Source organism: Meriones unguiculatus, chromosome 17 (assembly GCF_030254825.1).
Source record: "Meriones unguiculatus strain TT.TT164.6M chromosome 17, Bangor_MerUng_6.1, whole genome shotgun sequence".
NCBI classification, from domain to species: Eukaryota; Metazoa; Chordata; class Mammalia; order Rodentia; family Muridae; genus Meriones; species Meriones unguiculatus.
The window spans coordinates 89602321-89746499 of record NC_083364.1 but is presented as its reverse complement, the minus strand read 5'-3'; the positions used below and the strand labels follow the sequence as shown (position 1 = coordinate 89746499).

General features: G+C 42.2%; 1 protein-coding gene and 1 pseudogene across 5 annotated transcripts; one reads left to right on the top strand and one right to left on the bottom strand.

Annotated features, from left to right (window-relative positions):
- Nucleotides 1-76817: 76817 nt before the first annotated feature.
- On the bottom strand, nt 76818-143512 carry Map3k7cl (MAP3K7 C-terminal like). 5 transcript variants are annotated; one of them, XM_060370688.1, is made up of 5 exons: nt 141095-141338; nt 139081-139189; nt 124873-124934; nt 114569-114684; nt 76818-79591 (listed from the first exon to the last, which is right to left on the bottom strand). In XM_060370688.1, the coding sequence occupies exons 1-5, from the start codon at nt 141167-141169 to the stop codon at nt 79444-79446; spliced, it is 510 nt and encodes a 169-aa protein (XP_060226671.1). In that variant the 5' UTR covers nt 141170-141338; the 3' UTR covers nt 76818-79443. The 5 variants fall into 5 exon arrangements, with proteins under 5 accessions (XP_060226671.1, XP_060226673.1, XP_060226672.1 ...); XM_060370690.1 differs by lacking the exons at nt 76818-79591; nt 141095-141338 and adding exons at nt 96019-97152; nt 143399-143512; XM_060370689.1 differs by lacking the exons at nt 76818-79591; nt 141095-141338 and adding exons at nt 96019-97152; nt 141345-143329.
- Nucleotides 117757-118091, top strand: LOC110555032 (large ribosomal subunit protein eL30-like; annotated as a pseudogene).
- Nucleotides 143513-144179: the final 667 nt, after the last annotated feature.

The window sequence follows — 144179 nt, the reverse complement described above, 5'->3', positions numbered from 1 at the left end:
AACCAAGCCCATTGAGGGTGGCAACACTCCCTAGTCAGGACTGTCTAAGAATAGAGCATGCAGCAAAGATGCACTTACTATCTCTTTGTTCTTGATTATAGATGAGATATGACTAGCTGCTTGAATTCCTGTCTTGATTTCCCTAAAACGATGGGTTGCAACTTGGAACTGGAGGCCAAAGAAACCCCCTTTCCCCTATGCTGCTTTTTTTGTCAGAGCGCTTGTCACAACAACAGATACAAAACTAGAACACCTGGCATATGCATACTCACCATTAAATATAATGCTAATCTGCTTTCTCAAGTGATTGCACCTACTTATGCCCCTACTAGCAATGTGAAAGGACTGACTGAATGTTAAGGCTTTCTCTTTCTTTTTAGTCAAAAATTACTGTAGCTTTATTATCCTTAAGTGTATACAAGAAATATACTTTTTTTTCTGAAAAACAAAACCTAAATTAAAAGAAAAGTAATGAGAAAAATGGGCAGGAATTCTAAGATATGCAGATACTGTGATAGCTCCTGATAAGGCTCCCATGACTCTCTATGTTTCTGAGCTGTTCAGTTTCTGAATCCTAGCGATCCAGGCAGTGTGAGGGGTGGGCTTCTTATGGCATGGGCCTCAAGTTGGGCCGATCATTGGTTGCCATTTTACCAGCAGGCAAGTTTATAGTGCCTGTTCTCCATGAAGGGCTGATGTGGGTGGGCCCAGCTCAATGGGGATGGGACCATCCGTGGACAGGTGGTCCTGGCTGGTATAAAAAAGCAGACTAAACAAGCCAGTAAGCAGTACTCTGTTGTGGATGTTTTGGTTTATGATATGTAAACATGTTTTTGTTAAAATTCCAAGTTGGGGATTTTAGTTTGTCCACAACTGTTAAGTGTCTCATGTGGAGCGTGGTCTTTGCCAGGTGGAATTACTTGAGTTCTGAGGACTTTGAGGGATATAAATATGACAGCCCAGAGGAAGAAGGCAGCTGCTTGGAGGAGGACTGCTTGCTGCTGGTTCATCCTATGCTGTTTGCTGTGTGCTGACTTGCTGGTTGCCTGGACTTCTGGATTTCTGGATGACTGATATTGGTGTTTCCCACAAAAGAATTCTTCAACCCTATCCAGAGGGAAGTAGCAGAGAGAACTCCGCCCCTGTTCCCACTAACCTTCTTTCCCTCTTACCCAGTGCTGGTGGGTTGAAAGGGAAGTAGAATCGTTTAATAACACTAAATAAAGTAGGTTTGTTTAAAAAAAAAAATCAAGGTCACAGTATTCTTCATTGCCTCTGCCTCAGTTCCTGCCGTGATTTCCCTGAATGATAGACCATAAGCTGTAAGATGAAATAAATCCTTTTCGCCAAGTTGCTTTTGGTCATGGTATTTCATCACAGCAATAGAAACCCTGGTCGGATGGCTGTAGTCAGCCAGCTTAGAGCCTGCACTAATTGGCTGCCATTACAGCAAATGTGTGCAATGGTCACCTTCCTTTGACAAAGGTTTGTTTAGCCTCACAGCTTTAGAGGCCCAGGTGCTACTGTCATGATGTAGTGTGCTACAAGCACAGAGGAGCAAAGCAGGCTCGCTCAGGAGCAGAAATCAAGACAGAGAGCAGGAAAGAGCATAGTCCCACCATCTCCTCAGGGCCTTAGCCTCCCTCCTGAAGCTTCTGCAATCTCCTAATGATGTCTCCCTGGGGACCACGCCTCTGAGGGGCATGCAAGATCATGCCATAGCAGTATCTGCATGCTTCTCTTCCTTGTTACCCTATGTCTGAGCTTTCTGTATAAGACCCCTGAGAAAGAAACGAGAAGGCTGAGAAGTGTGAAGCAGAGTAATATTGAGCAGTTTCTAATTTTGTGAATGTTTTTAAGAAGAAAAATGCTACAAATCTCTCCTGAAGTCTTTTACATAGTACGTTCTTAGAACAAGTAGGTTCTAAGGTAAGCAAGATACCTTTGAATGCTAATTGTTAAAGGAAACTCTCCTCAGAAAAAAACCTGTTATGTGCATTTAAATAAAATGGATGGCTTTTTTGAAGAGATGTGAACAGTTATGAATCTGCTCTTTAAAATGCAAGCACAGTCATTTCATTCAGCATTTACATGATGCTTATAATGGACATTGAACTACAGAGAGAATGTATTTTACAGTACTTTTATGTACTATATTTTTGTAGTAAATTGAAGCTCCTTCTTTGCAGTATTTTTATTCCCTTTGTTGGAATTGAAGCATTAAATTCCATATTTTGAAGGGGTTAAAGAAATTTCACATAGAGTGCCTCTTTTATGATATTTTCAGTCAGAGCTGTGAGTCACTTTGTGTTGGATCAGCAAGCCCAAGCCATGATGACAAAACACTGTGTTCAAGTGATGAAGTTTCTGCAAACACACCATTAGTCCATCTTCTGTTACTAATGAAACCACACCACAGATTATGTAACTCATACATAAAAGAATGTTATGCAGAGTCAGGATTCTGGCCAAAGGTCAAGGGCTCACATGTATTGACGGTCTTCTTGCTGCAAGAGGTGACTCGGGCATCACACAGTGAGAGACAGTGAACTCAAAAGAGACACAGCCCACAAGGCTATTACAGCAGACCCATATTTCAAGCTACCCAATCAGATACACACATAAAGCCCTAATCACACGTTGAAGGTCTCAGTTGGCCCCATGTTTGACTCTCATAATGCGAATTAGATTTCAACATTAGTTTCAGAACTTCATTTAGGTCACAGCACACTGCAGATAAAGGAAACATATACTTATATTAACATATATATTTCAAGATGTAAAGTCCATTGTTTCCCTTCATGCACAAATATTTCGTGTGTATACTTCCAGGGCTTAGGGAAGAGAAGGAAGATTTATTTATCTTGGCTACTTGCAACAGGAAGTTGCTCTCTGTTTCTCTATTTTAATGTGTGTATGAGGGGAGTTGTTTAAAATATACAGTCTGACTGTGGAGTCTGTCTAGAGCGGTTCCTGGGAGTCTGTGTTTCCAATAGGGAATACATACGCTGTGGGACTGCGGAGGCCACCTGTGAACAGTGAGGGTCTAGTGAACCGACGTGAAACAGGACGCACCTTCCCACTATGCTCCTGTGGCTCCACCCTGAGGTGTATTCCCGCAGCAGGGAGTTTCTGCCCATCTGAATCATCTCGTCCCTCTACTTTAGGGCAGGGTATTGTCTGTCTCCATGTCTGGGAGGGAATAGAGCTTTTCCATCTTCTTCACCTCTGTATTTCCAGTGTTTGCAACTTGATGAGCTATTGAGAGTAAGGACTTATTAGTTGTGTAATACACACACACAAAGTTGTAGTGTGTGTGCTTGGTAGGTTACCAGATACATTCCATCTACACAGCACACAGGAATCAACAGTTAGGAGCAGGGGATCATACATGCACTCAGGAGCTGGGTTGTGCCTGCAGGGAATATCAAGTCCCCTGCTCCTGTGTTCCAGTCTTCATTTGGGGGTAATGTCTGTGCTCACAGTACTGGGTGAAGACTGAGTTACTGCCTGTGACAGACAGTCATATGCATGATGGTACCTCGTAAACACAGTATGACTGGAAACCCAAAAGTTATGATGCTTTTAGCATGTATAGGTGTATTAGTAATAAAGTCTAGAAGCTTCCTAGGGTATGAGCCTTATCTGGGGCTGTGTGTGGAACAGATCAAGCCTACAGGCAGATGGACAGTTTCCAAACTTTACAGAGACAGTGAGGATGTGTGTAAACTTATCCAGACTCTCTGAAGGTAAGGTAAGGTAAGGTAAGGTAAGGTAAGGTAAGGTAAGGTAAGATCAGGCAAAATCAACAGTCAGGGCTCTGGCCCAGCCAGCTCCACCACTGTGCAACGTAGCTCTGCCTTCTCTTTGCTCTCATATTGAGATTTCCAATCCATTTCTCCAATAACAATTAATTTAAGAGCCACGGGATACTCTCATCTTTAAATACCATTTAGTAACATCACCCCATCAAATTCTCAAAGGTGAGGCAGTAAATATACCAGCGCTGTTTATGGTCCTCAGAAGCCATCAGGGAGGTCTCAATATGCATTAATATCATCTATTATTCATCCCTCACAGATGCATAAATATCATCAGAATTGAGACCATGGTTGCTGGTCTGTGATAGGCTATGGAGTGAGAACACAGAAGCCTTTAGCGGCTTCCATCTTTAGAGAGAGTAGAGCTAATGCAAGGAGAAAGCACCTGAAGGAAAAGAATGTCAAGACAGAACTTTCTGGGGGATCTTGCAGGTGAGGAGATTGCTTTAGAGCTGTGTAACGGAGCTGTTTCATCAATGACTCACCAACCTGTAGGTCAGTGATGCTGTGACCTGATTCCAAGCAGAATCACCAGAGAGCTTGCAGATGCTAGCAAGGCCTGACCAGTCAACACACGACCTTTGAAAGCAAGTGTCAGGCATCCTGTGGTGTTGTTTGGGCTCCTTTAGGCAGTTATAACAGCCACCTGGCCTTGAATCTTTCTTGGGAATTTTTAATTGTTTTAAATAAAAATGTTTATAATTTATATTTTCCACAAAATTTTTAGTTAACTCTTAAATAGATGTATATGAGTTTGTTTCTGATTGCATGTGATATGCTAAATGTCATGGTCAAAAAAAGATTTAGTGAACAAATTTCCACATTTATATAAAAATCCTAGGGAAACATTTGATAAATAATAATGTTTTGTTTTGTTTTCAAAATGTGTATTTGTCTTTTGTTGCAGAAGTTATGTAAACTATAGGTGTAAAAATATATATAAGATGTCAGCCTCAATTTTTTCCAAATAATTTTTCAAAGGAATGTCGACATTTACTCGGTAACAGTTGATCACTGTAGTGGAACACCATGTGATACAATATTTAAAGCAATTGGGCACTTTTAAAGACAAAAACGAAGAGGCTTGCACTGGGTGTTTGGAAGCAGTGATTCTTGGCCATGGTGGTTAAAATCTAGGGTAGTGATTGAGAGACTGAACAGACAGTTTGGGACAGACATCCTTATGGAAATTCCTTTAGTATATGGCTGTGCTGGCCTCTAGACAAAGCTGACAGTCTCACCAGTCTTTCGTGATGTCACCATCAGGCAAATGGGCCTAAGAAACTTTCCTTCTAAATGTGCTGGTTTTATTTACTTCTTTGATTGATTGATGAAAGTGACTCCATTTTCATTCTGATATTTCTACTGGCCCTCCCACATGTGTTAAACATATTCAATACAAACACTCAGCGCATCAATCCACACCTGATAGCCAGAAGATGACTAGAAGAATGGTCTGTAAGCCCATCTGCCAGGGCTAAGCTCTGACTGGCCTCTGTAGCAGTACAGAAATGGACAGTGGGTTACAAAGTCCAGATCTGTATGACTTCCTTCCTGGTTCTGACAACCAGCCCTAGCTTTTAGAACGAAGACCTCAACTTCTCCGACTCCGTTTCTTCATGTGGAAATGAAGACGTATCAGCTATTCTTCATGGTCGTCTGAGGAATCGGCGTGGTGATCACAAATGGCCCAGCAAAGCATCCTGTGTTAGCTGCAACTTTATCATTTACCTACTGACCTGTGTGCCTGCACTCAGCTGTGCTGTTCATTGCAGTGCAGCAAAGTCATCCCTGCATCTTGGAAGGTAGACGCAACTTAGATGGAATTATAATGGGGAGTGCCTTTTAGGTTTGTCGGCATCGTGAAGACGGGGATTTGTTTTACTGCATAGGGTTATGACATTTGTATCACACAATTAAAAAAAAAACAAGTTCCATACCTAAATCACCATGTACAGTATAAACAGCCCTGAGGAATATGAAGCTATCTGGAATAACTTATAATGTGTACAAAGTAGAATTTTCTTACTCGGTAGGATTGATATTATAAATATAGTACGAGTAAAGTTTTTTTTAAAAAAGTTTTTAAATTATTGGCTTGCAGTAGAGCCCAGACCAAGGCCCTCTGACTCAGGGTATCCTGCCTGTGGGCAAGGGTGATATTGGACTTGTTGAATCCTGTAGCTGCTATTGCACAGAACATTGCTTTCCCAGTAACTGTTTCCTATAGATAGAGGTGACAGAGCCAAAGAAAATATGGCACAGCCCAGATGCTACTTGGATACTTTTCCAAAGTAACAAAATACACTTTTTAAAGATCGGGCTTTTATACAGCTGCTACCATTTATGTCTTCACCTAGGTGTCACTGTGTTGGTTACTGAGCTCTGACACTTTAGAATCTTGCTTATCTGATCTGGACTTGACCTTAGTTTAATTAACACTAATTCACACTGAAGCTCTGAACTAGGAGACTTAGGCTTCTTAGCACCTATCTGGCTGTTCTTTTAAAATATCTTTTAATTTTTTTATATTAATTACAGATTATTCACTTTGTATCCAAGATATAGCCCTCTCCCTCACTCCCTCCCAACTTTACCCTCCCTCCCTCATCTCCTCCCATGCCCCTTTTTAAGTCCTCTGATAGGGGAGGGCCTCCTCCCCTTCCATCTGATCCTAGCCTATCAGGTCTCATCAGGACTGGCTGTGTTGTCTTCCTCTGTGGCCTGGTAAGGCTGCTTCCCCATCAAGGGTGATCAAAGAGCCAGCCACTGAGTTTATGTCAGACTTAGATACTGAGCTGCCACGGGCTACATCTGTGCCGGGGTTCTAGGTTATCTCCATGCAAGGTTCTTGGTTGGGGTATCAGTCTCAAAAAAAGACCCCTGGGCCCAGATTTCTTGGTTCTGTTGCTCTCCTTGTGGATCTCCTGTCCCTGCAAGGTCTTTTTATCTCTCCCTTCTTTCATATGATTCCCCGCACTCTGCCCAAAGTTTGGCTATGAGTCTCAGCATCTGCTTTGATACCCTGCTGGGTAGAGTCTTTCAGAGGCCCTCTGCGGTAGGCTCCTGTCTGATTTCCTGTTTTCTCCCTCTTCCAATGTCTGTCCCATTGGCTGTTCTGAGGAAGAATTGATCATCTTACCCAGAATCCTCCTTGTTGCTTAGCTTCTTTAGGTGTACAGATTTTAGTATATTTATCCTATATTAAAGGTCTAACATCCACTTATAAGTGAGCATATACCATGTGTGTCTTTCTGCTTCTGGGATACCTCATTCAGGATGATCTTTTCTAGTTCAATCCATTTGCCTGCAAATTTCATGATTTCCTTGTTTTTAATTGCTGAGTAATATTCCATTGTGTAAATGTATTACAATTTCTGTATCCATTCCTCAATTGAGGGATATCTGGGTTGTTTTCAGATTCTGGTCATTACAAATAAAGCTGCTAAGAACATGGTTGAGCAAATCTCAGGGTTGTTTTTATTTGCATTTCCCTTGTGATTAAGGACGTTGAACATTTCTTTAAGCATTTCTCTGCCATTTGGTATTCCTCTATTGAGAATTCTCTGTTTAGCTCTGTACCCCATTTTTTAATTGGATTACTTGATTGGTTGCTCATTAAATTCTTGAGTTCTTTATATATTCTGGATATTAGCCCTCTGTCAGATATAGCGTTGATGAAGATGCTTTTCCAGTCTGTAGGCAGTCGTTTTGTTTTGACAACAGTGTCCTTTGCTTTACAGAAGCTTTTCAGTTTCATGAGGTCCCATTTATTGATTGTTGCTCTTAGAGCCTGTGCTGTTGGTGTTCTGTTCAGGAAGTTGTCTCCTGTGTGAATGAGGTCAAGGCTCTTCCCTACTTTTTCTTCTAACAAATTTAGTGTATCTGGATTTAGGTTGAGGTCTTTGATCCACTTTGACTTTAGTTTTGTGCAGGGTGATAAGTATGGATCTATTTTCATTTTTCTACATGTAGACATCCAGTTAGACCAACACCACTTGTTGAAGATGTTGTCTTTTTTCATTGTATGGTTTTGGATTCTTTGTCAAAAGTCAAATGTCCGTTCATGTGTGGGTTTATTTCTGTATCTTCTATTTGATTCCATTGACCCACCATTCTGTTTCTATGCCAGTCCCATGCAGTTTTTATTACTATTGCTTTATAGTACAGCTTGAGATCAGGGATGGAGATACCTCCAGACAATATGTATTCCTCAGGAAGATGAGAGAGGTCCACTAGTTTGAGAGTGGATGTTGGTATTTCAAAGTAGCTAAGGGAGGAAGGTAGAAGCATATGTGCAAGCACAGGCGTGTGCTTGGCGGTGTACCTCAAAGGGAGAGCATGCTAGAGCATGTAGATGCCTGGAAGGGTGGAGCTTAAGTGCGGGAGGGAGTGTGAATGTTGGTGCTGTTCATGGGCTCAATGCGCATGAGCTGGTGCCCTGAATACCTCAGTGGCCACAGGCCTGTTGTACTGTCCTCCTAGTGTTCAGATCTGTCTGGGCTCCAGGAGTTGTTTGCCTGCCTCACCACAGAACAGGGGCTTCAATGTTGAGAACACTGTCCCAAGGATCCCTATGTTGCCCACAGTGGGTATGTGGGAGAGAGGGATCAGATATCTGGCTGCTAGTGCAGATGGACCCTGGATCTGGGGCTTTGCATGCATTCCCTTGAAGGCACACTCACTCACTAGCAGGTCTAATCAGAAAGCACAGGGGTTCACCTGTGCTACTCTCAGATTTGTGCTCGCAGGGGCAAATGAGAGTGTAGGAGATCCATCAGCTCAGTGGTGCCCACTGTTTCTCCGCTGAGCAGGGAAACCCGTACTTGGATCAGCCACCTCTGCTGTCTCAGTCACTGAGCATGGAGGCTCCTGCTTGGGCTAGCCGCCACTCCACTGCCTCTGCAGATCTGGCAGGCCCATACAGCCGCCTACTGGGAGTCCCTGAGAGGCCCTTACAGCCTTCTGCAGACCTGGGTGACCTACACAGTGGCCCACAGCCTCCACAGACTTGGGAGGCCCAGACAGCTACCAGCAGATCTGCCAGGCCAGCACAGCTGCAGAACTGGGAGGCCCACCTCTGTTGCCTCTGTCACCCAACACGGAAGTGGAAGCGCTTGCTTGGAGCAATCACTTCAGCCTCCACTGAGCAGGTAGGCTGGTGCTTAGAGCATCGGGCACTGCTGGCCGCCTCTGCCGAGGAGGGAGGCCCATGCTTAGGGCAAAGGGAAATACAGGGGAGTTGAATATTTGCTGCTATCAGTTCGAGGAGAGGTCTGCTGGTGACCTGGATCCAAATGGTCTCAGGGCAGGGGTTGTCTCCTCTCGCCCAGGAAGCCTCAGTGTTGATGTCCTGGCTTCAGCTGCCCCTCCAAACACCAATTTCCGGGTTTTGGATCCGGTGCTCCTCAGATACAGTGTACCCTGCTCACCACCACCTTGGACCACCCCTGCTTTTCAGAATCTTTGAGCCCAAAGAGCCTGAAAATACTTTTATCTGGCTTCCTTAAATAGTGCTACTTATAGCTACACCCTATAATTTATGATGAAAAGCATTCTTAGTTTGTATCTCTCTACTTGTGTCTCTGTCTCTTTCTCTGTTTGTCTCTGTCTCTCTTACACACACACACCCACATACACCTTTCTTCTTTTTTCCCCACCTCTCAGCCCCCTTACCTTGCAGCAAGGAAGCAGCAAGAACACCCTCATGAGATACCAGAGCATTGACTTTGAATCTTCATATATGTAAGAGGTAAATCTCTGCTCCTTATGAATAAGACAGTCTGCTAAATATTCTAGAACATTCTCCTCCTGGGTGATGGGGGCAGTAAAGGGCCAATAATTTTTTTTAAGACATAAAAGTATAATGCATATAGAAACAGAAAGGAGGATCAATGGAACCGCATAGAAGACCCAGAAATAAACCCACACACCTATGAATACTCGATATTTGACAAAGAAGCCAAATCCATTCAATGGAAAAAAGACAGCATCTTCAACAAATGGTGCTGGACCAACTGGATGTCTACATGCAGAAAAATGAAAATAGATCCATATTTATCACCCTGCACAAAACTAAAGTCAAAGTGGATCAAAGACCTCAACATAAAACCAGATACCCTAAATCAATTGGAAAAAAAAGTGGGGAACAGCCTAGAACTCATTGGCACAGGAGACAACTTCCTGAACAGAACACCAACAGCACAGGCTCTAAGAGCAACAATCAATAAATGGGACCTCATGAAACTGAAAAGCTTCTGTAAAGCAAAGGACACTGTTGTCAAAACAAAACGACTGCCTACAGACTGGAAAAGCATCTTCATCAACGCTATATCTGACAGAGGACTAATATCCAGTATATACAAAGAACTAAAGAAGCTGAAAAGCAGCAAACCAAGTAATCCAATCAAAAAATGGGGAACAGAGCTAAACAGAGAATTCTCGACAGAGGAATATCGAATGGCAGAAAAACACTTAAAGAAATGCTCATCCTCATTAGCCATCAGGGAAATGCAAATCAAAACGACCCTGAGATATCACCTTACACCTATCAGAATGGCCAAGATGAAAAACTCAAGCGACAACACATGCTGGAGAGGTTGTGGAGAAAGGGGAACCCTCCTCCACTGCTGGTGGGAATGTAAACTGGTACAACCACTCTGGAAAGCTATCTGGCGCTTTCTAAGACAATTAGGAATAGTGCTTCCCCAAGACCCAGCTATACCACTGCTAGGTATATACCCAAAGTTTGTTCAAGTACACAAAAAGGACACTTGCTCAACCATATTTATAGCAGCTTTATTTGTAATAGCCAGAACCTGGAAACAACCCAGATGTCCATCAACAGAGGAATGGGTACAGAAATTGTGGTATTTTTACACAATGGAATACTACTCAGCAATCAAAAAGGAGGAAATCATAAAAAATTTGCAGGCAAATGGTGGGATCTAGAAAAGATCATTCTGAGTGAAATATCCCAGAAGGAGAAAGACAAACATGGGATATACTCACTTATATAGACCTATAAGATATGATAAACATAATGAAAGCTATACACCTAAAAAAGATAATCAATTGAGCGGACATGAGGTAAGATGATCAATCCTCGTTTAGAAAGACAGATGGGATGTGCATTGAATGTATGACAGGAGTCTACTGAGCGCATCTGAAAGACTCTAACTAGCAGTGTTTTCAAAGCAAAGACTCATGACCAAACCTTTGGCAGAGTACAGGGAATCATAAGAAAGAAGGGGAGTTAGTCTGATGGGGAAAGGATAGGAGCTCCACAAGGCCCAAATATATCTGGGCACAGGGTCTTCTCTGAGACTGACATTCAACCAATGACCATGTATGGATATAACCTAGAACCTCCACTCAGATGTAGCCTGTGGTAGCTCAGTAACCAATTGGTTTCCCAAAGTGAGGGGAACAAGGACTATTTCTAACAGGAACTCAATGACTGGCTCTTTGGCCTCCCCACCCCCGAAGGGAGGAGCAGTCCTGTTAGGCCACAGAGGAGGGCTTTGCAGCCAGTCCTGAAGATACCTGATAAAACAGGATCAGATGAATGGGGAGGAGGTCCCCCCCATCAGTGGACTTGGAAAGGGGCATGGTGGAGATGAGGGAGGGAGGGAGGGACTGGGAGGGAATGAGGGATCGGGACACGGCTGGGATACAGAGTTAATAAAATGTAACTGATAAAAAAAAAAGTATAATGCATAAAAACACCAGTGGGCAGATAGTAAGTGCAGGTTGAAATTTGTATTACATATTATTTGCTGCATTATATTATTCATGTACATCACCTTTATAATTATTTTGGAGAGGTTTAGGAAGACGATATACATGGAACTGCAAATTTGTTTTAATTACTCAAAATACCCAGGAGAAGAAATTAAAAAAAAATAGGAAAGTGCATTTAAAAATGAAAATATGGGCTGGAGAAATGGCTCAGAGGTTAAGAACACTTCTTAAGAGGTTCTTCCAAAGGTCCTGAGTTCAATTCCCAGCAACCACATGGTGGCTCATAACCATCTATAGTGAGATTTGATGGCCTCTTCTGGCATGCAGGCACACATGTAGGCAGAATACTGTATAAATAATACATAAATAAACAAAATCTTTAAAAAGAAAGATAGAAACAGGGTACTGATGGCATACTTCTTTAATCTCAGCATTTGGGAGGCAGAAGCAGGGAATCTTTAAGAGTTCAAGGTCAGCCTGATCTACAGAGTGTTGCAGGGTGTTTGATCCCAATGTGAACTATAAAACCCTGTTTATTATTTGGTTTGGCTCAGCCCTAACACACACCTTTAATCTCAGAACTTTCTGTTTCTTGTAAACAGGTGCTTATGGTGTGGTTCACCCAGCCCTAGCACACACCTTTTAATCCAAGAGCTCTCTGTATACCAGATCTAATAAAGTTAACCCTAGGTCAAGAGGTGTAGCAAGAAACCAGCTGACAGGGATTAAAGAGTAGGAGGGACTTGAGAGGGGGGACTGTCAGCTTAAACTCTGGCTTTAGCTTAGGCTTCAGTTCCTAACTAGCAAGCTTTTGGCCTTGGTTTTTTGCCTTTTCCTCCTGGGCTGTCAATTGTACTAATGAGCCTTTTGGGTTTTTCCCAACTGGACCTGAGCTGAGAAAGAAAGGCAGCTAGGTGCTTTCTCTGCCTCTCTGAGCTAGCAGGTTTTCACCCCAGCATCTGGCTGGTGTCCTTATTGGTAAAATAGAATGGTTGGGATTTTTACATCATTGTTTCTAACAACAGCAGGGTAAGTTCTAGGACAGCCAAGGCTACATACATAAACTCTGTCTGGGGAGTGGGGGGAGGTGAAGGGGGATGAAAACAGAAAGGTTCAATCTCAGAGATGTCCTCAGAATCCATTACATTGTAGTGACTGTTAAAAAAAAAAAAGTCACAGAGGAAATCCCAAGGGATAAGGTTTTCCTGTTGAAGATAAAGGGAAGGAAATCCTAACAAAAACAAACAGGAAAAGATTGTGTAATTTGCAAGAATTAAATAAAGAGACGTGGCCAGGAGAAGCCTGTAGCAGGCAGAATCACATAGGCACGGCCTCCGGTAACTGGAGTGTGGAGTCCTGGATGAGCACGTGCCGGGAAGCTGCACTTAACCTTCCCCTCCTGTGACATGAGAATGCTTTTACCTTCCCAGACATGTCCCAGCAGATCAGAGATCCTGCTAGGCAGAGCTCCTGGCTCCGAGGCTTGTCCCTGTATTTCCATGCCTCTTCCCTGCCTAGGCTTTTGGAATTTTTTTTTTTTTTAGTGTGTGTGTGTGTGTGTGTGTGTGTGTGTGTGTGTGTGCGCGCGCGCATGCGCACGTGTGCTCACTCGTGCACTTGGGCACACACGTAGCATGGGTGTAGAGGTCAGAGGACAACCTTGTGTAGTTAGTTGGTTCTCAAGGGCTATGACCAGCTGTCCCCAGAATGTATTGTAAATAGTAACTAAAGCCTGATGGTGTCGGCTTCTCACACTTGTGAACATCACCGCCCTGTATCTTGTGATGGATAAACGGACAAACTGTCCATGCTGAGGACCGGCTCTTCCCTTCTTCCCCACTTGGCCCTCACTCAGGCTGACTGCAGAGTCTCAAGGGTAGGTCAGAAAACCATGACTACAAGGGGGAACAGAAGGGAAGGACTAACACTCGTGGGACATGGGTACAAGGCTCTAACACAGAGGCTCTTTCTGTTATATTACTGTTTGAATTACCATGTCCGTGAAGGAGAGGCAGTAATTTCTATGTTACAGTTAGGGCCATTGTTTAGAAATCCCCTGAAGTGCTGAAATCTTTAGTACCAAAGCCAGCTTTAAATGCTCTGTCTGGCTCCAAAGCCTACACTCTTCCTATTACATCACACTGTGAAGGCTCTAAGTTCAGAGTCCTTGAAAATAAGAATGACATTATTCTTTCTCACACTTTCTAAGGGCCAGAGCCATTTAAAAGAAAATAATGTCTTAAAAAAAAAAAAAAAAAGGACAAAAGGGGAGATATTTTATGAAGGTCATTTCCTATGGAAAACCCCCAAAACTTTGACTCACTCTCATCCACTTTATAGTTAAAATAACAAAGCATTCAAAGGAAAATTCATTAAGAGCTACATATCCACATTCTTGAACAAAGAAGCTGGTGGTAAAATGAAATAACAAAGGTTTCTATAATTGAACTGGAATGCTGCAACCACAGGATTTTTACCTGGACAAGCTGTTCAATGCTTCAGCCCATCAAGCGTCCTCAAAGCTGTAGATATTAGAATTTGTATTTGTTTGTTCTGAGGCTTCAACAATGGATATAATCAGTCTAGTACACTGTATGACTTCATAAATGACAGCTATCAGTTGAATCACTGTTTAAACAGAAGATGATTCTGACAATTGTCACTCTTAAAAGTGTCAATGGCATGAAAGCTTACTGATTCCTAGCACACAATACCCTTCCCATTGCCAAAAAAAAGAAAAATGGTGATATGCTTTGGTTACTATTTATTCTGAGAGCCATGTTTCAGAGCAAACCTGGAATTTAGGAAAAACAAACCTTTCATATACAGAAAGGTCATGTTTCTTTACTATACCTACACATACAAATTTAATGTCTTTTCAAAATATTTTTGCAAGAGGACATTTTGAGGAAAGGTCTTACTAGGTAGGCCACTAACTCACTATGTAGCCTTGAACTCATGACCCTCCTACTTCTGCTTCTGAGTGCTGAAGTTTAAGATGTAACCACCATGCCTGGCTGCCTTTTCTTTCTTAACTAAACATTTATTACACACTGTGGCTTTTAACTTTTGCAGTTTGAGCTGACACAGCAAAGCTACCACTATGGTCGGTAGATCCCCTAAAGGTCTATATGTGTAGGAGGAGGTGGATCCCATAGAAACTGATGTCTCTTTAGGTCCCTGAAGACATGTCTTAGAGGATAATATAGACCTGTGATAGTTCCTTTTCTCTCTGTTTGTCTTTTGGTTCATGAGGCAAGTGTTTTTTTCTGTGACAAAGTCCTCCCAAAGCATGGTCCCTACAGCAGAGGCCCTACGCAACTGGAACATCCAGAATTGTCATTTTAAAGAAAAAAAAAAGAGCCAGACATGGCACTTGGGAGGCAGAGGCAGAAGTATCACTATTCAAGGCTTGTAGGAGATACCTGGTAGGTTTCAGGACACCCAGGAATGTAGTGAGATTCTATCTCAAAGGAAAGCATTTCAATTGAAACTTTTCTCTGTAGAGGTTAATTGTATCAGGTAGTGAGTACATTGTGGTGACACGGGGGAAATGAATACAAATTCATTCTTAGGAGCTTTAGGAAGCGGTATGGAATGGTTTTCTCTCCTTTTTAACTTGCATACTTTCCCCTTTTTGTGTCCTGGAAAGTTGTGGATCTCCAGGATAGATAAGTACAAAGATGGCAGTGGTAGTAGGAGAAAGATGAGGGCTCTGTACAGCCCTCAGATGAGGCGTCACTGAATTGTCATTGTTGGTGGGAAAGTGTGGCATCAAATCCAAAAGAGATCTTCAGCTCACTCTAGTCTCATGTATGACGACCAAGTTCCATTCTCCCTTCTTTACAGACCACAGAGAAATACAGGGTACAAGAAATAGCCAAGTGCATGGAGAGAAGAATGTCATCATTCCTTCCTTCAAGTCACAGAGGGCAGATGGTCGTTGCAAAACATGGAGTGGAAGGTTAAAGTAAGCTGGACATCAAGACAGAAATGTTCAGGTGAGCAGACTGCTATGCACCTCAGAATGTGGGGCATCAAATAACAGCCTCCAGTGATGCACATCTGTGAGCTGAGATGAATGGCTACAGCCTTGGGATGCTCCTCTGCTCCACTGTATCTGGGGTATTTGCTGGAAAGACCAGAAAAGCAGAGCCTGGGATAGAGGCTTTTATTTTAGGCTGATGTACCTGCTGCCAGTCGTGAGATGATTCAGTGGCTCAGCTTTTGACAGCGTCTTCTTAACACGGCTTTTCTGTGTCCTTTCAGTCTCTTCACACCCTAGAAACTTTAGCTAAGCAAACTTGTTGCCTGAGTTAAAACTCTAAGAAAAGAAATCCTTTTTTTTTTTTTTTTTTTTTTTTTTACCACATCTTCGAAGTCATGTAACACTGCTTTTCTGGTTCCCTGATAATCAGTCAGTCCCAGATTCACTCAGATTTAACGAGAGGAAGCATAAATTACGTGTGTCAGTGGTGGGTGGAACTCAGAAAACTTGCAAGCACCTAAAAAGGCCTGAGCTAACACCTTTATGAGTGACATCAAATTAGAAAATCCGGCCAGTGTCGTGGACATCAAAGAGCAAAGGAAAGTCAAATACAGCACAGTTGCAGAAGAAGTTACTTAAATAAAAGTTTCATGTTCATACCACACCACACTGAGAATCTCCAACAGAGTGCTTGCAACAATTTGCCATCTGCAAGAAGAAACCAGATGGTCTGCACACTTACACAAAGGCCAAAGCCAAAAAGAGCTATGATTCAAAGCTGACCTGCTGCTATCTGCCTGCCTCTTAGCTAAAGATGCTATTGTGTTTCTAACATACAATAAATAAGAAGGTTTTGAATTTAGTATCTTTTTGGAGTCCTAAGAAAAGAAGTAAATCCTTCTAGTAAGGATTTTTATTAGCAAATCTTCCATCAAACATACGTGCAGGGAAAGACAAAGATAACAAATTTCCTCCCATATGTGAGAGTTTAAAAGTCTCTCTGAAAGGAGAATGCTAATCGCTGGAGGCTGGGAAGGGAGTAAAATACTGAATAGCACGACGCAGTTCTACAGAAGGATTAGGTTATAAGCTTTAAGAAATTATGAGGAGAGGGAAATGTTGTTACCCTAGTGTGACGGGCGTACTCTGAATGCACAGGTTGAAATATCACACTATACTCATTAATATGTACAATAATTTGTCAAACATTTTACATTTTACATTTATTTATTTTATAAATCTACTCTAATCTGTTTTTGCTGAGATTTAGGAAAATAGATACCTCACTAAAGGTCACAAAGTGAACTATTCTAAGCATCATTTTTAATATATGGACTAAAACTCCTAAGTCAGATGCTACTCAGGGAACAATGATTGGTTCCCAAGATAGTTTGTCTTGTTAAAATGATTCTGTATTGTCCTCTGTAACCAGAATGGGCAAGAAAAGTGATTGGACACCTCTCTGCAGCTGGCAGATCTGCTCAGTTGAACTAATTTTTCTTTTTTTTTTTTTCTTAAAGAGATGACTGTGGAGCACATCAGCTCTGGCTTTGAAAATAGTCCACAGACTCTAGGAACAGACAGGCTTCTTGGTGGTACAACCCCTCTTTCCTGCCGGATACAGTTTCTTAAAGGAGCCGTAACTCCTAATCCAGGGCCTAGCAGATGATAGACACTGGAGCCAAAGACAACAAAGCATTCATATTTCAAGAGGCTGACAGGTTATAAACTTTGGTCAGAAGAATCTGCACCTGTTAGAAAATGATATCCAGGCCATATAGCATGTACCATGCTGGATTCCATAGTCATCTGTGACTTAGAGAGTAAGCAGCATAGCCTCTGCCAGATAGGCAAGCACTGCAAATTAGATATCCAGACGTTCAAGTCTGGTGACAGAAGAAAACTGTTCCACCACGTGAGAAATCACAACTATAAGAAGATCAGAGGGACAAGGGCCTGTGCTTCAGCCGCGGATGGGGAAAGAACTACAGCCCACATGCAAGAACTTTCCTCCATTGGCTTGTCTGTTTGAACACTTGATCCCCAGTAGTTAGAGCCTTGCTGAAGGAACTTTGTCACGTTGAGTGGGCTTTGAGGGCTTGAGGGTGGGTAGAGGGACTTTAATCCAGCAACATGATTTCTCTGGCAAGGGATAACATCCAAAAACTTTCTAGATCTATGTGATCTGGGTAGAATGCAGAAATACCATGGATTACAGTATGATCTGGCTGGAATACAGATATACATTTAGTACACACCCTTAATCCCAAACAAGGAAGGTAAGGTTAGTTTATAGAAGGAAGCAGCCATTTTGAAAGTGGCTTCTGAGGCAAAGTGATGAAATCATAGAAATATTTGACAGAATAAGTCAGATAGGATACACCCAACTCTCATGAGGACAGAACAGGAAATAGAGGCTACTTAAGAGCAGCGCAGGGAGAGAAGGAGGAGTTTAGAGTTTCTTCTCCGTGAGTTTTTTACTAGGAGTTTCTTACTGGGACAGTTTTACATAGACAGGTTACAGAGAGAACAAACTAGATATAGGTAAAGACAGAATGACCCAGAAAATGAGAATGAGCCAGGAGATTAAAATATATTGCCAGAATTAGTTTGAGGCCAGGCAGAGCAATCCAAAAGAAGCCAGTTTGGATCAGTCAGTTTGGAGAGGAGTTTAGACCAGAACGCCTGAGTTGAACCAGCCAGTGAGAGTTCAGAAAGAGCTAGAAAGTCTTGGGAATGGCTTTCACCTCATCCCCTCACCTGAGTAAATAAAAACAACCTTTACAGGTATGTAGCCTTGCCTCACTTCCTGTTTTCTCTCTCTGCTTCTTGTGTATGGATAAAAATATGATGATATAGTTCTCACCCCTGCCTCCATGCCTTCCCTGCCACCATAGTTAGTGTTCTCTTACGGTAAGGAAACATCATGACCAAAGAAACTTATAGGTGGAGAACATTTAATTAGGGGCTTATTGACATTTTTATAGGGTTAGTACTTAATTATAATGGAGAAAAGCAGACAGTCAAGGTGCTGGGACAATCTGAGAGTTATACATCTTGATGTGCAGCTATCAGGCAAAGAGAGACCGAAACCTCAAAGCCCATCTGAGAAACACACTTCCTCCAGCAAGGCCATACCTCCTAATCCTTCCCAAACTGTTCCATTAACTTTGGACCAAGCATTCAAATGTATGGGCCTATCAGGGCCATTCTCATTCAAACCACTACACATACCATGTTATACTCTATCACTCGGGAACCGTTGTAAACTAAAATAAACTTTTTTTCTTAAATTGCATTTCATCATGGCATTTTATCACAGTGACAAAAAAGTAACTAACACACAAGGGAGGATAAATTTCTCCCTAGATACCAAGCCTTATGAAGGATCAAGTGGGCAAGATTACTGGTACCAGTATGGTACATGCACACGATGAGTCGAGGACAGAGGAGGGAGAGAAAGAAAGGGGAACCATCATTGCTTTGTGGACTAGCATTGATTGCTTAAATGACTCACGGAGAATATGAGATAAATGGAAGCTCAAAATGTTAAATGCTTTCACAGTTCCTGAAAGTACACACAGGCACAGGAACTCCACTATAAGAATTTACCAAAAAGAAATGAATACTTTTGTGTTTTGTGACAGCCTGTGGCAGTTAAGCTTAACTGTGAACTTGACATGATTCGGATTCACCGAGAAGATAAGGCTCTAGACACACCTGTGGGGGAATACTTTGATTAAGCTAATTGAGATGGGACAGCCTGCCCACTGTGGGCATCACCATTCCCTGGGATGGGATCTGGAGTACATGAAGAACAAGAGCTGAACATTCATACCCCTCTTCTTCCTGACTGAGATACAATGCAAACAGCTGCTTCAAGCTCCTGCCCCTTTGACCTCACTACCGTGAAGGAGTGTCCTGTAGAACTGTAAACCAATATAAACCCTTCCTTCTTCATGTTCCTTCTGTCAGTTTATTTTATCACAGCAACAGAAAAGTAACTAAGACATTTCCCTGAACTGGAAATAATCCAAATGAACAGAAGTTGGTGGGTTCTTAAAGCAGAATCCTACTTGGTGATAAGGGGAACGGATTATTGATGTGAGGAAACACGGATGGGCCTCAAAAAGACCGTGCTAACTAAAAAGAACTTAGAGATGAGTAACTGCATATTGTATGGTTTAATTTGTGTATCGTTTCTAGTAAAAGCCAAGCTATAGCCACAGGAAGCAGATTGTGGCTGCCTGGGGCCAGGAGTGGGAAAACAAGTATTTGCAAATGGGTGACAGTAGAGTTGTTCCTTGAGGAGAATATGGGTGTTTGTTTGTTTGTTTTTCCTTACAATTTTTGAAAGTTTGACACAAAGCAACCGCATATAATGAGATAATCCAAGAGTAGATACAATGGCTAAAGACCAAATCTGGGTAACTGGTGTTTTCCTCCCATAAGTGTTTACCATTTGCCCCAGTTTTCTTTCCTGCTGCTGTGACAAAATCCTCAGATGACAGCAGCATGAGGGAGGAAGGGTTTATTTTAGGCCACAGGTTATAGCCCGTCGCGGTGGAAGCCAAGGCATCGAGCCAGCAGCAGCTGCTTACACTGTGTCCACGACAGGAAGGAGGAGAAATGGACACGTGTGCTCAGCTCACTCTCGACATCATATATGGTCCAAGATCCCAGACCAGGGAATGGCACACTCACAAACTGTTCAACCTTTCTCTGCTTCTGGTGCCACATCTGGAAAATGGGCATAATAATACCTCATAAATAAAGTAATTGCAATTGTTAAAAGTGGGTAAATAAATATGAATGTATTCAAAATGGCCCAATAAAATTTATGTATTCATCTTGATTATCCTTAGCAAAATAATAACTTTTATATAAAAATCTTGAAAAGGTGTTCAGAAACCAGCATTCATGGAATATTGTGTAGCAACTAACAGATCACTGAATTCTCTATGTTAAGAATAGAATAAATGTTTCACTGCAGAACATTCAGACCTCTGACATCATCATGTCAGCTTTAAAATGGTTAAAAAAATAAAACTTATAATTATATTAAGTCATTGCCTGACTTCTTGGCTCACTGCTTCCCAAATGCAACATGATGTGGTCACAAGGACAAGAGAAGTTAATGGAACCTGCTCCAGTGATCACTCAGATGATTGTTCTCAGGTTCCTAGAGCAGCTGGTGGCTAGTGACAGTCATCACTCCTAGGTTTTTCCACAGGAGGGCTCGAAGGGTGGCAGAGGGCTCTCTGAGAGCAAGCAAATGCACACAGGAGAGGGAGAGTGTGAATGAGGAGAATGTAGTTGGTAATCAATCCCTGAGGTGACATCCCATTCTTGTAGAGAATTCTCAGTTAGAATCAAGCTACTAGGTCCAACTCACAACCACTGCAAGATTACACAAAGGCATGGACACCAGCAGGCTGCGCCCAGTCCTGTCGTTTAGTAAATCTGCCTCCCATAGCTGGAGAGACACAGCAGTGGAGGAGGAAAACAAAGAAAGCAAAAGCAGGCTCAAACCCCAAGGAGAGCTTAGCACGTAATTGAGGTGTGGGGAATTCCCTACCAAGAATGAAAACACCATAAATTACTCTGTTCTCACCAAATTGTATCCCCAAGTAAGATGATAGCTGTCTAAAGAAAGACAGAAACTCTGGCCACTTCCTTCTCCCATACAAAATCAGTTCCCAGTGGATCAAACCTGTGTGTGCTAGAGCCAGGCCTCAGAATTCTAACAATGATGTTTGTGGGATGAGATTGACCTTCTTATGCTGACAGAAACCAAGACATACTTAATATCACTTGTCCTATTTTAAAATACTCTTAGGAGCCAAGGAGATGGCTCAGTTGCTAAAATGCCTGTTGAACAAGCATGATGATCTGAGTTCAGATCCCCAGCACCTACTAAATGCTGGATGTGGCGGTATTTGTCTGTAATCCCTATGCTTGGATTGGTGTTGGCCAGAAGATCCCTGGAACCCATTGGCTTGACAGCCTAGCCAAATTAGTGAGTTCCAAATTCAGACAGAGACCCCTTCTCAAAAAACTAAGGTGAAAAGTAATAAAGGGAGACACTTGCTATCAACCACTGGCCTCTGTGCCCACAAACATGTATGTGTACCAATGCACATATGTGTATACACACAGACATATATAGCAACGATGACAACAACCATAAACATACACACACACAGACATTTAAACATCCATTTGGGAGTTTTTTTTTTTAAAGGAAAAGAATCTTGCTACTCATGTACAAAGAGCTACTTTCTTAATGCAAAAAAAAAGCTTTTAAGTAAGAAAATTAATTTAAAAGGCAAATGGATTAATAAACAAATATCAAGAAATATGTGAAAAGATAGCCAGCTGAACTAAAAATTTAGAGAAATTCCAAAACCAAAAGTCAAGTTTCACCTATCAAAATGCAAAGCATTTTAAACGTTATGAGTTAGCAAAACTTCCCTGAAAACGTAAATTCAGGATATCTTTTTTAGAGTGGCCACTTGTCAAACTTTTCCTGAGTTAAAAAGAATGTATACTGGGACAGCCTTGGTGGGCCAGTGGGCAAAGTGTTGGTCAGGGAAGTGTGAGAATTGGGGCAGGAGCTGGTCTGTGCTGCAGACCACTGGCTGGAGGGCTCTGAGCTCACAGACACTGAAGCTGCAGGCCCGGGGCTGTCAGATCTGCATGGTTCTCTGCAGATATGTTGTGGTTATTAGCTTGGTGTTGATGTGGGACCCCTAACACGGGGAGTTGAGGGTGTCTCTAAATGTTTGCCTGCTCTTAGGAGCCTTTTCCTCCTACTGGGTTGCCTCGTCCTGTCCTGATGTAAGGTTTGGTGCCTAGTGTTCTTGTAGCCTATTAAGATGGGTTTGATTGATATCCTGGGAAGCCTGCTCTGTTCTGAAGGGAAACCGAGAAGGCTGGATCTGGGTTGGGGAGAGGGCTAGGAGGATTGGAGGGAGGGGAAACTGCAGTTGGGATGTATTGTATGAGAGAAGAATAAAAACTAAATTAAAAAAATAATAAAGAGCACTTTCTGGTCTTCTAGTGAACCTGGGTTCAATTCCCAGCACCCTAGTGACTCACAACCACCTGTGATTCCAGAGGATCTGAGGCCACCTTCTGGTCTCCAAAGGCACCAGGCATTCGTGTGGCCCACATACATACACGCAGGGAAAACAGCCATAGACATGAAAAGAAGAAAGTGTGAGAATCATCACTGTTTGGATCTCAGCATCCACGCACATTCTTGGGGAGAGGAAAGGGAGGATGGGTCACCTGTCATTCTAGGTTCACAATGTGGAAACAGGGACCCTCCAGAGCAATCTGGATAAAGAGACTAGGCAGAAGTGTAATGTCTGGGTTCAGCTGAGAGGATCTGTCTCAGTGAATAAAGCATAAATGTTAGTGAAGAGATAAATCAAGAAAGATTCCCCATGTCAGCCTCGGGCTTCCATATGAAATGCACATGTGCACACACACCCCTACATACACATATGTCTACATATATGTAGACTACACAAGCATACCACACACATAGACCCATGCAATTTTTTAAATTAGTATATAATCTTGTATATATAACTCCTCTTGTTACCCTATGAAATTCACTCAAGCACACAAAGATCTCACACACACACACACACACACACACACACACCATTTTGGTTACAAACCAGGCTACTGTGGCTTGTCAGGTTGCATCTTAGGCAATGTCACAGGAAATTGGTGTGTTGTGGGTTCAGCAGAGGGATTGCTGAGCCACAACACAAACTTCAGGCACCAAACTAAGCATTGTGGTGGACCCTTCCGGAGGAAGCTCAGTTCAGAGCGAAGGCAAGACGCAATGACAAACTCAGCCAGGGCATTCTGAACGCAGCCCGGTTAACCAGTGATGTAGAAGGCAGAGGATGGTATAGAGAAGCTAGGAGAGTTTAAAATACGGAGACGTAGGACTAGACAGGCAAGAGAGGAGGCACAGAGAGATGAAAATCTTGCAGGAGGAAGGTAGCTTTGAACATGCAGGCATGAAGTCAGCCTGGGGAGTAAACGGATCAGCTTGCTGGGTTTCTCCTTCCCATGTCCCACATCTGCTCCCATTTGGGTGGATTCAGTTGACAGAAAGGTAGCCGTGGACGTGATCCTGAGGCCAGCCGCCTGCCAGACATAGGTGAGCTGGAGAAACGGCAGAAGGGAAACACAGTGGCTCGGGAAACTATCCGTCCCAGAAGACTGAGCGGCAGTTCTTGTTCACACCAAGGCCCCAGCGAGTTGGCACACCTCAGCAACTGTATTTTTCAGGTGTAAGAACACAGTAGGGAACCACTATACAAAAGAACGCTACTGAGCCGCCGAAACGTTTGGGCGTGTATGTATGTGAACCAGTATGGTGAAGAAACTGCTAGGATGTTTCATGATCACCTATAAAGGAAACATAAATGATTCATAGCAAGTGCATATATGAACATGCCAACACAACATGTACTAAATATTATATTGTATAAGAACGTAATTTAGATGTTGGAAAGTCCAGGTAGGCTAGCAGAGATTTTTGAAAGTGGGTATCTCCAGGGAATGACAGTAGGGTGGAGAGGATGGTTGAGAAGAGTGAAGAATAGGAGATTTCATATTTTCACTCAATATTAAAATATGAAAAATAAAGTATTATCTGGCACAATTTAAAACATTGTTTACCACTGATATAATAATACTGTGGAAAACACAAGTGTTGTTTAAGGCATGATAAAATGCACACATAACAAAAGTATAAAATGTTTTATTTTTATTTTTATTTATTCATTATGTATTACAGTTTATTCAGTTTGCATCCTGGCTGTAGCCGCCTCCCTCATCTCCTTCCAGTCCCGCCCTCCCTCCCTCTTCTCCCCCTTTGAGCCTCCCCTAGTCCACTGATAGGGGATGCCCTCCTCCCCTACTATCTGACCCTAGTCTGTTAGATCACATCAGGAGTGGCTTCATTGTCTTCCTCCATGGTCTGGTAAGGCTGCTCACTCCTTTGGGGGAGGTGATCAAAGAGCCCACCACTGAGTCCATGTCAGAGGCAGTCGCTGTTCCCCTTACTAGGGAACCCACTTGGAGACTGAGCTGCCAGTGGGCTACATTTGTGCAGGGGTTCTAGATTATCTCCATGAATGGTCCTTGGTTGAGTTTCACTCTCTGCAGGGACCATGTGGACCTGGGTTTTTTGGCTTTGTTACTGTCCTTGTGGAGCTCCTGTCCCCTACTGGTCTTTCTATCTCCCCCTTCTTCCATTAGATTCCCTGCACTGTGCCCAAAGTTTAGCTCTGAGTCTCATATACTTTGATAACCTGCTGGGTAGAGTCTTTCAGACGACCTTTGTGGTGTGCTCCTGTTCCTTGCCTTCTCCCACTTCCAGTGTCTATCCTGTTTGCCATACTGAATGAAGATTAAGCATCTTACCCTAGGGTCCTCCTTGTTTAGCTTCTTTAGGACTATAGATTTTAGTATGCTTATTCTATTTATATGTCTAATACCCACTTGTAAGGGAGTATATACCATATGTGTCTTTCTGCTTCTGGGATACCTCGTTCAGGATGATCTTTTCTAGTTCCCACCATTTGCCTGCAGATTTCATGATTTTCTTGTTTTTAATTGCTGAGTAGTATTCCATTGTATAAATTAACACAATTTCTGAATCCATTCCTCAACTGAGGGATGTCTATGTTGTTTCCACATTCTGGCTATTATGAATAAAGGTGCTATAAACATAGTTGAGCAAATGTCCTTGTTGTATACCTGATCATCTTTTGGATATATGCCTAGGAGTGTTATAGCTGGAACTTGAGGTAGCACTATTCCTAATTTTCTGAGAAAGCGCCAGATTGATTTCCAAAATGGTTGTACAAGTTTACATTCCCACCAGCAGTGGAGGAGGGTTCCCCTTTATCCACATCCTCCCCAGCATGTGTTGTCACTTGAGTTTTTGATCTTAGCCATTCTGATGGGTGTAAGGTGACGTCTCAAGGTCATTTTCATTTTCATTTCCCTGATAACTAAAGACACTGAGGATTTCTCTAAGTGTTTCTCTGCAGTTTGATATTCCTCTATTCTCTGTTTAGCTCTGTTCCCCATTTTTAGTTAGTTTGGCTAAGGGTTTGTCTGTCTTGTTGATTTTCTCAAAGAACCAGCTCTTGGTTACATTGATTCTTTGAATTGTTTTCTTTGTTTCTAATTTATTGATTTCAGCCCTGAGTTTGATTATTTCAAGCTGTCTACTCCTCTTGGGTGTGTCTGCTTCTTTTTTTTTCCTAGAGTTTTTAGGTGTGCTGTTAAGTTGCCTGTATGAGATGTCTCAAACTTCTTTTTGGAGGCACTTAGTGCTGTGAACTTTCCTCTTAGCACTGCTTCATTGTGTCCCATAAGTTTGGCTAAGTTGTGCCTTCATTTTCATTGATTTTAAGGAAGTCTCTAATTTCTTTCTTTATTTCTTCCGTGACGCAGCTGGTATTTAGTAGAGAGTTGTTTAGTTTCCATGCCTGTGTAGGGACATGAGAAATGGATGGAAATCACATGACTTCTAAATCACATGGCAGGGAACCCCAGGTTTCTAAAATCAGGAAAGGGAAAGAAATGTTTGTTTGAGGCAGTGCTGATTCCCACCCATGTGGCTCAGCAGAAAACAAAACCCATGTCGTAATGAAGTCTGTGTCTCAACGGTGACTAAAAGAAACATCAAACACTTGTCTGGCTTTTAAAGGAGTATTAGCTAACCTTCTTCTTGGAAGAAGAAATGAAATTATCCAAAATAAGAACATGGGAACTTAATGAAAATGGAGAAATAAGCCCTTCCTCTGTGAATAAAGATTCCACATTGTGATGGCTAATCATGGATAAAATAATAAAATGAAATATTGGATATACTCAGTGGGGAATCAGTGTCTGCCAACAGAGAAAAAAAACTTAAATAAAATCTTCTGCATAATCTTCTGAACAAAAGACAAAGATTACCATGTGGCAATGTGTATTCTACCTTTTGCTATCTCTTGTGTATGACAAGAATCACCACTTAGCAAAGGGGAAAGGCAATTGGGCACCATGTGAAAGAACACTGGGAAATTCTTACTTTCGAGTAATTACAAATGTAGAATTGAGACACTGTCCTCGACCAGCATCTGTCTGCACAGGGAAGTGCTGAAGCCCATGGTTTTAGCAGAGGTCACATCAGGCTTTGCTACTGTGTCTTCATGTTCCTTCTCATTAGGATTCTGAAGTCTAAGGAGTTTTCATAAGGACAGGGAGGAGTGTTTCCCGCTTTTCATTTTTGTGTTGCCAATTTAAGATATGGACTTTACATGTGAAATGTGAATATGACTACAATTTCCTGTGCTATTTCTGAATGAGAAAACAAAATGAACAAAAAGGATTCCTGAGAAGTGATTAAACTGCTTGTCATGCAGTTTAATCAGCGTAAGAACTGGAGCTTGGATCCCCAGCAATGTCAGGCAGGCTTGGTGGCTTGCCTATGATCACACATCCCTCAGGCAGAAGCAGGGGGTTCCCCAGAACAAGCTGACTACACTAGACTTATCTGTGAGCTGCGGGTTCAGGTAAGAAACCTTACCTCAATGAATTCAGTGGAAAGACCCCCATACAGACATGCACACATGTACACATGCACCTGAGAACATGCACACCAAACACAAATAACAAAGAAAGAGGCATGACCAGCCTCAAGCTAATTTTCTTATGTAAAAGTTTGTAGGTCCAGTAAGCAGAGGATTATTCTTTTTTTGCTGGATCTTCTGGTCCTATCCAAGCTGATCCTGGATCAATTGGCACTCATGCTCTGTCCCACCTACTCTGGTTACCTCTGCAGCATTCTTCAAGACAAGGCTTCACTTGGCCTCAGTTGCAAGGACCAAATGGCCATGCCCATGGGCACCTGCTCATCTAAATGCAGGCTCAAGTTGATATTCTAGCCTGGCTTTTCACTGTCTACTTCTCTTCTCTCAATATAACTTACTGGACAGTCTAGTTTTACATTTTTGCTTACCCAAGACAGTCTTCCTTACTAAGTCTATAGAACTAATTTTTTTTTCAATTTTATAACTCCAGTTTTGTTTTGTTTTTTGTTTGTTCGAGATAGAGTCTCTCTGTGTAACAGTCTTGGCTGTCCTGGAACTAACTTACTATGGAGCAAAGGCTAGTTTTGAACTCAGAGATCTGCTTCCTGAGTGCTGTGATTAAAGGCATGCACCACCACCCCTGGCCTAACTCCAGGTTTTTAATAAATGAGTAACTTTTAACTAGTAATAGTCTATACATGGTTGGTTCTTAATGCATATATTAACCTATTTAAAAGTATGCTCTGTATATTATTTTGATCTATTTTTAACCCCATAATTGTCAAGAAGCATCAAATGAAAGCCAAGAATGGTGGCACATGCCTACAAATGCAGCACTCTGGAAGTTAAAGAGGATCTGTAGTTTGAGGCCAGCCTTGGCCTCAGAGTTACACAGTGAATTCTAGATCAGCTTGGATTACATTCTCTCTCTCTCTCTCTCTCTCTCTCTCTCTCTCTCTCACACACACACACACACACACACACAGAGTAGTAGCAGGGCTGGCTGGGAAGGTACTTCTTCAGTCAGTCAAGTGCTTGCTGCTGAGTTCCATCCTCTGAAACAATGGCTGTGCAGGCTTTAATCCCAGTTCTGAGGAAATGAGAGGACCCCTGAGACTTACAGGCCAGCCAGGCCAGCCAGGCCAGCCAGGCAAGAGATGAGCTCAGGGTCTACTGAAAGACAAAGACGCTGTCTCAAAACTGACATGGAGAACAAATGTGGAAAATACCTGGTGTGGACCACACACACGCACACACTCTCACACACACACACACTCACACACACACACACACACACACACACTTGCACTTACACTCCACTCCTGCTGTGCACAAACTCACACAAATACTCTGTCTGTCTGTTGATCTATAGTATGTCTCTGTCTCTCATACAAACATACACGGCAGGAGGAACAGAAAAAAAAATTTTTAACTAGGTAGAAAAGATAAAGTTTAGGCACATTCATAGGATATTTCTCAAAATTGTGTCAAAGTTACATGATTCTATCTTCACATTCACATAAGATAATGACCTGCCTGTAAAAGTAGCTATATTCTCTTTATAAAAATGTATGTAAATTAATATCTACAAAGCAGGTGAAAAACATATATATGTGTGTGTTACATAGGTTGTAATATACATTATATATTATATAACATATTATACATTATTTTATAATATATTATATATCATATTATAGATATAATACTCACACACAAATTTTTGCTTCTGTTTTTAACATATAACTGACTCTGTAGTGGAACAGGGCAGAGGGTTTGTGAGCCACTTCTATGTAAAATGTAATGTTGGCCAATTGATTTTAGCCTTGCCCTTCTGATCTAGAAAGTGACATGTCCACCTCCCCTCCTGCTCAGTTTGGTGTGACAACGATAGGGAAACCACACATCCCCAGCTCAGCAGCCCCTAATGACACTGAAGTGTACTTCTGATGTTCTGGTTTGGTAAACGGCACAGAGGAACAGCTGGGAATGGCATCAAATGCTCAAGTTGTTCTAACGTTATGGTGGTTGGAGTGTCTGTGGTTTCGGTGGGTGAACTTGCACAGATGGGGAAAAGACTAGAGGTTCACTCAAAGTTATCTGACCAAGATCTGATGGGAGGTGAAAGCTGCTTTGTAGGCTTGCAAAAGGCAGAGAGTGCATTGTGATGACATACTTGGATCAGGTCTATCAGTATAAGAGGGCATCTTTCATTTGTTTACAGGAACCTATGGTTAAAATGAGTTCACCCTCTTCAACTGCCAGGATTAATGCCCCCGTAGAGCAGGTCTGAGCTGTTTCCAGGGGCATGGCGCAGGCAAGCTGTTGAGAAATGTGGCCTAGTGTGCACAGGATTCCCAGCATAGGTAATTAGAGCTGATGGTCTAGTTTCCAGGAGGATCCAAAATTATAGAGAAAGAGGTGCATGCAGGGTCCAGGCTTGCCCAGCTCTGTCATCATTTCCTGTCTCTGCCGAATGTCTGAGGATGCGCTTGCTGAGATGGGCACTTGGACAGGAAAGTGGACCACAGCTGTCAGCAGATCCGAAACTTAGCTGCCCAAGTTTTCGTTTCATGTGTTTCCCAACTACCCTTGGGGAGTTATAAACATATCACTGCTATTTTAATCACGTGACTAGGAAAGTCATCGTTTCGGTTCTCTGGCCTGAATAAAATACAAATCGAAACAGCACCCTCTGCCATGAGCCATACACAGTGATGACCAAGAGCAAATGTAAAATTAAGTGTGTGGAGAACCCCAGGCTTTCTGCGGCTCTTGCCCTCGTTGCATTGTATGACCTCCCCGAGACTTTCACGACAGTCACTGAAACCCGGGTTCTCAACATGCAAGCGCACTCTCCTTCTCAAGTGTCATTACTCTACGCAGTGGCAGCAAATGCTTAGGTTAGAGGCAAGTGTGTATTAAGAATTGCAGTCTTTTTTACTGTACACACGGAGTTTTAATTACCAAAAACAAACACTTAGCATTTCCCTCTCATCATTCCTCACCATGGAGGTGTAAAGTCAGCTTATCTTTGCATTTCATTGTGTTAGAATGTTTGAATTTTAAAAAGCTATTGGAGTTGCTGGCTTGAATTTCATGAAAAAGTCATTATTAAATGAATCTTGGATGAATTAATTGTTAGACATTGGAACATAATTTCTAATAACCTCTAGAACGATACTAAGCACACATTTGCCATTTTATGAAAGCACTGTTCTCAGCAGTGATCATCATAGAATCGAAGCTGCAATCAGTTCTTTAAAATGCTGAAGACACTCCACACCATGTAGTAGCAAATATTTAGCCAAGATTTAGTTCTTTACATAAAAATAGACAAACAGGTCTTGTTGGCATTCCTTTAAAAATGATTTTATTTGGCTTTCTTAATCCACTTCCTCCCTTCTCCACCCCAATCCCTTCCAACACCCCAATACTAGCTAGGAGAAATAAATTTTTAGGGACAGGGGGCAGAGTTCTCTTTAGCTACTTCCTCCTGGTTAGGGTCCTCGGGTTCCTTGGGGCAAGTCCAATCTTCATTTTAGGTTATCTCCACTTCGTGTCAAACTGCATCAACAGCCACCAGAAGCAGCAGAGGGGAGTATCAGCAGCCTTCTTCTTCCTCAAAGCACCCTAACACTCTCTGGGCTCTGGCATTTATTCCCTCTCCAGAGTCTTCAGATCTAAACTATCAGCAGCTGGCAAACAGCCCCTCTCAGAGCCTGCACAAGGTAAATAGTTTGCTGCTGTGGACAATCTGAATCAGTTCCCTATCCTACACCTGGGGTTAAAACAAAACACATGTTTACATATCATAAACCAAAACTTCCACAAGATCTAGCACGTGGCAATTGCCAAAGTCATGCATATACCAAATAATTGTTTTAAAATAAATTTATAATTTATTATTAGTAAATATTTGATTTATATAGCTTTTTAAAATGTGTCTGCATCTTGGGATTTGCATAAAATCTCTCTGCTGAGGAATGATTGCAAGTGGGAAAAGTTTGAGAAGCCTTACTCTAAAGCAACATCTGTGTCCATCCCACCCAGGCTTGGATTCTTTTTTGATGTTTGAAAGATAAAAATAAGAAAAAAAAACTGCCATTTCAGTGAGTAAAGCTAAAATATAAGCTGGTCCACAAAATTGGGAGGAATAAGATAAATTCATTTCATTTCCATATAAGTTGTATTTTCATGGCACATGATCTTCAACTTACAGACCCCTTAAAAATGCGACTATTCTATGTTCCCTGTGTTTCCAAAGTTTTGTCTAATCAACAATGTTATTTAGGAATTGGGGGATGGGGTGGTTAATCTCAGTTGTCAACTTGAGACATGAAGTCACCATGGTGATGGTCCTCTGGGCATACCTGTAAAAAGGTTACCTTGGTTAATTTACTGAAGCAAGAATACCTGCATCCTTAAGGAGTTTTTGTCAGTGTATTTTATCACAAAAAAAGTAGGCAAGATGGATGTTTACTCCAGCTTAGCAACTGGCAGCATTATTTTAAGTCTACAGCTAGTCTGCTTCATTTGAAAGCATATTGTCCGTACATACCAAGTTGTAACCAACACATTGTCTGAAAGAAAGTGTGTCCTGTTGCATGACTTTGCAGATATTTAAAGGAAGAGGGACTACAAGAAAACCAAAAAGAAACTGTCAAGAAATGCCACCGTTTACAGGGTGAGCTGGCTGACACAAGGGCTTAAGCCCTTCTGAAAGAGTCATACATGTAAACTATACCTGATAGTTCTGAGGTATTTATCTTTTAAAAATTATCAAGCTTTCAAGTGGATTGCTTTGATACCTAATGTCAGCATGTTAAGTCCCCCAAGGGCAGAAGTGTATGTCAGAATTGTTCATTCATTGGCATTCCTGGCACTTGGAAATGTGTCTGGCATTTAAAAAGCATTGGATAAATATTTTTATATGAATGCTTACATGGGAAAAGGATTAACTTGATCTGGCTAACCAAACAATCTGGTAATTCATCTGAGCATGACTGATACAGCAATTTCCCCGGTGTTTCTTGCTCAAGGACAGGTTACATAACGAGACTCTCCCCGGCCACGTAACTCATCTGAGAATTATCAAAGATGTCAGCTTAACAACGACACCTCAGAAAATCATCTTAAAAGTGATTGTCGTCTGTATGTCTAAGGCAATACAGCACACGTTGACAGAGAGTCATGACTCACGACATCAGATGTCACTGGTGACATTACACCACTTTAAGCTTTTTTCTTCCTTTTAGAGAGAGCTTGGCATCCATGGTTTTGAAAAGATCCTAAGAGCAGCAACAAACACATATACATCATAATTTTATGTGTGATCGAGGTTCTCTCAGAGAAGCATCCTCGTCTTACATGCATCATCACCAACTCATATTTATGTTGTAAAAGATGACTCTTTTCATTGTGGAAGTGAGGAATTAAGAGACACAGATGATTCATAGAGAAAGGAGAAAAGTAGAAAATATTGGGAATTAAGATGAGACAGACAAGCTAAGCCCCAGGTTTCTAAGAAACCAATAAACAACTGCTCTGCAATTAGAGGTGTTCCCTCCACTTGCCTGGCACACTTTTTGGAAAAGCCAGGTTGAAGAGGGATAGGGGAGAAAATGGAACAGAAGCTGCAAATGAGGAAGGGGAGGAGGAAGAGTTCACTTTAAAATACTGGTGTGTATGGCTGGTAAAAGAGGCATTGCCAAAACATGGGCAGAAAACCTATGAACCTGACTATAGAAGGCCAACCTAGCTCACTGTCTTAAGAGAAGCTGGAGGCAGCTCAGTCTTTCTGCTTTATAAACTAGAACTGATTCACATGGTAACAGCTGCTTCCCAAGTTTTGAGCCGTGGAATCAAGGAGCCACTGTCGTCATCTGAACTTCTCCACTGACCAGGTGAGTGGTGTTGCACACCTCACAGCTCGCTCTAGACCTGGCAGCCACACTTGACAATGGAGAACACCTGCAGAAACCCAAGCACAGGACATGGCCCCAGGAACAATGTCATAACCCGTATCTGCTGCTTTGTGTCTTGTGAGTGTGAGCTGTATACTCGTCTTCATTTCTGTCCGCCATTCTGCTTGGTACTTTAGTTGTTGTTTCTGAAAACAGTAAGTTCTCACCACTAGGACGTAGGAAAACATGATGTGGTCACTGCTGGGATATGAGGAGAACAGCGAAAGCCAGAGCCCTAACCCAAGCGCTAGATTGCAGGGATCTGTCTGCTCAGGGAAGCCATGGCTGTCAAGAAAGACCCCTGGAACCCTGGTACAGCCATTCTCGTCTTCAATGGCTGCCAATGAATGCAGACTCGATGCTGTTTTCTGAATTAAATTGAATATTTTATTCATTATCTGATCACTCATCACATTCAGTACGAGTATGAAGCATTGTGCAACACGTGGAAAGGAAGTACAGACAGCAGCTACGGTCCCGAAGTCCTTCAAATCTCACCCTCCAGCAGAGGATCAGACAAGAAAAATGGTGAATACAGAGCTGTTGCAATGTTTTTCAGTGAAAATCCACAGGCTTTTGTACCAGTAACCATAGCGGTGGGGATGGGAAAATATTGCCAACAGTATATGCAACACAATTACAGGAGAGTTGGTTTTGCTTCATTAGCTAAGCTGAAAGTTCCCGTGACTTCTGGAAAGAGAACAATGCTCTCTGGCTGTTCAACACCAAAATCTGATTTGCCTCCTATTTATAGGTTGTTGTGGGCATTCATTGTCTCGGGTCAGAAAATAGTCATCTTCTTCTGTACTGCAAAGAAAAAAAGTAAAGTCAAGAAAAACAATTTTATTGTCTAAGCTTTATATCAAATAAAAAGAGACTCACTGAGAAGCAGAAAAGTTGGCTCCGTGATTAAAAACTGCGTATTACTGTTCTTGCAGAGGACCTGAGTTTGTTTTCCAATATCCACACTGAGGAGCTCACGACTACCTGTAGCTCCAGTTCCAGGGGCTACGATGTCTCTAGCCTCAGCAGGCACCTGCACGCACATACACAAACCTACAGGCATACACTTAACTACAAATAATAGAGTAAATCCTTTTTTAAAGGATTCACTAATAAACAGCAAGATGGTTTTGAAAGAAAATTCGGTTGTAGCAGATACTGACTGAAGAGTCTCTGAGTCAGTCTGTCTGTTCTTGTATCTGGCTGTCTGTCTTCTACTTCCTGAACCTATGTTGGGGCCAAGAAGCCCAGGTCCCTGCTTGCGCCCATTCCTGTGCCTGCTGGCCAGCCTCCAAACCACAGCAATTTTGCATCTGCAAAAGCACTACCTCAGAAGCAATCTAAAGAAGAACAATGGAGGCATTTAGATGCCAGTGCCATCAAAAGCAACCAAAAGATGAGCACGAGCAAACTGGAGAACTTCCAGAACGGGGAGTGGGTCAAGGGCAGGAATAAGGGGATCCAAAGGGGATTAGTAGCAAGCCAGACCTTGTCTCCTAGGAGAGACCCTGCCAGCAGACCTTCCCAAGCATGAAAACCCAGTCCCTCTTCTTCCCTGGCCTCTTTGTATGACAAGCACCCAAAGACAGGGAAGGCAGATTTATGGTTCGGAGGCTGCCATCCAGAGCCGCGCCTTCCTCATGAAGGTACTTGTCTAACACACCAAGCTGACATCACTCCTCCATGTTGACTTTTCCCCAGTAAACATCACTCCTGGGAGACTGGTAGTTCCTTTCCACGGGTGGACTGTATTTCTCTGTCAGACTTGACCGTAGGGCTTTTCTGAGTTAATGTCATATAAGCAAAGATGATGGAGGCCCTGTTCCACAGAAACACTTTGAAGCATCGCACCCTTCAGGCAACTCTGTTTTCTTCTCTCCCCAGAAAAGGGGGGGGGGGATAGCGCATCTTAATTGTGCTACCAACACGATGGCTCCTGGAAGGAGAAGACACTTGTAACAACAGTGCTCTGGCCAATGTACAATCACCACGTCTAACACAAATTGGGAAGGAAAATTTGTTGATGTGAGTCTCGGGGCTCTGGAGATCGTGTGCTCCTGTTACTGCAGCTATGACTGACTAAATACATTCCATCTCCACAAGCATCCATTCCACAAGAGCTTGGGATTTTGACTTGGATTATGACTAAAGAAGAGCTAGAGAAAGTTAGATGAGGTTGGTTCAATGCTCGGGCCATCCAATCAGAAGTTATTAGGGATAAGGGAAGAGTTTGCTATCCTGGAAAAGCTGAGGGGCTCTACAGTCAGGTATAGTTATCTGAGAGGTCACCTGTTTCAAGGGTGTAGGAGTCACCTGTACAACGAATGGGAAGCAGCATAGGTTTGTAGAAGATACAGTGAATTAACTTTTCCTCCATTCTAGTAATCCAGTGTATGAACACACACACACACACACACACACACACACACACACACACATCCCCGAAAGGCACTGAACACAAAGGTTTCCTTTGGCTCTGAGTTCTGTCAGTGCCTTCATGGCCCCACCTCTTCCTTTCCAAGTGTTTATTTATAGGTTTTTTGACAACTCTACTGCTAAGCCAGTGGCCTTGGGCTGTAATTACAGAAACTTTGAAAACTCAAAGTTAGCATGTTTTTCAAATCAATTAAAGGTGCTTAAAAGTATCTAGAGAAGCCAAGAACAAGCAGATCATGACCACGTGGGCATTCCCCGGGAGCTCGGTGAGGCCTGAGAATCTCAGCTGTCCTAGGACCTGCGCAGGTGGGGAGCAGGGCTGAGAGGGGTGCGGATTTGTTCCTCGAGAGCTGCTGACTCATCCAGAAAGGACAGTCAGGGTGGAAAGTAGACCTCAAGCCCATCCCGGCGCAAGCTGGGCTTCGACGGTGGGGTGTGGGTCTCACATGGCTAGCCAGCAATGCGCTGAGCTGCACCATCAAACAGGACTCCTCCCATCTCTGGAGGAAATTATTCTTCTAGAAGATTTCTTAAAAGAGGATTCACTCTTGGCTAGACCAGCTGGCAGGGATAAACCATGCAATGCATCTCACAGAGTCTGGGAAAAGGATGAGTCAAAAGATCTCCCTGGCAAGCCCAATGGGGACAAAACCATTGGTGATTACTCAGCGAGAACATCTGGCCGCTGAACAGCCACAAGCTGGAAAGCACACTGGTGCTCCTGGCTGGCCAGTCCCTTCCTTCACAGACGAAAACAGCCCAGAGAGGCAAAGCAAACCCAAGAGTACACGGTGGCTGCAGGGATGAGACTGACTAGCTACTGTGGTGAGAGATAGTTGTTAGTCCTTTTCTCAAAAAACGGAAGGGCTTTGCAGGAGCCTTTGAGTCAAGCTCAGGTCAGCAGGTACAGAAGCTGTGGCTCCGAAGGGAAAAATTCAAGAATCTGAAACACTGGCCGCCATAAACTAATTCTGACTCAGAGTTCCCAGAACGAACAGAAGCACGGCGCACCATTATGTAGACACCACTACGTGTGTGTGTCGGGCCGAGGGGCAGGGGAGAAGCCATGTGATATCGCCAAACTCAGCCATGGAATGCAAGCCACGTTACTTCATGTGGTAAGCCATCACTGCCAGGGGAGAGGGTCCCCCTAGAGAAAATTCGTTCATGTACGTAGGATACATCTCAGCCCACGCCGAGGCCTGCGATAGGGAAGGCAGGGCAGCAGAGCGGAAGGGGCCCCAGAGGAAGGAAGAAGAGGGAGGTGCCGAACACAAACACTGACAAAGAATGCAAACAGAGAACTCGGCATGGGTGAGTGCAGCGCAATGAAGTTCTCATGTGGGATATGGGGTAAAGATCTTACTTTAAAGGTGCAGGGGGCCTGAGGGCTCCTCTAAAATGCGGGATTAACACATACACATAGAAATCGTGACTGGCTGGAGCTTCACTCCATCATGTTCCCTATCCACCCTGCTTTCATTTCCTCCCCAAACAGATTCTAAGCACACATTCAGCAAGATTCAGCACACACCTTCATCTGTCAGAAAGGCAGCCACCAAAAAGAAACTGGCCATGATGGTACATGCTTGTAATCCCAGTGATGGGGAGGTAAAGATGGTCTTCTAGTCATCTCACGCTACAGGCAGCCCCAGGCCAACCTGACCCTGTCTCAAGGAGAGCAGGTGAGTGGCACCTGAGCAACAGTGCCTTCACACACACACACTCACTCACACACACAAAGGTGCATCTACACACATGAATACTTACGTGCACACACACAAATTAAGTGGATTCATCTGTAACTTCATAACTATAGTGCATTACATATTGAGGAAACACTGGCATCCAGGTCAGTGTGAGAATGGGAATGCTGTGTTTGTCAGAAGAGCATCTTGATAGCCAACTTTGGATCACATGTGTTGTACAGATCACACAGAGGCAGTGTAGCCCACACACAACTCGGGAGTCCTGTCTGACCCATGGTTTTGAATCACCCTCCCTTGGAAGCATGGTAAAAAAAGCCACGTTGGCCGATTTCATTTCCTCTGCCCAAGAAGCAGCGAGGAAACGCCCCCAAAAGTGGTGCTTTAAAAACACCTGGTTCTGCTTGATTATATTGTGGGAAAATAAGAGAAGAGATGAATTTAAAACTCTACTGGCTTGGGCTTTTGTTTTAAAGCCCTAGGGTACAGACATGCAGCAGGCTAAATTCTATTCTCCCACCTTTCCTCAAGATTGTACAGTTTAAGTCCTAAAAGCCCCCAGAAGCCCAGACAGAAACCCACACTGACCTCCTACCTCAAAATGTTAAGCCCTTGAAAACAAGGATTTTTGCAGGTAGTTAGAATAGAATGAGGTCATTAGGGATGCTCCAATCCAATCTCACTGATAGCCTCATGAAGAGATTAGAACACCGACAGAAGAAAGACAACCATTTACAGGTCAGCGAAAGAGGGCTCCGACAGAAATCAACTCTGTAGACACCTCATTCTTAGACCTGTGGTCCCCGGCACAGTGAGGAGACCAACTCCAATAGTTCAGGCCAAGGGCATGGGTAGCCTAAGAGGATGAGGAGAGATGGCAGCACATGCTGAACTCCGGTGTCTGGGAGACACGATGTTCCGCTGAGAGTGGCAGAGACGACCCAAAGTCTGTGTCAAACTCATTCCAGTGGAGAGCTGTGACAAAGCTGAGCTCGGTAGGCGGGGCTGACTGTGGGAAATGTGGTACTTTCTACACAAGCGTGGAGGCAGACAAGGCCTGGTGGCAGTAAATCCTCCAGTCATTGGGTGGAACCACGTTAAGACGGGAACAATGGAGAGGCAGGATAGAGAAGCCAGAGACACGGACTGTAAGCAGGAAGCCCAGGATCCAGAAAAACAAGGGCAAAATTATGTCAGCAATGTGCTGGTAAACACACAGAGTAGCAAACGGATGACTTGTGCTGTTGGCAAACTGAAAAATTACATTGAATTATTGGCTGTACTCAAACTTATTAAGTCTTTTACTGCTGAAATATTGGGACACAGTGAAATAAAAAGCTAACATTCAAGGAACTTTAATCTTTGGCATTCACTTAAGTATGAAATAAAACACTGTGAAATACATAGAAACAGTATTATTTTAGAGCCTTTGCAAATCACCATGATTACCATCATAACCTTAATGTGAAAGAATGCTGTATACTATTTAGATTCAGACAAAAATACCTAAGAGCCTAGAAAGAGAAAGAAAAATGCCTAAATCTGACAGAATAATGGGTGTTAATAAAGTAAATATCTCTTAATCCCTACCCTGTGACAAGTTGAATGCAATGAAACGGAAATTTGGTTTTTTAACAGGGCTGCGTAGCGGAGTTGAGTAAAGGTCTTTTAGGGAAATATTGTCGGAAAAGAACCCATATCCCATTATGTTCTCTGTTCTTTCTTTTTTCAAAACTGTAACAACTTTATTTCTTTTTAATTGCATATTTATTTGGGAATTCATGGACACATGAATTCAGGTGCCCATAAAGGCAGAAAAAAATAAAAATAAAAGGCTGAAGTTACAGGCAGCTGTGAGCTGTCCCATGTGGTTGCAGGGAACGGAACTCTGGTCCTCTTCCTCTGCAAGAGCAGTACGTGCACTTAATCACTGAGCTCTCCCCAGTCCCTGGGGTAACTGTTTTGACTTGGTCTCTGAGCTGGAATGGTTGTCGGTTTAAGTTGCCACCCACACATACACAAGCAGGAATTTTCTCTGCAATGTGCCTTCTGGATAGCCGTTTGGCAGGCTGCATCACCGTCTCTGTTAATTACAGAAAAGTTCTTCTTAATGTTGAGTGTGGAGTTGTCTCCCTCTAAAGTTCATCAGAATTGATCTTTTGAGATAGGATGAAACTGTCTGAGCACAATAATGCCCCCCCCCCCGTCTTGTTCATCTTCTCTTCCTGATCAGACTCACTAGACTCCCGCAGGCTGACTCCCTGTTGATTCATCTTAATTTGTACACACTCCATATTTGAAACTGCCCCTTAAATTGTGACATCTTTTATGTTCTGGTAATTACAGTTATTATATTCAGTCAACGATAATTAAGAATCTGTTCTGTGCAATACACTGAGCTAGAAGTTGTAGCTATAAAACATCATGTGACAAGGTATCTAGAACTCAGAACCCAGCTCCTCTTGGTAATATTTTCAATGTAAAGCTGTTGTAGTTTTTTAGGGGGAAGCCATGTGGTACCTTCCCACAGTGGATGCACAGTTACTTCATCTATTCATGTTGCTCTCTGTTTTCTCAAAAGCTATAGTCGAAACATTGAGGATCTTACATCTTATGACTGAGCATTGTCCCTTAGAAGGTGATGGAAACCAGCATATTTCGAGTCATTTTATACCCAGGTTCCCACCTTGGTGTGATGGTTTAGAGCAGCGGTTCTCAGCCTTCCTAATGCAGTGACCCTTTAATACAGTTCCTCATATTGTAGTGACCCCCAACCATAAAATTATTTTTATCAATACTTTATAACTAAAATTTTGCTACTCTTAGGAATCATAATGCAAACATCTATGTTTTCTGATGCTCTTAAATGATCCAAAGGTGTCATAACCCACAGGTTGAAAACTGCTGATTTAGAATCTGTACTCTTTATCCTCCAGCTTTTTAGATTGTGGACAGCAAACCATAGTGAGGTTAAAGAAAGAGTCTGGTCCAGATTTGATTGATTATGAGAGATACTCTGTGGGTGTTGCTTAAATATTTTTATTTGTCCGTGGTCAAGTCAGAAAACCATAGAGATGATCAAGGTCCCAGGTAGACAAGGGATGAAGTCAGCTACCTTGCTGCTTCCCTCACAGAGGATCAGATCTCCAGCACATACATAAGAGAGCTGGGATGCCAGCACGCACCGGCAATCCCAACCCAGGGGAGGGAAGAATGATAGGATGCTCTGGACAGTCAGCTGGATTTCCCTGTCACTGAGCTCCACATCCAACAAGAGACTCTGCTGGAATCAACAAAATGGAACATCTCTGGCTTTCTCACACACAAACAAGCATGGGCATACACACCTGCAGGTGCATGTATGTGCATAAGTCACACGACAACAAGAGAGAAAACAGGAAGCAGAGACCATGCATGGTTTTTTACACCTGTAGTTCCAGCACTTGGAAAGTAAGACCAGCAGGCGGAGAGTTTAAGGTCGTCCTCAGTTCCGTACAGAGTCTGAGTTCACCCCGGGTTATAAGAGACCCTGTCTTGAAACCACCCTACAAAAACAAACAAAACCCCACTGCTGCCTGGAAAATCAAAAACGCATAGCTGCCAAGGATAGCCGGAGAGACTTAAAAGAAGAGTAATAACAGTGAAAAGAAACCGTGCGAAAATAGGAGAAGCAACTGTTTTATAAATCTCAAAGGAGGCAAGCTAGGGGAAAGAAGGCAAACAAAAGAGCGGAAATTTTTCAGAAAAGCTTTGAGTGAGCGAACAACATAGCAGCCACATATGTCTGACAAAATAACAAATGATTAGCACAACGAACACTGTGCAGGATGGGGGGCGGGGGCTGGCTCAGGAGGCAAGTGCTTGCCTAGCTCTGGCCACTGTGTACACGCACACACAGACAAGCTTGCTCAGACCCTCATGTACACATGTATACATGCCGTAAACCAAAAGTAAAAGACAAAGCAAAAAATCTCAATAAAAGTTTCTGTTGATTCCATGTTGGAATGTGAAATGGATTTAAAGTAGTGAAATTAATTTTACATACTTTTAGAGATTATTTTTATGGGATTACATGAAAGTTTTAGATCACACACATAGCTTACATATTTGAGTTAGACGATAATCTATATATTTCTTTAAGGAAAGCTATAACATAAAATTCCATTCACTCTGCCCAACAGTTTCCCATCAGGCTCAGCATCTGCTTTGATAGTCTGCATGGCAGAGGCTTTCAGAGGCCCTCTGTGGTAGGTTCCTAGGTTGTTTCCTGTTTTCTTCTTCTTCTGATGTCCATCCTCTTTGCCTTTCTGGATGGGGATTGGACATTTTAGTTAGGGTCCTCTCTCTTGCTTAGTTTCTTTAGATGCACAGGTTTTAGTGGGTTTGTCCTATGTTGTATGTCTATATGAGTGAGTATATACCATGTGTGTCTTTTTGCTTCTGGGACAACTCACTCAGGATGATCCTTTCCAGATCCCACCATTTACCTGTAAATTTCATGATTTCCTTATTTTTCATTGCTGAGTAATATTCCATTGTGTAGATGTACCACATTTTCTGCATCCATTCTTCAGTTGAGGGGCATCTGGGTTGTTTCCAGCTTCTGGCTATTACAAATAAAGCTGCTACAAACATGGTTGAGCAAATTTCCTTTTTGTGTGCTTGAGCCTCTTTTGGATATATGCCTAGGAGTGGTATGGCTGGATCTTGGGGAAGCACTATTCCTAGTTGTCTGAGAAAACGCCAGATTGATTTCCAGAGTGGTTGTACAAGTTTACATTCCCACCAGCAGTGGAGAAGGGTTCCTCTTTCTCCACAGGAGGACAGGGTCTCCACAAGGAGAGCAACAGAACAAGAAAATTTGAACACAGGGAACTTCCCAGAGACTCATACTCCAACCAAGGACTATTCATAGAGATAACCCAGAACCCCTGCACAGATGTAGCCCAGGGCAGTTCAGAGTCCAATTGGGTTACATAGTAATGTGAAGAGGGACCGCCTCTGACATGAACTGACTGGCCTGCTCTTTAGTCACCTCCTCCTGAGGGGGAGCAGCCTTACCAGGCCATAGTAGAGGACAATGCAGCCACTTTTGATGTGAACTGATGGACTAAGATCAGAAAGGAGAGGAGAACCTCCCCTATCAGTGGAATTGGGGAGTGGCATGCATGCAGAGGGAGGAGGGAGGGTGGGATTGGGAGGGGAGGAGGGAGGGGCTTATGGGGGGATGCAGAATGAATAAAGTGTAATTGATGAAAAATTTAAAAAAAAGGGGGGGGGGAATAATTTAAGAACCTTAAATGACTTTCAAAAGTGGAGGAAAACATGGAGTTAGTCAATTTACATGGAGCACGTCTCGCCCCTGGGGGCAATGGTCTCCTGAACCTACTCAGACCTCAGACACCACCACTGCTAGTTCTAGAACTGATGCAGGATGTTCCAACGAGGGGGTTAAGGCTTCTCATAATATTTCCTATAAGCCCACACCTGTTTGTTTATATCCCCCATTTCTGTTCATTATTAGTCAGATAGAGCCAAGTAATTGTGGTAATGATCCTTGCTTTTTTGCCCAATGCTGGAATGCTAGTAAATTTACTAGCTGGTTACTCGCATGCCTCGCTGGGTGCCTGTGCCCGTTGATGCCCCCCACATTATGACTCTCTTCAGACAGAAAAGGGATCTTGGAATTACAGCTGCCACTGTTACTGCCATCTCATTGGCGGCTGTTGGAGCTACCACCGCGGCATTAGCCAGGAGTCATACTGTGCAGACTGCTCAGACCCTGAATAACCTTTTAGCCAATGTAGCTCATGCCTTAGATGTACAAAAAGGAATTAATGCTCAACTAAAAGGAGGCTTTATGGTGTTCAATCAGAGGATTGACCTCGTGCAGGAGCAAATTGATACCCTATGGCAAATCGCTCAACTTGGCTGTCAATGAAAGTATGCTGGACTTTGAGTCACTAGCATACAACATGAGAATTTTCCCTGTGCTGCAAATCTGTCTAAACAATTGTCTAGCTATATTTTAGGTAATTGGACTGGAGAATTCGATACTACGATGGAGCAGCTGAGAGTGGCCATTGTCACGGTAAATTCTACCAGAGTGGACGCAGGACTAGCCACAGGATTATCATCATGGATTGCTGCAGCCATGAATCATCTGAAGGAATGGGCGGGCATGGGAGCGTTAGCAGGCCTTCTGGTGTTGGTCTCCTTGGTTTGCCTGTGGTATATATGCAAGATTAGAGTCTCACAACAGCGTAATGCAGCCATGACCATTCAGGCCTTTACAGCCATTGAAGCAGGACAGTCTCCCCAAGCATGGTTGGCTACCATAAAAAGCTAAAATGTTATGCTCAGGATGCGAGGCTAAGCACTGCACTCAGGGTCAGCCGCTTTCGACCCAGAGAAGAGCATGTCTGATTGCATGCGGGTTGATGCCCCAGGTCCCGCCTCTGAGAAAAAGGTATCGGACGGGTCTGATGCTCTTTGGGTGGATGACACCTACATGAATATCAGTACAAAGTCCCAATTTATTTCTAATATCAGAGATCAGACCTCTACTCTTGCCTGATGCATCTAAAACAAAAAGGGGGAACTGTAGAGAGCTGCGTAATGCCGTGCCTTAAAGATGGAGCTGGTTTCCGCCTTCCACCTTCCCGATGGTGAGTGCTCTCTGTCAGGAACAATTCCACATTTGGCTAAGGCCGAGGATCTGGCTTGCTTCCATGTATGTGGACCTATCTGCATTGCCCACGTGGCATGCTGGGGTTGGCTACCCAGAGGCTATTTAAGCTGTGGGCTGGCTTTCCCCAGGGTCCGATGATTGTTCAAGGTTCCTGAATAAACTGCATTGAAAAAAAATAAATAAATAAAAGGAAAGCTATAACAGCCATTCAAGATACACCAAAGTAAACTGTATTCAAGATTCACCTTTGACTATAAATAAGGGAAACTCAGCCTTATAAACCCTTACTAAAGACACTACCTGATGAGATATAGGATAAAGAATAAAAATACAGGATTCATCATTGGAGGAGTTATATGAAAGAGGGTTAGTGGCCAGCATTGAAATATAACAAAAGAGTAGACATGGGGGTTATTGTTACAGAGTGAAAGTGACGTAAATCTTGATGATATATAAAGTAGTGATATCAAACAAGGCTTAGCGAACTTCTTCTGTAGAAAGCCTGATAATAAATACTGTAAGCTTATAGACCATCTGGTGTCTGTCAAGGCTACTTAACTTCACCAGTATAACTCAAAAGCAAAAATAGACCTTGCCTGATTACAAGAGAGCATGGCCTCATTGTGTTAAAATGTATTTCCAAAGCCTTAGCGCCTTTCAAGACTTTTCCATTTCACTGTTCAGCTTCATAGCAGAATTAGACAATGCTTGATCAAATGGGCAAGAAAAACTTAAAATAAAACGGTATGTACAGAACTTCACTTACCTGCATGGACAGCAGACCTCCCTGGGCCTGCCAGTTTTAGTCTGGTAAGGCTGTAACACAGGAAAGGGTGATGGAGGTGTGATGGAGGGGGTGTGGTGGAGCTCACTTGTAGTGTGTGCAGGTGGCACTCACAGGAAGTCCAGGGTTTGAGTCCTATCACTGCATAAACCCAGCATGGAGGCACAAGACTGCAGTGCCCCACATTCCGGAGTTGAGGGCAGATGCATTCCAAGTTTTGGCCTCCTTGGCTACTTATAGAGTTTGAGGCCAACCTACGTTACATGAAACTCTGTCTGGAAGGAAGGAAAGAAGGAAGGAAGGAAAGAAGGAAGGAAGGAAGGTAACGTGATAAGACAAAAAAAAACTGTTATTCAAAAATTGCTAATGAATACTAAAATAAATTGATGTTGTTTTGCTTTGTCATTTATTCTAGGCTGCCCTCAAACTGCCTCTGAATCCCCAGTGTTGGGATTACAAGGAATGTACCACCTTGCTCAATGAAACGCATCAGGCGTTGTTGTTGTTGTGGTGGTGGTGGTGGTGCTGGTGGCACTGGTGATGCTGGTGGTGGTGTGAGCACTTAATTGCTGTGGAATGCCCATGTATGTAAGAGGATAACTTTTGGGTTAACTGTCTCCTTTCTCCACATAGATCCAATTCAGAGATCACCTGAACCATCTCACCAGCCTTACACTGTTTTTTATAACAAATAAAATCCACTTCAAAATTTGTTTATTTTTCTTTTAAAGATGACTTTATATATATATGTATGTATATATGATATCTTTATATATATATGTATATATCTTTATATATATGTGTATATATATGATATCTTTATATGTGTATATATCTTTATTTATACACATATATAAATATGATATATTTTATATGATAAATATGATATATTTATATGATATCATATAAATATGATATATTTATATATGTATATATATGATATCTTGTCGGGTGCAGTGGTGCATGCCTGTAATTCTTAGCACTCTGGGAAGCAGAGGCAGGCAGATCGATCACTGTGAGTTCGAGGCCAGCCTGGTCTACAAATTGAGTCCAGAACAGCCAAGTCTAACACAGAAAAACTCTGTCTCTGAAAAGAAAAAATCTGTACTCTGGGTCATTAAAGAAAAAAAGAACACGAATTTAGGATGAGGTAAGGAGATGAGCATGAACATGATCAAATTACATTTATGTTAAAAATATATAAATAAAATATACCTTGGGGTATGAAGAATCTTTGGTGTGATATTTACTTTTTATGCCTACACTCATTTCTTTTTTATAAGAAAAATTCAAATAACACTGATTTTTTTCACTTAAAAATAACTGATAGGTCATTTTCTATGTGCCCATTATTGATAGTGTGCTTTCATTATTGGCTTTAACCATTTTATATCCATATATTAAAATACAATAGCATTTATTTCAAATGGTTGTGAAAAAAAAAATTCTCCAGCCCAATGGGACTTTAAGGGGATAGAAGCCTGGTTATAAAATAAGCAGCTGTGTTACGGCTCTAAGCAGCCTTTGTGGGTGCTGGCTTCGAGCTTGGCCCCACCAGTGTCTCGCTGCGTGCCCACGCTCCCCACTACTTTTTTTCTGACACATTATCTGTGATAACTATTTCTATAAAATGAGCCGCTGGCTGATGGAAACAGATCGGAGACTCACAGAGAAACACTGGGCAAAGCGTAGGGAGTCTTGCGGAAAAGTCGGGGGAAGGATAGAAGGGCCTGAAGGTGTCCGCCCAGAGGGGCTTGTAGAGACGGAAGCCCCAACCGAGGACCATGCATGGACTGGACCTAGGCCCCCTACAAAGACGTAGCCCAGCTCATCCACTCTTGGGAGGAGAGGCGCTCCTCCAGAGCACAGACATAATCAAGGAGGGTTTCCCAGCTCTCTAAGGAAAGTAACCAGAGCAACGAAAGACTGTACCAGGAGGGCCGAAGCAGCTCATGTGTCTCTAACAAAGAAGATGTATTTCTGAAACAATAATCTGTCCCCTGACACCGGTTCAAACATGTGCTCATACCACCCTTCAGTCTATTTTATTTTCAGCATTAAAAATGTCCCACAGTTCTATATGTAGCTAGGACAGACAAGTTACAGAATGTCAGCTAAATATTAACCATTTCATTTTAATAAGTTTCATGTTGTCCAATGTGCATTTGAACACTGATCTAAATATAAAAGCTTAGGCCAAAAAGAGAAAAAAATCATTTTTACTCAAATAATCTCCAGTATACTACAGTATACCTTGCAAGCAAGCAGTCTTATCTCTCCCAACCATTTGGTTTTTTTTTAATTCATTATCATTGTAACAGAAATTAATTTAAAAAAGGCGGGACAGCCACCAGCTTGGTGGATAAAGCATTTACTGCTACAAATACAAGGCGCTGAATTCAAACCCTCAGAACCACATACAGCTGGTATGTGCTGTAACCCTGATGTTCTTACGGTGAGGTCAGAGACACGGTAGAAGAATACCCAGAAGCTTGTGTGCCAGCTAGTCAGGTGTACACACTAGCGAACAGGAGACTCTGTCTCAAACAAGGTAGAAGGTGGAGCCTAGCATCCAAGGCTGTCCTCAGACCTCCACACTTGCATCAGGGTACACAGACACCTACACTTAACTACACACAGAAACATATTCACACACACACACACAATTTTTAAAAGGATAAGAAAACCAACATCTCATAGCCATTTTCTTCTAATGCCATCCTTGTTCTTGGAGCCCTTAACACTACTGCAAAGATAACTTTTGCGATTGATAAATTTTACTCCAAATCTACTGACACATTTAAAAATAATTTTCACTTGAGGAGAAGCATCTATTCTGGACTTTGGGTAGAATAATCCTGCAACAGTCTTTAAATAGCACCATCAGACGCAAAGTACCGCACACCCCAGGCCCTACAGAAATAGTCATTATGTTTGTCCAGCTGCACATAGCCACGCGGATCCCATCCCCAAGCACGCTTGGTATATTTAGCAACCATTCGAATTGCTTATCTTTCTCCAGCACATTTTTAAAAGTGATCCTCATGAAGAGACCTCTGCTGCTGCTCCTCCAAAATCTGACTCCTAGTTTTCCTGTTTGAGTGCCTTTGAGACCCTATCACCCACTCTGAGGCTCAGAGGAGGTTATCAACCGCCCACGAGCGCCCACTGAAGAGGCAGATAAGAGGTTAGCTCATAGTAACAATGCAGGAATGGCTGCGCAAGCACCTCACCGAACAGTGCCTGCATTGTGAGAACCAGCCAGGCTCAGTGGGAGAGTCAAGATGGCTGGCCAGACAGCTGTAAGCTTCTTCACTCTGGGATGGTCCCCACCTTTGCCAGGTTTATGAGACATGTTTTTACTATGTTGCCCAAGATGACCTCAAACTTCTACTCCTCCTGCCTCTGTCACCAAGGGCTGGATTGGAGATTGTGCCACCACAGCATTCTCCAGTACTTAGTTCTCACCACTTGGCCGATCAAGACAGGACTGGGAGAGTGCCAAGTGCTTTGGAAGTCATCTGGCTAGAATGCTGATAGGTTTTTGTTTTTCCTGGATTACAGAGTAAAGGGCTATGGGCTATAATATGAACTGCCTCGTAGTCGAACTTCTAACTCATGTTCCAAAAAGATGAGGGAAAGGCCATTCTTCTTGTGCTTTTGCACACTATCATGAACAATAAAGGGGGAGAAAATGGAAGGTGAGTACTTAAACACTAACACCGAGGTCTAGATTCAATGGTTTCCACACCAACCTCTAACACAGAGAGAAGTTTTACTAGATTAAGCTGCGAATCTTCCCCCACTGCCAGTGATTAGGAAAAGCCTTCAAGAGTCACTGGTAAGTAACTACTCCCTGTGGACTCACAAATATGGACTTTACAAAACAAACAACAAACAAACAAAAAAAACCCAAACAAAACCATGAGCCCAGAAAATTCTACAACTCCTTCATTAGTATGGAGAGGTTGTGAAATCTGTAAGTACAGGGATGCCCCAAGCCCCAAGTTGTATGGCTGGGCCCAGCTATTCCACTGTTTGTCGATTCTGCATCCTCATGGGTGAAGTGAATATTCAGGGAGTCTTGGACACTCTATCAGGCACGTGGTAAAGCTGAACAGGTTAACTTAATGTGCCAACACATGGGGGCACTAATACGATTGCAGGTTACTTCAATACAAACCAACTCTTTACTTCATAGTTGGCTAAGACTTAGTGGGATAGGATAAGATAAATTTGACTTCCTTTATGTCCTCGTTAGTATGGTCTGTTATGGAAAACTGACATAAGAACAGGAACAGATGAACTAGTAAATTATATTATTCTTAACATAAATTATTAAGTTATATATATTCTCTATCTTCCTTTATATGTTATCTCACATGTTTCAAACACTTACTATACACCTTGTAAAGTAGGTCCCTGTAGACATGAAACAGAATCTTCAGGAAGGAGCTGAAGATAAGGACGCAATGAAAATGAGTTCTTGTCATAGGTCTTCTAACGGAGAAGTGAACGTTATCCAGCTGTGATCCTGGGTAACCCATGTGCCCTGGCTAAGCTTCCTTCCTTCCAGTCCATCAAGGAGTGCATGAGTGTCTGGATGCCCCAAGGGGAAAAGCCGACCCAGGGCAGTTTCTCCTCCTGGTCAGACTTAGATTCCTTACAAGCAAGCGGCTGAAGCAGCATAGGTGACAGAATGAGATTCCAGAGCAGGTGAGACACAGAAGTTCAGAGTACTGGTGGAGTTCCAGTAGAGGCATGACACAAAAGTCCAGGGGTACCTGTGAGGTTCCAGTCAAGGATTGACAGAAGTCTGGCTGCACCTCTAGGGTTACAGAGAAGGCATCACAGAAGTCTGGGAAATTTTGTGGGGTTCCAGCAAAGTGGTGACACAGAAAGTCTGGGGGCACCTCTGGGGTTCCAGTGAAGACATGACAGAAGGAAAAGGAAACTGTAAAAATCAGCTTACTAAGTCAAGATCAACCGGGCATATGGACTGTAGCCCAAGGGAGTAATGGGGGTCAGAAAAGGAGAAGTTCGTTTCAACTTAAAAAGTGTTCCAAAGCATTCCAGGAATGGGATGAAGAATATGGCTTCCAAAATGAGAAGAATGCCAGTAAATTTGAAGTCTGATAAGAACTTTCAAATACTTGTAATCTGTCCCCACATCCTGGTGAGAAAGAGCTGTATGAGCAAGGATTCAGCCTGGACCAGGACCACGTGAGACTTAAGGGGACGCCGGCCTGACTGACAAAGTCCTTGTGGTCAAGAAATTCTGGGAAAACAGGCCTTGACTCAGGAGAACTCACACAAATTTTAAATCTATGCGTAATGAGCACTTCCTGCCACAGGCAAAGCCAGTATTACAATTTTATGAAGCATATGATTCTTGTCCACTGAAGGGCCAATCTTCTTGTTGACCTTGGATATCCAAGGGGAACAGCTCGTTCTTTTAAGCACTATTATTTAACGGAACAGCTGATGTTAATTATATCATTCCACTCAGGACACACAGTGGGCTCAGGATGAAGCAGTGGACCTCATGTGCTTCCTCTTGGTGAGGTAGGTACCTCTTGGGAGTAAGCTACTCATTTTTCATTGAACTTCAAATCTTCAGGCTACTAGAACACTGTTGAGATGCCTACTATTCCACTCTAAAATATGAGCACTCAAAAGGATCTTCACCAACCCTATATCTGACAGAGGGCTAATATCCAGATTATATAAAGAACTCGAGAAGTTTAAAAGTAACAAATCAAGTAATCCAATTAAATATGGGTCAAAGAGCTAAACAGAGAATTCTCTGTAGAGGAATATCAAACTGCAGAGAAACACTTAAAGAAATGCTCAATGTCCTTAGTCATCAGTGAAATGCAAATCAAAACGACACTGAGATTTCACCTTACACCCATCAGAATGGCTAAGATCAAAAACCCAAGTGACAACACATGCTGGAGAGGATGTGGAGAAAGGGGAACCCTCCTCCATTGCTGGTGAGAATGCAAACTTGTACAACTACTTTGGAAATCAATCTGGCGCTTTCTCAGAAAATTAGGAATAGTGCTACCTCAAGATCCAGCTATACCATTCCTAGGCATATATCCAAAAGATGCCAACCATAAAAAAAAGAGGTTTGCTCAACTATGTTTGTAGTACCTTTATTAATAATAGCCAGAACGTGAAAACAGCATAGACATCCCTCATCTGAGTAAGGGATATAGAAATTGTGGTACATTTACACAATGGAATACTACTCAGCAATTAAAAACAAGAAAATCATGAAATCTCCAGGCAAATGGTGGGAACTAGAAAAGATCATCCTGAGTGAGGTATCCCAGAAGCAGAAAAATACACATGATATATACTCACTTATAAGTGGATATTAAGCATATAATATAAGATAAACATACTAAAAAATCTGTACACCTAAGCTAAGCAAGAGGAGGATCCTGAGTGAGATGATCAATCCTCACCCAAAAAGGCAAACAGGAAGGACATTGGAAGAGGGAGAAAACAGGGAACAGGACAGAACCCTACCACAGAGGGCCTCTGAAAAATTCTACCTTGCAGGGTATCAAGGCAGATGCTGAGACTCATAGCCAAACTTTGGGCAGAGTGCAGGGAAACTTATGAAAGAAGGGGGAGACAGAAAGACCAGTAGGGGACAGGAGCTCCACAAGGAGAGCAACAGAGTAAAAAAAAAAAAAATCTGGGCCCAGGGATCTTTTTTGAGACTGATACTCTAACCAAAGACCATGTATGGAGATAACCTAGAACCCCTGCACAGATGTAGCCCATGGCAGCTCAGTGTCCACGTGAGTTCCCTAGTAAGGGGACTAGGGGCTGTCTCTGACATAAACTCAGTGGCTGACTCTTTGATCACCTCCCCCTGAGGGGGGAGCAGCCTTACCAGGCCACAGGGGAGGACAATGAAGCCAGTCCTCATGAGACCTGATAGGCTAGAGTCAGAGGGAAGTAGAGGAGGACCTCCCCTATCAGTGGACTGGGGGGAGGGGGAAAGGAAGAAAACAGAGGGAGGGTGGGATTGGGAGGAAATGAGGGAGGGGGCTACAGCTGGGATACAAAGTGAATAAACTGTAACTAATATAAAAATAAATAAAAATTAATTTAAAAAATAAAAATAAATAAAAATGCTCTGAGTTCTGCCAAGCACAAATAAGTCTATGTGTGGAACTAGGTCAAGACAGTAAAATGCTTTTGCACAACCATAGCACAAGAACTGGCAACCCAGTGCCCCTGGGACCAGTGCTGTGTGCCATCTGGTTTATGAATGAAATGTTGTTGGAATGATGCCACACCCACACTTTACATATTGTCTACATATGGCTGTCCTGCTAAAACAGCAAGTAATCATTACAGAGACCACATGGCAGGCTTCAGATATAGCTCATTCGGTAGAGGGCTCACATAGCATGCATGAGGCCATAAATTCAATCCCCAGAAAAACACAGACAGAGCTTACTGTGGTGCTGTGATAGTGAAGACAAGAGGATCAGAAGGCCAACGTCATTCTTGAATATCTCTTGAGTTATAGGCCAGCCTGAGATACACAGAATGTTATCTAAAAATGTAAGTTAAAAGGGATAAATGTCCAGCAGAGAATAAAAAGTTACTTTCTCTGGCCATTCCTGATTAGTCTTTGAACTCTCACCTGTCAAATGTAATTAAGAATATAGATCATACATATTTCTCTTTATTCTATGAATTTTACCGAACACCAACAAATGGTAGAACTTGGCTGAGAGGTTGGGAAATTTAGGATCTGGCTCTTGACAATAACATGAAAAAGGCCTAAAAGAACTAAAATGGATAATTTTTCAGGGTGTACCCCTAATACTGAGATGAACATACACATTGACACTAGGGAGTCAAACCTGAAGAACTTCCCAAAAGTTAGAAACAACATCCTGGATCAAAGAAAGATGCATTGGCATTTTCATTTTATATAACATAAATATAAATTTTGCTTAGAATTTACATTAATGATTTCTGTGAAGATAAAAGTTGGGGGATAGGAGGCAACTTTCAGGTGAAAGATTTACAGCATTGATCATAACAAGGGTTTCATAGCATTTACTTATTTCCAAACTCAGCAAGTTGGATGTATATACATTGTGCCCAGTTTTTTTTTGTTTTGTTTTGTTTTTTGTATGTCAATCACACCTCAATAAAGGATCTTAAAAATTATAGTGGTTAGCCTATCGAAGTGCTGAAAGAAACAGGGAGAATTTACAGGCCTGTTTTGGCAACCAGGAGGAAACATGAGTCTCCACTACATTCTGTTGTAAGAATCCAGACTGAGGTCATGGGTGCCTTAGGCTGGAAGAGGCTGGGAGTGTCTCATAGGTTAAATGGTTTGCACAGCTTGATTCATCAGGCAAATGTGATTCAGAAAGGCTAATTAGGAAAGAAAGAAGAAAACAGCTTAGCTTTTGTGAAATGAAACTCTCATGTCCATGAAACTCTGCTCACTCTTGGAAAAAAAAAATATTTTGTTGATAAATAATGTCACTTGTAAAGAATAAAATATATGTTTTTATTTAATTATTTTTATTTTTATTAATTACACTTTATTCACTTTGTATCCCCCCTGTAGCTCCTTCCCTCCTCCCCTCCCAATCCTACCCTCCCTCTTCCCCATCTGTGTCCCTCTCCCAGCCCACTGATAAAGAAGGTCCTCCTCTTCCCTCTGATCCTAGTCTATCAGGTCTCATCAGGAATGGCTGCATTTCTTCTTGTGTGGCCTGGTAAGGTTGCTCCCCCTTCAGGGAATGGTGATCAAAGAGCAGGCCAATCAGTTCCTGTCAGAGACAGTCCCTGTCCCCATTACTATGGAACCCACTTGGATACTGAATTGCCATAGGCTACATCTGTGCAGGGTTCCATGCCATCTCCATGAGTGGTCCTTGGCTGGAGTATCAGTCTCAGAAAAGACCCCTGTGCCCAGACTTTTTGGATTGTTGCTGTCCTTGTGGAGTTCCTGTCCTCTCCAGGTCTTACTATCTCCCCCTTCTTTCGTAAGATTCCCTGTACTCTGACCAAAGTTTGGCTATGAGTCTCGGCCTCTGCTCCGATACCCTGCATGGTAGAGCTTTTCAGAGGTCCTCTGTGCTCACAAACATAAATGTATGGTTTGTTGTTGTTGTTGTTTACTTAACTGTAAAAATCTGGACCATATCTCCTATGTAACCAAACAAAGAATGACACGTTTCCTGTTGTCTATTTTTTTTTTTTTTTTTGGATGAGCCTCCAAATTGACTCAACTGATGTCCACCACCTGGAAGAAATTTTTGAGGAGGGGGAAGGTTGGGGTAGGTTAAACCCATCTGTATGGTGTGATGGAGCAAGCCCTGAGATCCCGAAGCAAGCGGCTAGAAGGCCTCAAATTCTGGTAAGCAGAGGCACTCCAGTGACCTCAGTCCGGCCATTTTCACGGAGATTGCCCGTCAGACATCAGCACGTGAGACGTGAGAGGAGTTGTTTTTGGAGTGTGCTTCATTTCACCAAGAACATTAGTGGGAATTTTTCCTGAGTACGGAGTAGAGGGACGAGAAGATACACAGATTCTGCCAGGGCGCAGAAATCTGAAAGGCTTCAAGGCGTAAGATACCGAGATAGGAGATCTGAGCGGGCTGCGTGTTGTAGGAAGAGTATGAAGGATCACACAGGAAGCATAAGAACAGTGGGGTGTTTTCCCAAGTATTTAGGACTCACTTGTCTCTCTCATTCCCTTCCTCCCTTCCTCCCCTCCCTCCTTTATTTCTCTCTTTCTCCTTCCCCCTTTCTCTCTTTCTCTCTCTCTCTGTCTTTTTTAGTTTTTTTTTTTTTTCTTTTTGTCTTTTTGATAGGATTGAGGGACACAGATGGTTGGATAAATCAGGGACATGAAACATTACTAAAAAAATAAAAGTGTGAATGGTGGATAAGGTTTATCAAAGGACAAATTTCTACATTCCAGTTTCTACTTATCCATTTTTTAAAAATGATTTTTTTAGTGTTTGACAGCTTCATACATGTATATGGAAAATTTTAGTCATCTTCATGCCACAGTATTCTCTCTCATTCCCCCATCTTTCTCTCACTGAAACTCCTATTTTCTCTTTCTTTCTTTCTTTCTTTCTATGAGTGCTTTATCTGCATGTACACGTGCATGATAGAACAGAGCATCAGATCCCATTATAGATGGTTGTGAGCCACCATGTGGTTGCTGGGAAATGAACTCAGGACCTCTGGAAGAGCAGCCGATGCTCTTAACCGCTGAACCATCTCTCCAGCCCAAAATTCCTGTTTTCTACTTTCTTCTGTCTTCTACTTTCATTTGTGTGTGTGATCTACTGAGTTTAATTAATGTTGCTTGCATAAGCATGGGTGATAGCTTATTTATTGGAGCATGGATGACTTCGTAATGGCTACACCAACTGACGAAAGGGACATTCCCTTCCCCTCACCACCATTAACTGTCTGTAGTCTATAGATCTTCCAAGCCCTTCCCCCTTTCATGTGGACAGGCTCAGTCTCCCAGAGGGCTTGGGCTGGTCATCACAGCTGCACTGAGATCATGGGTACAACAGCCATGACATCCATGTTCAAAAAATGTTTTTTTCCATATAGCCCCACAGTCCTTCGGTGCTTGCCTTCTTTTTGCTTCTCTTCAACAATGTCCTGATCCTTGGAAGGAGTAATATAGATGAACCCATTTAGGACCAAACAGTCCGCTATCCCTTATTCTCAGCACTTCAATCAGTTATGAATCTACATTAACCACTGCTCTCTACAATTAGAAGCCACTCTAACATAGGGCAGTGTTAATATATGGATGTTAATATGCATCTTGAGAAGCCATAAGTTAATTAAGCAAACATGCCAGTGCTAGGTATGGGATGCTTCTTTATGAGTTGTTGGTCAAGGAGTCCCCAGATGCTCCCAAGGCAATACAAGCTATTGTCATTGCTCTTAATCGCCCATCAAAACTAGATGATAAGACTCTATTGCTGAAAGCATCATGCTTTGGTCACAGGCCATGGAGCAATCAAGCTAGAACTGAGATGAAAGTGTCTTGCCTCCTGGATAGCTTAAGAAAGCTGAAAGGTATCATGGAGCTGGCTAGAAAAGTCACTAACGGTCATACCCACCTGTGGAGTCTGTTGGCTACAGCAACAAGCTAGCAGATGTGCCAGCTGGTGCAGTAGTGTCATAGATGTTTAGGAAGAGCCAACACCTTCCTGAACAGACTTGAGGTTCACTCCACAGGAGGAAACCCATGGGAACAAAAGATAGATTCATCGTACTCTGAGGTTTGCTTAGGTTCCCTAAAGAGGGAGCCTGTACTTAAGCCGTATCTTCTGAAGCCAGGTGCTGAGTATGCTTTGATGTAGATGAACACTATCATCAAAGGTAGCCATGTTGAGAAATCTCATAAGGATTCTGTGGAAGGGGTCTACCTAACAGGACAGTGAAACCTGTAGAGAAGAGATATTGGGAGGTGCTCCTTCACAGGAGGTTGCTAAGCAGAGAGCATAAGCAGTCATCTCTGGCCCAAATTTTCACAACCAAAGGCTGTCGGATACTCAGAACCACAGAGTTAGTACAAGAGAGCTGTTTGCACAGAGCACAGAAAAGTGTGGGCAAATGTCTCCAGGGGGCTAGAAACACCCAGTTGCAACAGTGCCACTCAAGACCGACGCTGCTTCAATCTTCTCCACGCTCCTAAATCCACATCTGGAAGTACAAGACAAGCAAAAGGTCAATGAGAGAGAAGATGGAACAGAGCAGTGAAGAAGATGATTCAATTCGTCTTCTGTCTTCAGGCTCCCAAGCTTGGCAAACCTGGGCATGGGAAAACGGAAGTAAGCTTAATCCAGATGAGTGACTGGAAATTTAATATTATTTGGGACTGGATTTTATTATGATGTTTATCTTAAATGTTCCCCTGAATGTCTATACTCTCAAGGCTTGTGTGGTAGCCTAGAGTGCTTTGAAACCTTTGGGAGAGAGAGCTGAGTATGAGAAAATTGGGTTATTGGAATTGTGCCCTGGGATGCTGGGACTCGCCCCTTCCTCTAATTCTTTGCTTCCAACTGCCATGGGGTGAACAAGCATCCCCAACCTTCCACACCTTTGGAACCTTCTGTTCTCTCCACACAATAAAAGGGATATGGCCAAGTGACCACTGGCTAAAATCAAGAGCCCAAACAGACTTTTCCTTCTTTAGGTTGATTCTGTCAGAGATTTCACCACAGAGACCAAAAGCTGACTAGCATGTTTTGTCCCTGTCTGAAAATGGAGTCTGTAAGACAGACAGAGGCCAGCTTCAAGAAAGAGAGCTCTGATAGGGAGTTTGAAAGGCTAAGATAATTTGTTACTTTGCCTCCAAGTTCTTCCCATTCAGAAATGAGTTGTACATTGCAGAAATATTATTGAGTAATGAATCTTGTATGGTAAATAAACTAATCCTGGAGGGGAAAAAAAAACACCCAAGGAAATGAGCTGATGCTTTCAGACATGTCATAGCAATCTGGGAAGATGAAGAAAGAGCTCCCTGAGGGCTCCTCCTCAGCCTGCCACAGAAAGTAGTTCATGGCCTAAGGCATGAGCCATGGCCTGAGGGCAGGCAGGTGCACACCTAAAACATGGGTGTCCTTTAGTTGCTTATGTTATTTGACATATGGAGGTGCGGGCAGGAGAACAGAGGCCAGCAGAAAGAAGAGAAACCATGGGAAGGGGCATCTCTGTGAAAAGCTGGAGACCTAGGGCAGGGTAGGCTCCTGGGAGGATATGGGGGTGACTCTACCTGAGACTCTTAGAAGCAGGGGTCATGGAGACTTGAAAAGGACACTCTCTAAGTAGACAGGACTCCCAATTGAGGGAGGAAAATACCAACCCACCCACAAAAACTTCAACCACAAATTTATCCTGCGTACAAGACGTACAGGGACAAAAATAGAGCAGAGGGACTGTCCAATGACTGATCCAAGCTGAGAATCACTCCATGGGAGAGAGTCAAACCCTATCACTCTGCTATGCTTGCAAACGGGAGCCTAGCATAGCTGTCCTCTAAGAGGCTCCACCCAGCAGCGGATTGAAACAAATACTGAGACTCACAGACAAACATTGGGGGAAGCATAGGGAAGGATAGAAGGGAAGGATAGAAGGACCTGGAGGTGCCAGGTGATCCACAAGAAGACCAGAAGAGCCAGCTAACCAGGGCCTAGAGGGGCTTGCAGAGAATGAAGCACCAGCCAAGGACCATGCATGGACTGGACATAGGCTCCCTATACAGATATAGCCAATGAGAAGCTCGGACTTTAGGTAGGTCCCTGGTAAGAAGAGCAGGGCTGTCTTTGACATGGACTCTGTTGCCTGCTTTTTGATCACTTCCCCCTTGGCAGGGCTGCCTCACCAGGCCACAGTGGAAGCAGAGGAGCTCAGTTATGATGTGACTTGATATGCTTGGCTGGGTTGCTATGGGGGTTCCTCTTTTCTGAGGAGTAGGGGATGGAAACAGGGAGAAGAGAAAGGGAGAGTAGGACCAGGAGGGAGGGGCCTATAATTGAGATGTAAAGTGAAGGAAGGAAGGAAGGAAGGAAGGAAGGAAGGAAGGAAGGAAGAAAGAAAGAAAGAAAGAAAGAAAGAAAGAAAGAAAGAAAGAAAGAAAGAAAGAAGGGAGAGAGGGAGGGAGGAAGAAAGGAAGGAAGAAGAAAGGAAGGAAGGAAAGAAAGAAAGAAAAAGTGAAAAAGAAAGAAGAAGAAAGATTGGGTTGACAGCATAGGCTGAATTAGAACTTGCTCTGTGTCAAGAAAATTGACCTTGAACTTGTGATCCTGTTGCAGCCTCCCAAGTATGGTAACTACAGGCATTCGTCTCAATCTCTTTAGTGTGCACAAGTCAAGCCTTTCCAACAGACCCCATGTGTGAAGCACATGGACTTTGTGTCAAGCCTTTATGTTTCTTATATAACAGCAATGGGCTTCTTCTATCCATGGAAATGCATCTAAGGGATGGCATTAAAACCCATTCCCATTCAAGACACAAGGTATTTTTAGTAAACTACGAAGTGACCTTAAGAAATAAAGATATTGCTCTAAATCTTACTATACTCACAATCAAAAGATGTTCCTAGCTGTACATAGTCTAATGCTCCAGCCACTGGCTGGATGTCACTACTTAAAGTTAAGTTAATTAAAGTTTTAAGGAAATTAAAAATTTTCCAAAATTAGTTTGGAAGGAACCACCATATTGGACAACAGACGTGAAATATTTTCATTAGCACAGATACAGGTATCAGAGGCTTGAAAAGGTAAAGCATTGTTCCTCGTTTGATTCATTAATCTTGGGGGGGGGGGGCGTTGTTTGATTGGTTAGCTGGTCCAGAACTCTCTACATAACCCAGAATGGTCTTTAACTCTCAGTGATCTTTCTGCGGGGCCTCCTAAGACCTGGAATTACAGGCAAGATCATCTTGCACAGCTCTCATTACTCATTTTAGGGACAGGCTGAGTTTCCTTCATATTTTATTTTTAAGCAGCCTTTTATGGACAATAGACAAGCAGAAATACAGAGTTGCAGCACTTCTTCTTGGAAGCCTGAATCGGCTCCAGAACGCTGGCAAGCCGTTCTGCATCCCCACTGGGGATTTCAGACGCTGAGTGGAGTGATGTCATGCACAGTCCCTTTCTGAGAATCCTTCATGGTTCCTCTACTAAGCACACTGCTCTTCTTTGTATCACATTCTTTTCCCATGGCTGTCACTCTCACTTCCCTTTACATGATTCACGCTTTAAGGCATTGAGGCCACATTATTTTTATGAGTATATCTGACTGTAAACATGGGCTAGGAAGGAACACTCAGGAATATTTGGGGAATTCTGTCATCTTAGAGGCTAATAAATTAAGAGACTGAACATTTCCTTTAGACAAGAAAAAGCAAGACTTTTGGCAATCTGAGATTTCACATACTGTGTTCCACCTTCTTTCCTACCGTAGAACAAGCTAAACGAATCTTGATGAAATTTAAGTTTTCCTTTAGCTTCCTCCTGGGGGAGGGGAGCAGGGACACACACACACACACACACACACACACTCACACAAAACACCATTAGATCATCCAAAACAGCTTTCATTTTCTTGTGAAAATTTCTTGATGTGAAATCTGATGCGATCTGATGTCTAGCCAGAAAATTGATTTACTTTTCTGCAATGGGGAAAACCTGTACTTAAGCCATGCCCTGTCATTTCAACGAACCAAACGGATACCGAAAGGACAAGGTCCTTTTACAAGCATTGCTGCCACCACCAGGCAATCCTTCCTTTCCATCCTGGGGCAGAGAAGCTTTGTAAGGAAACCCAGGTGTGTGTGCTTTTTCTGTTTACCCTGTCTTACAGCTGTATCATTTTGACAACCAGACTTCTGAAGTTCACTGATACAATAATGGGATTATTTTTGTATTCACAGGATGTACACTTTTTTTTTCTAACTACTGGAAAACTTTATTAAACAGAAAGTGATTTTTCAGTACACCCCTCCAGCCCCAGCCCCAGCCCCTTCTTAGAACTGATGAAAGGCCTGGAAAATCCAACTTTGGAAAAATAATTTTCAGTTTTGAGTAATTTAAGGAACTTAAAATTGTTCCCTTCTTATGTTTCCTATGCTCCTCTGAGAATTTTCCCAGACCCCACCACAAGATCAGTGTACAATAAACCACATAAGATACCATTATTCAGGGAAAGAGGAATGATGGTTGGGCTGGAAATGAATGGTAACAGTTTTGAATTTCCAGGAAGAAAAAAACCACAAGAAAGTCAAGGTGGCAAAAAAGGAAGTGACAGGGACAGGCTTAAGCTCCATCAGGAAGGGAAACATCACACTCTCAAACCTGAGTATGACAGAGGCTGCATTCTGCCATGGTGTGGCTGGTGTCAACACAGCCTGAGTCAGAGCCTCTACGTATCCACCTGGCTCCCCAGGGACATCAGTGCTGCTCTTCTCTGGCCCACATTTGGGGTAACAATGCTCCCAAGTTCACTCAATTACCACAATCATTAAGTAACTCACATATAAAATGATGCCTTATGCAACTGGCCCTCACATATAAACAGGAGTCTATGAAATACTTTGGGCAGTCTTAATGATTCCATAGAAACATGTGTGGGGAGGCTCCAGGAACTCAGCATCAGAGCACCTGCCCACTAATCCAATTCTGAAGACTCTGTTTGCTTTCCCTAGGCTAGATGAAATTTAGAATTTCAGTAATAAAAAAATGTTTTATGCCCAAATAAATTAGAAAACATTGACTTGAAAAAAGTCACTGGGCTAGTGAGATGGCTCAGCAGGTAAAGGCACTGCAGCCAAGCCTAACGACCATCTCAGGGACCACATGGTGAAGAGAGAAAACCTCTCCCACAAGTTCAAGTTGTCCTCTGACGTCTACAGACACGTTGTGGTTGACAAGCACACACACACATAAACACATCTTCTTTGATAGTATCTGAGAGCTACACTAATCTATATATACATAAACTTGTATACATGCATACAAATTTAGAAGGCAGTTTGAGGTTCACCTCCAGGGCCTCTGAGCTCCCAACCATAAGCTTTGCTCACATAAATCACTCTCTTAAAGATTCCTAATGTATGTTTGTGTTAAACACTCTGAGAGTCTTCTGGTAAAGGAAATATTTCTTTTAAAAAGATTTGCTTTTATTTTTAATTATGCATATGTGTGTGGGTGGGTGGTTGTGGGTGTATATCTGAGCACTTGGGAGCAGATGCCTTCAGAGGCCTTTTGACCTCTGGAGTCATATGCACGCCTACAGAGTTAACTGGCCTGCACCCATGGGGGCTCAGAGACTGAACCTTCAACCAAAGAGCACGTATGGACTGGTCCTCTGCACATATGTAACAGATGTGCAGCTTGGTTGCTGTGGGTCCCCCAGCAACCTGTGCAGGGCTCCTCTATGACTCTGATGCCTCCTTTGAGTCCAGTTCCCCTATCCTGGCTGCCTTGTCTGGCCCCAGTAGGAGAGGATGTGCCTAGTTCTGCAGAGATTTAATGTGCCAGGGTGGGTTGGTACCCATAGGGTCCTCCACCTTCTGTGAGGAGAAGAAGAGGGAGAATGGGGAAAAGAGGTGGGGGAGAGCTGGAAGGAGAAGCGAGGCTGCAGTCAGGATGTAAAGTGAATAATTAAATAAATTTTTAAAAATTCTAAAAAAAAATGGATTATTAAAATAAAAAAATGGATATGAATTTGGGGGTTAGAAAGAGTTGGAGGAGAAGTTGAGGTGAATATGATCCAAACTTTGCATGAAATTCTCAGTGAGTTGATAGAATAAATTTAAGAAAGAGAGACTTGGCCACAAACACCATGTGTTTTTCATAGGCACCCTCTTCACAACTGTCGTGGAAGCATTTTTTTTTCTTTTTCTTTTTTTTTATTTTATTATTATTATTTTTTATCAGTTACATTTTATTAACTCTGTATCCCAGCCGTGTCCCGATCCCTCATTCCCTCCCAGTCCCTCCCTCCCTCCCTCATCTCCACCGTGCCCCTTTCCAAGTCCACTGATAGGGGGGACCTCCTCCCCATTCATCTGATCCTGTTTTATCAGGTATCTTCAGGACTGGCTGCAAAGCCCTCCTCTGTGGCCTAACAGGACTGCTCCTCCCTTCGGGGGTGGGGAGGCCAAAGAGGCAGTCATTGAGTTCCTGTTAGAAATAGTCCTTGTTCCCCTCACTTTGGGAAACCAATTGGTTACTGAGCTACCACAGGCTACATCTGAGTGGAAGTTCTAGGTTATATCCCTACATGGTCCTTGGTTGAATGTCAGTCTCAGAAAAGACCCTGTGCAAAGTTCGTTCAAGTACACAAAAGGGATACTTGCTCAACCATGTTTATAGCAGCTTTATTTGTAATAGCCAGAACCTGGAAACAACCCAGATGTCCATCAACGGAGGAATGGGTACAGAAATTGTGGTATTTTTACACAATAGAATACTACTCAGCAATCAAAAAGGAGGAAATCATGAAATTTGCAGGCAAATGGTGGGATCTAGAAAAGATCATTCTGAGTGAAATATCCCAGAAGGAGAAAGACAAACACGGGATATACTCACTTAAATAGACCTATAAGATATGACAAACATAATGAAATCTATACACCTAAAAAAGATAATCAATTGAGCGGACATGGGGTAAGAAGATCAATCCTCGTTTAGAAAGACAGATAGGATGTGCATTGAACGTATGACAGGAGTCTACTGAGCGCATCTGAAAGACTCTAACTAGCAGTGTTTTCAAAGCAAAGACTCATGACCAAACCTTTGGCAGAGTACAGGGAATCATAAGAAAGAAGGGGAGTTAGTCTGTTGGGGAAAGGATAGGAGCTCCACCAGGACCAAATATATCTGGGCACAGGGAAGCATTTATGAATACTATGAATACTTCATTGATTTTTAAAATATTTTATTAAATGTTCATACATGCACATAGTGTGTTTGGATCAAATTCATCTCCCCATTCCTTTCCCCTCTAAATCCTCCCCTTAACTCCAGCACTTTCCCCTCAATGATACAGTTTTGAGTGAGTCCACTGTCTTGCATGACCCACAGTAACAGTTGCAGTAAATTACTGCAACCTGCGACAAATACATAAAAATAAATTGTAAGAAGAGTTCTCAAAAAATGGCCAAATCAGAGCAGAAGCAATCACCTTCATCGCAATCAATCAGTTCGGGCCATGGAGAGAACAGCTTCCTCTGTTGTATAGAATTGGCTGCATTGAAATAACATGAGGTGGAGGTGGAGGCTTCTTCTACAGCAAATGGGCCAGGGTGTTGGTAGGGCACTGGGAGAATTCTGTTAATAGTTTCTTCTTTTTAACATAAAATATGGCTTGAGTGGCATTCCCTCGTACACACAGATAGAGTCTATGCCATGGAACTTCAGAAGAAAGTCACAAATACATCCAGAGGAGGCTAAATGAACCCATGCTGTCAATGCTCTCTTACAGGAAGCATTCGGTGTATTCAGTGGCCTTCAGAATTTAACTGCCTCAGAGTCACCTACGTGGCTGTGGCCCACCTTGGGGTTCTGGTTCAGCAGGGCTGATATGGGCTGAGGACCTTCATAAATTCTTGGTGCTGCTGCTGTGCTAGGGCCACAATGTGAGGAACCCCTGGTGCCTGCCTGGCCTTCATTCTTTACCCTACAGGTGAGAGTCTGAGGCAGTAATGAGTTTATAACCCACGAGGGATCCAGGAAAGCTCCCTGGGTCCATGAGTCCTGAATGTGATCCCTGCACTCTGCTCTGCCTCCTTCACTGCTTCAGTCACGAGTTCAGTCTCCGGCTTGTGGATCCTCCCTCCCCATGGCAGCACCCTCTCCATTCCCTTATCATGAAAAACTATGAGACTTTGATACAGGCAAAAAAGATTACCTTGGCACCGGTCTAGTCTTCCATGGTACCTTTAAGGTCTTTTATTATCTTTCATCCATTTTGCAACTCTATCAATTCTTTGAACTGATAATAATTAATGTGACTCTGCTCTAAAGAAAGGAATGAATTAAACCCCTTAAGATGCAATTGATTAGGGGCCCAGATTCTCCCCAGGGGGCTTACAGGTGACCAATGTGAAAACAGCTGCTCCTAAAGAATTAGATGAGGCATTTTTTAAAAATTAAATTTCTTACAAAAGATAGTAACTTTTAACATCACACTTGGAGCCTTGAAGCTTCAAATCTATCTTGGCCAGAGGCTCAACTACCACAGGTCCCATGGGGACAGACTAGAGGGACATGAGCCAGTACCTTGGGAAAACCCCCAGCTTCAGAGTCCCCTGAGCCACTGATAAGAACACAGCCTCAAGCACCCCACACTGAAGAGGAATTTTAATCCAGCAACATGGCTACTCTGGCAAGGGATCACATCCAAAGACCTAGGTCTGTGTGATCCAGCTGGAATACAAACACACTCTTAGTAAACAACTTTAATCCCTCTGGCTGGAATGCACACACACCTTTAGTATACACATTTAATCCCAAACAATGATATTTTTATTGAGGGACAGACAAAGTGATAAATCAGAGAAAGATTTGACAAAATGAGTCGGAGATAGGACACACCCAGCTCTCAGGAGAACAAACTGGAAAGAGAAGCTTCTGAAGAGAAGCATACACACACACACACACACACACACACACACACACACAGAGGGGGAGAGAGAGAGAGAGAGAGAGAGAGAGAGAGAGAGAGAGAGAAGAGAGAGAGAGAGAGAGAGAGAGAGAGAGAGAGAGAGAGAGAGAACAAGGGAGTTCCTGGAGACAGCAGAGTTCAGGAGTATATTTTGGTGCAGCTTAGTTGAGTGCAGTTGAGTTCATGAAGTTCGGTTTGTGGAGTTCAGAGGCAAAGGGAAGTCAGTTTGAATCCACTTGAAGTGGAGTTTTTGGCTAGAAAAGCTGAGTTGAACCAGCCAGCCAGAGTTCAGAAAGAACTAGAAAAGGTGAGCTTATTCAGCAGTAAGTCTCAGAGGCTGAAAGCATTCTTAGTCTAGGTCAGCAGATGAAGACTGGAAGCTGAAGCCTTCAAGGTCTGGGCTTACAGAAGATTAGATTTTTCAGAGGCTGGAAGCTTCCAGGCCTAGGCCTAGGGATAGTTAGACAGAAATACTCTGGGCTCAGTCCAAGCCATGTATTCATTCATAAAGCTTGGGCATTGCTCTGTTGTCATCCCCTCCTCTAAGAAAATGAAAACAATATTTACACCCCACTGGAAGGCTGGCTTGTCACGTGAGCAGTAACCATGGTATGAGCCCTTAGCCCTACACCTCCATCTCCCTGTGGGTCTCCTATAACTGCAAATGTAACTGACCACAGACTCAGCATGCATCTGTGAAAATGCACCCTCTTATGGCTGAAGAAGTCAGCATTAGACATTGGCCTCGCTGGGCTACAGCTCAGGTAGGACACTGTCGATCTTTCCTAGAGGCTCCAGGAGGCATCCTCACCCTTTGTACTCCAGCTTCTGAAGGCCCCACATCACACCTCTTAGAGCCCTCTCTTCCATCTTCAAAGCCAACAATAGAGCCCACACCGTCTCTGATGCTGGCCCCCTACATCCTTCTCATGGAGACCCTCTGGTGACGATGGACCCCAGATGATCTGCAGTCCCATCTCAGCATCTTAACTTGATCCCATCTGCATTATCTCTTTCTCTATGAGATGTGATAGTCTCAAGTTCCGGGAATCAAGATATCCTGGCCTTTGAGGAACAATGTCCTACCAATCACAGTTGGACCAGACTAGAAAGAGCTATAGTTGTGAATGAGTGAATGTCTCATTCTGCACTCAGAATCCATGTGTCAGAATGGTTGGCCTTCTGCATGATGATATGGGAGATGATGGATTTAGGAAGCCAGGCTCCAAGGGAGGTATTTCGGCCTTTCTCATATTACCCTCAAAGAGACTAAGAGAGTTCTCCTGGGACACTAGTTGTTCGCAACAGTGCAGCAGACTTAAAAAAAAAAAAAAAAAAAGTGCCTGGCCCCACTCTGCATGGTTCCTTGTCTTGCTCCGTGACCTCTGCCTCTCCCCTGTGATTCTATCATGTCATTCACCATATGGCACAAACAAGGAGCTTCACCAGCTAAGCATCATCCCCTGAGCCTCCAATGCTGAGGGCAAAAATCACAGTTTTTATTTGTACTTTAAAAAACTACAATTGTTTATTTGGCTGTATGTGCTACCAAATAAGCATCTGTTTATAAAGCTGTCCTACGTCAGTGTTCTCACTGTCTGTGCATATGTGTGTTTTAACTGCCTTTTGTTTATAAGTGGTTCTGCAAGTCATAAAATTTGTAAGAACCTCTGAAATAAAATCCTTTGACATATATCCATTAAATATTTTTATGGCTTTTGTATTATGACTTTACTTTTTATTAAAAATAATCTTCTGACATTGTATATTCTCCTAAAATGGAGATGCAATTCTTGAATGGCAGAATACGAAATGCTAGTCACATGCTTTTCCATAAAAGGCATGGAATCTGTGGCAAAAATGATCAAAATCAAATCTTTCTGAACCGTAGAAATTAAAATATTACAATATTGTGTGTGTCTTTATGAATCTTGGTAAGAAGAATGTTTTGTGGCATTTTTATTTGACATAAACCCTTCTAACTCCCTGGTTCACAGTTTGTTTTTGTTGCCATGATAAACACTGAACAAAAGCAATTTGAGCAGAAAAGGGCTCAATTCCGCTTACGGATTACACTCCATTACTGAGAAAAACCAGCACAGGAGCCAGAGGCAGGAACCTGGAGTTGGGAACTACAGCAGAGGCCATAGAGGATGCTTGCTTAACTGGCTTCCTTCCTCAGGCTTTCTTAGCTCCCTCTCTTGTGCAACCCAGGACCACCTACCTAGGGATGGTGCCACCCACAATGGGCCGTGTCTTTTAGATCAACTAACAATTGAGAAAATGCTCCCAGAGACGTGTCCTAACTGACAGACGAGGCTTCCTCTTCCCAGGTGACTTCAGTTTGTGTCAAGCTGACCACCCAAGGACAAAATGGCTCTGAGGACAGGTGGGCAGCAGCCACCGAGGAGGAAAGAGTGGATCTGAAACTTCCCCAATGTCCCATAATGCATAAAAATTTACCTACACCACTGCCTGCTGAAAATCTCCACGTTCAGGACTGGTCTTCATATTAGATGACTCGGCACATTTTTCTGTCCCAAAAGTCACACACTCAGAAAAAAAGAAGAAAAAATCAATGGCAAGCCAGGTCCAGGGACACATGCTTCTAGTTCCAACTGCTCCAGGTGCTGAGGTGGGAACACATGAGGACAGGCTGGGCAATGTATCAAGACTCTGTCTCCAATGACCAGCCAAGCCCCGGTGGCAGTATTCAGCATGGATCTGCCCTAGACAGTGTCTCTGCTTGGGACTAGTTGGCCCATTACACGTGACTCACAACCATCCATAACTCCAGTTCCAAGGGATCCAGACCCCTCTCCTGACTTCCACAGGTAACTAACCACACACACACACACACACACACACACAGAACATATATACATCAGGCAAAATACAACAAGTAAATCAAATAAGAATTTTAAGTTACCAGATTAATAAAAATGTGAACTACTGGAAAGGGGACTCAATAAACTTGAAACTGATTCAGTTGAGGATGATGCTTCATTAGAGAAAACAAAAGAGGAAAACCAACAAGGCCTCAGAGACCTATACCTTATGACAGTTCCAGAGGCAAGCAGATGGATTTTAATGATGATGATGATATGATGATGATAATAATAAATATAAAAATAAGCCAAGTATGGTGACACACAGCTATAGTTTCAAAGTTCAGGAGTTGGGACCAGGGGCAGGGGCACAGGGATTGTAAGTTTGAGGCCATCCTTGGCTATATAAAAGACCTTCTCTCAAAAAGAAAAAAAAAACTTGAAGAAGATAGTGGTCTCTATTTCCAAATATGATAAAATACACTAACCTACACATCAAGAATCTCAATAAATTAAATGGAAAAAAAAAACACAAAGAGATCCAAAGTGAGAAGCATTGCAGAGTGCTGAAAGATGGATTCTTTACAGCTGTGAAAGAGAAGTCACTAAACATGTGCAAAAGTTCTCAGTACAACTAACAATTTGGGGCTAGAGCAAAAGCAGCAGTCACTGCTTGTCCAGAGGACCTGTATTTGGTTCCTAGCACAACAGCTCATAACTCCAGCCTCGAGGAAATCTGTTGCCCTCTTCTGGCCCCACACGGTAATGCATGCATATGCACATAGTCACACACAGACACATACACAATTTAAGTAAATAAATAAATATTTAGAAGTAAACACTAACACATGATTTCTTGTCAGAAGCCACTGATGTCTGAAGAAGATGCCGTAAACTAGTCAAAGCATTAGAAGAAAAAGCTGTCAACTAGAACACCTTCACAACTTTGTTTACCACTGAGACCATGCCTTCCTCCTGGTGCATACTTTCCTTTTTTCCCTGTCGATATTGGGAGGGATGATTCAGTCAGACACCTCAAAGCAGGCTCCTCCTTCACCAGATCAATCACTGTGCCAAGTATTGTCACCTCCAGAAGCCCTTTCTGTTGCCTAAATGGACACCTCCTACCATCCTTTAGAACCTCGGTGAATGGTGATAAACATTCCCCGAAAACCAAAGTGGAGACCTTAGCGTGTCTTCGTCATAGAGACAACACCCTGTTTGTCCCCCGGGCACTTGGACACAAGCGCGTGCTTAAGTAGGCTGGTGTGCTGGTCAGGTTTTATTGTCAACTTGGCACAGCCCAGTGTTGCCTAAGAGGAGGGAGCCTCAGCTGAAAAATTGCCCCAATCATATTGACCTGTGGAATGGGGTGGGGTGGGTCACTTTTGCAATTGCCCATTGGTGTGGAAGGGCTCAGCCCACTGTAGGTGATACCATCCTCCAGCAGGTGGACCTGGGCAATGGAGGAAAGCCCCCTGAGGAGGCTGGAGGGAGCAAGCCAAAGAACAGCATTTCTCCACTGTCTCTGTTTTACTTCCTGCTTGAGCTCCTGCCCTGGCTTCCTTCTGTGATGATCTGTGACCTGGAAATATAATCTAAATGAAATCTTTCCTTGATTACTTTTTTCTTCTCTCTGTCTGTCTGTCTTGTCACAGTGTTTAAACTAGAACACCATTAAAAAAGTTGCATAAACAGAAAACAGAAATGGAGAGCCCATTTCTGAGAATCAGTATTGTCTTACTCAGCCAAGGGTCCTTAATTCTATTGTTTCTATTTCTTTTTATTTTTTTACAGTTTATTAATTATACATCCTGATTGAAGCCTCCCCTCTCTCAACTCCTCCCAGTCCCACCCTCTTCCCCCCATCCCCTTCTTCTAGTCCACTGAAAGGGGGAGTTCTCTCCTTTGCCATCTGCCCAGAGCCTATCAAGTCTCAACAGGACTGCCTGGATCTTCTCCTCTGTGGCCTGGCAAGGCTGCATCATTAGGGGCAAGCGAAAAAAGAGCAGGCAACAGAGTTCTTGACAGAGGCAGCCCCTGCTCTTCTTATTAGGGAACCCACATGGACACTGGGCTGCCAACAGGCAATATCTGAGCAGGGGGTCTAGGTCTTCTCCATGCATAGCCCTTAGTTGGTGCATCAGTCTCTGCAGGACCCCCTGGGCTCAGGTTATTTAGGTTTGTTGGTCTCCTTGTGGGGCTGCTGTTCCCTCTGTGTCCTTCTATCTTCCCCCACTCTTCTTCCATAAGACTCCCTGCACTCTGCCCAAAGTTTGGCTGCTTCAAAGCCCTGATGGGTGGAGCCTTTCAGAGGACCCTCTATAGTAGGCTCCCATTCTTTTCCCTCTCTTCCACCACTTCTGGTGTCTATCCTGTTTGCTCTTCTAAATGAGATTTAAGCATCCTCCCTAGGATGCTCGTTGTCCTCCTTCTTGTTTAGTTTCTTTAGGTCTGTAGCTTTTAGAACGTTTATCCTATATTATACGGCTAATATCCGCTTATAAGTGAGTGTATATCATGCCTGTCTTTCTGTTTCTGGATTACTACACTTCTATTTTTAAACAAATGGATACCTTCAAAAAAAAAGATCTGGGGGTGTAGGCAGAAAACTTAGCTCCTGTGACCCAGAGCTAGAAAGTGCCACCCCAGCACAAAGGGAAGGATGGAACAGGGGCTTTCCTGAGGTGTGGCAACACCAAATGACTCATGCCACTTCCTTGTTCTAGCCCTTTCCATTGCTAGGGTGGAGAAAGCTTCTACAAGCCGGGGAAGCACTCTTGTTTAAAGGGTGGCCTTGGTGTGGTAAAAGCTCTTTGCTTTCTTCTTGCAACAGTGACAGGCAAGGAACTAAAACTGCAGAGCAAGATAATGAGAATTTGTAACTGTAACAGAATCAGTGCTGGGGAAATGCGTCTTCAAAGTGCTTTGCCATGCTGAACACAACCAAAGGATGTTAGAAGCCCTCTGAAGCAGCCTCAGTACCAGGATGTCTCTGACCTCCCATCTCCTTGATTCTTCCCTGAAGCAAATCCTAAAAACAAGAATACTTCTGCCCCCATGATGGGTGGTAGAAACCAGACGAATTCCATCAAGACAAGGCATAGAGCTCAATGTAGTACGGTGGCTGCCTCAAGCTCTCTGTAGGAGTGAGCTGTTAACAGAAAGCTCTGGCCTACCAGATCATAAGACCTCTACTCCAGAAGGGTCCTGCTGTGTGCCTAGTGGAAGGATGCCACATGGCGGCCAAGAAAAGTTCCAACGGGCAGGATGTCACAGGATGAAACTCTTCAATACTTTTTTAAGGGTCATGGCTGACCTTAACATGCCTGTTCCAACAGACACTTGCTGAGTCTCCATCCTTGGTGTGTTACCCTTAGCTCACACCCTCTTCCCACATCAGTCCATTCTCTATTGAATGTAAACACAGACCCACGCATTTGGAAGCTGGACATACACGTGGGCATGGAAGTCTTTCTTGAGTTTAAAACTCATATTAAATAAACCTCATGTGCTCGTCTCTTATTTTGCCTTTGTTACAGCAATGTCAGCCATGACCCTTAAGAAAGTATCCTGTATCCTGCCAATACAGGAGCAATCTCTAAGATAAGTTCAACACATTTGAAAGCTAGTTACCCCACTGCGTATACAATTACAAAAGGAGTCACACTCAGCAAATTCCTCTTTGTGAAGCCAGAAACTAAATGAACTTCAAATCTCACATAGTAGGCAAAGGAAACAGACAAAAGAACGAAGGGTGGTGAGTGTAAAGAAAAGGTTAACTTCTATTAACGTTGCAAACTTGTAAACGTAGGTACCAGCTCAATCCCCCAAGCAAGATTTGATTTACAGTTGCATCCTGTAACATTCTACGATTCATCTCTCTCAAGCTAGAAGGCAATGGTTCCAGACACTAACTTTGTCTGGAAGCAAAATGCTCAAGTGCGCAGAGAGTCCCTCTGCTCACAGGGAAAAGAATAATTGAGCTTTTTATACCTCATGAGGCTTTCAAAGCATCAGAGATTAAGCATCAGCAATTATATAAATCCATCCATAATTCAGAAAGAATCCAAGCTGCTGAGGAAACCAGAGCCAAAACAGAATGGCTCTCTACTTCATGGAGCTTTGCCCATTCAGTAAAATTTGATTGCTTAAAAGCTCTTTATTGAAAAGCAGAGCAGAGAATAAGGAAATCATGAATTGCTGTTTCATATAAATAAGCTATGTGTAGGTATAGAGAAAACTACACGTAAAATTTTTGTATAAACCACCTACTGCAGCGTGGGTACCTATGAAGGGACCAAAAACATTTGGGGGCTATTACTATTGTGCGTTTCATCATTGTTTTAATTACAGAGGTGGATTTATGAATCACAAAGACATTTCTCATAGTTCTGTAACTCACCCAGACCACTTAAAAGACTTACAATTGACCCCATGGCCCAGAGGCAAGCTGAGTTCTAGGGAGAAGTTCGGTCTATATTAAAGATTCTGCAAGCTCTTCGGCCCTGGCTGCATAGAATATTGCGACGGTGGAGTGCTGACATTTGTAGACCGAGCATCCTAATCATTTTGGGCCACACTATGCCCTTCAGCAGTCATTTACCTTCGGTTTTGTATTTCACTGACATTATTGTAAGGGATAGATAAGCTTTTCAGGCAGTTGTCATGGAATGTAACAGACATCTCTCCATTACCAACTACAAAGCTAAGTGTGTTTTGACATCTGACACCTACAATCTACCAATATAATTGGGAAGCATACTGATTTATTACTTCTATTTCTTCTCCGTGACTATGCAGGTCCCTGTACCCTCTTCCACAGTGGAGCATGTCATTTGGTACAATTTGGATCCATGCTCCTGGGACATGGTCACTTTCGATTGGTTTTGCATAAATGACTTTCTTTCTTTCAGTACAGTATTTTATACTGGTACGTGTATGGAAAATGGAATATTCACGTTCTGTATCAAATTTATGACTAGTGCTATGCTCTTGGAGAAATAGCTAGTATTATCTAAAATTAATCGCAACTTCAAATCCTGAACATCCTTTTTAAACTTTTTATTGATTCTTTGTGAATTTCACATCATGCATCCCACCGTGCATCACTCATCTCCATTTCTTCATATACACCCTCCACCCTTGCAACTTTCCCCAAAAGAAAACAAAAATATACATAAATAAATGACAAAAAAATAAAAACAACAAAAATCTCATCGTGAAAGCTGTGTTGTGCCACGGTGAGTCACACAGCACACCCTTTTCCCAAACAGCTTTGTTTGCAAACATTTATTGCACTGAGTTATTGGTCTGGTTCAAGGCCTCTGGCTTCCACTACACTATCAATAATGGATCCTCACCATTATACAACAGGGGCTCCTCTCAGATACCCTGTTGTTGCCTGTGTCATGGAGATCCTGCAGCTTTTAATATGCAGGATTGGTTCCTTCATGCACTCCAGCAGTCCATAGACAGGGTAGATGTTGGGGTGGGCCAACTCAGGTTGAATCTGGGCCTGAGAGAAAGCTGAGTTGGTCAGCCTGCCAGCTTTTCTGCACCTACACCAACAGGGACAGCTCTCCCATTTTGCCCAGATGAGTGGTGGGGCCGGCTCTCCTGCTCCCATATCACCGGGGTCAGCTCTCTTGTGTTCTCCAAGTGAGGCAGGAGGCTCTCCTTAGTGCTATAGCCAGTGAGGGACAGGGGCAGGGACAGCTCTCCCACCTCCAGTAGGCAGCAAGGCGGGAAGGGGCAAGTTAGGGGGCGCATCTCTCCGATGGCCATGACACCTCACAGCAGACAGAGGCAGGGCCAGCTTTCCCATACTCATGCCCTCAGGGCCAGTTCATCCTGTTGCAGACAGGTGGTTGGGCAGGGGGCATCTCTCCCACACCCACACCACCTAATGGCAGAGGTGCGGTGGGGCCAGCTCTGCACAGTCCTAGGTCATCAACATGGCCTCATGCAGCAGCCTGTCCCCAGCTGTCACCATAGCCTCAGGTGGCAACACAAGCCCCACAGATCAGCTTGGCTTCTAGCAGCAGTATGGGCCTCAGATAGCCACATGATCTCAGGTGGTAGCCCAGACCACTGATGTCGTTACAGACCCCAGCAGCAGCAGGGCCATGGATCAAGACATGACACTCAGTGGGGCCACTGAGGTGGCAGGCAGCACAGTCTACTCAGATCAGTTTGATCCCTGGAGGCAGCACAGCCCTCACACAGACATCCACATGGTCTCAGGAGACAACCTAGACCACTGACATCTGGATGGCTTTCAGTGGCTACACATCAGCAGACCATGGACCCAAATACAACCCTCGGCAGTAGCCTGGGCCCAGACACAACCATGACATCTCGAGTTCACTTCTCTTCACAGTGTGCACACTGCTCAGCTTGGCTTTCTCGCCCGTCTCTCCACTGTGTACCCATCTTTCCCATCTCTCCATCACATCTTGCTCATGGTAGTGCTGCCTGCAGTGGGGCCAGGGTGGGTGCTTGGGCATCTTTCTTGCAGCTTCCGTGGGCTCCTGAATGTATTTTTTAATACATGCAGAATAAAGAATAGTAATTCTTTATTGTGAGTCTCCCTGACCTAGTGGAGACCAGAATTTATGTCCTCAAATATGCCTCTCTTGTTGTTGTTTATTTTTTAAAGAGAGAGAAAAAAGAATGTGGACTTGTTGTGGGTAAAGAGGTGGGGAGGATCTGGAAGGAATCTGGGGAAGAGAACTTTGTGATCAGAATGCATTGTATAATTTTTTAATTAGACTATTAGTAGTAATAATCATAATAATAGTAATAGCAATCTTTATCTCCATTGCTATTTTAGTGCCAGGGTAAAGCCTTCATTTTTATACCAGCAAAAAATAGCTAAACTAACAGAACTTCCTTCTTTCTTTCTTTCTTCTTCTTCTTTCATACAGTACATCCTGACCACAGGCTCTGCCCCTTTCAGTACTCCCCCATACCTTCACTCTCCCCCAGATCCACTGCACTTCCGTTTCCCTTCAGAAAAGAGCAGGCCTTCCAGAGATATCAACCAAACACAGTATAAGAAGATGCAATAACTTCTTACAGGTGGAAGAGGCAACAGTTTAAAGTATAATTCACCTTTGCATTCTGTTTTTGTGGAAAATGTAGCTAAACCTGAATGCAAGGCCACATCTTCAAATTGCTCTGAGTATCCCCATGCATACATAAGGTATACTGTTGCTATGATACTAATATGTTGGTATGCTAACATTATATTAAAGATATACCAATATGCTATTAAATTTCCGTTGTTTTCTTGTTGGTGTGTCTTTTGTTTTAGGAATCTGAGCAAGTCATAAACACTTTGAAATACAAAGAGGAACTTAGGTTTTCACCTACATGTCCAACAACTAAATTTATCCATTACTTAATTTCTGTCTATTTACCATTGCATAAATATCAGATATACCAAGGTTATCTGTAAAGAAAAGCACATTAAAATGTGAAAGAAGGGAAGATGGCTCAGTGGGCACAGTGCTTGGGCACAAGCATGAGGATCAGCCCGAGTTTGAATCTAAGCATCCACAGAAAAAGCTGGGTGTGGCCACATGCAGACCTGTAACCCCTGTGCTGTGGAAAGCTGAGGCAGGAGGATGGCTGGTAGCTGCTGACCAGCCCCTTAGCTTCTGGTTCAGAAGAGACCCTGTTGAAGGGAATGATGCAGACTGATGGAGCAGGATATCCTCTCTCTCTCTCTCTCTCTCTCTCTCTCTCTCTCTCTCTCTCTCTCTGTGTGTGTGTGTGTGTGAGTGTGTGTGTGTACATGTGTGGCTCTTTTTCACTTTGTGTCCCCCTCTCTCTGTCTCTGTCTCTTTCTCTGTCTCTCTCTTTCACACACACACACACACACACACACACACGAAAAATGATTCTGTGTATACAAAACTGGCTTGGTTTAAAACATAGTGATAGCTATCTCAAAAAAAGAAAAGTAAAAAAAAAATTCAAATTTATATCTGTATGGGCTATTAAGATTATTTACTCCTACTAGGCTACTTGCAGCCATTTAAATATGCAATTGGGGATGGAGAAATATAGCTCAATAGTTGACAACACTGGTTTCTCTTAAAAAAGGACCTGGATTTAATTCCCAGCACTCACCTGGTAGCTCATAACTGACTGCAACTTTAGTTACAGGGAATCCAATGTCCTCTTTTGGCCTCTGCCACTTTCAGGAACGGAAGTGACACACAGACATCCGTGTAGATAAAACACTCATTAACATAAAATAAATAATATTAAATAACTTTTAAAATTAAAAATAATACACAAATTAATTAGGAAAATTTGATTGTAATATAAATAATTTCTGTGTACAAATAAAAATTGGGGTTTTATATCAGCAATACCCAGCCTATGTGTCTCAGGATAGGTTTGAGTGTGACCTAACCATTAAATGACATCACTATGTCACAACATAAAAAGTGTGGACACCCTTAATGGAAATAACCATCAGACACATGGTTCAGTGAGAGACACATTTGTTTTCTCTCCAAAGCCAAAGCAGCATCTTCCTTCCTAAAGCTTCTGTGTAGTCATTTTCAGAGACTGTCAGTCAAAACGACTGATGAATCTATGGGGTAAAGTGCTGGCCCTTGCCATCAGTGATAGCGTTTTTCTTCACAGCAAACACTATTATAGCAGTCTAAGTGTCTGAGGGAAAATAGGTAAGTCGTGAGCAAAGGAAGGAAGGAGGCAACCTCGGGAAGGGGATTTAGTGGCCAGACTTCATCTTTAAAAATAGGCCAGGAAGATTAACTTATCACACAAGAGTATTTGAAACAAGGACCTTTGCTCTACTTTGAGAAGGTAAAATATCAAAACTCCATTTTGTTTCGAGCTTTAGCATTACTGTTGCATTTTTAAGAACCACAGAAAAAGAATGATCCAGCAAGTTTTCCCCAAAGAACAAGTTGCTAAAATGTTGAGCCTTTGTTTTTAATTTTAAATCTTATATAATTACAGAACTTAACATTTTATAGCTGTAATGTCATTCTGGTTATGGAACACTTCATGCAGCTGAAATAATTATACAGGAAGGATTTAATTCTTTCATCCACACAACCATTAATGCCAGTTATAAAGAAAGCTAAAACGTAGCCTATAGGAAGATGTGCTATTTCTGACCAGAACGATACCAAGTTATAACTTTATGAATAGCTGATGATTCTAAATGATCATTATTTAGTGGCATCACAGTGATTCTGGGGAATGGTGACTAGGAAGAAAACAAAATCTGCCTTGCATTCAGTGTAAAACAATGGTTTAAAGACCGTGGAAACTTTTGATTGTTAATTAGGATAGACTATTGTGTATTTTAATTATAAATTATTAATAATTTAATTGATTATTAATATGATGTTTCTTTTAAAATACTTAACGTGTGTGTGTGTGTGTGTGTGTGTGTGTGTGTGTGTGTGTGTGATTTTTGTACATGAACGCTCTCAGAGGCATCTGATCCTCTGGACTTGGAGTTACAGGTGGCTGTGAGCCATCTGATGTGGGTTCTGGGAATCAAACTAGATCCTCTTGAAGAGAAGAGTTCTTAAGCACAGAGCCATCCCCTCTGTCTGATACTTATAAGTCAAGTATCTTTCATACACTGCCTGTGATTAAGGTGATTAGACAGTGCGATAATCCAGTCAACACTCCTATCATCTCCTCCCAACAAAGCCATCTTCAGTAACCACAACAGAGAAACTGATATGTCCCTCTTTCTGCTCCTAGTGTATCTGCCACAGTACTCAATAAATGACATTACCTGCGACAAAACAAACAAACAAACAAACAAACAAAAAACTGGCATTAGGGAACAATGTACTTATGGAGTTGTTATGTCTCGATTCCAAAATAACTCATTTCCTTTTGAATAAATGATTAATTCAGCAATGTGATTCTCAACAGGAAGTATATTAAAAAGATTATATTATTACCATACAATGTTTATATAATGGGACTGTAATATTGTAAAGGCTAATGGTATTACCATGTTGACATCTGGAAGATAATAAATTATCAATAAAGGTTATTTAAGCATTTCCTTCTCTTCCCTGATCATCAGTGAGCTTTTCCTAACTATTGCATTATTTATGTGTTTTATATTTTTCACTGTACATGGCACGTGTTACATAAGGGCACTTCCACACGAGTATACATTGATCTTTGAGTACACCCTCATCATTATATATTTGTTATACAAAGCCAAACAGGTGCTATAACAGAAAATGGGCAAGAGTGAAATGACAAGTACCCTAAGAGTTCACATCTCTCACACCCTCACTTCTTCACTTACTAAGCTGTCATTAGAATTTGCTTTTTCCACAACTTTGCTGTTTTTGACGCCAATGTTTAAAAAGCACAGACACACAAACATTGAGCAATTTATAAAGCTTGCAAAATGTTCCTGGTCTTTCCTGTTCGCTGTTTACAAAGTGAGACTAATGTTCAAGCCTAATTAAGTAAGGATGAAATATTTGCCCAGGGAGAAAGATCTTGTTCTGCCTGTCCGTGAAGGGCAACAGAGGGGTGGGGCAGACGTGTTCAGGAGGCTGAGACTGTAGGAGGTTCTGCCAGACCCTGCCAGGCCATTCAGCCTCATTTCTCGCCCTCTTCTACACACCTGTCAGGCCAGATGTCAGCCACTCTCAGTGCTCATCACACAGGGGCTCGCTCTTCTCCTTGCATTTCACCCTGTACTCTTCGCAAGGATTTATTGAGTCACCTACTTTTCAACACTCTCCAACCCTTCCCTGAAAGGGAGAAACAAACAAACCAAAAGAGAGAGAGAAGTAATGGCTCATAGCTCATCTTCTTCACTCTAGGGATGGTAAAATAGAGGTGGTTCATTTAAATAAGCAGTAAAAAATGTATCTGAGGAGTCTGTCTCAAATGTTCCATGAGACAGCATGAACTACTTACTTAAATTTAGGTTTCGCTTGGCACTCTGTATTATTATTTGCTCGATCTAGCCTGCCTGTTGCCTTTTGCCGTGGCATGGTATTAGGTAACTTGTCTAGTGTGGCATCATCCTCTGTAAATATTATCGTACTACAGTTTCTTTGAGGCCAGGAACAGTGTCCACCTCTTTTTGTTTCATCACTGCTTCCGTCTCACCCACCAAATTCCCATCACACTGTCTTAAACGTTGTTGGGAAAGCAGGAATGGGATTCCCATTCATGCATTCGCTCCTTCTTTGCACTGAGAAACAGCTGTTGGAGTGTGACCGGCTGCCAGGCACTGCGCTGGTTCTGAAGAGAAAAATAAGACCCAGAGTCACCAAGTTGCTCCCAGCTCCGCCAGGAATGCAGATAGGTGGAGCGCTTCCATCTGCGTGAGCTTCTAAGACACAGGGCGACGAGAATGCAGGTGAAAGAGAGCAAGTTCGGTCCTCTAGGAGGAAATAACGTCAGCCTGAGACCTAATAACACACAGAGGTTTACTAGAGAAATGGCAGAGAGACCGGGATGAATGAAAGCTCACAGTCAGCCAAACGGGCACCCGGTTAATTAGTCCGGCATTGAGCTGTTTTATTTCTCTCTTCCTACAGCCTCGGCACCTTCAGGAGGCAGAGCTGAATAAAGCCGGCAGTCTCTCCCCACCTTACCCCTCACCCTCCACCAGTCTTCCCCTCACTGTTCCACCCTGGCTTCTTGTTCCTCTTTACTCCCTCCACCTCCCGTTGCCAAGCTGAGGCTGACTCTGCTGCCGCTTTCCGATGTTCTGAAGGACGCTGCTCACCTCTTGTTCTGCACTTCCTGCAACACAAAACCACAACAGTTTTTGACAATGACATTTGTAGGTTCCAACTCTAAAAGTGCGCTCACAAGAGAAAGCAAAGCACATCTCTAAGGAGAGGGCCAGAAAGTGCAGGAAGATGTTCTCAGGGAAAACCTGCTTAACTGAGCTTCCTAGGGAGAAGCCTTGGTATGAGCCAGTTGATCTTGCTCATGTTTGCCGTACTGACCTGTGCCCAGCACAAAGCCAGCACCCACGAAGCTGCCAGTGCAAGACTTTACATGTGATTAAACCTTCGGTTCTAATTAGATTTTGTTATAATTACTGTTCAGTTAGGGCCAAGTGAAAGAATTAAACAAATAATGAAGAATAGCCTCTTTCTGTTCTGTGTCGGGCAGACTCTTACGGGGTCTTCCACAGTGCCCAGTAAAGCTGGTCAATACAGAGTCTAGTCATAGCAACTAGACTTTATTTGGCAGCTGGAGGCTCTGTAGCCTACTAACTAATGAAGCTATAAATAATTCACTGCTTAGGCGATAACCGATTGTGTGATTGGCTGACTAAGCTGAAGCCAATGAAGTCGCCTTCTATGACATGTCTCTCTTTTTCCTATAACTGCTATCAGATCACAGGGTTGGGAGAGTTCTCAGAACCTGCTGCTGTTGTGGCAGCTGCTGCCCAATGTGTGAATCGGTTGTTTTTGTTTTGCTGTGCTCTATTTAATTGGTCTAAGGTACTTTCCCTTTAACTTGTGGAGCCAAGAATGTTAAGTGCTCAGAAGAATTGGTGACAAGAGGCTGTCTATGGTGCTTAATCTCATATGTCGGCTTGATGTTCAAACAGCATTCTGGATGTTTCTATCAGTTGGGGGGTTGACATGAAATTGATGGCATTTAAATAGGCTGAGGGAAGCAAAGTCCCCTGTCTAGGGTGGGTAGGCTTTGTCCAAAACAAAAATGCTGACTGTTCTCTGAGCATATAGAAATTCTTCCTCTTTGCTGCCTCTACAGGAGCCATGGTTACTCCCTGAGTCTTGAGGCTCCTCAACTATGAATGGAATGACATAACTGGCACTCCTCACTCTCCACCTTGCAGACTCACTTACTGCGGGGCTTTCATAACCTAGAAGCTAAATCATTCTGCAGGTTTATGTATGTAACACATAGACATGATAGATAGATAGATAGATAGATAGATAGATAGATAGATAGACAGATAGACAGACAGATAAACAGACAGAGATAGATTTATTGTAGTTACATACACACATAAACACACACAACACACACATGCACACACGTCCTATTGGTTTTCCTTCTGGAGAACTCTAATGCCGTCTCTCTGAAAGCAGCAGTCAAAAGCCATTTTGATTAGAAACTCACTTTTTAAAAATTTGACTGAAGGATCCTTTCTGATTCACATGTATCCATCTCCCTTGGCTTCTTCCGATGTTCGCCTACACTAAATGCAGATGATTTCATTCCTATGGGTGATGTTTTTATTTTCATATTCAATATCAAGTGCTTTTGAAGAATGCTCCTAATTAACTTAATTCTTAGCAGTCTACTAACAATATGCAAATAAATATTCACCACATGTACACCTAAGACTTCAAAGGAAGCTAGATGATGGAGTTGTATTTGAGGGAGTCAGAAGAGAGGCCAATATCTGTGAGCTCTGATATCCAAAAATCAAAAGAAAGAAATCTGGATAACGCTGAGACTTTCTCATCAGACCCCCTCACGGCCTGTGGTGGTCTCCTGTTTGTTTGTGATGGTTTCTTGTTTGTTTGCTTTGCAGAAATAAAGGTTTTGAAAAGGAGGAACAACTGAGGACTGGGCGGGGAGGGACGAGGTGAGAGTTTAGTAAGGATTGCGGTGGCATCTGGGTGCTAAGTGCATTCCACTGAAAAGCAATACTCTGTAGATGTGCTACAGTCAAACGGGTCCTGACTGGCCAAGAGCTCTGCCATTGTGTTGAGATGCTGAAGAATGTTTTAAACATATGACTCAACTTATTTATTTATTTATTTATTTATTTATTTTATGTTGTGCTAGGTCCTGGAAGTTTATTCAACCTTCCAAGTAGTAGTGAGTCTTATAACCTACTAATTGCAAAGTAAATTGAGGTCTCATAGTCTCCTCATTCCCTCCATTGTAATAATATATAAATTAAATACCACTGGACTGGTCTGATACCAGAGGTTTATTGAAGAGCGGAGTGTGAAAGAGACAGATAGACAGTGGGAGAGCATAAAAGAAGAGAAAGAAAAAGAGGGTGGAGTGCCCCAGAAACGAAATACAGAGAGGGATTGTACCTGGAGGTGGCAGGTAAAAACATCAAGCAACCTAGCCCACCACCCACAGTAGGAGAACACCCAGCAAGCAATGGGAAGTCACAGCAGGAGCTGTGTCCAGTTAGCCCTGGTGCAGATGTGAGAAGAATTGGAGTGCCTATTCCCCCTTCTGACAAGTGCATGGAGGGCTGTTTCCAAAACTGAGTTGTGGTATCAGCTGCCACTATGGAGAGAAATGCCTTACAAATCTCCAGTCTAAGAACTGAGTAATCTGCCAATGTTGTCTAAACCTTCCTTTGTTGTTCCTTACCTCTGACAAACTTCTAGTGATAATAAAAGGAGTCAACAATTTGGTCCTTATTACTTGATAATCAAAGGTAACCACTCTTAATTCCATCCCAGAAGGCATATCAAATAACATATTGCCATTCTACAGACTATTAAATCAGTGCACCAATGACAACGCTTTACCTTTGTAGAGATATTTGCATTTTAAATACCCTGGGTGCATAGCAAACATGAAGGAGTCTGGGTCATAACTGATGGTGGATCAGAGTGAGACACAGCTACCTGACTCAGACTGCTCAGACCACTGGGGTGGGACATTCAACCATCTGTCTCTGTAAGAGAGAGATGATGCCAGTGTCACAGCTGACTCATGGCTACTCTGAAGGGCATGAAATCCACCTCTCTCTCTGTCTCTCTGAATCTGTCTCTCTGTCTCTCTGTCTCTCTGTCTGTCTGTCTGTCTGTCTGTCTCTCTCTCTCTCTCACACACACACACACACACACAGATACTCTAAAGGGCTTGAAATCCACTCATCACAGAGAGACAGAGAGACAGAGACAGAATTGAAGTTTGTGGTGGAGTGTCCACCACAGGCTCCTATTTAAACATTCGGTCCCCAGAAACTGGTGCCATTTCAGAAGGTTGTGGAAACCTTCGTGGGTAATGTCCTCCTGCTCAGATGAGAGCCTACACATGTTTTAGTCAACTCTTCAGTTGACTTAGTGAGAGCTGACCACATTAGGGTGGGCACCCTGTTTTACTCCCTATGCTCTTAGAAACACATTATAGAATGTATCTTGACCAAAGGTGTACCTTGTAGCTCAATGAAACTGAGAAGTCAAATTAACCATCAAAATCAGGTCACTGGAAGCATCCTGCAGCAGCTGCCAAAAGGACTGGCCCACTTTCCTCCACCTTCTTTTCTGGCCTCCATTTTGGATGATAAGAAACATTGACACCCCTCAATAAAGGCAGGGATATTCCAGGCCCTGAAGGCATCATGCTTTTACATGATAGAACAAAAAAAAAAAAAAATGTCACCTGCTTAGGACACTGTCTTCAGATGGGTTTCCATCCTTCACAGCTAACTTTCATCCTTTTCCAAAACTCCCACTGCCCACAACATGGAATTATAGATTGGACAACAAATTATTGAAAAAATAAAAACACCTATGTTCAAGTTTCATTTCTGTTGCTATGATAAAACATTCCAATAAGAAGCAACTCCAGGAAGGAAAAAAGGAAGGAGGGAGGGAGGGAGGAAGGGAGAGAGGAAGGGAGGGAGGAAGGGAGGAAGGGAAAGAAGGAAGGAAGGTAGGTTTATTTTAGCTTAGAATTCCAGTTTTCAGTCCGCAGATACAGGAGGGTCAAATCCGCAGTAACAGCTGGTCCCAGCACATCCGAAGTCATTCTCTCCTGTCGTACAGTCCCGGGCCCCCACCGAGGAGTGAGCCACCCACTTTAGGATGGCTCTTCCGGGAATCAGAAGAATCACCCAGAGACGCACCCACAGGCCAAACTGACTTAGAAAATCTTTCTCTAAGATGAGGCACTTTTCCCAGGTTCTAGGTTGTATGAAATTTACAGACCTTTCTCAACTTATGGCCAAATACAGAGAAGAAGACCTGCCGAATGAGGATGTATCCCAACTTTGTGTAGCACAGTAATACATATACAACGCCCATCACATCATTTCATACCGTCCCCCAAAATTGACTAAGACAAGCAGAGATGGTCGGTGTTTTTATTTTTTCCTTCTGAAATGTTGACATTACCCCTGATTTGACAATAAATTGGTTTTAACTGATTCCTCATATTAAGCTAAGCCAAGCTATTCCGTATCAAGCAAGCAATCGAACGTCTTGCTAAATGGAAGGCTATCATTTTGGAAACTCTTATGGGGAGTATTTTTCTTTTTTAAAGCATCTCTACTGCATGTACGAGCAGCCTCAAGGCAACATTAGGAGAGGAAGACAAAATTCTCCTTTAGTGTGATGGACATCAAAGTGACTATGTGCAATTTACATCCTACTTAATGGAGGAGACCTTTGGTCACAGAGAAACAAAGACTCGGTAAGGCCTGTTTCTTGTCTACTGCAGTGGGTTTTTGCTGTGCTGGTTATTGCTACTGTTTGGTGCTGGGACTCAGACCCAGGGCCTGGCTCCTGAAGCTATAGCTGGCGGAAGCTTGGTGAGTTTTAAATAAAGTAAGGAAACACTATTATCGTCTGATTCATGTTAATATTAAATGCCCCAGAAATCCTCACACTCTTAAGAACTTTTTTATTTATGCCATAGTTTTATTTGTCCATAAAACCATGCCTGCTGCTATTGCCGCCTCTCCTCCTCCACTTATTCCTCCTCCTTCTGTTTCCTGTTTAGATATACATATCAACACATAGGCTCCAGTGTTGAAACATGTGTTTTCAGAAAGCCCTCACCATCCCTGCATCCAAAGGACTTTCTTCTCAGAAAGCACGTGCCAGCACAGGGCCAGCACGGGAGGGCTGCAGTGACACAGATACTGTTGTTTAATCTTCTCCACACTAGGCCCTAACTAGGTTTGCTACATTTATTAAAAAAAAAAAAAAAAAAAAAAACTGTGCTGTTAATCCCACTGGTTGAGAATAAGACCACTACCACAATTTTTAGCCAAATTTGAAGCAAGCTTTAATTAAGTACTGGCCAGGAGATAGGATCTGGCCAGGACTATTTTGAGGTTCCCAAGAAATGGTCATGGAATCATTTTTTTTTTCAGTGCTGCCAAAGTGTCTTCAAAAGAGCTTTATCAGAGTGTCACGTGTCTGCTTTCTACAGCTTTATATAAGTCATGAAAATATGCCCAGCACCAAGGGCCACTGTGCACAGGTGAAGTGCTGGGGCTACGGTGCTGCAGCACTTTATGGCACAGAACGGAAATTACACGATGTGTCTCCAGTCATTGAAGTGGGTAGCAAACCTTTTCAAGGAATAAGGCATTCATTCCATGTGTATCCACACTGTTTTAGAAAGAGCTTGACAATGGGCTCCTGCAATCTCGGCAAGAGGCTTAAAAAGGCAAAACCACAGGAACACCATATTTTCTTTTTCTTGTTTTCCATTAGGTCCAATCAGGGGAAAGTATGCATATCCTGACATACTTCCTGCCTGTGTTCCTCCCACCGACATCCAATCAGGAGCAAGCATACATCCTGATGTATTTCCTCCCACATATCTCCTGCCTACATATGATAGGTCAAACATAAGACAAACAGGAACTTATTCTTAACTGCAAACAAAACTCTCAACTTGCAAGTTACATCTGTAAATAACTTTCAAGTTATATTTTTCCTGTTTTGGTCTCACAGCACAACTGCCAGCTAAAATTGGGTTTCCAATGAACGATGGGATCTTAAAGTAGAGGTATGTCCCAGGCAAGATTGGGGACGTAATTATACTAAAAGGAATACACATTCGTTGTCTTTGTGAATGTTGGGGTTCCATTTTCATGGACTAGCCTGTATTCTCTCTGGCAACCCTACTTCCGACCATCCTGAGAGATAGTTGCTTGTCTTCGTGGTCCAGACTTGTGTATTTAACAAAGCGGGACTTCTGCTAGGTCTGTCACAGGATCATCACCAACGAGCCTGAGCATCTCGCCTTTGCATTGTGCTTTTGCTTTTCGAAAGTGTCTTGTGCCCCTAGAAGTTCCCCTAACTCAGGCTCACCAGTGCTGAGATTATAATGGCCACCGCCAGGTGCAGCATGATCCTGTTTTGGTTCCTTGCTACTGAAGACTGTCCACCTCTTGGAGTTAGTTGATGTGTGCTACAGATTCACCATGTCCTCAGCCAATCTCTCCTCCACCCTTCTCAACACCTGACAGAACAGCTGCCTGGGTTACAGCAACCAAGCTCCTGGTTCTCTTGCCTCTAGTTGGGCTTGGCCAGTTGGAACCACCTGGAGAAGATGACAGAGGAACAAGACAGATATTCATCTACTCCCTTTCTCTGGGCAGAGCGCTGATAAGCTTCGACTCGGTCCCACCCAGGGTCACGTTCTAGAGGTGGGTCAGTGGCCAGGGTGGGGTAGCTAATCTCTCCCACAGACACGGCTCATGCACAGCCCAGGTGCAACTTCCTCCTTTGTTCACCCTTGAAGGCCAAGGAGAATGGTACCCTGGAGGCCTTGCTAAACCCTGTACAGCCCTTCTGATTTCCCTGGCCCTGTGCCCTGTTTTATAAGCATTGCCTCCCTGGGGTGTCCTTGATCACCTCTCTTCGACTGTATTCCCCTATGAGTACACTGACATCCTGATATGACAGACAGCTGAGATTCCTACTCTCAACCTCCGTCCGAAATCTCCAATTTACTACTGGTGTTGGCAGAAAGTCACACCCAGGGGGTTCCAGCCCCCAGTGTCTGTTTCCCATTTCTGAATGAATCAGAGACCAACAATTACCCTGTCCCATTTTGTAGGCTGAATGAAAACTGCTGTTAGCTTGCTGGCCAGTGTTATCACCAGGATCCCTAGTACATTTACATCGACTTATTGTTAGTACCTTGAAGGTGGGGAACCAATATTTTAAAGTGCAGTTAATGAGCATCTCTATAGAAAAGGAGAATACTAACCTACAGACCTCCTGACCGGGTGGAGGCAGGGGTTAGGGGATGAGGGTGACTTTGTGCCTGGGATCTGAGATCTGTCCAGCAAAACTTCAGCATCCCTTGTCAGAAAGGAGGAAACCCTTAAGCTATGTTTGTGAAGCTGTGTGTCCTCAGAACAGTTAAGCATGATGCAATTTACATGAGAAACTAAAACAAATTAAAGAAGCCAGCTGAAAACTCTCACCCTTACCCTCACACTCTCACCCACCCCAGCTATTTTTAAATAATCAAATCACTGTAGTATTGTGGCATTTTGGAGGTTGCTGGGATTGTGAGTCATATCCGTATTTACAGGAATGATGGGGAAAGAGCTTGTTCAGCATTTACTCCATTTATGAGATGTGAACAGCAATTAAGAAACTGGGGGGGTGAGAGGAGGAGGGTGGAGAACTTCACATCAATTATACCTGGTCCCAAAGACTCTTTATCTTTCCCTTCTCAGGACTTTGGCCGGAGAGAACAGTCACTGCCAGGATGGTGACATAAAACACAAGGTGTCTCCTGCCCTCCTGGAATCCTGTCCTAGCTCAGAAACTTTGGTTCCTCCTTGGACACCCTGACTCAGTCGTATATCCTTAGAATGTCATTCCTGATCTTCTTTGCCCATAGCACCCGGTGAAAGTTCATGAAAGCCTGACTCCTGAGGAAAAAACTCTGTGCTTCAGTGTGTGTGACTCAGGTCATTGCCTCATGGTCACAATTACAGCCTCAGTAAACAGCCCTCATAAAAGCAGCCTTTTATCTGCCTTCTGTCTTCAGAGCATGAGAGACTGAACACGTTTCCAACATCTCAGCAGAACCAACGCGTGGGTTCCATGTTCTGTTTGAACACTTTCCCCCAAGAGAACTACAACAACAGAAAGAGTATATTCCCACTTGGTGAAAACAGAAGGTCATTCTAAACCATTCTGGGAAGGTGTTCAGAGCAACCTAGGAACAATGCTGTCAGCACCTGGAGTCATTTCTTCTCCACCTTTGCACTTTTGTACATTCTTCTTCCCGTGCTCATGTTCGACCGTATCTGTATCTGTGTTGCCTTCGCTGACAACCGTCACTCTTCTAATAGTTGGGCGTGGAGGATGGAGGCCTGGAATCCAGGTGAGGAAGGAGTACCATGAGTGTGAAGTCAACCTGGGTCACTGAGGCTATGGTGATACCCCATCTTTAAAAAAAAAAAATCAAACTTTGAAACTAGGGTGTACCTCAATGATAGACAGTGTGCTTAATATGTGTATAGAAGGACCTAGAATCTGACACTGGAGAGGACAAAGGAGAAGAAAGGAGAGAGGAGAGGACAGGTGAGAGAAGGAAAGGGGAAAGGCCAGGACAGCTGGTACACACTTGTGGTACTAACACTTGAGACACTGGATCGCCATGCTTTCAAGGCTACCGGAGAGACAGAGTGAGGCCCTGTCTTAATCAACCACAATGGACAACCATCAAGATAAAAAATAACAAAGGTGGGTGAGAGGAAGGATGTTCTAATCCTTGGAGAATACTCTGCTGGGAACTCGGCAAGCTTAAAGCTAAAGCTAGAAAACAGGTACACTGCAGGCATGTCTATGAACAGCAGGGTTGCAGGTATCTCCACATGTAACATGCCAGTGCAAACAACAGAGACAAACTCAAGACTGTCCTGCTAGGCCGTGTGATATTGCTAAGGGCTTGTTTATTCCCTAAGAAGTATACTCATTAAATGACTTTACAAAATGCACAATTCTATCTTCTGTCTACCATCCCTCCCTCCCTCTATCTTTCGATATATATAACAAATAATTCTAAATAGCCCTCTAAGTAACCTAAAATGAAGTACATTGTAAGAGAAAATCTTAAAAATCCACGATCTTGGTCTGATGCTCTTTGGGTGGATGACACCTAAATGAACATCAGTCCAAAGTCCCAATTTATTTCTAATATCAGAGATCAGACCTCTACTCTTGCCTGATGCCTCTAAAACAAAAAGGGGGAACTGTAGAGAGCTGCGTAATGCCGTGCCTTAAAGATGGAGCTGGTTTCCGCCTTCCACCTTCCCGATGGTGAGTGCTCTCTGTCACGAACAACTCCACATTTGGCTAAGGCTGAGGATCTGGCTTGCTTCCATGTATGTGGACCTATCTGCATTGCCCACGTGGCACGCCTGGGTTGGCTACCCAGAGGCTATTTAAGCTGTGGGCTGGCTTTCCCCAGGGTCCGATGATTGTTCAAGGTTCCTGAATAAACTGCATTGAAAAAGAAAAAATCCACGATCTTAGAAGCGACTATGTTACCCTTGTAATGTAACACACTTTAAAATCTTTTGTAGAATTGGGTTGTGGAGGCACACGGCTTTGGTCCCAGCACTTGGGAAGCAAAGGCAGGCAGATCTGAGTTCTAGGCCAGCTCAGTCTACACAATCAGTTTCAGGACAGCCAAAGTTACACAGAGAAACCCTGTCTCACAAAACCAGGGGGAAAATTTTTTTGTAGTGCTACTTTGCTGTTAGGATTAAGACAAAAAAATATAAGTCAAACAAAACAAACACATATTGAGAACTCTGTACATACATAAAATGTGGTTTGATAAAAATCTACCCTCCATTCCATCCCCTCTAGTTCTTCCTTTTCTTCCCAACTTCATGTGCTCTCTTTAAAAAGTACCTCTAAAGAAGCTAAGCAAGAAGGAGGACCCTGGTTAAGATGACCAATCCTCATTCAGAAAGACAAATGGGACAGACATCAGAAGAGGGAGAAAACAGGGAATAGGACAGGAGCCTACCACAAAGGACCTCTGAAAGACTCTACCCAGTAGAGTATCAAAGCAGATGCTGAGACTCATAACCAAACTTTGGGCAGAGTGCAGAAAGAAGGGGGAGATAGAAATACCTGGAAGGGACAGGTTCTCCACAGGAGAGCAACAGAACCAAAAAAAAAAACCTGGGCACAGCGGTCTTTTCTGAGACTGATACTTCAACCAAGGACCAGGCATGGAGATAACCTAGAACTCCTGCACAGATGTAGCCCATGGCAGCTCAGTGTCCAAGTGGGTTTCCTAGTAAGGGGAACAAGGACTGTTTCTGACATGAACTCAGTGCCTGGTTCTTTGATCACCTCCCCTTGAGGGTGCGGGGCAGGGGGGGGAGGGGAGCCTTACCAGGCCACAGAGAAGGGCAATGCAGCCAGTCCTGATGAGACTTGATAGGCTAGGGTCAGACGGAAGGGGAGGAGGACCTCCCCTACCAGTGGACTTGGGGAGGGGCATGGGAGGAGATGAGGAAGGGAGAGTGGGATTGGGAGGGAATAAGGGAGGAGCTACAGCTGGGATACAAAGTGAGTAAACTGTAATTTTTAAAAAAATAAATTAATTAAAAAATAAATAAAATGAAATCAAACAAAACAAACAAAATCAAGCATGAAGTCCATTTCGTGCTGCCTGTATGCATCTGGCTGTCTTACTATCTACTGGAGCTTGGGTAGCCAATTGGAGGCCACATCTCTGAAGAAAGCTGACTCCCTTCGCAGCCATCAGTTACCAATGGCGTGTCACAGGAGCTCCTGCAAACCATGTTTCTTAAAGCACTCTGTAGTTCCTGCCTTAATCTCTAACTTCAGTATGAACCTGTTCACTCTCAGCCACACTGGCCTACCCTCAAGTCTTTAAATGGGGCCTTTGCCTGTGTGTGTGTGTTTGTGTGTGTGTTTTTATATGCGTATGTGTGTGCCTTTGTGTGTATGTATGTGTGTATGTGTATGTAGGAGATTTTTAAAACCTATTTTATCTTAGTTTCTTATATCTATTTCTTCCTTCTGTACCCCAATCCCTTCCAGCATTCCAACACCAGGTAGAAGAGGAAGGAGGTTAGTGAGGAGAGAGGGCATAGGTCTCTTTACTTCCTGCTGGTTAGGGTCATCGGGTTCCTTGGGCCAAGTCCAATCTTTGTTTCAGGATATCTCCAACTTCTTTTCATCAAACTGCATCAATAGCAACCAGGAGCAGCAGGGGGAGCAGCAGGGGGAGCAGCAGGGGGAGCAGCAGGGGGAGCAGCAGGGGGAGCAGCAGCCTTTTTCTTTCTTGGACCCCCACCAACCACCACCACCACCACCACCACCACCAATCTCTGTCCTGCTTCTAGCATTTATCCCCTCTCCAGAGTCCTCAGAATTAAAATGTCTGCAGCTGGCAAGGATCACACCCTCTTAGAGCCTTCGAGAGACAAATGGTCTGCTGCTGTGGACATCCTGGAGCAGTCCCACACCCCACACCTGGGACTGAAACAAAAACATGTTTACATAACATAACTGAGTTTTTTGAAGACACCAAAACTTCTACCTCATGTGTATGTGTGTGTGTGTGTGTGTGTGTGTGTGAGAGAGAGAGAGAGAGAGAGAGAGAGAGAGAGAGAGAGAGAGAGAGAGAGATTGTGGTCTAGATCTTTTTCTCCACCTGCCTTCTCTGCCTATGCCATTTACTCATCCATCAGATCTTATCTCATTACTCATTACCAAGCAATCAAGGATTCCTCATCTCATCCCTACTCCTTTTTTATATCCTCTCATAAATGCTATATTTTTCCTGTTTGGCTCTTATCCCATTTGGCATATTCCTTATCTTTTACCACTTAACCAATCACCCCAAAATTTAATAGCTTAAAGCAACAAGCATTTACTGTCTCAGAATTCCCAAGAACCAGGAGCTGGAATCAGCTTACCGGGGTGGTTCTGCTTCATCTCTGATGAGCTTCTGGCAGCTTGTAGCTACCTGAAGTCCTGCCTAGGGCTGGAGGCCCCACCTGGCTTACCTATTTGGCTACTGTCACGAATATCAGTTCTAACTCATTCTTCTCCACTCCCAGCCTTCCTCTTCATAGCCCAGCAGCTTACTTGCCTCAGAGAGGAGGGGGAGGGCGGGGGAGGGCACACTGATGCCTCTGTGCTTTGTCTGGCTGCTCCCTGCTTACATGTCCACAACATATTTCGTATTCAGATTCATACAATCAGGAACAAAAATTGGTTTTAACATTGTGAGGTTTTGTTTTTTTTTTAATATCTTAAGCTGACATCCATAATTACTTAAGCAAACATATATCTTCCCTCCTAGACTAAGAATTTCTCGGGAATCGGACCTCCCACCACCACTGCCTCCACAGTCCTCTGCCAGAAGCCAGAGAGTACATAGACATGCAGTAATGTTAGATGGACAGAGAAAAGAGGAGTGTCTTGGAGGTAAGGACAGAGAGATGGGGTGGTTGGGAGAGGTGGGAGTGGAGGTAGTATCTTTGTTACTAAATTGTTATAGTAAATTAAAGGGGTATTGGGCTATATATTATTTATTATTTGCCCCATAGTTATTTAAACTACTACAGTCAAATAAGACACAGACACCTGTTAGATTTTATAATTGTCTTAAAAACACCTTGGGCAGATATTCTACCTACACTGTCTCACCATTTATATCCCAGCCTCCGTCCAGTGCCACCGCCTTAACCACCCTCATCTGGTCTATCTTCCATCCATAATCCCAAGACACTTGCTTATATTTCATCTTAGTGTTTTCTCCATCCATGCTATCCCTTGAGTCCTTCCTCCTGGCTCACACGGTGCCTTGTCCGTGCCAACCCATCATGGCATCCTCCTGTCTCTCCTCCCATCCATCTCTCATCTTCCTATGATTGCCTGGAAACCTTAGCCATGCCTACCCCATTCTGCCCTGTCTAGGTATAGACCATTTAACCAGCCAAAAGGTAGGTTTATACAAGGATAGGTGTATATAGGCAGTAACCAGAGCGTGAGGGCCAGTTAGCAGCATCCAAATACAAGCATCAGATCCCCAGTCCTAAACCCAAGATCTAGAGAAGTTTGTACAAACTATGGAACCTAAATGTTCTAGTTTTTGAGAAATTAGTATAAGGTAGAAATTAGTATAAGGTATATACAAATGACATGATGCATATTATATGGCAGATATAGTCTATATGAATATAGCATAAAACACAAAGGGACTATAAGGGCGGTTGTCTAAAGGAGAGGGAAAGCAAAGGAGAGTAGTTAGAGGAGAAAGGACAGAATACATATTTTCTCTTCATTACAGAATCTAAACTTAGTTATTTAGAAACACAGCTATACAAATGTGTGTGGGGAGTATTGTTTACTAACATGAAAACATAACGGGACGGGAGGAGTTGTCTATAGGTAGGAAGGAGACCAAGCCAGCCGGAGGGGAGAAGGAGGAATGAGGATGCACAATAGGAAAGCAGTACACACGAGCAGAATATAATGCTTCTTCATCTAGTGTATATGAAGATATCATATTAGTCCATTATTTTGTGTGCTGATTTAGAGTTATTTCAAAGGTGGCTCTGATGAGCAATGGATAGCATACTGAACCTACAAAAGTTCTCCAAGAATACCTGTACGTATAGCACCCAATAGAGTCTGACCCAAAAGGGACCTATGGAATCTTGCTTTTCTCCTTTTGCGTTTAAATGACTTATGTGGTCTGTTTACTGTGTGTGCTTCCCACCCATGCCACCTGATGGTGAGTTTCCATGGCTACTACTCCAAGAACCCTGCACATCCCTATGAGCCTCCTTCAGTTCCTTCCTGGACCCCTCTCTCTCTCATGCAGTCAACACACTGTAACCAGACTACTCGCCCCTAATTCTGTATGCCATTTGCATTTGTAGTCCCTGTTGCTGCTGCATTTGTTAAGTGTGTAATAGATCTGGGGCTGGATTGTTTGAATTTCAAGTCTCTTCTGTTCCTTGTTTGTACTGAATTGATAACGCACCCAAGCCCTCTGTGACTTAGAAAAACAAGCACTGCTGGTTCCAATAGATTTGGCCGCTAGCCATACTTGATCACATTCTTTTTGTGTCTACACAAACTAAATGGCCTACAAATAGCAGATCTTTTAGTAGAGCAATTGCAAAATATAATGAGATTTTCATTATTCTTTTCTTCTAGCTCTAAGGCAAGCATCTTCACACTAATGCTAAGACCACTGTGTTGATTTTTTAACATTCTATTATATTAACAATATCGCTATATCAAGAATGCTTTAATTCTCTGTGTGTGTGTGTGTGTGTGTGTGTGTGTGTGTTGCTGGGGATTGTCCCTAGGTTCTCACTCAGTACAAAGCAAGTACTGCAGCATGGTTTTATAATGTGAAGGTGTCACATTCTTAGTGATCTGTAGTAGATAAATAATATGCATTTGGTAAGTAAGGTTTGTGGGAAGTTGTCAAATGAATGACAAGTTCTGCCTTTAGGTTTCTCTGTCTTGCAGTAAAATAGATGATATTTAATGTTTTAATAAATCAGAATCTACTGAAAATACACTCAGGGCAAAGTTTACTTCTGAGGGACAAATAGGCATATTTTGGAAACCTGGGTAAATGTTCTCATTGAGCCTAGCAGGGTTACAGATGCTATTCATGGGCCATAACCCCAGTGACATCCTGTGGTGTTTGAATTGGAATGGCCTTCATAGGCGCATATATTCGAATGTTTGGTCATCAGGGAGTGGCACTACTCCAGGGATTAGAAGGTGTGGCCTTGTTAAACAGGTGTGGCCTTGTTGAAGGAAGTGATCTGGGGGTGGGCTTTGGAGTTCCAAATGCTCAAGCCAGGCCCAGGGTCCCTCTCTTCCTGCTGCCTGCTGGTCTGGATGTAGAACACTCAGCCTTTTTCAAGCACCATGTCAGCCTGTATGCCGCCATGCTTCCCACCATGATGACAGTGAAATGAACCTCTGAACTGTAAGCCAGCTGCAATGAAATATTTTTCTTTTTTAAGAGTCATCATGGTCGTGGTGTCTCTTCACAGCGCTAGAACATTGACTAAGACACATCCCAGCAGCTTTACCTGCTTGACCACTCATCCAGCCAAGCAGAGCTGTTTCCCGGCCTTCACCTCTACAAAAGTTCCTAACTGCTTGAGTTCTCCAGATGCACGCGGCCACCTTCAGAGGACAGCATTTTCTTGCCGCTGTGTTAGCCACGAGGTCACGTAAATCTGGGGAATAGAATCTCCTTTCTGTTGCTTCACGGTGACTGAGAAACAAACAACTAGGGACAGGGTCTAGCCAGGATCATAGAGTTTGTTTTTGTTTTTGTTTTTGTTTTGGGGGGGAGGGTTGTTTTGTCTTGTTTGCCTTGGTTCAAAAATTAAAGCAACAGAAATTTTCAGTCAGATGAACTCAGTGATTGGCTCTTTGACTTCTCCCCACCCCCTGATAGGGGAGCAGCCTTATCAGGCCACAGAGGAGAACAATGCAGCCAGTCCTGATGAGACCTGATAGGCTAGGGTCAGATGGAAGGGGAGGAAGCCCTCCTCTATCAGTGGACTTGGAGAGAGGCAGAGGAGGAGATGAGGGAGGGAGGGAAGAATTCAGAGGGTACTGGAGAAAGGGCTACATCTGGGATACAAAGTGAATAAACTGTAATTAACATAAAAAATTAAAATTTAATTAAAAAATGAAATAAATTAAAATAAAGAAGAAATTGTCAGTCAGGCTTCACAGCAGTGGAAGACTTTGAGACCCGCAGAAAAGTTTCATCTCTAGGACGGGAAGTCTTCACAGCCTCTGCACCACATAGGAAGCAGCCCTGGCTTCCCATTCTGTGCCCACGATCCCCAGTGGTTGGTTTGTCATGATGGAGCATCACTCTTTGTCATGTTGACATGTCATTGAATGGGACGATTCTTTTTAGGGGAAGCTGCTCTGTCTGTGGTATCATTCTTGAGCTCCGCTGTCATACCAAAAGTGCCCTGTGTCCTAATAGTGGCAACAAAAGAAAAAGACCAGCAAAATGGCTCAGCAGATGCTTGCCTCCAAGCCAGGGTTCAACATCAGAGGTCTACGAGGTAAAAAAAAAAATAAAAGAACTGATCCAAGAAGTCTTCTGACAATCAGATGGGTACCGTGGCACGCTCACACATATGTGCATAAACACAAACACACAAATAACAAATATTCTTTTAAAGGAAAGAAAATGTTTCTAGATGCCGTCGAACATCCCCTGGGGAACACCATGCCTCGCTGGGAATACCGTCTCTCTCAGGTCATCATGATACATCATAATCGTTATTAGTGCTCTGAGAGAGTGCTTTAGCTGAGAAGCCCAAGTGTCTCCCTGAAAAAGGACTTCACTTCTTTTTCAGTACATACTGTGGAGAAGAAATTCTAACTGGGGCAACTCCTAGCACAAAGGGCCTAAGAACAGAGCCAGACTCAGGGCTGTACTTTTGATCCATGTTTAATGAAAAAGAAATCACGTGAATAGAAATGGACACAGAACAAGGACGGGTGGGTAAGTGCGGTAGCTGCAACAGAGAGAAATCACTTCAATTATGAATTCACATGCACGTGCCTGTCAGTTTTTACTGATCTACCGCATCTCCTGAAACACTGCAACAGTTATGTTCTTTCCACTGATCTTACGTAGACACTCAACAAAATAGTATCTGAATGGTAGCTTTCTACTTACCCCATGCCCAGATCCCAAAGACACATACAAAGGCAAGGCAAACGTATCCACTGGGTGTTAACAAGCAGTGAAGAAGGCTCGGCCAGCCTTGATTATCACACAAGTCAGCACTGGCCCGTGAGCTCTGGGCATGGACACACCCGATAATATTTTCATGAGAAATCATTTAGGCTACGCAACCGTTTGCTCTTAGGACAATCAGTCATTGAAGAATTACATCTGGTGCTACCGAGCACAGCTATGTGCAGAGGCGTTTCCATGCTTTGTGGCTGAGCAGACTTGAAATAGGAAAAGGCATAAAATTTAAGATGCACAGATGTGAAGCTGCAGTGAACATCCAACTGGCTTGTTTTATGGCTCTTGATTTTCAGTGGTGCCAGTCAGTATTCTATTTTTATTATTTTCTACTCTAACGTATAGTATGATCATAACTTTCTAACTAAGAAATATATATATATATATATCTTTGGAAAAGATCTCTGATCTCTGAAAATATGTACTGGTGAGAGCTTTGCATTAATGACCTTGCTTAAAATAAAATATCCCTCTGTCAAGCTAGAAGCGAGGCAGCACTAAACCCACTGGAAGCACTTGCCCTGTGAGTAGTAAAGAGGATGGATTTTACTCTCTGTTCCTTTAAGATGCAAATCTTTTGGCCAGTGCAGAGCAGTCACCAACCTCGCCTGCTCACATTTCCTCCCTGCTGTTAGGACGACCCCTGCCTCTTCTGAGACTGGATCCTGAGCTTCTCCAGTTGCTCTACACACTGAGACTGGGCCATCTTCAGTGTCCGGTTCTCCTCCGTCAGGGCCTCAAATTCCCGAACCAGCTGAGCGGCATCCAGCTTCTCCTTTTCTGCCTGGTCCAGCTTAGCGATGAGCTCCTTCCTGAAACGCAGGGCACAGGGCAAAAGGAGAAGCAGAGACTTCCCTGCAAACACTCCCAGCAATCTCTACTCCTCACGCTGCTGCTCTTCTCACTGTTTACCCTTCCGGCCACCAAGGACAGGCCTTTACTTTTCCCTTTCCCTTCAAGTATTCTTACTTTTTCATTAGCTTACAAGGCAACAGGTTTCCTTCAACATGGCGTTCTCATGCGTGTCTCACGCTCACCTCACCTCCCTACCCTCTTCCCCCTGTACCCTTCGTCCCCCACTTGGTTCTGTTGTCATCTCTGCTGTTCCCTTAAAGCCTCCTTTCTTCCACTCTCATGGGCTACTTCCTTCCTTTATGGTTCCTTCTGCTAATGCCTATTTAACAATTAGAGGTTAGGAGCTATATACACTGTTTGTGTTTCTGAACCTGGCTTACCTCACTTACTATGATTTTTCAAATTCAGCCATTTCCCAGAAAGTTTCATAATTTGATTTTTCTTTAAAGCTGAATAAAACTCCAATGTGTGTTTTCATTATCTGTTTATCTGTTAATGGACATCCAGGCTGATTCTGTTTTGTTGCTATTGTAAAAAGAGAGCAACATGGATAGGCAAGATGTGGAGTCCTTAGGGTATGTGCACAGGAGAGGTAACTAGGTCCTAGGCTGCTTCTATTTTTAGTTTTGTGGAAAGCCTCTGCACTGATTTCCATAGTAGCTGCCAGTTTACACTCACACCAACCGTGGACAAGACGGTTGCATATCCAAGTTGCCTGGAACTCACTATGGAGCCCAGAGTACCCTTAAATGTACAGCAATTCTCTTGCCTCAGCTTCCTAAGTGCTGAAATTACAGTTGTGAACTACAGTGCCTAAGTATTTTTAATTTTAATTTCTGCAAAATGACAGGTTTGGGGACTTTTTACGTAGCACCTCCACTAGACATATCCAATGTGCTGGACACATGCTAAAGACCTGTAGGTCAGTCATCCCAAACAATAATCTTTTAAACTGCTTGTGTGTGTGTGTGTGTGTGTACAGATGTGCACATGCCAGCCTGAAGTGGAATCAGCTCTCTTCTTCCACTATGAACTCTGGGGATCCAAGTAAGGTGGTCCTTATACCTGCTACACCATCTCACTGGCCTGTAATTTTTTTTTTTCCCTTAAGGGCAGCAAATTAAGTGTTGCCTGCTTAAAAGTCAAAACAGCAATGCATTTCTGCCTCTGAGAAAGCAAATATCAATGTAAAACAAGGTGCAACAAGTTATTAAAATTATTACTTTAGAAAGGAATAGAAAGACTATCAGTTACTAACACAGTATACTTTAAGGCCCTGCCTACTGTCCTTCGGAGGAAAGTTACTTTGTCTCTTATTGAATCTTTGTCCTTGGAACTCAGTGTTTAGCTTCTTTTGTTTGTTAGGTCTGGGTTTAACAGGTCTTCAGGAGGGGTTGGAGGTGGAGTCCAGTGGCACAGCATTTACTCAAATGCTCAAAAGCCCTAGCTTTGGTGCTGAGGATATTATTTTCCATGTCTTTCTCTAGCACTCACATGTATACAGTTGTGCCTTCACACCCATCAGGCATGAGATCTAGGACCTCCACAGGTCTCCTCACGCTCAAATAAAACAGCACAGTGTTGTTATGTAATGAGCACGCGTCTTCCTGTATATTTAAGTCTAGATCATTTCCAATGTCTAGCACAACATGCTGTGTAAAAGTCTAAATGTTATTCTCTTTGAAAAGTGGAGTAAGAAGCACACCCTGACTGCACAGAATCCTGATGTGTACTTGGCTGGATCATGATATAGATCCCTGTACAGGAAGGACTTTATTCCTAAAAGTCTTCTTTCTTTCTTTCTTCTTACACTGACCTGATACTACGTAAGACACACGAAAGAATGCAAAGTATATATTCATACAAAATAATAGTATTCACATTTATATTGGAAATAAGTGCAGGGCTACAGGAGCAAGGAAACTTTTATGATCACAAACCCTGTCTGTAATGTTCTAATAATCCATAAATAGAAAATGACATTACTGTCCTGTTCATTTAGATCTCCTGAGCCATTTGAGTGTTTTAAGACTATTAGTTAAACATTAAATGTGATGCCTGTAATCCTGGTCCTTGGCAGCCTGAGGGAGGAACTTGTGGCCAGTCTAGGTTATTAGAGAGATCTAATTTATATTAGTTCTTATATAATTATACATATATAACTATATATAATATATATTAGTTTTGTGTGTGACTGTTTTGAACTAATATATTAGTTATATTTATATAATATATTCATTATTTATGTATTAATTATTATATCATATATAATATATATTAGTTCAAAACAATCACACAGAAAACTTTGAACACAAAATCAGATTAATTCCTGAATTATATATGTGTTAGTATACTCTGTATCTTATAAACCATACCCAATATGGCTATGTAATGAGATAACACTGGATGCTAAAACAAGGGGGTGAAAGAAAATCTGGTGAGAAACAACACATTTACATGTGTGCAAAGTATATTGCCACAAATTGTGAGGACCACAAATTCTGCCACAGATTCTGCGAAGGGTAGAGGAGTGGAGAGGTCACTGTGACGGCTTTAACCAAGTCAACTTCATTGTCATCACTACTGCAGAGACAAATGGGGACCATGTGCCCTGGGAAGACCATGCATCATGTCTGTGCTATTGCCTACACAACCCAAAACATACAAGCTGCATCTAAACATGAGGAATGTTCAGTGATTCAAGAAAAAAGAAATCCCTCATGGTTAAGGAAGAACAAAGCACATTTTGGGAAGATTTTAATAATTACTAAACCCAGTAAAAGACACACAAGGATTTTAACACTTTCTTTGAAGTTTTCTGTACATTTGAAACCATTGAAATAAGGTGATCTCCAAAAGAGGCAAAAATTAAATCAGAATAGAAGTTCTGGTATTTTCTTCCTACGCCTGATAGAGTCCCTTGGTCACTAAATTTGGCATCTGCTGAGCAAAACCAAGCATCGTAAAAGAAGCGTGCAGCAGGACCAAAGGGGAGGGCGTGGAGCACTTTCAGGCACATACAGTAAGTTCTTAGCTTCCAACTGATCTTCAAGATGTCTGGATCTCCAAGATATTTAAAATAGAGCAGACTCCCAATAAATACTTGGCAAATTAATGATTGAAAAAAAGTACTTCGGGGAAAGATCATTTATATCTTAAAAGAAAGAAAGCCTAACTCAAAGTGCTCCATTTAATTAAAAAAAAAAAAAGCCACATAGCTAATAAGAAATGGCAGAAGTCAAGCCCGTCCTGGTTAAATGCTCAGTTCTCTGTATCCCTGAGCACAGTTGAGGCAGAAAATACTGATAATTAAATATTGATTAGTAAAAGTTCTTTTGTAACTATCTTAAAGAAATTAATGAGCAAAAAGCCTTCCATGGGATTGAAAGAGAGAAAACTGTGGCCAACCCTCTGAGGTGGTCTGGGTGGTCACCTTCTCATTTATACTCACTTTACATTGCTGTGGGGCATACATCATTCACACCAACGCAGAGTTCTGCTTTCACCATGTGGTCAGGGGTGTGGGCTGATTTCCTGACTCCTTATCTGACTTCTGTTAACCCCTGGTGCCATCTGCCTGTCTTTTGACTTGTGGCAATGACCATGCAGAGAATCGCTGCTTTTATAAGCACATGGAAAGGTTGAAACAGTCTCATCCCATCTCCCCATACTGGAAAGTGCCAATAATATCTTTACTGAAATCAAGACGCCTTGGCTGACGGGTTTCTAAACGAGCTTCATGTAAGTAATTATATAGATAGACAGTAAAAACTGTCAAAAGTCTGCCTTCTCCTGTGTAGAACTGATTAATTTAGACACATTTATGTTCACCAATTAGAAGTCATGGGTAAGTCCCGACATACCAAACTACTGAAACTATCCTATAAATAGATGACCCCAAGAAGAATTCATTACTTACAATGAGGTAAAATGTGGTCCCATCTTTGAGTTTTCAGGCTATCATGTCTATCATTCATTAAGTGTCACATGATGTGTGGAGCAGGGGGAAGGCCATAACTACGGGAATCTTATTTTGATGCTAATTTTACATGATGCATCTCAGCAGTCTGAAGACCACACCCTTAGGTTCTACCATCAATCCTCAGATGTCCCCATCCTAAGTCACATAGCTGGAAAAGTTTCACTTGTAAAGAAAAAGGAGAGAAGTGAAAGCGTCAGTAAAGAAAAGATTGAAAATTTGTGGATATTAATTTCAAAATGTAGGAAACTCTTCAGGTTCCAAGGAACTGACTCATTGATGATAAAATTTTTTATCCGAAAAGATCACTATCAGGCTGGAGAAATGGCTCAGCTAGGCTCACAACCAAAAATGTAAGAGGAGAAAGATCCTTATCATAGTCTTCAGTACTTGCAAATTAACTAAGGATTTTTATTAGAAAGAAATTAAAATTCTAGACAGTTTGGCCCTGATGAAGTTAACAATTTTGTATTAACTAATGTAATAACATAATTATCTTTTTCATAGGATGAACTTTACTCTAAAATAAGGATCTGGAATCCTTGAACTGCTGGTGGTACTTGGAAGATGTGTGTCCAGCGGCCCAAATTTATATAGGAGAGGAAATGCAGATGCCTCAGATAATCTTTCGAGGGTTTTATCTTCCTTTTTTTTTTTTAAGATGGAGGAATTAAAATTGGTATTGAACTTAGACTTCTAAAACTTGATCTGGATGATGGTGCTGAAAGCTCCTGAATAAATAATAAATGTACACAGGTACTAAAATGTGAAAAGGCAGCAGTGTGGCCAAAGGACAACAAAGTTTCCTTGCAGGGGGAGTGAGACTGGGTCTAAATAAGGGTTTATTTTTAATATGATTGGTAAATAGACCTGAAGAGTCTCTCCTGGCATTACAGGAGGCTTACCATCATTCTTGGCTTTCACTCACTAGATGCTAGGTACAACTTCCTGACCATGAAATCAAACATTTCCCTAGATATTAGCCATGTCCAGGGTTGGAGATAAAGCAGAGAGTCCTCTTGCAAGAAATATTGCTGTACATAAAGAAAGCTGTAGGATCTGCTCTAGCAGTCACCCTGATCAGATCCTGGAGTGGGGAATGAAGTAAAAATTAAGGAGCTTCCTTGCTATACTTCCTAGAGATTACATCAGTGCCTCTTCTTTAGTAAAGGAAATCTACTTAAAGATATACTCATTACGGGTACATAAATGTCATGTCTCTTTTAACAAGGTCTCAGGCAGGCAGGTAGGAATGAGATTCTAGTCAAGGGACTAGACAGCCAACTAATCATTGGGTTGGAAAGCCAGTGATTACTGGGGCATTAAATGAAAGTGTCATTTCACAGCCTGGAGTATTGACATTTCACATAAAACTAGCTACTTAAAAGAAGAGAAAATCCTTTGGCCCTTCCTCTGCCTCCTCCTGCAAAGTCATCTGCAATCAATTTTCAGTGTTTTTTCGTCACTTGCTCAACAAGTATTACATCCAAGAGCAAACCACGCAATGTGTTTATTCTTGCTAGCAGATTGGTCTCAGGAAATACATCTTCACTGCTGGGAAATAAACTCCAATCTCATGCTTTACCCAGGAGACAACATGGACAGATAAAACATCATGAGAAAGAGAGAACAGTTTATGCCATACTCCTACCCACTATTATAAACACTCATGGAAAAATACTGTTATAGGATATTTGGTTATTATACATAGAATACCTAATTGTTAGCAAAATGTAAAAGCCTAAATAGATACTGCATTCGTCAGATGTGCTTTGGGTGTGCCTCTAAAAGCCTCCATAGATACAAATGTGAAAGAATGGAAAGTTCCTGCCTGTTTTAAGGCTAGTTGCTTGGGAGAAGTCTTGAGGTCTTTGTTCTATGACCTGAGACAAAGCCAGCTGAATAGTCTCGAGCTGTACCCCCATAGAGGTGAAATGGTTCAGTCCCTACTGACTCGGCTTGGAGACCCTCACCCCCACCATGACAGTGACATGGGTCAGCCTGCCAAGGGTGCAGGGGAGGAGTTAGAAACTTGTTCTTATAAGGATTTGTACCTCTGATAGAGTCTCTCTCTCTCTCCCCCCTCTCTCTCCTCTCCGTGTATGTGTGTATGTGTGTCGGGGGGGGGGTTGGAAGAGCCTTTTTGGAAGGAGCTCCAGGGTAAGAGATAGAGATCCTCTCCATGGGCTTGCAGGAACCAGAGAGAAGCAGCTGGCAGGACACAGGTAAAACAGACTTCAAGAAAAGAGAGCTAAGGAGCCCTCCTGGGTTTGGAGATGCTCAAGAGACAGGTAGACTAGCTAGGTAGAACGACACAGATAGGAAGTGATTTCTAAAAAGCTGCCAGTTTAAGCTGTAGAATCAGGCTTATAAATAGATATGCTGTTTATAGTTCAGAAAATAAAGTTACCTTTCTGAGCTAGCAGGTAACGTGTGCCAACAAGTTACATTTGGTGCTCCAGTGCATGGAAAAAGTACATGCAGAAAGAAATCAGACAGAAAAACACAAGGCAGTAAGCAAGTGGCACAAAAGTAATCAGGCAGAAAAATCACATCATCTGCTGATACATGGAAATGGTGGGAGAAGCTGAGAAGATTTGATAAGATACCAGAGAAGTCTTTAAGGAGTTAGGTAATATTAAAAAGAATAATCCATGTAAGGAAGAGAAATACCATAAACACAGGGCATTAGAACCCTGTATAGTACTATCTTAGATGGCTTAAAATAGAAACAGAAAATAAAAAGATAAATGACTTAACTGTTATTGGTTTAATACTAATTTTGATTACTATAATTCTGGTAATTCATATTTTATCCTCAATAGCCATAGTGCTTTCTGTGCCCTCTCAAAGAAAAAAGCTTTAGAGATATAAAAAAAAAGAAACATATAAAAAGCAATGCAAGCCTTAAAAGAAAAATTAGAAAGACATGAATAAAAATTACAAAGATATGCAGATACAGATAGAGAAATTAAGACAAGAGCATACTGCACCATTTTATAATGATAGTGAAGGTCAATCAAAAGTTGTTAGAAAATCAATCTTAGCTTATCCAGTTACTATATGACAAAACAAGCAGATGACAGGAACCCCCAAACTTATGAAGAATTTGGATGGCATCTCATAGAAATGCTAGATTTAAAATAATAATAATAATAAAGAATCAATTATTTCATATGGTATGCATTTACTTTATATGAAGCGGATATTAAATACTTGGGTGATTCTAAATAGAGTAATCTGCCAAGACTGGAAAAATATGACAAAAGCAGTGTTAGAAGCTATTCTTCAGCTACAGTGTTAATCATGATGGAAGGAAGAAGCTAAGCAGATAGAACAGAGAAACATGGATAGAGGTATCAATATTTCCCAAGATCAGTTCCTAGGTGAAGGCCAATAGTACAAATGCAGGTTGAATGTGATGATGCCACCTTGTCAAATGGCAGCTTTAAGTGCTGAAGAAACAGGAAAAAGACCTGAATCATTTACTAAAATTATACAAGTTCCAAAGGAAGCCTTCAGTGATATTTTACAAAAATTGACTTTAGCTGTAAATAGAAAAGTATCTGATTCAGAAGCTAGGGAAGTATTAATCAAAACTTTGGCTTTCAAAAATTTTAATTCTGCATGCAAAAAGGTTATTGAGTCTCTAAAAGCAATATCAGCACCAATATATGAGTGGATTAGAAATTCAGCTGATATTGGATCTCCCACTTCCTTTAACAGGAAAAGTAATCTCTATATATTTTTTTTAAAAATCAAACTGTCAAGACAGGAGTAGTGGTACACACATTTAATCCCAGCACTCAGGGAGGCAGAGGCAGGCAGATAATCTGTTTTTGAGGCCAGCCTGGTCTACAAAGCAAGTACAGGGCAGCCAGGGCTACACAGAGAAACCCTGTCTTGGAAAAAAAAAAAATCAAGCTGCCAAATATTTTGACTGTGGCAAGCAAGGTCATTTCAAAAGGAATTGTAGGCTGAGCCAAAATAATTCCAAAATAAGGTCTAAGTCTTCTGGAATACGCAGAAGGTGTGGCAAAAGCTGGCATTGGACTAATGAATGCAGATGGTACAAGGGACAAACAAGGTAACTTCTTGTAGGAAAACTTTAGGAAAATGTTCTAGGGGACCTTTCGCGGGCCCTTATATCAAACTCAAGCTGGCCATCTCAGGTCAGCAGTGGATAACTCATCTGCAGAGCAATTAAGCAGCACTGTTCAGATATAGCCACTAATAACCACATAGCAAAGTCAGAGCAGCTTCAGTAGATGAAACAGAAGGTCAAGAGAGACCAGAAAACAAGTATTTTGGCAAGCTGATATAGATGAACAGACACAAAAACTAGAAGTATTTATAAATGATACTGAAAAAGAAAGTTTTTGTAGACACAGGTGCAGCCATAACAATAATTTCACCAAAATCTTGGACTTCAGATTGATCTCTTCAGGAGGTAGATATTTAGTTTCTAGGGTTTGAAACTTTATCTCAGGTAAAAAGTGTAGAAGGCCAGAATGTCAAATAGGAAAATTAAAGCCTTATGTGTAATACAGCCAGGAATTTGGGGGGATGTGATTTGTTGCAGCAATGGAAGATGCAGACTAACATTCCTTCAATCTCATAAAATTAAAAAATGCTTCTGAGAAAAATAGTGAAAGGTGCTATCAAGAACAGTCACAGACTGTCCAGGTTGTCCATAAATAGGACACAACATATGTTGATCTTTCAAGTATACCAACCACCCTCCCTTTAAAATGGCTGACAAGCCTGTGTGGGTAGACCAATGGCCTCTGACAAAAGGAAAATTACAAGTATGAGAACAGCAGGCACTAAAGCAGCTGAATGTTCAACACGCTGAAGAATCCACCAGTCCTTGGATTCACCTATATTTGTCATTAAAAAAGAATCTGGACAATGGAGAATACTAACAGATTTAAGAGCCATAAATACTGTGAATCAGCCAATGGCCTTTTTGCAGCCTGGAATCTCAGAATGGTCTATTATAGTGATTGACTTAAAAGATTTCTTCTAACTATACTTTCACAAGAACAGGATAGAGAAAACTTTTCTTTCACAGAGCCTACTTATAATGACACTCAACCTGTTAAAAGGTATCTTCCACAAGGAATGTTAACTAATCCAACACTATGTCAAGATTTCTTACAACAGCCAATAGAAATAACTCATAGTTTTCTGAATCTAAAATTTATCATTATATGAATGAGATCTTACTGGCTGATTCAGATGCAGACACCTTAGAAAAAATGTTTAGTGAAGTAAAAAAAAAAAAAAAAAAAAAAATGACTTGCTGGGGATTACAAATTGTTCCTTAAAAAAATACAAAAAGGAGAGTCTCTCAATTATCTAGTATATAAAATAGGTTTACAAAATTTCAACCACAGAAAGTACAAATCAGGAGAGATCAGTCCCAAACTCTAAATGATTTCCAAAAATTGCTGGGAGATATTAACTAACTGTGGCCCATTATTGGATTAATTACTCAAAAAATAAGGGATTTATTTCAAGCTTTACAATGTGATAAAGACTTAAATAGTCCAAGAAAACTGTCATCTGAGGCTGAAAAGGAACGGGCTCTGATAGAAAAGAAATTACAGGATGCACATGTGGATCACTTGAATCCAAAGATGGCTTGTATCTTAGTTATTCTGCCTTCTACGTGTTCCCCCACAGAAGTTCTTATGCAGAGAGAAGATGATATATTAGAATGGATATTTTTAGCATACAAACAGAGTAAAAAATTAAAGAGCTATGTAGAAAAGATTTCTGAATTGATTCTGAAAGAAAAAATGAGACTTAGACCCAGCAGAAATTGTGATACCTTTTACTAATGCTGAAACTGCTTCATTATGGGCAGAAAATGAACATTGGCAAAAAGCTTGCAGTAATTTCTTGGGAAAGATTAACAACAAATATTCCAAAAGTAAGAGACTTCAGTTTATAAAAAGAACTAAATTGGGTTCTCCCTCATATAGTAAAAAAGAAACCAATTCTGGAGTCCCTACATTCCATACTGATACAAATAAATCAGGAAAGGCAGGTTATAAGTCAGGGAAAAAATAAGTAGGGAGCTTGATTGAGGAAGAAGAAGCCATATTTCATCGGACTAAGAGGCCTTTAAATGCTGCAAACTTGTTCCTAGTTATGGTGTCTGTGGCAACTACACAGAGTAAAAGGGATGATCCAGATACCAATGACATAGAGAAGAACTAGTCAAGTTCATGCTCAAGGACACGGACACTTGCAAACTGTTGCTCTCTTCAGAAGTGCAGAACAGGTTGTTATTAACTGAATATTTTTATTGTTCGGTATTACTAAAACATAGGAGACTTTTTAAGTATTTAAGTAAATTCAGAGTGTCACTACCAGCATATCTCTGAATTCTAGGACAGCCTAGTCTACACGATGAAGTACCTCTGTTGATAGGAAAAAGCTGTTTGTAATCAGAAGTCTAAAATTCAAAATGACACCTTTTTTACCTTAAAGGTATTATGTAGATTTTTGCTTAGCAGTAAAAAATAATGTCCTTAGTGATCTAAAAGATAAATACACATAAATCTTAATAGTTTCAAACTTACAACAAAATTAATTTTAATTTGAAAAGTCATGTTTTTGTTGTTGCCAAAGAGCATTTTGCCCAGGACAGATATATCCTGCTAATCAATGAAAGTACCTGGGGTTAGGGTTGAGGCCAGGCTTTTGCTTTTATCTTCCCAGGAGAAGAAAAGCATCCAACTAAGGAAACCAGAGACCACTGGAAAAAAGAAACATCTGAAGAAAAATTATGGATCCATCAAGAGAAGATATTCTCTCCAAAAGGAATAAACTGGTGACATATAAAAAATAATTCTGTTAAGCTTATTAACTGTATTGCATGTTAATTATCAGCTTGGTAATACAGAGTACAAATGCCTTTTATCAGAGGAGATAAGTCAAATGAACACACATGTCATAAAGACAATGTGATATTGTTTTGATTTGAAAAAGACAAAAGATTAATGCCAGTAACGTCTAAACGTGGTATGCTGTCATTACCCAACAGGCTATACTGACAGACAGTGGTCTAGTTTTAAATGGCAGGGATTAGGGACTTGTAACTCCCTGGGCCAATTTAGTAATTCAACTAAAATGAATGCTTCTCCCCCACACAAAATCAACATCTGTCGATCAAAGCGACTGTGCTGTGGCACAACAACCAAGGTATCATTTGTGCCAGCTCCTTGACCTCATACATGTGCTAATGCTGAGTTGTTAGTGCATGACACTTTTAAAGTCTGTATGTCAGCCAGGCATGGTGGCTCATGCCTGTGATCTCAGCACTTTGGGAGGAAGAGGCAGGTGGATTGCTGTGAGTTCAAGGCCTGCCTGGTCTACAAAGCGAGTCCAGGACATCCAGGGGTACACAGGAAAATCCTGTCTTGGGGGGGAAAATGTTTGTATGTTTTCAGAGAAAAACATGTGTTTCGGGTAACAGAGAAAACAAGATAAACTTGAAACCTACAATAAGGCTGAGACATTTTCTGGAAAAAAAAAAAAAGATGTTTGCTGGAAGACTATGAAGGTCACCACATTGGCTGATGCTGGTCATTGGCTGATGCTGCAGATGCTTCATAAGGACATTCAAACTGCTGAGTTTCTGTAGGACTGACAGGAACATTTTTCGAAACTTTAAACTAAAATCTACTTAAAGACTGCCAGATACAAACAAGCTGGACATTCTGAAAGCTTGACACATGATAGATGTTTTTTGTGTATTAGCAATCCTTATAATTTCTCATCTTGTAAGAAGTCTTACTGTGTTAAAGATTAAGCCGTTCTTTTATATTTCAACAAAAAAAAATGTTATAAAAGACTTAATAATTGTACATAGAAAGCCTAATTGTTAGCAAAATATAAAAGCCTATAGAGATATTAGGTCAGATGAAGTTAAGTGTGTCCTGAAGAGATACAGTTTGGTTGTGCCTCTAAAAGTCTCCATACATAAGAATGCTAAAGAATGGAAAGCTTCTGCCTATTTTCAGGCTAGTCGCTTGGGAGAAGCCTTGTGGTTTTTGCTCTATCTATGACCACCAGCAAGGTGGTCTCCAGCTATCCCACCATAAAGGTGAAACAACTTGGTCCCTACTGACTTGGCTTGGAGGTCCCCCATCCATGACTGTGACATGGTTCAGCTTGCCAAAGGTGTATGGGAGGAGATAGGGACTTTTGATAGTTTCTCTCTCTGTCTCTCTAAGGAGTCCATTGGGTTTGGAGGAGCTCAAGAGAAAGATAGACTAGCTAGGCAGAATGACACAGATAGGAAGAGATTTCTAAAGAGCTAGCAGTTTAGTTGGGGAATCAGCCTTAGAAATAGATATTTTGTGGTGGGACCTAGAAACGATCATCCTGAGTGAGGTATCCCAAAAGCAGAAAGACATACATGGTATATACTCACTTATACAGACCTATAAGATAGGATAAATATACTGAAATATATACACCTAAAGAAGATAAACAAGAAAGAGGATTCGGGGTAAGATGACCAATCCTCACTTAGAAAGACAAATGGGATGGACATTGGATGTAGGAGAAAACAAGTAACAGGACAGGAGCCTACCACAGATGGCCTCTGAAAGACTCTACCTAGCAGTGTATCAAAGCAGATATTAAGACTCATAACCAAACCATCAGCAGAGTGCAAGGAATCAAATGAAAGAAGGGGGTGTTAGTAAGACCTGGAGAGTACAGGAGCACCACAAGGACCAAATATACCAGGGCACAGGGGTCTTTCATGAGACTGTTTCCCCAACCAAGGACCATGTATGGATATAACCTAGAACCCCTGGTCAGATACAGCCCATGGTAGCTCAGTGTCCAAATGGGTTCTCTAATAAGGAGAACAGGGACTATTTCTGACATGAACTTAACAATGAGCTCTTCCACTCCCCTCTCAGGAGGGAAGAGCAGCCTTGCTAGGCCACAGAAGAGGATATTGCAGCCAGTCCTGAAGAGACTTGATAAGCTAGGGTCAGATGGAGGGGGAGAAGGTCCTCCCCTGTTAGTGGACTTGGAAAGGGGCACAGGGAAGACGACGGAGGATGGGATTGGGAGGGAATGAGGAAGGGGCTACAGCTGGGATACAAAGTAAATAACCTGTGATTAATATAAAAAAATTTAAAAAAAATTTAAGAAAAAAAAGAGTGAGAGACCTTGAAAAAAAAAAAAAAGGAAACATATTTTGTATATAGTTCGGAAAATAAAGTTACCTGGCTAAGCTAGCAGGTTTTTACCTCAGTTCACACCTCCTTTGTCTTTATTGGTATAAATATTAGACAATTTAAACAGTTACAAAACACTTCTCTTTTTGTTTCTTTATGACAATGAAGACCCAATTTCTAGATTGAGAAAATGCTTAAGACCCATAATCTTGGAGTATAAGAGAAAGGTTTGGTTCTCTGTGTGTTCACACCACACAACCTTTTTTCAAAAACTCACCCTGGTGAAATAGTGTGGATAAAATTGGCCTTTCTCTGTTGACTCTATGACAGTGACCCACCAATATCCTCTTCATCCCCAAACTTTTGGAGACTTCCCCAGAACTTGGCCTAAAAATAACCTAAGGCCAACAAATCTGGGCCCAGGAGGACCTGCAAAGACTGATGCACCAACTAATGACCAGGTATGGAGAGGACCTAGACCCCCTGCTCGGATGTAGCCTATAGGCAGCTCAGTCTTCATGTAGATGCCCCAGTAAGGGCAGCAGGGCCTGTCTCTGACAGGGACTCTGTTGCCAGCTCTTTGATCACCTCCCCTTGGTGAGGGTGGGAGTTAGGCTTGCTGGGCCACAGAAAAAGAGGATGCAGGCAGTCCTTATGAAACTTGATAGGCTGGGGTCAAATGGTAGAAGAGAAGGGCTCCCCCTTTCTGTGGACTAGAGGAGGGGTATGGGGGAGACACAGGGAGGGTGGGATAGGGAGGAGATGAGGGAGAGGCTACATTCTAGATGTAAAGTGAATAAATTTTAAAAATAAAATAAAATAACCTAAGGCAACAAATGTTTCTACTTAAACATAAAAATATCTGTTGACAATTTCAGAATGAGTTAACTGCCATGACCAAAAGCAAACAAAAGGGGCTATTTTTACAATAGTTTTACAATATTCTCTGCCATGCTTCAGATTGTACACTGCAACGCTTCCTAGACAAGCTTTTGTTCTTCTTCACCACTCTACATCTTAGTAAGACATAAGCATGTAGGTCTTGTGTTTGTGGCTTCCTAATACAAAAACCCCCTTTTAATGCTTTACCCGAACCCACTAACGGTATTGATCCTTCTACTCAACAATAAAAAGTTAACTATCTTAAACCCTTTAAAACCCTCTTTAAATAAACATTTCTCCAGGAAAACATAGACATGGCCCAGAAGTGCGTGCAAAGTTGTGTAACAGCATAGCCATCAGGGGAATGTAAATCAAAACCACAATGACACATCATTTCCATCCGGGAGTGTGGCTATTCATCAGAAGGGCCTAGAGCAAGCACTAGCAGAGACATGCAAAAATGAGAACTTCTCACAAATGCTTGTAATGATATTATTCAAATACTAACCAATGCAAACAACATAAATGTACATTATTCAATGAAAGGCAAATAAGGTGTATAGGATGGGATATTATCCACAAATAAGAAGGGGGAAGCCCAGGTTTGTGATCCATGGATGAACCATGATACATTATGGTATGACAGTCTGGGAGCCACATCAAAAACATATTACACTATAACATTCATTTTAAAATGCCCAGCAGCAAGCTGGTAGAGACTGGAAATAGGTTTCTTAAAATAGCTAGGAAGAGGGGACAATAAGAGGGACTGCTCAAGACTACAAGATTTTCTTATGGGCTGATGAAATAGTCTACACCCATGATAAAAACGATATAACACTGAAAGCACTGTAGAGCCCTGAATCATCAAACAAAAAATTTCAGTAAGAAATATCATTTAATCTTTTGTAACTCTATCCTTTTCTGATAGTGTTAGTTGCCCAAGCATGGTTCATACAAAATTCGGAGAAATACTTTCTTTACCAGACAAGATATAGTTAGGTCTGGAACTCAGCAACCTTCACAGCTGGTTGTAATTTACTCATATATTTTAAATCTTTTCTGCCTGGCACCTGATGCTAGATTTCTAAAGCTCTATGATGTACAAAGGAAGCTGTAGATGGAATGAGAACGAATACTTTTAAGATGTATCCAAAAGATGTGAGGTGCTACAACCTATGCAATTATAAGGAATATGATTACAGGTAAGCAGGCTTAGATGAGCCAACTAAAGTAGGAACTGGCTCTGTATGTAATCAGTCATACGCCAGAAATAAACATAAATAAGCAGGATTTATCACATGATGAGAAGGCTTGACTATCTTCATCCACCCATCAGCCATGACCAGGAACACTTATGTAAATTCTCTCAAACATGACCCAGGGAGACCTCCTCTGGAGAGACAACAAAAGTGCAGCCTCAAGTTCCAATAACAGGCTGAGCTCCAGCAATTCCAGTACAGAAAGGGTCTTCTAAAATACTTCAGAATCTTTGTGTCTTATGAGCATGGGCCACTTGCCAAAGGCATCACAGTCGGCCACACTTTATGAAGTGTTGGGATGGAAACTCTCATCAGAATCATTTTTAAATGGAATGCAAATTGCTTGGGTCAAATCCACAGAGCCTGATTTATCTTGCTTGAAAACAAAGACTGTTCAGAAAAAAAGATCTGTTATGAAATGAACTGCACCATAATGAAAAACAGTGCTGCTGACAACAGCCCCCAGAGGACGATTCCATATGGTGATGGCTCCAACCATACTTAGTGATTTAACAGTTCATCTTCATAACCCTTACTGACATCAACTCTGTATTTTTAAATACAAACAGATATGTGTATGCAGAGGACATTACTACAACCTATCATGGACTACCTTAGATCAACTTTATACATATTTGATCTCTATGAACAGCTCCATGCTGGATGATAAGGATAACAAAGAGATGTTAAAGAAAGCATGTGTCTGTAAGAGCGACAGAGAGTCATAAAGACAAGAATAAGTTTAAGCATGTCTACTGATAACATTGGCCTGCTGACTTCAAAGAATCATTCCAGAGGCTCCTCCGTTGCTAAAGAAAAGATCTGATCACCATGAGTGAAGAAACGGGATAAGCCTTCCCTGAGGAACTGTTGCATGTGGAACAGACAAACAGGATCAGCTCCAGCATGGGAAGGGTAATAGACTAATGCAGTTGAGACAGGGTCAAGGAAGGAAGGCCTATAGAGGTTCCTAGTTGTGAAATCCAGGTCAGAACTGGCTATTGAGCCTGGAAGTGGAGCTCAGTCAGGACAGTGCCTGCCTAGATTGTAGACTGTCTGGGTTTGACACACAGCACTTCATAAAACAGCTGTAGCAGCACGTGTCTGTGACATTAGGAGGGTGAAAGGTCGTCCTTAATTACATAGCAGGTTTGTCCCCCAACCCGGGATGATGAGACTATGTCTCCAGAGAGAGAAGGGGGAAGAAGGGGAGGAAGAGGCAGAAACTGCCATTAACCTTAAAGAAAAGGAAGATAAAAAACAGGAAGGAAAACAATTATAATATTTCACCAAAGGGTTTAAGATTTTGAAGCAGAAAATCTTAAATCCAGATAGAAGAACTGGAAATAAAGAAATAGGACTTGAGAAACTATATGAAATAGAAAAAAATAGTAACATAACTTGTCCCCTTATTCAAGATGTAAATAGTACCAACAGATTTTCCCAATATGTACATAAGAAAAAACTGGCCAGAGGATGAAGACACGGTTTCTAACTTGATGGTTTTCAGGAATTAAAAAGTCAGAGTCACTGAGGATAGAGATTGACAGAAGTGAGTGCAATTACAGTGAGTGAAACAAAAAGTCAGTAAAATCAAAGTGTTCTAATTAATTTCCATAGCAGACTTGTAATAATAATAAATGCTATCAAGATAAAAACTTACTGGGACTATAAAATGCAGTTAGTCAACTAATACATTCACATAACTCTGAAGGGGATTTTCATTTAAATGGGAGTCCTCTACTGCTTAAACATAAATGAAAAATCAAGCCAAAGTGGCCTGAAACCTCTGTGTATGGCTATGGAAAATATGGCATGGACCTGGATGATATTTTGGCAAATTTAATTTCCTTAACTGAAATCTCTCATTAAAAAAAAAAAAAAGAAATTTGAGTGTAAGCATGCCCACAGCTCTTTTCCCTAGTCCACAGGTAAAAGCACTTGATCCATAGAAGGACTGTTGCTTCCTACAACCCTCTCCCATCCCACCCACTACAGTGTCTGCTCAGTGGAAGAGACTCAGTGGGAAGGTACTTACTTCCTTTCCTCAAGCAGGGCGATCTCTTTTTTGACCTCATGGTACTCTTCTGCTATTTGGCAGTGTTGTTTAAACACCTGCATGGATTCTACGGAGTCGTGACAAGGTGGCAGGGGCTGCAAAGACAAGAAGAAGCAATCAGTCCATTGCATCAGGAAGCAGCATTGTCAATCAACATGGCCAAGAGCCATGTTCTACTTCTGTTAGAGGGAACACAGAGTGGTGGGATGACCATGCTGACATTGACTTTCCTGTGACATTCATGGGCATCTCATCCCTGACCCAGAACCACAAGACCTACCTGTAATGTGTGAGTGAAAAATATGTTTCCCATTAATTTGTGCTTCTCCTTGCAAATTGTAAACTGCTTTAGAAAAGATCAGTAGAAATACTGCAGTTGTCTGTTTTCATTTCCCTTTTTTGTCTACGCCATGGTCCACAAGCACAAGCCCATCAGAGTGCTGCAGTTCTACTAGAAGGACTCTCCTCTGAGTAGCATGATCAACTCAGGGATAGGTTGCAAGGCTGGCGACGGTGCTGGCAGAAGTAGCAGACTGGTAAGGAAGATCAGATCCCTAAACCTACTTGCGGCACCATGAGGTTGAACAGAGAACAGATTTGAGGTTCTTCACTCCTCCCATCTATGAGGAAAACAGGTCCACCTGGCAAACCTTTCTAAATATAACATGATTATATTTGCACATACCTCAAATGCCCTCACCTGTCCCTTCCCTCCTCCCACAGGTTTCCTTCTTCCACAGTACACATCTTAACATTTCTACAGTTAACAGATGTCTACAGTTAACAGATTTCTTACTTCCAGAAATCACTTTTAACAAACTAGTTTTTCATGAGTTTTTATTCTCATTTCTATATCAGCAGTGTGTGATTTAAAACACTACTGTTTGGGGTAGAAATTAATTATCTTTTAAAGAGTTTTAAATCACTCCCTAATTACTTATGGAAAAAAAACCGTGTAAAATCTGAGAACCATGAAAGTTTGTTGTTGAACAAGTTCTTTGGTCTTATCTGTCATTATAACCTATGTAGGTAAACTGTGTCTGACCAGGTACTATTCTCACAAACTTACATTAGCAAAATGCTAACTAGTAGATTTCTTGGCATTTGCTCCTATATTGTTCAAACACACAGATTTCTTTGGGTTTCGTACTTACTCAGTAAGTAACAGAAGTTCCATAAAGCATATGCTCTGGATAATAGCTAAATAGGACCCTGCTCACTTAAACAGATGTATGCATTACTGACATGTCACACTGAAATTTGTTAATATGCACAATGAATACATATTGTTAATAATAAGAGTAAGGTATACGATGTTTTAAAATTCTGATTTAAAATTCTGATCTTTCCCTGGATCTCTATGAGCACATTCACAGAGTCAGCCCAAGCCAACTGTAATCATGATCCTCTTTAATACAGAAAAAAAAAAAAAAAAAAAGGGAATACCAGGGCACAGTAGTATGACAATATCATTCACCCTAGGAGGTGAAGCCCTTGCCAAAGGAATTTGGAACTCCTGGCTCCTCCAGTCTGTGTCCCAGAATCTCAACCCACTCACCAATTTTCACCTGTTACACTGGCAAGTTCCCAACTCTAACAGTCAGTGGAATGATAGTAGCATACCCCAGGCTCCAGAGCCAAGCTTCTAAATCATCTGTGCCCTGTTAAAGGATCTGCCCACTGGCAGCCATTAGATCACACATTTCGCTCTCCTGTCCTCATAAACACCACAGAAGCCACGCTCCGTTCAAGCAGGATTCAGCACATTGCTTGCCACCTGCAAGTACCTGAACCTCTAATCCAGCTGCTACTTCATGCCGTAGCCAAACCAATCTGAAGTCCTGTGTATGGGCTCTGCATCCGAGAGAATAAACATGGACAACTGCTGGTCAAAACTGAAAATCCCAAGTGCACTTTCTTCAGATGATGGGGGACTCCTCCCTCCTCCTTCCTTTGCTTGGCACCTTGCAATTCTTTTTAGTAAGTGAGATTATTTCCCATGACTTTGCTTTTGTGTTTTGTAGGTATTTGAGTATGGGTGTTTTGCTTGTGTGCATATACGTGGGCCACATGCATGCTCTCAGATGCCAGAAGGTGTCAGATCACCTAGAACCAGAGTTACAGACTGTTCTGAGCTGCATGTGGATCTGGGTAATGGAACCCCCACCCTCTAGAAGAGAAGACATTGTTCCAAAGTGCTGACCCATTGCCCCAGCACCCCCACACACACCCCTTTTTTTCCACTGTTTTTATTTGCACTTTAGCATGCTACCACTGAGTGACATCTCTGGGCCTTTTTTTTTTTCTTTTTGGACAAGATCTTGCTAAATTACATAGCTTGCATTAAGTTCACTATGAAGTCCAGGTGGCCCTAACACCTGTCTCCCCACCATAATCAGCTGGAATTGCAGATATACAGCAGTGTGTCTGGCTAACTGACATCTGTTAATGTAGAAATTTTAAGACGTGTACTGTGGAAGAAGGAAACCTGTGGGAGGCGGGGAGGGACAGGTGAGGGCATTTGAGGTATGTGCAAATATAATCAAAGCATATTATATACACAGATGAAAATGCCATAATGAAACCTATTCTTTTTTTCTTTTTCTACAGAAAATTCATTGAAGAATTTGTTTCTGTGCCTGGAGTTTGCATCCCAGAAGAAATTCCAAGTAATAAGTCTTCAAAGTTTTATAACAAGTATAATTTAGGATAATGATATGCTAACCTGTGCATCCTAATACTACTCATTGCCATGTTTTTTTAAACAGGTTCTTATGTCATCAAGTAGGCCCTAAACTTACTATGTAGCTAAAGATGACCCTGAGTTTCTGCTCCTACCTCTGTGTACCAGCATGCCTGGTGTATGCTGTCTTGGGGACTGACCCTGGGGCTGTGTTATGTAAGCAGGGTACCAACTGAGCTCCAACTCCAGTCCCTCTATTGCTTTATGGTAGGTGTGCACTGCTGTTAGGCTCTCAAGATAGCAGCTCGTTCTGACCTTCTTAACACTCCTCAAAAGAGAAGCTGACGTGACCAGCAGTGTTCGATAAATTAAAATTCCACCTGAGAAAATACATCCCTAACAGTCAAGCATACAAACATGATTTATAGCTTAACAACAGAGCTACCAGCTCTTGGTTGAGGGCCATCTCAGACCAAGGCAAAACATGGTGTCTGAAAAAAAAAAAAAGATGAAAAGGTCTTTGAAGTTGATCAATTCCAAGTTTCAACTTGTTGTGAAAACTGGAAAATTTGTAACTCTGAAGACGAGCAGATGGAGGCAAGGGAAATTACTCATCCTTGCAAATGCCCAGCTTTGAGGAGCTCTGACATAGAATATTATGTCATTTTGGCTAAAACTGGTGTCCATCACTACAGTGGCAAGGATATTGAACTGAACACAGCACATGGAAAATAGTACAGAATGAGCATGATGGCTGTCGCAGATCCAGGCCATTCTCACATCATTAGAAGCATGCCAACACACACTGGAGAAAAGTAAACCAGAAAAGGATTTTGTGAAAGCTTGCCAGAGCTTGTTATTAATCAATCAATCAATCAATCAATCAATCAATTTAAAAAAAACAAAAGCAAAAAACAGAAATACCAGTAGGAACTACCAGTAATGGAACATTTAAACCCAGACATGTATGATTTAATTAGTCTGTGAGCCTGCTTAACACATGTTCAAATTGAAAACCAATGTATAATCTAGGAGAATTCCTGGTATAGCTAGAGAGAAACCATTCATTTTTTGGGAGTAAAAGTAACAGTGTCTTCCAGGTATGGTGCACTCCTCGAATCCCAGTACTTGAAGGGCAGAGAACCAACAGATCAAAATCAATCTCCAGCTATTTACTGAACTCAGCAACAAACTGCTCCATCATAAGACTATTTCAAAAAACAAAACAAAGCAAGAACAATCAAAACAACAGTAAAGATAACGGTGGTTTTATTCCTGATACTTGATTTTAATGATTTCTGTTAGAGAGATTTCCACTAAATCCCATACTGGATGTAGGGAGCAGTAAACAAATTTCATGTTTGTGCCTTCTTCTTACATCAGGAGACAGGGCCCTTGTAACCCCTTCATTATCATGCCTCACTTCCTGCACCTAGATGTGCTTACTCCACACTCCTGTCAAAGGATTGAGGCTGATTCCAAAAGGACTGAATCCCAAAATAGTGAGCAATGATAAGATAAGGATATTCCCAACATCCTAGAGCAGCCTGGGAAGCAGTCAGTGACTGCAGAGCCCTAGCCGAGCTATCTGGAGGCCCAGGGTTTAGTCTCTGGTAATATGCCTCCTGCCCCTGCCCCAAAGTAATTGTTTAAGATTGTATGTTTTCACAGAAACTGCCTTTTAGTCTCACTCCATGTGAAGGTATCTTCCTGGTAAATAAAGCTGTCTCCAAGTCTCAACCTTGGGGCACTGTTTTCCAAGGCACAGAGTGGGGCTTGGATGAGGTCAGAGCCCAGGGCAGTGACTTCCTCTTCTCCCCCTTTCCTGAGAAGATGGAGCTTGCAAAGGCTTTAAATTACACCGCAGAGTCGGGAAGCCTCTGGTATCCAGCCCAATCACCAGGACTAAATTAACATGATGAAGTAAGAGAGAAACCAAACCGCAGGCTCCCGTTCAAGAATGCAGCTTGAACCACACCGCGCTATCTCAGCCATGTGCTCACAGCCTCCAGAAGTGTATTCCATCCTTTGGAAGTGAGCCTGTGAGAAAGCACGCTGCCAAGCACCCCTTAGCAAGGGACAACGCCGGCTTAAGCATTTCCGTTTTCTGCTTGGCTACTTCAGAAACTACTGGCCCTGTTCACTTCCAAAAACGCAAGAACTGAATTCTCCGACCCCAGCTTCCCACACAGAAGATATATTTAGGAAGCCAAACATTCTACAGTGGTTGAGTGGAGTTCGTATTTATTTCTTGATTCTCGGGATTAACTATTTGGGCAGAGAACAGAGGTTACACTCCATTTTAATGTCTCTCAAAATTAACAAGCATGGTCCGCTGAAACTAAGAGGAGAAAACTAGTCCATACTGGAGCGAGGACATTCTAGAGTACATCCAACTATGGTCATTCAAATTTTTACTATGTTGGGACGTTAGGGATTTGAAAAAAAATGTTATAGTAACAGACACGTCTGTAACATCTACATTATAGTACTAGTAAGCGCTGGAAACTTACACATGATTCAGCTTGGAGTAAAATACATTTGTGTCCTTTCTGTTGATCCAGAGACTATCAAAGCGCAATGTAATTCAAGAATTCTCAGACTTTTTTCCTTATAACCACTGACTGATTGACTGGACTTTCAAAAAATTACTTTTGCAAAGCTCCAAAACACATACTGTCTTTCTGTCTCTCTCTTTCTCACGTGTGTGTGTGTGTGTGTGTGTATGTGTGTGTGTGTGTGTACTTATTTTTTTTTCTGAATGGCTATGAAAGCCAAAGGATAACTCTAAGACACTTTTATTCGTGTGTGGACCAGAAAGAGATGAGAGCTACTGGCCATTTTCAGCAGTACTCTCTCCCCTCAGCCTTTCCTGACCACAGTTCCAGAAGAGTATTGAAGATGTCACAGTAGCAGAATTCGGGGGAGCTGGGCTCGCTTCATCTTTCAACGTTTTCATTTCCCAGATGTCAAAGGATACACCAAGGCAAGCACTTAAGAAGTTTCTGGAGAGGCTGCCTGGATAACCATATATTATGACTCTCAACTGAAACTGAGGCTGCACGGATAATGATATATTATGATACTCCAGTGAAACTGTGAAATTGTCTATTTGTAGAAGTGACATCAGATTCTGGACTTAAAGGACTCTGTCTGCGAAAAGGCAAGTTCAGTGTGTACCAGGGAGACACCTGTCACTGTCACCGCCCCCCTTCCCCCCCTCCCCCCCAGACGAGAGGGCTTTAGAGGGCTTTGAAGCTATTGCTCAATTCGTCCTTTTTCTTTCTTTCTTTCTTTCTTTCTTTCTTTCTTTCTTTCTTTCTTTCCTCTTTAAGATCATTGTTTTCCAAGTGCCTTGTCCTGATAAAGAGAACATCCAAACCTTTGTCTGTAGCCCAGAATGTGGAGGCATCTTTGGTTTTGCTTTACACACTTAATAAAGAAAGAAATAATTAAATAAATAAATAGATAATAAAGAAAGAAAGCAATCACTTACTCCTAAATATTTTGTTCAATCAAGAATTTCACCAAGAAAAACTATTTATGTTGAAGACTATTTATGTAACTATTTATGTCACAATGTTTCCCAAGTATTTTCTTAGGGCTCCTCTTCACCATACTTCATTCCCTCCACAAAATGAGACAGGTTAATTAGCCGAAGAGAGTGAGGCAAGCCATATGACTAAAACACAGCTCTTCCACTGCAGCTGAAAGATGAACTTGGCTTTGCCTGGGGAGATTCCTTCTGAATGGAGAAAAGACAGATGTCTGTCAACACCTTTACAAATAGAAGAAAACTACTTTTCCCTAAAGAAAAGAGAAAAGTGGTAATTTTTCATTCACTCTTGAAGTAGTGGACACAGAATGGCACCTTTTCTTCTAATTATATAATCTAAACCTGCTGTACCAAATATTGCTCTTGATACTCACAAGGGTTTTGAAAACTTAGTCCCAAGAAAGAAATGTAAAATTAGCCTCCCATCTGCTCCTTAGCAGAGGCTCGAAGCCTAGAAATGAACATTGCAAAGCAATGTTCACTTCATTGTACCTTACCCTGAGGTCTCTGACCACAATTTTGCGTTAATAGAGACATCGAGAGGTAGGTTTGTCATTGCTAGTCTTGCCCAAGGCTTTTGTTGGCTTCTGTGAAAATAGAAGCGCCACGAATTGCATGTTCAAACATGTCCACATTCTTGGCAACAGAAAAAGAAACTGATGATACAGTATCTACCAAAAAGACATTTCATAGCCATGCTTTATAAATTACCAAGGAATGTGCAAGAGATACAAGAAAGTGCCAATAAGTTTTACAAGGTGGTTCTAGAACTACATCCTGGTAACCTTGCCAACCTTGAAGCAAAACAAATCCCGATTTATCAAACTAATTTAAACAGGCCATGTGCTCCGCAAAAAGCACTAAGAGAAAGAGATCAGCGAATTGATTTAGACGAAACTTTGACCTCAAGTTTCTCATGTATAAAGTGGAGACAGAACAGTTAGCTTCTATAATTATAGCAAGAACCAAGTGAGATCACATGTAGCGAAATGGCCCTTGCCTGCCTCAGAGTCAGCATGCAGTGGTGGAACCTAGTAGCAGCTGGCATTGTTTGTTCTTCACTTGGCAAGATTTTAGGTCTCCTGAGTAGTGACACCCACAAGACTCTTCTTTCTAACTGGAGTTTATTTTCCCATGGTGGATTATGATGCTCGGTAAGGAGAAGTACAAACTAGAACTCAAGGCTGACTGTAAGGAAGGCCTGTTCCATGTAAGGGTGCTTTCTTTTTTTAATACAGGACTTTCTGATGTAGGCTTACACGTGTGCCTGAGCACGGGAACAGGAGCATGCCCTTCCCTCCTCAGCCCTCACTGTCTTGGTTTTTGTTGTTGTAGTTGGTTTGGTTTTTGGTTTTCCATTTTTGGCACTCACACCCTGCCCTGGAGAATAAAGATTATAAGCAATAGCTCTAGACAGAGGGAGTTCTAACCAAGTCTTGACAACTGTTAAGTGTTAATAACAAAGCCAGTCTCATCTCTCCCCCCATAAACACAGATTTGCTTGGGCATGTTTTATTCTGAGACTAGCGATATCTTCTCTGTCCAGGAAGAGGTAATGCCATAACCACACTGAAGGAGAAAATCGAAACCCCTACAGCAGCAACCATGATGCCTACCTCATTAAAGATCAATAAAGATAGAAGTTTCTCACTGAAGTAAAATAATTAAATAGATTTCATTTCTAATATATGTCAAATAGAATTAAAGCTATAAAATTCAAATGGACTTCATGAAGCTCTAACAGAAAATTATCAGGATAATCATTGGGGTACTCTGACTCCTCTACAGAGACTATACCACAAGCTCTGGAAGAAAATGGTTTTTCCAACACACACACACACACACAGAGAGAGAGAGAGAGAGAACAAACTCATTATTTATAATTTCATGAGGGAATAAGAACCTGAATTGACTGATTTATTTTCAAAACATAGTGACCCCTGTTTTCATAATTGCCATGACAATAAAACAGCTTTGAGATGACAGCATAATAAAGGGGAATATATTCCTTTCACAGTTCCTACTATACCACTGGCAGAACACATATCAACAACCCCTGGAGGATAACACCTCAGGAATGTGATTTGTGGTGGGAGCAAAACAGAAAAAAAAGGGGGGGGGAGCCTGGAGAGACAGAATACTGAATACTGAAAAGATGCTGGACCAGTGTGGGAGTAAAAGAAGTGTGATTTGATGTCAGCATCCAGAGAACCTTGCTGAAGAGTCTTCTTAGAGCGTGTGGAAAGAGCAGAGGAACAGGAGCAGCCTGCTAGCTGGAGAGAGCATCTTCAGGATTGTAACACCACAAGATTTTAGCTGTGTGGTAACCACACAACTTTCCCCCCTGCTAAGCAATCTTTAGCAGGCTAGTTATTGAAATGAAGTGATGATACCCATGTGTGCTGCAGAGCTGAGAAGGACTTTTGGCTCCTGCAAGAGTCCAGGATGTGTCTGGGTGGCTCTGTGTTGGTTCTGAGGTGCTACGCCAGCAGCTAAGAGAACTGGCTGCTCTTCTAGCAGCCCCAGGTTCAATTTCCCTGTAACAACATGGCATCTCACAACCATCTGTAACTGCAGTTCTAGGGAATCTGAGGCTCAAAAGTGGTAGACAGTCTGATGGTCAGGAGATATCGTAGCAAACTAAAGTTGGGCAAAACACATTCTCGACTAGGGCTACTTGACTCTGAACATTTAAAGCCAAGCTATCATAGCTGGGTAACCAGGAGGCCTTCTGTAACTGCTTCTGTCTGACCTCAGAGCTCTACAAAGACAAATGTTTATGACCTAGAAGCCTTCTTAGAAGACATGAAGACAGAAACCCCATACATATAAAATCAACAATTGAAATCTCTTTTGCCTAATGCCAGAATATACCATCTAAAAAATTAGAAGTAAATTAGCAGCTTTAAAAAAGCATTCTGATGTGTTCTACTAGGATATCTTTTCATAGGTCATCTACAAAGTATGTGCACCAAAAATTTTCTCTTGATGTAGCCTGTGGTAGCTCAGTAACCAATTGGTTTCCCAAAGTGAGGGGAACAGGGACTATTTCTAACAGGAACTCGATGACTGGCTCTTTGGTCTCCCCACCCCCGAAGGGAGGAGCAGTCCTGTTAGGCCACAGAGGAGGGCTTTGCAGCCAGTCCTGAAGATACCTGATAAAACAGGATCAGATGAATGGGGAGGAGGTCCCCCCCATCAGTGGACTTGGAAAGGGGCACGGTGGAGATGAGGGAGGGAGGGAGGGACTGGGAGGGAATGAGGGATCGGGACACGGCTGGGATACAGAGTTAATAAAATGTAACTGATAAAAAAAAATAAAATTAAAAAAAAAAGAAAAAAAAAAGAAGTAAAAAAAAAAAAATTTTCTCAACGTCTGAAATAATGTTCTGAAGGTCTTAACTCCTCCAAGCTATGTTCCACCGGAACAGTAGTTCTCAACCTTTCTAATGCTGCGACCCTTTAGTACATTTCCTCATGTTGTGGTGACCCCCAGCCACAGGATATGCCATTGCTCCATCATAACTGTAGTTTTCTTATTATTACAAATCACAATGTAAATATCTGACATACAGAATATCTAACCTGCAACTCCCAAAGGGGTCACAACCCACAGGTGAGGAACTGTTGCCCCAGATGTTGTCAGAGACTGGGAAAGATGCAGGTGGCAGAAAAAAGTTATTATTCCAAAGTCGTGGCAAGATGACAAATTTTCTCTGCAGGGTTTAATACTAAATCATCGACCTAAAATGGCACCAAAGTCCAATAGCCCAGAGATATCATAGCAAAGGAAAGTGGAACGAGGCACGTTTGTGGCTACAGCTGCTTAACTCTGAGCATTTGAAGTCCGGGTATCATAGCTGGGTAACCAAGGGGCATTCTGTAACTGCTTCTGTCTGACCTCGGAGCTCTACAAATACAAATGTTTATGACCTAGAATGCCTCTAGCCTGTGTATCAATGCTTATTTTCCACTTAGCCATCTCCTGGATCACTGTGTCTGGGGCACGATAGGAAAGCAGGTATATACTTGCAGAATCCTTACCTGGAGCTGCTGCTCTAATTCTGGGAAGACCAAAGGAATGGCATCTTCAGATGGTGTATCATCTAAAACATGAAAACACAGTGATTATCCAGCATGCCCTGTGTATCATGAGCATCACCGATCATCTTCTGTATGCATAAAAGCACTAAGAGAGCTTAGTTGGCCTGACACAAAGTTTTTAAAAGTGTGTGTATGTCCATCCTCAAATGTCTACTCTGGTAGCTCTCCAATTTAAAGGGGCTACATAACACTGTCACATTAGCCCAAAATAAAAACTATGATCTGCACAAAAGTGCTTTAACAATATGCTAACAGGGTGGCCAGAAAAACCCCAATGGTGCAGAAGGACATGCATGGCAAACAGCAGCTTCACTTAAATAGTTTTACCCTTTCCTCTGTCACAAGCCACCATGTACAGACAGCTCTCCAGCCCTCACTGCAGGTTGCTGTGGGTAACAGCCAGCAGCCCAAACAGGGGATCTCTCTCATTGTTAGGCAACAGTACCAACCTGGGGCAGCATCCACAGCTGTGTTTCCGAATGAGCCTGAGCCCACACAACTGACAAACACATAAGCAGTTTGATTAGCTATAGGTTTTTGATACACACACACACACACACACACACACACACACACACACACACTTAAAACCAAAGCCATTTCAAGTCAAGGAAATACACTAGTTTTAAAATTCTCACTAATATAATAAAATTCACTGATAAAAATCAATTAATGTTCATTTTAATTTATGCATGCATACACAACAAAGAAACAAAAAGAGTCATGGTTGGTATCCACTGAGATTTATTTCCATGACCGCTCATGGATAAAAATCTGAAGATGCTAGACTCAAGTCATTCATATGAAATGTAGCATTTACATATAACTTAAATGTATACTCACCACACTTTCATCTCTAGGTAATTTTTTTGTTTGTGTGTTTGTTTGCTTTGGGTTTTTTTGTTTTTTGTTTGTTTGTTTGTTTTGTTTTTTTGAGACAGGCTTTCTCTGTGCATCTTTGACTGTCCTGAACTTGCTTTGCAGACAAGGCTGGCCTGGAACTCACATCAATCTGCCTGCCTCTGCTTCCCTGAGTGCTGGAATTAAAGGCATTCACCACCTCGCCCAGCTCTAGGTAACTCTTAACAATACAAAGTGGTTGCTATGGAAATAGTCGTACTGTCCAGGTTAAGGAATAAAAAGAAATCTGTACCATTTAAGTACACACATGATTATAAGTGTTTCCTACCCTTGGATGAATCCAGATACAAACCTCACAAATACCCAAGGCCAGCTCACTGACAGCATGGTCCAAAAAATATATAGTAAATACAGCTCTTTGAAGGCATGGAAGACAACCACCAACAGCTCAGGGGTCAGGTCACTTAATAGTCATTGGTATATTTTGGTCAATAGTACTGAAATATTTACCACTTAAAAGTGACCTAAAAGAATGGCAATATATCACCAAAACTGAACTTATAATGTGTAACCGAAGCTTTGCTGGCCAGTGGATGTCCAGGGTTCACTGGTAATCCTAAACACGGGCTTCATCGAAGTTTGTGCTCGTTGAATGCTCCCTTCCTATCAGAATAGAAACAGCAAATTCTAGCTCGTTACTGTGGCTGTACCCATCCCACACCATCATTGGCAAAGAAACTGGATGAAAGAATCACTACCGACATACTGTTCTGAAGTGTGTAAGACTGACTGGGGTCTTCAGGGCATTTCACTTACTGCAGTGCATTTTCAAAAGCCGACACATTGTGAGTGTTTGAGCTCATTAGGTCCAAAGCCAGGGGGATTTGGCACAGTAAACAGGAACATATTATACTTTGGCATCCCAACCATGATGACCACAGATGAGGAGGTCCTTGGAAAGAGAAACCACTTCCGCAGAGTACAAACACAGACAGGGCACCATAGAATTTTAGAGGATACTGAGAATAAAGATCAGGGCTTCCTGAAATTTAAGCCTTCCTGCCCGCTGTGCAGTCACACTCATTGCTCCATTATTTAAAAAAAAAAAAAAAATGGAGGGTAGTTATCCATAACCTGCACTGACATATTGTAAACAGCAATTACCTGCTATGACACAGAACAAATGTGGTAACGTAGAAATCAATGCCTTTATACGGTCACACCATGCTGAGACACGTGTGACCACGAAGTGTAAATGTGGATGAATGAACCCTTGCAAATGGAAGTCTTCAACTGAAAGGAAAGTCTACTCGACATAAAGGATGTTTTACAGACGGGCAGAATGAAAGCAAGAATTCTGCTTCAGAACGGATCGAGCTGGATTAACCCAAGCAGGAAATAGCAGTGGAAACAAGAAAAATGAAGACAGATGCAAGGAGTCTACCAGCTCTGAAAGCCACCCGGCATCTCCTGCTCCACGCCATCTGCTTCAGCTGGCAGCCTGGCCTGCCAGAAATTTCAGCGTTTGAGAAGCTGCTTACTGGTGCGAGGGGTGTTTACTTTTAAACAGTGGCTGCCTTCTTTGACTGGTTTTAAAAATAGGCAAATATTCTAAAAGCAGAATGATGAATCACAGGACTGGGCCAAGAGGAAAGAAGGAAAATGACTCAGGCAGAGCAGTGGCACAGCTGTTCCACAAACATTTGGCCAGATAGTTGTAAAGCATTTCCACCACCATAATGGATCAGAGTCCCTGAGAGCGGTCAAGTTTATTACGGCAATTAAGAAGCACACACCAAACTGTACAGTAGCTATACCAAGAGGCCCCTGGGCATATTAAATCACTATTTTTTTTTCTAATAGAAAAAGAACAGTTACTATATACATTTATAATGGGGCAAGATTCCCAAAATAAATAACTGCATTTTTATTATGATTTAAGTGCCAGCTACTTATTGTCTATCATGTGCACAGTAGGGACTCAGACTCTATGCTGGACTGAAGAATCACTTTTTCCTGGATTTTTACATGTTGAGATAATAATATGAAAGCACTGTGAATGTCTCAGACCAGATAAAGGCTATGGACTTCTCATCTAATATGCACAAGGGCCTGGAAATATCCTCAGTACAACCTAAAAGAAAAACCAACTAAAATCTTCCCTAAGAATTTCTTTTTTTCTTTTTAAAAATGTTTTTAAACACACCTTCCTATTTTGTGTATGGAGCATTTTACCTCCATGTATGTCTCTGTGCTATATGCATGCCTCATGTCCACAGAAGCCAGAAGAGGGCACCTGATCTCCTGCGGCTAGCATTGCAGATGGTTGTGAACCACCATGTGGGTACTGGGAATTGAACCCAGGTCCTCTAGAAGAGCAGGCAGTGCTCCTCACCACTGAGCTATCTCTCCAGCAAGGATAAAATACACAAAGAAAAGAGTGGGAAAAGAGAGGGAAAAATCTCGTAAACAGATGTTTACTGCCTGTAGGGCACTCATGATGCAACTAAGCCAACACAATCCTTAAGATAGAACTCTCTTGTTGGCATTCCAGCCACCCAGACACATCCCAGCACATTCTATGAGGGGCTCATTTCAGCATCTATTCAGCAGCTGTTAGCTGACTTTCAAGGGCATTGTGCTTTTGGATTCCCTTAAACCATCTTCTCTGTTTTTCCACGAAGCAGATAAACAAGATTTGCCGAGACTGTAAGCTACAGCCCCACCGATATCAAGAATTAGCTACTCCACCTGAGTAAGAGGGGAAGGCTGAAGTAAAGGGGCTTAGTGAGCATCTGGCTCAGTCCACCGAGAGTGGAATATACGCTCAGGATGCGAGGCTAAGCACTGCACTCAGGGTCAGCCGCTTTGGACCCAGAGAAGAGCATGTCTGATTGCATGCGGGTTGATGCCCCAGGTCCCGCCTCTGAGAAAAAGGTATCCGACGGGTCTGATGCTCTTTGGATGACTGACACCTAAATGAACATCTGTACAAAGTCCCAATTTATTTCTAATATCAGAGATCAGACCTCTACTCTTGCCTGATGCGTCTAAAACAAAAAGGGGGAACTGTAGAGAGCTGCGGAATGCTATGCCTTAAAGATGGAGCTGGTTTCCGCCTTCCACCTTCCCGATGGTGAGTGCTCTCTGTCACGAACAAGTCCACATTTGGCTAAGGCCGAGGATCTGGCTTGCTTCCATGTATGTGGACCTATCTGCATTGCCCCCGTGGCACGCCTGGGTTGGCTACCCAGAGGCTATTTAAGCTGTGGGCTGGCTTTCCCCGGGGTCCGAGGATTGTTCAATGTTCCTGAATAAACTGCATTGAAAATAAATAAATAAATAAATAAATAAATAAATAAATAAATAAATAATTCAGTTAAAAAAATAAAAAAATAAAAAAAAAAAGAAAGAAAAGAGTTCTCTAAAGTGCGATGACTAGTGGTCTTGTGAGATGAGGTATCTCCTGGCCCAGGGCTCTTTCCGTTGGACCACTGTGCCATTCACCTTCAGGCCAATGACTTCCCAGACTTACATTTCACACACCAGGATAAATTCTTCTGAAACATTGGAAGCCACGCCTTAAACAGCAATGCAAATTTTTATCTAGTTTGTGAAGACGATTCAAAAACAATTACTGTGCATTCTTAGTTTCCCTGTGCATCAGAGAAAATGTTTTAATATCAAAATGTCATGAAACTTAGAATAAAAGGTGGCCATCATATTGGGAAATTTTCAGCTTTGTATGTTAAAGCAATGTATTCTGAAACTTCATTATTACATCTGTTTTTGTTTTGTTTCAAGTGAAAGAGGTGAAAACTCTAGCAAATAGTTCTGGAAACCAACATTCGAGGACTGCTTGCTGTCCTAAACATTTTCCTGATTGAGCACTATTTCTATTGGATTTGGGGTCAATTATTCCCCCAAACATACTGCTTTCATCAGATATGTAACTGGAGTGTGGAAAACTGACTAAGAGAATAAAAGGTGGAAAACAGTAGCGAAAGGCACTTACTCTCTATTGCTGTCCTCCGTACTAACACATGCATACATATGTACCCAGACACATAACTGCACACACAGAAGTTAACATTCACTTATAGCACCACAAACACAAACACACACACAGTAACAACAACAATACACACAACATACCATACATCAAAAAGAAAAGACTGGGGCTGAGAGATGGCTCAGCAGTTAAAAGCCCTGGCTGCTTTCTCAGAGAACCTGGATTCAGTCCCCACTGCCTACATGGTGGTTCTCAAACACCTGTAACTCTAGTTCCAGGGGAAACTCTAGTGCCAGGAGATCCAACGCCCTCTTCTGAGCTCCTTTGGCACCTAACCTACACATAATGCACAGATATACATGATGGCAAAATACCCATATACATAGAATAAAAAAACAAAAATCTAAAAAAACGCGAAATGCTGGGTGCAGCAGCACTAAGAGGCAGTTTGAGTTCTGTGACTCTGAGGCCAGGTTGGCCTATATAATGAGCTCCAGGGACAGAGAAAGCTTCTGTCTCTGTTTTTTTGGGTTTTTTTGTTTTGTTTTGTTTTGTTTTGTCGTTGGTTGTTGGGGGGGAGGTGTTGTTTGTTTGTTTGTTTGTTTTATTTTTCTTACTGGGCCACTCTATGAAGACAAGGCTAGCCTCAAACACAGAGATCTTCTTGCTTCTGCCTCCCACATGCAGGGATTAAACACATGTGCCAGCACACCTGGCTGGCTCTGTTCAATACACAAACAAACATACATACGTACATACATACATACATACATACATTCATAATACATACATTCATACATAAGAACACTACTTTCTTCAGTAATAATGGTTCCATATACCTGTGATCACTACAGTCACAAAGAGTTGGAAGACCAGATGAGCCACACTTGCTTTAGTGCCTTACCGAGGTGTCTACCTATGTGAGTAAGGAGTCCTGCATTTTTGTCTTGTCCTGCGCACCCCCCGCCCCCAGGTGGCATGAAGCTGGTACCTACAGCTTGCAGCATGACCTCTGAGCACTGGTGAGCTGGGGGTGTTCTACAGGCTACCGAGGATAAAGTGATACTCAAGAAGGCTTCTTGCCTGAGGGTGACGCACAAGCTTTCCTGGAAACTGCCTGTGAGAGCTCACAACTGCCTAGCACACTGCCAGGGAACAATGTCAGTAGCACAGGCCTGTGTGTGAACTGTAGGTCCACTTTAATGGTGAATGTAAATAATTGGTCATTTCCTTGAGACTTGGTTTTCTTTCTGCGAATGAGCAGAGGAACTTGTTTCAGAGTCTTATTATTGATGAAGAAACCCACATGTCAGTCACTTAGCCGGAAGCATCACCTCTAGGAACTAATCAGTAACAAGGATGTGCTCTTGATACACTTGAGTTTCTCTTCCGTTTCTCCTCACCATAAACACAAGCAATGCATGAAGATGAGGCAGATGTATGTGTGAAGATGTGTATATGCATATGTGGTTGGGGACATTCTCATCCAAAGCAAAGAGAATTGTGTAGGTCAAGGTCACCATCTCGGCTTACTCACTTCTACCCTGACAGGGGAGGTGGTTCCCAGGCGCAGCTACTGCCTCAGGTCTTAGGATTTACTTTCTTCCTTTAAAACTGAATTGAAGAAGTATTGCTCATTCATTTCCCCACCAAAGCAAACCCTTCATGAAATGTTATCTGAAAATTTGGAGTCATATAGGAAAGCTTTTTGAGTAGTTTTATTTAAAGCGAAGATGGCTCACATATCATTATTGTCAAGAGAAACTTAAGGTTTTTGTTTTGTTTTGTTTTGTTTTGTTTTTGAGATGCCCAAGCTCTTGTCAGAGCATCACAATTTTATGCCACATAAAAAGACATTTTAAGGTTTAGCTTCCTGATTACTAAATGCCATATGTGAATTCTGAAGTACACGCTGGATTTTCAGAGCCATACAACCAAAGTACAACTAGAGAGATTGATGCGGTGGGACTGCTGACAAGCTAGTAGGATGTTGTCTCTTTGTCATTAATAACCACCCCAGAGCCTTGATTGTGTGCCGCCACACGTGACTACGCCAATGCTACTCCTCTGCGGAGAAGGACTTGTCCGGCCTTCAGCAGGTTGTCTGCTTCGTAGAAGCAGTATTCTACTCCCTGTTACTGTCAGTGTCATTCTGCTAATTCCATCATTTGTCAAAGACTTTTGATTCACTCAGCTCACTGGCATCAAGCGCAGCATGTCACACACAGTTGGTCCTCTACATATGTTAAGTTCTGCGCTTGGAAGTTAGGCCAATCATAGACTGAAAATGCTGGAAAGAATTACGCCCGTATCGACATGCACGGGCTGCTTTTCTTGTTGTTATTTCTGAAATCATAAAAGACGGCAGGGATTGCACAGCCTCCACACTGCATTCAGTGATGTGGAGGCAAAAGTAAAGAAGGATGGACAAAGGTCATGCAAACGCTCTGCCATTTCATACAGAGGGCTTCACCATCTGCAGAATTTGGCGTTGGAGTCAGGTCTGGAATCAAGAACCTCAGAAACCTCCAGAAGAGGTTACTTCTTGCTCAGCACCCCACCAAATAAATTTTCACTTCTCCTTTCCCTTTACTCTCCAACAGCATACCAGAAGTAACCTTCTCTCATTCTCCCTCTGACTACTGGGGAGCTCTTTGTCGTCAGGACCATTCATGTTTAAAAAAAGAAATGACAGGGCCTTTATTATATAACTCTACTTCTTTACTCTATAACTTTATTCTATAACTTCCTGGAACTTGTGGAAATTCTCCTGCTGCTGTCTCTTGAGTTCTGTGGGTCTGCACCACAGAATAGCAGGACCTGGCTTTGAAGCCTCCCTATTTATTAACTGCTGATTTAAAGCTGACCATTTAGTTTTCTGAGGAATCATTCACATAACAGCCACAGCATCCTCCTGTGGGATTGTTAGCAGTGTGAAGCTGAGGTAGGACAGCACAAGTACAAATGTCTATACACTCCATAAATATTTATTTTCTTACACCCTTTCTTTGAAGACTTAACCCACAAATTCCAAACAAAATAAATAAAACTGATTGCATCTCAAAGAATTTTCACGGATAATAATGAGCTCCAAGAGGCTGCAGCTATTGTATTATTTATTTCATAAAGTGTAGTGAGCCTCTAAAGTTAAAAGTAGCTGTCATGCGCCTTTCCTTGATGGTCTGTCAGACACCCAGAATTCCAGCAGAACTTTCACTTTCTAGTAAGTGGGTAGGTAAAAAAGATTAACCAACAGAACAGACTAGAGATTAAAACAAAAACCCCAGTATTCACTTATAGTTAGACATCAATAAGACCTCACAGAGTCTTCCTGCAGAGAAAAGATTAAAATTTTAGAGAGAAGAAAGTACCAGAACCATTTGGGCGCTGAGGAGAGAGGGAGGATAATACTCAGTGTGTGAAAAGGTGATGTAAGGGGAGACAATGGCAAGGTAAATCAGTCCGTCTGATAGCCGGGTGCACTTGAACAGAAATCACCGCACCGCGGCACACCGCAGCGCACGGCACCACGTTGCAACATCTGTAGCGGTGGTTGCTTCAGCTAGTCTATGGAATTCTCACTGCTAGACAGAACAGTGGGGTTTTCAAGATAAAAACAAAACACTTCAACAGCTATGATAGAATAGGTTCTGTTTCGTTTTTGTTTTTGTTTTCAACTCAGGATTTCTCTACGTAGACTTGGCTGTCCTGGACTTGCTTTGTAGACTAGTCTGGCATCAAACTCTAGCAATCCACCTGCTCTCTGCCTCACCGAGTGCTGGGAATACAGGCGTGTGCCACCGTGCCCAGCTTGGGTCCGAGATTTTTAAACTATATTTGTGCCCTAATGTGAAAATTCCAAAAACTTAATTTTTTAAATAAAGCTTTAACATTTATTTAAAAATTTATTATCAGCCTAGGCTGATGTGAGTATCTTTGGAGAGAGAATGGGGTGGAGAGAATGAATGCAAAGTCTAAATTTGTATGTCACCTTTGCAACTCAGTTGAAGATAAAAAAAAATTCTTGAGTAATTAAATGAAATCCCAGTATCTGTCCAATTCTAACTTCTCTCCCATGAGAAAGTAACCGGTGATTCCCCACAATAATTCAAGGTGGAGGATTCATATTTCTATTCAGCACATTTGATATTGTGAAAACCAACTCAGTGGAGGACCTCGTTTAGGAAATTATCATTTTGGAATGAATGCCTGATTTGGAAATAATATTGAGCATATTAAAGGCAGGCATAGCTGCCTTATCCAAGTATCGGTTATGAAGGTTTTTTACAGTGGTCTGGAAAAGGTGCCTGTAGCTTAGAGGACTCCATGTATTTCTCCCCAAAGCCTGCTTTTGTATGGAAGCCCTGGGAAGTCCAAGGAGACACTGAAGTCCTGTGGCTCGTTTTCTACCAATGAACAATCAAAAGCCAAACTGTCGTCCAGTTGTTCCAATCCTTCTTGCAAAATCTTTTTCAAACTCCATCATTTTATCCTAAACCCAGACTCCCATCACGTTGTATTGGTATAGAACACCTCTTCCATTTTCTCTTTGCTCCACATTCCAGACTCTTCCACCAAATATCTGCCCTTTTCTCACACCAGCTTCTGAGCTAACAGACTGTGGCTTGGTGTTTTCTGAGTATGCCATGCTCTTCTCTACCCTTAGTTTTTTTTTTGTTTTGTTTTGTTTTGTTTTTATTTTCAAAAGTCCTTTTATTTAGCATAGAAATGATGGATATTACAGACACTCTGTTTCAAGGTTTCTTAGTAGGTACAAATTCATGTCCAATATTTACCTCTATTATTTCTTTTTTTTTTTATTTCCTTTTTTTTTCAATGCAGTTTATTCAGGAACATTGAACAATCATCTGACCCTGGGGAAAGCCAGCCCACAGCTTAAATAGCCTCTGGGTAGCCAACCCCAGCGTGCCACGTGGGCAATGCAGATAGGTCCACATACATGGAAGCAAGCCAGATCCTCAGCCTTAGCCAAATGTGGAATTGTTCGTGACAGAGAGCACTCACCATCGGGAAGGTGGAAGGCGGAAACCAGCTCCATCTTTAAGGCGCGGCATTCCGCAGCTCTCTACAGTTCCCCCTTTTTGTTTTAGAGGCATCAGGCAAGAGTAGAGGTCTGATCTCTGATATTAGAAATAAATTGGGACTTTGTACTGATGTTCATTTAGGTGTCAGTCATCCAAAGAGCATCAGACCCGTCGGATACCTTTTTCTCAGAGGCGGGACCTGGGGCATCAACCCGCATGCAATCAGACATGCTCTTCTCTGGGTCGAAAGCACAATTTCTGCTTGGAAGCAATAGGAAGAAAAATGGCTAAAATAGAGTTTTTCTCCAATAGATTCTTTATACCTAGAGATGGTGCCTTTCTATAAGCTATCTTGCAGCCCAGTTTTATTGGCAGCTCTTTCAAAGGGCTTTGCCAATTTCTTTAGATAATGTGGATTATTAAGCAAAACTCAGCCTTTTAGATTTAAGGGAGGGGGCCTGTCTTGCCCCACTGTGTGCATCTAAACAGCCTCGGCAGAGTGCTGCAGGCATAGGAGATCAGAAGGGTCATCTAAGGGAGGCAATACAGCACTCGCTGCTCTCTGGGTGACTGCTCCCCAAACAACAGCAGGCAGCTACACTGCGAAGTGTATCTTGCCATCAAGGGGCAGTGTGGAATGCCCATGGGGCATGTGCTTCCTCGTGGTTTATATTTGTCTTAATACTTCACAGCCAGTTACCTTAATTATGGGGGCAGCCTGAGTATTAAATTTGTGTCAAACACTTTGCTAAATGCTTCTCCTATAAGGTGACATTTCATTCTTCCACATGCAACTCAAGAAAAACTGAATTCCAACAAGGCTCAGTAGCTAGCTTTCTCCATATTACACTCATAAGAATGAAAATGAACCCCAAATTACCCTTCTCTAACTCCAAACTCCCTAAATTTTTCCAGTAAATGTCTCAGAAATATAGACCCAATAAATCCTATAATTACTGGAGTACTAACTATATTAGCCCCATAACAAATGAATTCGTGAGGCTGGAGAGGTGGACCACTGGTTAAGAACACTTGCTGTTCAGTCTTCAGAGGACCAGAGAGATTTCTAATTCCAGCACTCCTGCTACATTGTATGCTGAAAATACCTGTCATTCTAGCTCTAAGAGACCCAGTGCCCATGGTTAGTCTCAGTGTAACACATACATATGTAAACAAACAAAATAATAGAAATGAGTAGATGTGATCAAGATACAGTTTATGTGTGTATAAAACTGTTCTCAAAAAGGAAAACAAATATATCAATATTCACAAGTAAACAATGTCTCCCTTTTCCTTTGACTCTGCAGATTCATCAATAGTTTATCCAACAGCGTGGAATTAATAACTCCTCAAAAGGACACTTGCTATTAAAGTGGAGGACATTTCCCTTTTTTTCCTTCCTAAATATGTGGTCCACAGGATGCACACACTGGAATTCAAAAGGCATGTACAGCTTGCATGATGGCAAATGTTACTCTGTGTGCCTGTGGGACACTCCATACACTCCTTATTCAAGAATTCACAGGGAGTGTCCCAAATATCTGCAAAGCATCTTTTGGTTAACTAACAGCTTTGTGTGCATGGAAAAATTCCAAGTCCTTGGCTCTGACTAATCCTTGAAATGTTGTATATCTGATATGTATAAACATATAAGACGGCTTTCTTTGTCCTCGCAGAGAAGTAGCAAGTCTCTAACGTCAACGTACATAGGGGCAGGACCTTTACATGTGTGTTCTTTTTCCTTAACAGTTTTAATTTATTCTTTGATAATTTCACACATTTACACAATGTATTTAGAGCATGTCCATCTACCATTACTTGCCTCCAAGGCTCCCTAGTACCCCCAACGCATTTCCCTCAGAATTTCCTGTCCTTCCGTTTTTGTTTTTCTAAACATGTGTTCTTGATAGATTCCCTCAAGTGGCAGAATTAGGCAGGGCTGAGAAACACTGAGAACTGCCTTAGGTTGTATAGGCAGACAGTCTTCCTACACAACTTGAGACACATTGATCATAAGGCTAAAATACTTAATCATGGCAGATTTCTTATAAGCCTTCCTAAGCATCTTTTTGTGGAAGTAGAGGGTAAGAATTACTTAAATTGTAACCTGTTTTTAAACAGCTCCATCATGAAACATAAATTTCAAAGATGGACACTTTGAAAACATTTAAAAGAGAAAAAAGAGACTGAAAATAAATTTAAATGTATTGATTAAAGTCGCTCAAGAACTCTCAGCCAGGATCAAGAAAATTCAAAGACAGTGCCAAAGGAAACTTGCTGTGCATTTAGATTTCAAAGAAGAGTTCACTCATCCAGCCCAAAGATGAGATTCATGTCACTGTGACTCTTTTCTGGTGTGATGCATTTCTTTCTCTTGTACAAACTTACATAATAGTTTTACTTGAGTAAAGCAAGTATTATAGCTTAAAATCTCCTTGTAACCCTGTTTATTATAATGGGACATGGTCTGCCCCTATGAGAGAAAGTAGAAGGAAGATTAGACGCCTCTTTACCTTTTGGGTTATGAACTTGCACGTGTGTATCTTAAGGGCTTCTCATTGCATATAGTCCACTGCTTGAAATTTTGGGACTATGAAGTGCATTAAAAACTGGAAGGTTTTCTTTTAACTTTTTAGAGAAGTAGTAAGAAATAATGAAAGAACTTAACTCCATTATTTAACTAACAACGTGTCCTCAGGCTTCAGACTTCCACCCAGTAGATATGAGATGGCCATGTCTCCACTGTAAGGTTGTTTAAACTAGCACAGTTGAGTTCCTAATACAAAGATACTTCTACATTGGTATGGATCTTCTTAGCTCCAAGGTTTCACCTTACCAATGTCTTACAGAATAACCCTTGAGTGGGAGATACAGTACATAAAAACTAGTCATGGGATGAGTGACAGAAAATTACACAATAAAAAGCAGAGGTTTCATCTCTCCATACTGTACCTCATTCTCTTGTGGTGTCCATGGTCTGCAAGACTTTAGGGTAAATGTTCAGCGTCACATAGCTGTTTCACACAAGAATTTCTAGAGCAAAATTCCTTACTTTACATTATTTTGGAATGGTCCTGCCACTTTTCACACATTAATAGTGAGTGTGTGTGTGTGTGTGTGTGTGTGTGTGTGTGTGTAGGCCAGAAGACAACAGTGGGTGTCATTGTTCAAGTGCCATACACCTTTGAGATAAAGATCTCTTACTATCCTGGAACTCACTGCGAAAGAGAGCCCAGGAATCCTTCTCTTTCTATCCGCCCCCCCCGCCCCCCCCCCTAGTGCTGGATTTACAGGCAGGAAGAGAGAGTAACAGAGAAAATAAGACTCTGTTCTAAAAAGATCTGAGGTTTATTTTTTTCTTTTTTTTTTTTTTTACATTTTTTAACTTCTATTAATTACACTTTATTCACTTTGTATCCCCCCATAAATCCCTACCTTCTTCCCTCCTAATCCCACCTCCCCTCCCCCTTCTTCACGAATGTCCCTCCCCAAGTCCACTGATAGGGGAGAAGACCTGAGGTTTAACTGCTGATGTTTGAGCAGGTGATTTTAACAGATGACATTGAACTAAGATGCCAGGGCTTATAAACCAGAGCTTCCTGTTCATAGCCGGTATGACCTCCCACTGCTTGGGCCCCTTGGTCAAGGGTGGTGCAATTCCATATGTGTGTTAAGAGGTCACTGAGGGGAGCCATGATGAAAGGCTCTAAATATGGCAGGCTCACCTCAGACCTTACTATTTAGAGAGGCCCCTCCTCACCTGCCCCATTCATCATTCCTGGTGCAGTCTGTTTATTTAGCCGGAAGTGTGGGAACACCAGTGAGAAACCAACATCGCAGACACATGGCTGGAATGGAGACAGCACTGTTTTTATATTATCTGACCAGCTGCCAGCTCTTAATAAACATTTCCTCATGCCATTTTAACAATGACACAGTTTGCTATCCTTAGAAATTGTTATAGTTCAGTGATTCTTATCCTAAAAGAAAGCTAAAATGGCAAAAGGAGAAGAGGGGAAGAGTTGCTAAAACAACCAAATGGAAGTGCAGGATGGCAGGGGTGGGGGAGCTCTACAGACATTTCTAGATATCTAACAACGTGATGGAATACCGTACTCCTTCCCATCCGTTCACGCAAACATGCGGTTTTAAACATTCTCCATGGAATCACAAAATATGGTGAAAATTCTGGAAGTGCAGAAGCAGCCCTTCCCCTCCAGAGAAGCTTACCTGCGGCATCATTGAGGCTAAATGCGATGCGTACTGGCTTATCTGCAGGTACCCTGGCTGTGCTGATCATGTGGGCACCTGAGGCCCGGCCTTCTCCTGGGTCTTCCAGCTGTAAGGACAAGAGACAGCCATCGTCACTTCACCGCATGTTGCACTCCAGAGACCCTCAGAAATAAGAAGAGAAAGCTAGTAAGTTGCCTTTCCCTACACTCTAAGTACATAACTGATGCGTTTTCACTTCTTTTATCTGGCTTCTACAAAAATTACCTTGGTAATAGGCATCTGGAATGAATGAAAGATGTTTTTTTTTAAATCTGTTTCATAATTTCAATATTCCTGCCCACTGATCAGTTTAATATTGGTTTTAAGTTCACCTATAGTGAAATTATTTATTTTTAACTGGGGACAATAAAAAAAAAAAGACATAGTCTTAATAAAGTGTCAGGTGGCTTCAGACTAAGGCAGTTTTCCATGCTGAGGACCCGGGAGGCAGTAGCTGGTAAAGCACTTGCCATGCAAGCAGAAAGATCTGAGTTGGATCCTCCTGTGAAAAAGCAGAGTGTAGGATGGTACATACTTGTGACCTCAGTAATGGAGACACAGAAACCAGGGATACCTGGGGCCCCAGCTCAACTAGCCTAGCCTAATTAGCAAGCCCCAGGGACTAGTGAGAGATCAGGTCTCAAAGAACAAGGAAGACAGAACCTGACTTGTGGCCTCCACAGGTCACCTGCACACCCTTGAAAACACACAAACACTCAGACACACAGTGCCTAGATTAAACACAGTGTTTTGTTTGGGACGTAGTATAGGATTAATATAAATGGGATAATTTAAAGTAAACCCCAAACTGTTTTAAACCATGTTACAGTTGTAGTATGAATATTGCATTATTAACTAACTGATGACCTAGAAATCTATCAACACTTAGCCTAAGGTTTCACCTCTCAACAGCAGGGTGCTCAAAACCAAACTTGGCTGTAGGGCATACACCTTACAGCACGAGGACTGTGGAGGATCAGCTGATCCAAGGTAAGATTTATTGAATAGAGAGTTTGAAGCCACCAAAAAAATCTTATGAGTATTTGGCTTTACCTATTAAATTATGATTTAGTTAATAAACTTAGAGACAACAAGTAGGAAAACATCCTTTGCATAAGATGGTAAGAGCAAAAACTGTTTCTTAAGAGAATTTAACCCAATTATTCTTTAAGGAAGATATTTTATAACTTGATGTTCAATGGGACTAGGAAAAATGTTGTACTATTACATGATATGGTTGTTATTTAAATACATACATTTAACATTTCTATTTTTGGTCATGCCCCTCCAAAAGTCTCTCCTAACCATCTCGTGTAGGCAGGAAACCAAAAAAACCTGCATGATATTTTAAGGAAAATGTCTCCAAAAATGGCCAAATATAAATAAGGTCTTTTAGCCATCCTCGGCAGGATTCTGGGAACTGCTGTAGCAGAATATTTTCTCATGGTCAGGTTTTTTGACTCTTTCCCATAGCTTTTCTGTGTCTAAAAATAGTACCCGGAACACTGAGTTTTGTTTTCACAATCACTTATGTGGGCAAGTTCGACGCACACATTTGTACGAGTGCACTCAGAGGTGCAGACATTTTGAACCATCTCAGGTGCCATGTGGGAAAAAATAAGCTTATAGTAACCATAAAGCTTAAAAGCAGCAACGTTTATGAGCCGTTTAGAATTCTGTTGAGCCCGGTAATCCTCGTAATAGCTATGAGCACTGGATGCTCCACACGTAGCACATAATTTTAAGTTACCAAAGGATGGTATCCTGAAATTGCTATGACTTAACACTGGACTTCTTGCGTTTTACAAAAACAACCGTCTGGCCAACGTCTGCATAATTTCTTCTGCTTGGTATCAAAAATTCTCTTAGCCACCTGTTTCTGAAGAAATAGCACAGATTGCCTCAAATTGAATGAAGCAAACAAAAGCCCAAAAGCTGTGGCTGAAAGGAAAAGTCTTGTGTCCGACAGTACCCCATCTGCCTGAGCGTGACTTCTAGGGATGCGGAGCCCAATCCTCTTCAGGTACATCCCTTCACTCTCCTGCATCAACAAACTGAGCACAGGAGGTGGAAATCTGCCTCTGGGGTTCACTAAACAGACCTCTGCTCTGGTTTCAAGCTAGAGAAAAGAAATCGATAAACACAGCTAAGGACAACACAGCGGAAGCCTCAGAAAGGATGATGTCGAGGTCCGGGAGAGTTCGGCAGCATCCACAACTTACCTTTTCATCGTACCCCTGGGGAAACCGGCTGCTGGTTCCTTCTCCCGCGTCTGTAACAGGGCCCTAGCTAAGTTGCCGGTGCTCAGAGAGGTTAGTTGGGTTTCACACCTGTCGCCTTACCTCACTTAGTTGAGAGTCTGCACTTGTGTAATCCAGGGCCAGCCACTGCCTTGGCCGGTCGTTGCGTTCGTGCAGTCAGGACTCAGCGAGAGAGCAGTCTGCACCTGCTGCATAGCAGCCACTGACACTCTGAGGAGCAGAGACAGCTGTCCCGGCTGCACACTACTACCTGCTCTGCCCCGGACCCCAGCGTCCCATCCCACGGGACCTCCCTGTTCCGCTTCCTTGCACAGCCCCTCTCTCCTTTCGTTGCCACTCCAACAGCCAGGATGTTGTCATGTTTCTAGAAAAAGCAAGAGCAAAAGAAAAACCCTCCTCCTGTCAGAGGCATTGATAAACAGCGAGTTGTAGAGCGTCCAAATGTTTCAATTCATTAGTCCTGGCAAACCTAAAATACAAACAGACTTGCTTCACAAGACAGGAATGTCTTCGTGGTGACCCAATCCATGTCTGTGTCTATTCCAGCAAACTGGCAAAGATAGCATGACTCTAGTCAGCAAAAATGTCAGCTCGGCTAGACCCAGCCAACTTGGACAGGCCACTAGCTGACTCTTGGATCGTGGCAGTGATGATCCCATTAAGAAGGTGAGGTTTGAGGCTGAGCCTCAGCTTGAACTTGATGACTTGATCCATTCTACAAATGCAGACACTCACAAAAGGGGTCAGCGGTGAACAGGGAACAACAGGATCCTTCAAGCTTCTCTTCACAATTGTAAACGTGGATGTCTCGGGTCTTTAAAAAATAACTGAGCCACGATCTTAAGGTTAGATAGTTAAATATACATAATATTAAGAGGATCCAAAGACAAGCCACAAACTGAAAGAAAATATTTGCAAAATGCACATGGGAATCCAAAACATGCAAAGAAGTCTTTAAACTGAACAAAGGGAAAACAACTCAGTCCCCTGCTCCTACCCCCTAAAAGGGGCGAGAGTTCTGAACAGACGTGTTTTCAGCAAAGGTAAACAGATAACAAATAAGCCTATGGAAAGACAGTCTGCTTTAGAGAGTTGAAGATTGAAATGATGCTTCATTTGCCTGTTCTCATGGCTCACATCCCAAGGCTAATGGTTAAGTGCATATGGAGAAGAATGGTACCTCTCCTTCACTTCTAGTGGGAAGGCAAAATGGTAAAGGAACTTTGAAGTACAATTTGGTAATTTCTTACTAAACAAAACATATTTTTATCACATGATCCATCAAGCCCAGGCTGTTTAATGATCCAGCATCCAGGTTCACATGACATTAGATCATAATTGTCATGGTGCATACATTCAGCCTCAAAGAAATCAAAGCTGCCCATCCTTTCTGTGCTGGGTGGGAAGTGAATATTGTTATATCTTGAATATTAAATTCTGTCCAAAGGTCTACACAGTAAAGGTTTGCTCTGCTGCCCACAGCACAACAGCAAAGTGAGGCAAACTTTCAGGGGTGCAGTATCATGGTAGAATTTAGTTGGTTGTAAGTGTGTCCTTAAAGATATTGGCGTCCCAACTACCCCTCTTACTATCTCTTTGCCCCTGGATGCATTGATTCGAGCAGTTTTCCACATCACATGCTCCATGATAAATTGTCCCTCCACAGGCCCAAAGGCAACAGGGCCAAGTGACTATGGGCTACAGCCTCAGAAGCCATGGCATCAAATTAATGTTTCAGCCTTGAAGCTGACTTTCGTCAGCTTTGCCAAATCAGTGAAAACTAATGCAATACCATATCTTAACTGACTCCCATGTCAGCCCCTACCCCCAACCTCCCTCTAGAAAAGCTGATGTGACACTGATGTTTCAACAGTTATCAGTAACTTCTCTAGTATCTGGGTTCCAGTGAAACTGAGAGGGCTGGAAAAATCAGACTGAGAGAGCATGTTTCTTAAAGTGTCAATTCATATTAAATTCATGGAAACCACCTCTTTCTACGATCCTGTAAATAATACCTGACAGATGCAGCATTTCTGGTCCCAGGGTCACAAAAGGAATCCTGGAAGCTTCCCAGTGCATGGGCTGTAATGCTCATGGTTGCATCTTCTACCATCAGAGATGACTTCAAGCAAGAGGTGTGCCAGCTGCTACAAAGGAAACAATTTCAACGAAGAATTATTTGACAACCACGAGTAAAGAATAAATAAGAAATTGTTTAAAATAGTCTAAATAAACTCTGTCTGAACCTGATACTATAAACTGAAACTTTCCCAATCATAATGTCTACTAACTCCTCTGTTGCCTTAGGAATAATGATGCATTTCTGGATTCCTTACCCAAAACACACTCAAGACAGCAACAAATAAGAAACACAAATGAAATCCATGCCCACTAATGAAACCCAAAATAAAATTTATGTTCTGTGTATATCTGTGTGCCTGAGTGTGTGTATATATGCACTACCTGTGTGCAGGAGCCCTTGTGTGTCAGAAGAGGCATCGGATCTCCTGGAACTAAAACAGGCAGCTATGAGCCACCATGTAGGTGCTGGGAACCAAATGTGGGTCATCTATATAAGCACGGTCGTAACCACAAAGCATCACCCCCAAATAATATAGACTTTTTACTTAAGAATTTCTGATCCTATATTTCCACCACCTTTCTGAAAAAAGACTAAAAACGGCTGTTACTAACCCAGGCTTAAGTTAGTAGGATGAGCAGCTTTAGATGGTTGTCTTCCTGAAGCTCAGGTCAGAATGAGGGGTGAGAACCACTGAACTACCCAGTGACTTCTCC

Bases quoted from the DNA above. Each gene is read 5' to 3' on its own strand.
- Map3k7cl (XM_060370687.1), bottom strand. From the start codon at position 141,169: ATGCAGGAGAGTGAAGGGATGTACCTGAAGAGGATTGGGCTCCGCATC. The intron at 124,935-139,080 runs GTAAGCTTCTCT...TTCATGTTTTAG, and splicing joins TAGCCTCAATGATGCCGCAG to ATGATACACCATCTGAAGAT. The intron at 114,685-124,872 runs GTAAGGATTCTG...TTGTCTTTGCAG, and splicing joins AATTAGAGCAGCAGCTCCAG to CCCCTGCCACCTTGTCACGA.